Source organism: Arvicola amphibius, chromosome 2 (genome assembly GCF_903992535.2).
Source record: "Arvicola amphibius chromosome 2, mArvAmp1.2, whole genome shotgun sequence".
NCBI lineage: Eukaryota > Metazoa > Chordata > Mammalia > Rodentia > Cricetidae > Arvicola > Arvicola amphibius.
In genome coordinates this window covers 63,779,013-63,920,012 of record NC_052048.2, presented here as the reverse complement: position 1 = coordinate 63,920,012, position 141,000 = coordinate 63,779,013, and the positions used below count along the sequence as shown (strand labels likewise).

The 141,000-nt window shown below is 48.0% G+C and overlaps 6 protein-coding genes across 9 annotated transcripts; 3 read left to right on the top strand and 3 right to left on the bottom strand.

Moving 5' to 3' along the window:
- The first annotated feature begins 42,139 nt into the window (after window positions 1–42,139).
- Window positions 42,140–43,906, top strand: Egr4 (early growth response 4). The gene is made up of 2 exons (XM_038317886.1): window positions 42,140–42,272; window positions 42,600–43,906. The coding sequence occupies exons 1-2, from the start codon at window positions 42,140–42,142 to the stop codon at window positions 43,904–43,906; spliced, it is 1,440 nt and encodes a 479-aa protein (XP_038173814.1).
- A 27,666-nt stretch (window positions 43,907–71,572) lies between these two features.
- Window positions 71,573–82,463, top strand: Fbxo41 (F-box protein 41). The gene is made up of 12 exons (XM_038320813.1): window positions 71,573–72,471; window positions 74,972–75,197; window positions 75,659–75,732; window positions 75,974–76,332; window positions 77,105–77,346; window positions 77,520–77,635; window positions 77,747–77,899; window positions 78,029–78,124; window positions 79,923–80,041; window positions 80,217–80,375; window positions 82,173–82,288; window positions 82,401–82,463. The coding sequence occupies exons 1-12, from the start codon at window positions 71,573–71,575 to the stop codon at window positions 82,461–82,463; spliced, it is 2,622 nt and encodes an 873-aa protein (XP_038176741.1).
- Window positions 82,464–87,202: 4,739 nt separating this feature from the next.
- On the bottom strand, window positions 87,203–103,368 carry Cct7 (chaperonin containing TCP1 subunit 7). Its single transcript, XM_038319176.1, has 12 exons — window positions 103,216–103,368; window positions 97,677–97,830; window positions 96,730–96,836; window positions 94,405–94,530; window positions 93,197–93,249; window positions 92,613–92,784; window positions 91,740–91,904; window positions 89,922–90,110; window positions 89,289–89,386; window positions 88,793–88,925; window positions 87,932–88,138; window positions 87,203–87,626 (listed from the first exon to the last, which is right to left on the bottom strand). The coding sequence occupies exons 1-12, from the start codon at window positions 103,219–103,221 to the stop codon at window positions 87,405–87,407; spliced, it is 1,632 nt and encodes a 543-aa protein (XP_038175104.1). The 5' UTR covers window positions 103,222–103,368; the 3' UTR covers window positions 87,203–87,404.
- On the top strand, window positions 103,348–108,060 carry Pradc1 (protease associated domain containing 1). 4 transcript variants are annotated; one of them, XM_038319177.2, is made up of 5 exons: window positions 103,348–103,578; window positions 106,319–106,419; window positions 106,841–106,950; window positions 107,194–107,361; window positions 107,450–108,060. In XM_038319177.2, the coding sequence occupies exons 1-5, from the start codon at window positions 103,470–103,472 to the stop codon at window positions 107,577–107,579; spliced, it is 618 nt and encodes a 205-aa protein (XP_038175105.1). In that variant the 5' UTR covers window positions 103,348–103,469; the 3' UTR covers window positions 107,580–108,060. The 4 variants fall into 4 exon arrangements, with proteins under 4 accessions (XP_038175105.1, XP_038175107.1, XP_038175108.1 ...); XM_038319179.2 differs by having other exon boundaries at window positions 103,360–103,578; window positions 107,572–108,060; XM_038319180.2 differs by lacking the exon at window positions 103,348–103,578 and adding an exon at window positions 103,980–104,177.
- Window positions 108,061–108,417: 357 nt separating this feature from the next.
- Smyd5 (SMYD family member 5) lies at window positions 108,418–122,948 on the bottom strand. Its single transcript, XM_038318904.2, has 13 exons — window positions 122,834–122,948; window positions 116,700–116,808; window positions 116,009–116,148; window positions 115,512–115,633; window positions 115,133–115,202; window positions 114,558–114,662; window positions 113,538–113,600; window positions 113,326–113,396; window positions 112,945–113,051; window positions 112,490–112,546; window positions 110,599–110,693; window positions 109,768–109,838; window positions 108,418–109,688 (listed from the first exon to the last, which is right to left on the bottom strand). The coding sequence occupies exons 1-13, from the start codon at window positions 122,927–122,929 to the stop codon at window positions 109,544–109,546; spliced, it is 1,251 nt and encodes a 416-aa protein (XP_038174832.1). The 5' UTR covers window positions 122,930–122,948; the 3' UTR covers window positions 108,418–109,543.
- A 4,142-nt stretch (window positions 122,949–127,090) lies between these two features.
- Noto (notochord homeobox) lies at window positions 127,091–140,159 on the bottom strand. The gene is made up of 3 exons (XM_038317822.1): window positions 139,778–140,159; window positions 137,982–138,196; window positions 127,091–127,237 (listed from the first exon to the last, which is right to left on the bottom strand). The coding sequence occupies exons 1-3, from the start codon at window positions 140,157–140,159 to the stop codon at window positions 127,091–127,093; spliced, it is 744 nt and encodes a 247-aa protein (XP_038173750.1).
- Between the last annotated feature and the right edge of the window lie 841 nt (window positions 140,160–141,000).

Below are 141,000 nucleotides of genomic sequence, written 5' to 3'. Positions count from 1 at the left end.
GCAGGTATACACACAGACAAAATATTGTATACATAATAAATAATAAATAAATAAATAAGAAAAGAAAAAAAGAAGAGTTCATGGAAAAACACCCAGCTCTCTCTGGGAAGGGGACATAGAAGAGACTTCACGAGTGGACTGAGAACAGGTGGGGATGGGAACATGAGCGATCAGGTTAGGAGCACGAGAGGAGAGTGCTGAGGGGGACAGCTGGGGGTGACATTTTGGGATCGGATGGAAGTGTGGCACAGGAGATTCTCCCAGGAATCTATGGGGAGGATCCATCCCATCTTAGACTCCTAGCAACAGTGGATAAGGAGCCTGAACTGGCTGTCTCCTGTGACCAGATTGGTGCCTGGCCCAGTTGTCATCAGAGAGGTGTCATTTAGTAACTGATGGAGCAGATGCAGAGACCCACAGCCAAACATTAGGTGGAGTCCGGGAATACGGCAGAGGAGGAGGAGAAAGGAGTGCAGGGAGGGGGGCATCACGGACATCACAGAAAGGCTCACACAATCAACTAACTTGGGCTCCTAGAGACTGAACTGATAATCAGGAAGTGTTGTGAAATATCATTTTAAGATGTGTTACATTTGTTTATGCTGTGGAACATCTGTTTTAATGATGCAAAGATGTGTTGCATTCTTTTATGTTGCATTTGTTTAACTCTGTAAAAGCTGTGATTCTTTGCCTGTGTAAAACACCTAATCGATCTATCTAATAAAGAGCTGAACAGCCAATAGCAAGGCAGGAGAAAGAACAGGTGGTACTGGCAGGCAGAGAGAATGAACAGAAGGAGAAATCTGGGGGAAGAGGATTGAGAAGTGAGAGAGGGAGCAGGACTCCAGGGGCCAGCCACCCAGCCACCCACCTACACAACAAGCCACGGAGGAAGAAGTAAAGAGACGTGAAAGAGCCCAGAGGCAAAAGGTAGATGGGATAATTTAAGTCAAGAAAAGCTGACTTGAAACAAGCCAAGCTAGGGTCAGGATTCATAAGAAAGAATAAGCCTCTGTGTATGTATTTATTTGGCAGCTGGGTGTTGGAGCCCCCCAAAAGAACAAAGAGCCAGAAGAATAAAAAAACAACCAACTACAAGGGAACCTGAATGAGACTCACCTAGGTAGTCTGCATATACGTTACAATTATGTAGCTTGGTCCTCTTATGGGACTCCTAACAGCGGGGACAGGGTCTGTCTCTGACTCTTTTACTGGCTTCTGGGACCCTACTTCTCATGCTGGGTCGCTTTGCCTAGCCTAATAATGGGGATGTCGTTAGTCTTACTGCAGCTTAACGTGTCATGTTTTATTGATAATCCTAGGAGACCTGCCCTTTCCTGGATGGAGACGGAAGAGGAGGGTGCTAGGGTGGGAGGGAATTGGGGAGAGGAACTGAGAGGAGAGGATGAGAGGTGAAGGCTGTGGCCAAGATATAAGATAAATAGATGAAGAAAAAAGAAAAAGTGCCAGGCGGTGGTGGTGCATGCCTTTAATCCCAGCAGATTTAATGGGGAGGCAGAGGCAGGTGGATCTCAGTGAGTCTGAGGCCACTAGTCTACAGAGCGAGTTCCAGGACAGCCAGGACTGTAACACAGAGATATTCTGTCTCAAAAAACCAAAAAATAAAAAAGAAAGAGAGAAAAGAAAGAAAGAAAGAAAGAAAGAAAGAAAGAAAGAAAGAAAGAAAGAAGAAAAAAGTTACAGGGAACAAAAACTCAGATGGGGGGAACAGATCATGTAATATATAAATGTGAGCATGTATGAAACTTTCCTCATCTTCCATTTATTTATTTATTTATTGGTATTTATGAGACAGAATTTCATTTATCTCAGAGGATAACTATTAACTCTATACGTTGACAAGATTAGTCTTGGTTTCTTTATTTTCTTATTTATTTATTTTATTTATATGGGTGTTTTACCTGCATGTATATCTTTGCATCATGTGGGCGCCTGGTACACAGGAGGCCAGAAGCGGGCCTAAAATGTCCTGGAACTGAGTTACAGATGTTATAAACTGTCATGTGAGGGCTGGACATTGAACTTGGTTGCTCTGAAAGCTGCTGAACCATCTCTCCAGTCTTGAACTCTTGATTCCTTTGCCCCCACTTCCCACGTGCTGGGATTACAGATGTATGTGTCGTGTCCAGATCTTCATTTTTGGTAGTTTGAGCTATATAGCACATACCAAGCATGTTTAAGTTACCTGCAACAAAACACCATGACCAAACCAAGCTGGGGAGGAAAGGGCTCATTGGGCTTACACTTCCACGTTATAGTCGTTATAGTCCATCACTGAATGAAGCCAGGATGGGGCAGGAACTGATACAGAGGCTGGGTCCTCCCCCCATCAATCACTAATTAAGAAAATGCCTTACAGCCAAATATTGTGGAGGTATTTTCTCAATGAGGTTCCTTCCTTTCAGCTAACTCTAGTTTATGGGCCAAGTTGACATAACATTAGCCAGCACAAATCAAGAGACAGAAATATATTTAATAATACAAAGTTTAACTCTAAGAATGAGGCTATCAATTGAAATTACACAAGGGAAAAAAAAGGACAGAGGAAAAGAAGGAAGTAGTAGAAAGCCTTTCACCGTTGCTCTCACAGGGGAATTAACAGGCTGGCTAAAGAAAGAGAGGATCAGGATAGTTACCAGGAAGCTGGAGGCTGGAGAGATGGCTCAGTGGTTAAGAGCACTGGCTGCTCTTCCAGTTGACCTGGGTTTGGTTCCCAGCACCCACATGGCAGCTTACAACCATCTGTGATTCCAGTTCCAGGAGATCCAGTGCCCTCTCCTGACCTCCCTAGGCACCAGGCATGTATGTGGTACATAGACATACACTCAGGCAAACATACATTCACATAATAAATATTTTTTAAATAGATAGTTACCAGGTATGGTGGCACACATCTGTAATCCCAGCACTTCTGGGGCTCAGACAGGAAGATCGGGCATTTATGGCCATCCTTGACTACAAATTGAGTTAAAAGGGGCTGGACTACATGACACCCTGTCTTAACATGTCTATGGGTGTTGGAGAGATGGCTCAGTGTTAAGAACACATACTCCTCTTGTTTCCAACACTCACATAGCTGCTTACAAGCCCCTACAACTCCAGCTCCAGAGGATCTGAAACCCTCTTCTGGCCTCCAAGGGTTCCTGCACACATGCGATATACCTACAGACAAGCAGGCACACACACATACACAAAAGCAGTAATTCTTTTACTCCTATCTGCTGTGTTCTACAGACACACGTAAAGCAAGTGAGCATTCGCACTTCTTCCTGCACCCTGAGCTTTAATACCTGCTGTTTTCTTTTTCATTGTCAACGATTATAGCATGTACATTTCACTCTATAGCCTCGAATTCTATAACATTTCTTTTTGCAAGTAACGCTTCCAGCTATCATTTGTGGGCCTTGCTTTTGATCCTCTGCTCGAATCTATAATTAGCATATTTTTTTAAGCAAGTCTTTGACGTGAACAGCAACAACCACTACAATGATAAGAGAACAAACCGTCTTAACTTTGCTTCAGCTCCTAGGTGCTGGCTGTGCCCAGACACTCCAATTTATCTCATTTAGCCCTCAAAACAACCCTACATCTCCAAACACTTATTACCCTTATTTTATAGATGCTTATTCTTTAGACACAGTAATTTTGCTTTCTTCGAGCTTCTGCATCTAAAATTGTATATTCCCTCCACACCCAGCATGAAATTGTACCCTAAGAATGCATAAGACTGTTACACTAAAGATGACTATTTCATCTTAGCACAAACCAAAGACCCCCACCACCCTGAGAGGACAGGGGGCGTTAAAAATAATAGCAACATTTTGTTCCACCGTACTCTGGAGTCCCACGGAGTGCACCCTGAAAATCCAACTTTGAGAATTCTTAATTTACTTCACCATGAAAGGAGAGTTTGAGAAGGAAGCTTATTGCTGGGAGCAGAGTATTTCATTACACGTACAGAAAGAAAGTATAACCAAAAGAAAAGCCACACCATGACCTATAAGTACTCAAGGCCATATAAGAAACAAGTGGAGATGACTTTCTCTAAAATTATAATTCTGAAGAGAAAAAAAGCGAATGAGTACTACTTTCAAAATTATTGGCTCAGGCTAGGGATGTGGCTCAGTAGGAGGAAGGATTGCTTCATATTCACAAAATCCTGAGTTAGCTCTCAGTACCAAGGAAACCAAGGGGTAGTACATACCTATAATCCCAGTACTTGTGGGTCAGAGGCAGGAGGATAAAAACATTCAAGATCACAGTTGGTCACACAGGGAACTCAAGGCTAGCCTGGGATACAGGAGACCTTGTTTCAAAGAGGAAGGGGGCAGTAATATGGGTAAATGTTCTTGCAGCCAAGCCTGATAACCTAAATTCTAGCCCAAGTCACATGATAGAAGGAGAAAACTGGCCCTCCCTCTGACCTTAATAAAGGCTTTCCTCCTACAAAAATAAGTAAATATTCAAATTACTTTAGAGGTTGTTTGGGTCATCCACAAGTCTTGAAGTCACTGATACTCTCCCGGTTGAGACCTTGATGACAGAAGGAGCAAACTTACATGTGGATTAGTATAGCCATGATCGTGTGTGTATTTGTGTTGCTCCTAGAGCATCTGATGCTGGGTAATCACCTTCCACGTCTCCTTCCCTTCAGCTCCTGCTCTCACCAGTTCCCACTTCTCACTATTGCAAGTGGATGTGTAGGTGGTGGCTAAATTGGTCGCCCGTACCATAGCTTGAGGAGTACTGGAATTATGATAGACTGGAGGAAGAATGGGCATCATTTGGAAGTGGCGGTCTCCAACATCAGCTAATAACTCTGATGATGAGAAGGCAGCCGGGCAGGTGGTGAAGAACAGCTGATTCAGGAAATACAGGCCTTTAATTCAAACCCAGGCGCACCCATGCTACTTGAGTGTCCTCAAGGGTTGAAGTAGCACCAACAGACTCGAAATTTTCCCTGCTCTGCAGTATGTGCTGAAGGAAAACAACTGGGAAGTGGCCACTGGTTGGGTAGTCATGCTCCAGTGGGCGGCCCCACACTCATGCACATACAGCGACACTAAATTTAAATACAGTGGGATAGTAAAATAAAAGAGGACACAAGGTTGAGAAGGGGATATGGGTAGAATTGGAAGAGGGAATTTCAATATTATGGCCAGAATATATTGTATACCTATGACATTCTTTAAAAAAATGATTTTTTAAAGAAATGAAAGGAGGTGGAGAGATGGTGCCATGGTTAAGAGCATTTACTGTTATTGAAGAGGACCTGGGTTCAGTTCCAGTGCCCACAGGGCAGCTCCCAACCACCTGTAATTCCAGGGTTCTAGTTCCCTCTTCTGGGGCTGCATGGGCAGGAGGCATATATGTCACAAAGACATCTTTGCAAGAAACACCCATACACATTAAAAACAGGTGAAAATACTTAAAAGGCTGCAGGTGTGGCTCAGTTGGTAGCACTCTCTCCTAGCATGCAGGAAGCCCTGTGTTCTACGCTCCTCAACAGTGCCCAAACCAGGTGTGGTGATGCACACCTGTAATCCCAACACCTGGGAGGAGGATAAGGAGTTTGGCTGTAGAGTGAGCTCAAGGCTAGCCTGAGGGGTGTGTGTGTGTGTGTGTGTGTGTGTGGTGTGGTGTGTGTGTGTGTGTGTGTGTGTGTGTGAGAGAGAGAGAGAGAGAGAGAGAGAGAGAGAGAGAAAACATTTAGTTGAAAATCTGTTTCCTTCTCTAGATACTGAGCCAGACTTATGATTGGCTCCCATGCGGAGAACACGGTTTTGAAGCACACACCCAATGGGCTATCATTCTGGCTCAGTACCCAAGGGTGTCCCTCAACTAGTAGCTTCCTTCATGAGGACATACAGATGCCCAGCATCCCCCAGGCTTTGCTCATGCCATCCACCCAGGAATTCTCAAGTGGGAGGGTCTCATCTTTACACAAAAGTGTATCCCTTTGATTTGACCTCACCCCACAAGCCTTAACTAGATACATAGTACGTTTACAGCTTTGGGTTCTCTAGACCCTTTGGTACATTGCCCATCATATTGGAGGCTGAGTCAGGGATACTGCAGATTTAAAGAGTCCCACTTGGGTGTGGGATCTCCCCGCCTCCAACCCCAGTTAGCAGTCTGCTGCCACTCTTCAGCCTCTGGTGTGGATTTTCTGCTCATGAAATACAGCAAAGTTAGCACTATAAAGAGGAAAAGCAAACGGGTGGGAGAACACCTAGGAGATATGGAGAGGTACAGTCCAGTGGGATCCCCATGGCAGCAGAGAATGACAGACGCCTTGGATGATGGCCGCTGCATAAACAGGGTCCGTGCTGTGTTTCAGAGCTGGCATTCTCAGCAGACTGGGTCTGTTTTCATTCTCTTTTAAAAAGTGGCAGTGGAGATGGGGGTGGTAAGGAACAACCAAACAGGCTAAAAAAGAAGCCATTTGATTCCCTCTCACAGCTGCTGGAACCCACTCAAGCGGTAAGACATCCTATTTCAAGGAAGAGAAATGCATTTCATTACTTGACAATAAACTGGATTTGCTGTTTATCAGCCTCTCTCCCACCACTCCAGGCACCTCCTAATGGGGAAGCATTTAAGAATTTTCATAAATTCGTGTTTCCTATGCAGAGCACTGGCAATCCGGAGACATAATGACGATAGTGAAATCTGGGTTTAGGAATTCCTTTGAAAGCGGGCCAGGCTTGTCAGTGCCTCTCAGGAGCATATGGCTACAGGCAGCAATGATAATAAGAACCCAGGGAGGCACAGCTCAATCACTCCGTTGTTGGGTCCTCTCATTGCTTCTCTGCTATCTCATCACATGCTCTCCAGGCCATTGACAGGAAGTCTGTAAATGCCAAGGTGAAGAGAACCTGGTGTGTTATGATAGCAGGCAACACTAATTTATCCCCTCTCTCCTTCTCCTTTGAAAACAAACATCTTGGCAAGATACCTGAGACTCTGGAATGGACCGCCAAAACTCAGCAAGATTCCAGATGGTTGAGATTCCGGCTCCCAATGCCCTGATGTCTCCCCTCCCTCCTCCCTGAGGTATTTTCATTTCTCTTCTCGTTGGAGATAAATATTTTTATGAGAACCAGCCTCAATAGAGGTCATTATCAAAGAACCCGAGGATGAAGTTGCTCAGCTGTAGATATTGGTGTGAACTTCTGCCCAATTCAAACCAGCCACCTACCCCCTCAGCGTCCTCCTCCCTCCTGCTCCCGCAGAGGTGTCCTGTGCAGACCTGACCTACTAATGCTCTCTCTCTCCCTCCACGTATTTGGCTGCTCCCGGAAAGGTGCTGAAGCATTATCAGGGTGGCCTGTGAGTATCCACACTCCACACTCTCCCCAGCCCCTTCTCTGGGCTTCTGTAGCACCCACTTTGTCCTCGATCACACAGACCCTGCATAGAACACTTGGTATAAGCTTTGGCTCTGCCTCTTACTAGCTCTGTGACCCTGGACAAATGACTTGGCCTTTCTAAGCCTCAGTCCCTCAGTTTCTACGTGGAAGCCGGGCTCCAACAATTACCTGTGGTAGCTTGGCCGCCCTTCTACTGCTGTGATAAAACACCCAGACCCAAGAAGTGAAAGGGGGGAGGACTCAGTGGCTCACAGTTACGGAGTACAGTCCAAGATGGCAGGAAAACTGTGACAGCCTGAGCTGCTTGAGGAAGCTGTTAATGGAGTGTCCACCATCAAGAAGCAAAAAAAAAGATGAACACCGATGTTAAGGTCACTTTTTTCTTTTCATACAGTCCAGGACTCCAGTGCAGAATACATAGGTGGAGTTTTTCTGTTCTTCCAGTCAGCTCCCAAATAACCATACAGAGACTTAATAGTAATTATAGATGTTTGACTGATAGACTAGGCTTGTTACTAACTAGCTCTTACAACTTAAATTCACCCATAGTTCTGATCTATGCTCTACCATATGGTAGAACCTTCTTTCACCATGGCACATCCATCTCCTGCTTCCTCAGCATCTAGCTGGTGACTCCCCATCTCTGCCCTTCTTCTTCCCAGTGTCCTCTCAGTTTGGCTCTCCCACCTAACCTCTTCCTACCTAGCTATTGGACAGTTAACTCTTTATTAACAATGAGAGCAACACATCGTAGTGTACCGAAGGATTGTTCCACAACAAGAGTATGGAGCCTAACCAAATTAACCCCTCACAGGTAAGTTCAGAGGCTCAAATCCCTGTGGTTCCAGATCTCGTCAAGTTGACACGTGAGATTAATCATCACAGTGGGCTTCTTATAAGGCCTAAACAGAAAAATGCCTGTTATGTATTCAGTGTGGTACCTACCTCATCAACACTGAGACAGGAGGTCTAGTCTCATTTCTGTTGAGTTGAACCTGAGTTCAATGCTAAAACCACATAGTAAAAATAAAAGTAGAGAATGAATTCCCACAGATTGTCCTCTGCCCTTCATACATGTGACACAGCATGCACCCACATAAATAAATAATAAATAAATGAATACAATTTTAGATATTAATTGTTGAAGAAAATGTGGCATGCCCTACTACCTCAGTCAGTAGAGCATGAGACATTTTTTCTTTTTTCAAGACAATGTTTCTCTGTAGCTTTGACGCCTATACTGGAACTACCTCTTGTAGACCAGGCTGACCTCAAACTCACAGAGATCTGTCTGCAACTACCTCCTGAGTACTGGGTTTAAAGGTGTGCACCACCACCCAGCTAAGCATGAGACTCTTAATCTCAGGGTCCTCGGTTCGAGCCCCACTTTGGGCACCAACTGTATGATTGATAAATAAATGATTAATAAAAACCCAGAGATAGATATTGAGGTTCAACCTGAAGATCAGAAAAGCAAAGCAGCCAAGTCACTAGAGAGCTCTCACCTCAACGAAATCTTCAGACTGAAAGAGAGTACGTTCCTGTCTCATCTCACCTTATATTCCTCTCTGGTGCTGGGATTAAAGGCATGCACCACCACTGCCTGGCCTCTGTCTACCTAATGTGGCTGCTGGGATTAAAGGTGTGTGCCACCTCTGCCTGGCCTGTATGGCTGACTAGTATGGCTGCTTTGCACTGACCTTCAGGCAAACTTTATTTATTAAAATACAAATGAAAAACCACTACAGAAAAATTCTTAAAAACAAAGAGATGGCAGGTTCTTGGGTTGCGGAGATAGCTCAGTTCCTAAGGACCTCGCAGGATGTCTTAGTCACTGTTTATTGCTGTGAAGACATTCGATGAGTGCAACAACTCTAATAAAAAACAAAGCATTAATTTGGGCTTGCTTACAGATTCAGAGCTTTAATCTATTATCATCACGTGGTATCATGGTGGCAGGGAGCTTGGGAAGAGGCAGGCAGGTGCTGGAGAAGCAGCTAAGAGCTACATTCTGATCCATAAGCAGAGAGAGAGAGAGACTGGACCACGCTTGGGTTTTGAAACTTCAAAGGCCACACCTCCTAATCCTTATAATCCTTTTAAATAGTGCCACTCCCTGGTGACAAAGCATTCAAATATCCAAACCTATGGGGACCATTCTTAGCCAGACTACCACATTTCACTCTCTGGTCCCCATAGGCCTTTAGCCATATTATAATACAAATGCATTCAGTCCCAACTTCAAAAGTCCCCATAGTCTATCATGGTCTCAACACTGCTTAAAAGTCCAAAGGCTAAAGTCTCTTCTGAGATTCATGGTAATCTCTTAACTATATTCCCCTGTAAAATCGAAATCAAGAAGCAAATCACATACTTCCAAAACACAATGGCACAGAATATACATTACCATTCCAATAAGAAGGCACACACATATGCGAGTGAGTGTGTACAGAGGGGGGAGGAAGGAGAGAAGGAGGGAGAAATGGTCAGGTTCTGACTAGAAAGTGTATGTAAATTGTGCTATTCAAACTACACAGCACTAATCTAGCATGTAGTTCACTTGATAGCCTACCAGCCTAGCATGCACAAAGCCCTGGGTTTAATCCCCAGCATCACATACACTGGATGTGGCAAAGTATACAATGCTATGAGCTGGGATTCTGTAGGTTTGGAAAACTTGCAAATACACAGCACCTCACAGCAAAAGTCTCAAGAGTCAAGAAGAGAAAAGTAGAGAGTCTAGGACAGTACCTACCATCAGCTCTCAGGCAGAAAGAGTTAAATCCCAGTCTCGGAACTGGGATAAGTAGATTTAGCAGCCAACCACTTTATGCTTCAAACCCTATGTCAGTGAGCAACCTAGAAAGCCAGGAGTGAGTGAGAAGCTTTGAGTTTTACATTCCTATCTTCTGAGATTCAGGCCCGGAAGGTCTGCTGACCTCCTCCAGCCTTTCCCCAGTGCCCTCTGTGCTGCCCACACCTCTCAGTGAAGTGAGTCTGCAATCCTCAGCTTCTGGGACTCAAGAAAACTAAGTGACTTTCCTGAAGACCAGAGATCTTAGTGCTTTAGAATCAGAAGAGATGTGTGACATACAGGGCTGGGGTCTGCTGGTAGAGGGCTTGTCTAGCTTCCTAGTTTACTCTCTGTCCTGAGATTAAATACACTGGCTAAAAAAAGTGATCAGGGGAGGAAGGAATTTATTTGGCTTACTCTTCTATGTCACAGTCTGTCATTGAGGGAAGTCAAGGCAGGAACCCAAAATATAAATCATGGAGTAATGATGCAGAGTGGATGATCCCAGGCTCATTCTCAAGCTCATCAGCTCAGCTTGTGTTCCTATACAGTCTAGAAGTACCTGCCTAGGGCATGGTGCCACCCACAGACCTGCCTAGGGCATGGTGCCACCCACTGTGGGCTGCCCCCCCACATCAATTAACAATCAAGACAATCCTCCCAGACATGCCCACAGAACAATCTGATCTAGGGAATTCCTCAACTGAGGTTTTCCTCTCAGATGACTCTACGCCTTGTCAAGGTGACAAAGTTTACTATGACACCTAGAATGCATGAATCATTCATAGCAGTGAATGAAACTGGACACAGTGGTGTGTGTGTGCCTCTAATCCTAGCACTCACGAGTTCAAGGTCATCTACAGTTTCACAGTGTCATGGCTAGCCTGGCTTGTCAACTTCACTACAACTGGAATCAGCCAGAACTCAAGCAGCTGGGCATGCTTGTGAGGAATTTTTCTTGATTGAATCATTTGAGGTTGGAAGACCCACCCTAAACCTGGACCATGGTAAATTCTGGTGGCAGCCTATATAAAAGAACATGGAAGAAGGAAGATTTCCCTATTGGCCTATTTGACCTATCCTGTTGCTGAGGCATTCCTTCAGTGGTGCTAGAACATACTTCTTCAGGATCCCAATGCAAATGGAAGACCAGCTGAGGCATCCAGACCAGACGACTGATCCTTGGCCTTTCGATCAGGAGACAGTCATTGTTGGACTAGCTGAACCACAGCCTATAAGGTACTCTAATAAATCCCCTTTAGAATATATACATGGATATTCTATTAGTTCTGTGCCTCTAGAAAACCCTGGTCAACACACATAGTGAATTTGAGGATAGCCTGGGATAAATGAGACCCTATTTTTAAAAAAGTTTGAACCAGACCTCTAGGACCTGCTTAGAGGTAGCACTCTGTCTCAACAGGACACAAACAGAAAAGCACACATTCCAGCTCCCACATCCCTGATGTGGGATTCCCCTCTATATGCTGTGAATATGTTTTATTACCATTGGTTAATAAAAAAAAGCCGCTTTGGCCTATGGCAGGGCAGAATAAATCCAGGTGGGAAATCCAAACAAAGATACAGAGAGAAGGAAGGCAGAGCCAGAGAGATGCCAAGTAGCTGCCGAAGGAGGAAGATGCCAGAACCTTACCAGTAAGCCACAGCCCCGTAGAGATACATAGATTAATAGAAATGGGTTAATTTAAGATGTAAGAGTTTAATAAGAAGCCTGAGCCAACAGACGAAACAGTGTTGTAATTAATATGTTATTTGTGACTGGAAAATGAAATGCAGTCTCTGACGACACATCCCCAGCTAAATCTATACCTGCAAGATAGTCAGGCACAACAGGAGTTCCCTGCTTTAAGCTATGACTTCTGAGGGAGCAGAGAGGCCCAGAAGTGCCAGGAGGCCTGAGAGCCATCTGGAGCTGTACAAACAGAGCAGGAAGGCTTTCTTTATGTATCTAGTTCTAGGCCCCACCTCACCACCCTGGTGAATTAGACAACAACAGAACCAGAAGACAATTGCAAAGCTCCAGAGACCATTTAGCAAGACTCGGGTATAGAAATCACAAAGATTTCCTTGCTCACTTTTGAGAAAGGGAAGATTCAATTCAGTGGCTGTTTATGAGAACTGATGTATCAACAGTCGGAGGGAAAAGGAGAAAGAGGAAGGTGTGGAAAGCAATAGCCTCCAGAGGGCACACCACGCAGCTCAAGAAGATCAGACTCAGACCATGAAGGGAGGAACTGAAATCTGAGACACGGAAGTCATGGGTCAACACAGTTTCCAAGGGGTAAGGAAGGCTGGAGCAGTCCGGGAAAACTGTGGAACAGGCAGTAGTTGTGGCCCGAAAGTCATGTCTCTGACGTAGAAAAATAAGCAGAAACATCTACTGGTCTCCTGTACTAGAGGAAGTGGCCTCAGATGGCCACCATTCAGTGACCTCTATGGTCTAGCCCAGGCCCATTTCACAATCAGCCATGTTAGAGGGAGGCACCTTTCCAGAGACTCACGGTAAGGAGAGAAGAGCACCCCAAGTTCTGTGAGCTCCTGTCATTTCCCTCTCTGTGTATGAGGCATGGCTCTCCAGCATGAAGCATCAGAGCTGGGTCCTCTGGCTGAGAAGTGCAGGGCAGGGCTTGACTTGCAGAGTCAACGACAACCAGAGTTTTCCCACTGCTTGCAGACATTAGTCAGACTGAGTGGAGTAAAGTCAAGGGGGCTGGAGAGACGGCTCAGTAGACAAAGCGCTTACTGTACAAGCATGGCAACCTCAACGCAGCCAGCCAGCACCCATGTGAAAGGTGAATGTGGCAGTGTGTATCTGTACTCTACCGTTACAGGGGCAGGGTGAAGACAGACAGATTCCTGAGGGCAGGCAGTCTGGCCAATTTATGAACTCTGGTTTTAGTGAGAAACTCTGTCTCAGAGACCCGAGGTGGAGGTGCTGCAGCTATGGCTCAGAGACTAAGAGTGCTTGCTGCTCTTGAAGAGGACCCTGTTCCATTCCCAGCACTCACACCAAGCATCTTACAACCACCCATAATTCCAGCTCCAAGGAAACTGACACCCTCTATTGGATTCCACAGGAACTTACATGCACATGTGCATTTGTTCATGTGTGTGCGTGCGCGCGCGCACACACACACACACACACACACACAAATAAAAGCTAATCTTTTTTCTCAAAGTTGAAAACTGGTATTCTGGTTCAATCACCAGGAAGGCAGTGGCAGATGGATCTCGATGAGTTCAAGGACAGTCGAGTCTACACAGCAAGTTACAGGGCAGCCAGGGCTACATGGAGAGATACTGTCTCAAAATAACAAAAGCAAATGAAGGGATAATAAAAAATTTAGAGAGACTGAGACCAGCGGCCCGGAGCGGCCTCCTGAGAAGCCACAGAAGCACGATAGTGGTGCTGCTGACTTGGAGTGGGTCACTGAGTATGTGGAGGAGAAGGAGATCCAGAGTTCGAATCTGGAGACGGCTATGTCCGTCATTAGAGACAGATGGTCCAGGGAGCAAAAGGCAAAACAGGAGCATGTGTAGCTGGGGGTGTTCTTTGTGGGAGTTTATGGCAGAAATAGAGAATGAAGACAGCTGTGTACATACACATCTGTATTCACAGGGAGAAGGAGCTGGCGAAGGTTGCGATCAAGAAGGAAGATCTGGAGTTAATAATGCCAGAGATGGAGATCTCTCGAGCAGCAGCAGAAAGGAGCTTGCGGGAACACATGGGCAACATTGTGGAGGCGCTTATTGCCCTAACCAACTGATAATGTGCATTTTCAGACATTCTGGACTGATTATTGAAATAAAGTGTTTTGTTATGCTGTTCTTTTTTTCAGTTTTATCTCTGATCAAATGTATTATATATTCTATTTTGTTGTCAGTTTCTACGTTGGACTTTCATGAAAGTATATGAGCAATCAGTATAAAGAAGAACCTAATGTTTAAATACAGGCTCTATTTTTGTTACACTTAAAAAATAAAAAAATAAAAAATTTAAGTTGGAGAATCTATTTGAGGAAGACACTCGACCTTGACCTCAGACTTCCACATACACCTCATACACATATCATATGCATGTGCGCATATGTACTACACACAACATGCACCCACAAACATGAAATAGAACAGCAGAATGAGTAAACAGAAACAAATCATTGCCGTATTACTGATAAAACTGATGCATAGCAACCAGTTTAGCTTGAAAGCATACTGGCTGTTATAAAACAGAAGTCTGTCCTCACAGAACACACGCGTGCGCATGCGCACGCACACACACACACACACACACACACATACACACATCACACCAGTCACAGTAGGATATTGCAGGACCATGGCCACCAGAAGTCCCTGAAATAAACTAGACAGTGTGTTAACTAAATAAACCCCAAACCTGACCGGCATCTCCAAGCTCCCTTTTATTTTCCAGCCAAAATAACTGCTGGATGTGCCTCACATAGTCTACCAGAGTTCCCGTGGTCTGAGCACATATGAATATTGGCATTTGGGGATGGATGAATGGTCCAGTGGTTAGGAGCACTGACTGCTCTTCCAGAGGACCTGGATTCTGTTCCCAGCACCACACCATAGTTCTTAAACATCTGTAACTGCAGTTCCAGTGCCCTCCTCTGGCCTCCAAGGGCACCAGGCATGCATATGGTGGGCACACAAGCATGCAAAACACACATACTCCTAAAAATTAAATAAAAGTCTAAAAATAATTTTTTAAAAAAAAATCTACCCTTTTAACAACTTTCAAGAACACTCAGAGGCATGCTTAGTGCTAGAGTGTTTCCCTAGAATTGAGAGAGGTAGGTGCTAGGTCCATTCTTACCACTGCAAAGGGCAAAATAAAACCGAAAGCAGAACCGTTTTTAACTGTAGTCACCATGTTATGCAATAGATATTCTGCATATACTCCTAATTTAATAAACGTCTGTGCCCTTTGACCCTCACCTGCCAAACCAACACCACCCCCCAGATCCTGGTAACGACCGTTCTACCCTCCACTTCAACGTACTGGACTTTTAAGAGTTCATGTATAATTAGACAATGTCATATATTTATCTTAATATATTTCACTTAGCTGGCTTTATCCAACCAATCACAAAATGACAGGATTTCTTTCTCTTTTAAGGCTAACTAATACTCTATATTGTGTATGTGTGCGCGCGCATGCGTACCTTGTTTTCCCTACTCATTCACCTTTTGATAGATCTTTAAGGTGACTTCCTAGCTTGGCTGTTATTAATGGTGCTGCGGTGACACGGGAGTGCACACATCCCTTCAGGACCCTGATTTCTTTTCTTTTGGATATATACATAGTAATGAGACTGCCAGATCATATGGCGGTTCTATTTTTAATTTTATGAGGAACATCCTAACTTGTTTCCATAATGGCTGAGCTAATTTACATTCCCATTAACAGCACAGTACACTTTTTCAAGAGTCCTGGGATGTAAAAGGATATCTAAGAAAGGATAGCCCTGGCCCCACAATCCCATTCCCAGAGAGAGCAGTTACTGTCATTCCCTAAACTCAGAACTACGTATTTCAAAGACCCCCAACAGACATAGGGATCTGGAGACCAACCTGGAGAGATGGGGAATGTCCCATTTGTCCTGGCATCACTAGGGTGATTGGTTATGCAGTTAGCTATGAATTACTGAAGTCCCAAGAGACTTGGGTTGTGGAATTAAGCAAGGGAAATTGCCTATTTAATATGAGGCTCTTCTATAGGGAATATGTACATATAACTCATTCATTTCTATTCTCTGTCCTTAGCCTAGGTTCCCTGACAGAGAAAATGGAGCAAAATGTATGTGCCAGTGCTGTCATGAGAGGAACGACCCTGAAGAGGCAAGAACAGGAGAAAGCAGAGAGGGAGGCCAAACAAAGGACAATCAAAGAATCAAAGTCAAGCCGGGCGGTGGTGGCGCACGTCTTTAATCCCAGCACTCGGGAGGCAGAGGCAGGCAGATCTCTGAGTTCAAGGCCAGCCTGGTCTACAAGAGCTAGCTCCAGGACAGGCTCACAGGGAAACCCTGTCTCGAAAAAACAAACAAAAAAAAAAGAATCAAAGTCAAGTAGTCCTGGTTGTGAGCAGCTCCCTCCCAGTTGAAGGATTCCTCCTCAAGACTCTGGGAGTTCTAAAGGGAAGTTTGTTAAGAAAAGGCTGTCCCCAGGGCTTTGGCTGGCTCTTGAAAACCTATTCCTCATGCTGGATTGCCTTGCCCAGCCTGAATACAGAGAGAGCTGCTTGGTCTTACGGCAGCTTGATATGTCATGTTTTGTGATGTCCATGGGAGGCCTTTCTGAGTAATTACAGAGGGGTGGACTGGGGTGGCGAGCAAAGGAGGGGGAGGGAATGGGAGGAGAGGAAGGATGGAGGGAGGCTGTGGTCTGGATGTAAAATAAATAAATTTTTACAATGCAAAAGACAGAAAGAGAGAGAGAAAGATTAGGAGGGAAAAAGGAGGGAAGGGAGAAAGAAAGAAAGAAGGAGGGAGGGAGGGCAAAAGGAAGGAAGAAAGGGGGAGGGAGGGAAGGAGGGAGGGAGGGAGGGAGGGAGGGAGGGAGGGAGGGAGGAAGAAAGGGAGGAAGGAAGGACTGTGGAGAGTGTATGCCTTCAATCCACTCGGGAGACAAAAGCAGGTGGATCTCTTTGAGTTCAAGGTCATCCTGGTCATCCTAGTCTACTTAGTGAGGTCCAAGCCAACCAGGTGAGATCCCTGTCTCAAAAAAAGCAAAAGAAAGAAAGAAAGAAAGAAAGAAAGAAAGAAAGAAAGAAAGAAAGAAAGAAAGTGAAAAACCACTACTAACAACAACGTGAGGGCTCAGGAGGTAGAAGGTGCTTACCTCTAACCTAAGTGCCGGAGTCTGAGCCCTACATGGAAAGATTCTATTGGAAGGAGAGAACCAACTCCTATAAGTTGTCTTTTGATCCTCCACACTTGTGCCATGGCACATGTGAATCTACATACACACTAAATAAAAATGATAAAAAAGCCAAAGTAAGGTCCCTGAAAACTGATGAGATGCACAAGCCTCCTCCCTCTCCAAGGTTATAGAAGCAGCTAGGACTGAGAAGGAGACAGAGATCAGTCAAGCTGCCTGGAAGACTTTCAGATCAGTTGAGCTACCTAGAGGAGGCTGATGAAGGGACCCCTCACCCATACTCCTCTAAGTAACCCCCAAAACACTCACTGGTTGACCAAGTGAACTTTTGTGATATTACTTAGGTCTGTCATTAGTTCCCTATTTGACAGGAGTAGATGTTTGTCTCTTTGGCATGTCTCCCTAGTGTCACACAGCAGGCCAGCCGGGTATCACCCACAATAACTCCTGGTTACCCCTCCATATGAAGTGTCTTCCAGATAAGCCACACAGAACTTCTCTGCCCCAGCATACTCCTTTAGAGGAGAGCCGGGGAGCTAGAAATCCACATTCTAACATTCTAGTACATTCCCTGGGAGGATTCTGCTGAGATCCAAGTTCAGACAGCACTCCAGAGAGCAGTAAGTACTCTTAAGCACTGAGTCATCTCTCATACCACCCTACCCCACAGTTTTTCTTTTTTTAAAATTTTATTTATTTATTATGTATACAGTATTCTGTCTGTGTGTCTGCCTGCAGGCCAGAAGAGGGCACCAGACTCCATTATAGATGGTTGTGAGCCACCATGTGGTTGCTGGGAATTGAACTCAGGACCTTTGGCATAGGAGGCAATGCTCTTAACTTCTGAGCCATCTCTCCAGCCCCCACAGTTTTTCTTTTGAGACACTCTGTATCTCACCAACCAGGCTAGACTTGGCTATTTTTATGTAGGTTCTATGGATCAAATACAGGTCCACATGTTTGCAAGACAAGCACTTCCCTAACAAAGCCATCTCCCCAGCCCTTGCTATAATGTCTGTGTTGCTCTCACAGGCCAGTGAAGCGCAGAAGAATCACAAATACCAGGAAGAGAGGGGAATGGTTGTTGTCTGATTTACTACAATCTCCTATGAGTTCTACACCACCAGATAAGATGCCATTTTCACACTCTTGGCTGTAATTTACCTTCCTGCACATGGAAACTGGACATTCTTGTTTGATTTCATCTGTTTTCCTTTCTCTCTACTGTCCTCACGAATGACTCAAAAGACCTTGCAGAAAGAAGAGGGACGGCCTTGACTTGTCCGCCCATGCAGATGTTCCTTAAAAAAAAAAAAAACTACCTTATGCTAGATCTTTTGCAAGGTTGATGGCCCTATGTGGGGAGCTTACACTAATACAAACCTACAACCAAATCATCTCAGGCCATCTCTGGCCCCTTTAATAAGCATTTATCACCCTCCTCTCTGTGTGACCCTACCGTCCTGGGACCATTTGGTAAATCCTTTGAAAAGTACAAACAGAACCTCAGTTTCAGTCATGAGATTCCACCAAATCTCCCTTTTACCTTAGCCTGCTTACCGGATGTCCCCACCAACACATCTAAAAAGTGCCCTGGTTTAGGATTCTATTTTGTTCCTATGAAAACATCACCAAATTGTTATTCTGTTGGATCATGGGATGTGGGCTCACCTGAATCCACGTTATGGGCCAACAGCACTAATATTTAACTCCAGACTAAACTGTCTTAGTCCCTTTCAGGTGAGAGTTGTGTTTTTGCATTGATATTAGCAGGATGAAACCTAAGAGGGACTACAATTAGGAGTATAGAATGACAGCAGGAGGGCAGAAATACCACGTTAGGGTGAGTAGTTAGTAGCTAGAATTATAAGTGAAGAAATCTCATGTAAATAAAAGCAATCCTGTTACAGTGAGAACTCACAATTCATTGTTGTCAGAGATAGGAAAATAGACGCAAGACCAATTTAGAGAAATTTAAAGAAAGTAGAGAAAACAACAAAGCAATAAAGTTTGGAATCTTTATGTATAAGACATAGTTTATTTTGGAGCCAAATATTAGTGCTATTGGCCCATGAACCTAGATTCAGGTGAGCCCAAATCCCATGACCCAACAGAGTAACAATTGGTGCAGTTTTCATAGTAACAAAACTGATTTTCCTAATGGGGCCAGGCAGTGGTGGCACACACCCTTAATCCCAGCAGAGACTGGCAGAGGCAGGCAGATCTCTGTGAGTTCGAGGCCAGCCTGGTATACAGAGCAAGTTCCAGGACAGCCAGGTGATGGAGGAGTGTCTATGTGTTACTTTCATTATTAATAAAGATACTGCCTTGGTCCTTTAAGAGACAGAAAATTAGGTAGGCGGAGTAGACAGAACAGAATTGTGGAAAAAAGGAAGCAGAGTTGGGGAGATGCTTCAGGCAGTCGCCATAGTGAGTCGCCATGATTCTCCTCTCCCAGATGGACGCAAGTTAAGATCTCTCCTGGTAAGCCACACCTCGTGGTGCTACACGGATTACTAAATATGGGTTAAAGCAAGATATGAGAATCAACCAATAAGAAGCTACAGATAAAGGGCCAGGCAGTATTTAAATGAATACAGTTTCCGTGTAATTATTTTGGGTAAAGCTAGCCGGGTGGCGGGACATAGCCCGCCGCTTCCTTCTACAGCCAGGGCAGTTTCAAAAGGAAGTTATTCTGTCTGAACATCCTCCCTCCCCCCCACACACAAAGAACTTTCCTGATGGGGCTGGAGAGACAACTCAGTGATTAAGCACACTTGCTGCTCTTGCAGAAGATCCAAGTTTGGAGTTTAGCACTCACCAATAGGCTACCTGTAACTCCAGCTCTGGGGCATCTGGTGCCCTCTTCTGGCCACCATGAGCACTTCACTCATATTGACAGAACACAAAAGCATACACCCATAAATGAAAAAAAGAAAGGCTTCTTTTTTCTTTCCTGATAGCAGAAAATATAGACATCTTCACTACTTCAACGAGAAATGGGAGGGACAGATTCCCCCAGAGCTGGGGTTGCAGGCCCTTTTGGGACATTTGATGTAGGTGCTGGGAATCCAACTCCTGTCATCTGGAAGAACAAAGAGGCACATGCTATTAGCCCCTGAGCCATATCTACAGATCCCCAGTCACCTCTTACAGAGTCTAGGACAGCTTAGAAACAAACTCAGTCCTGGGAGGGGGGACTACCAGCAGCCGGCGTCTCTCCAACCTACAGCCGCTAAAATTTAAGGAGACTAGAAGGAAAACTCAGGAGCCATTAGGGTCCCCAGCAGACCCTCAGCAGAAAACAGTACTGGAGAGGAGGTGGGCCAGCTCAGGCAGAGATTCTCTTAGTCAGCTTAAGAGTCCCATCCTGGTAGGGTTTCCAGAATGTGTAGAAGGAAGTTACATCCAGGCTGGTGGGTGATGGCTTCAAGATGAATAATATCTCAGCTATATTTGAACTCTTCTTAAACATAGAAAAAATTGTTTCAAGAAATAGCTTTTAATCCGAGCGTTCCTCTCTGCCAAGTGAGGCCATTTAAGGATCTGTTAAATGTTAAACCCGCTGAGCTGGTTTGCCCTATTGATACAGAACAGAGAAGACGAAGGAGACATCACAGAACAGGCCTGACTGAAACACACGAAAAGTAGTCTTAAGAGAGGATCTGTGTTGTCGGACTTGGACCAAATGACTACATGTGGGTTACTGCCAAAAGCCTTGTTTGTTGAGTGATTTGCTTGGGAGAGCTTATTACATTACTAAAGTTAATTAAATAAAAGTTAAACATGAAGATGAGAGGTGGGGTGGAAAACCAGGAACTCTTGAGTACCTTTAAATTCCTTTTGAATGGAATATTCATTTATTTTTTATTTACTATATGTCTGTGTGTCCATGCATGGGTCACAGCGTGTACACAGAGATCAGAAGACACCTTCTCTCTTTCCACCATGTGGGTTCTTGGAATTGAAGTGAGAACAGCAGGCTTGGCAACAAAGTGTGTGGTACTTTGAATGTAATTGGCCCCCATAAGATTATAGGGAGTGGCACTATTAGGAGGTGTGGCTTTGTTGGAGTGGGCGTGGCCTTAGAGGAAGTGTGTCATCACTGTGAGGGCAGGTTTTGAGGACTCATATATGCTCAAGACCATCCAGTGTCACAGTCCACTTCCTGTTGCCTAGATGTAGGACTCTCAGCTACATCTCTAGTACCATGCTCCCCACCATGCTGATAATGGACTGAACCTCTGAACTATAAGCAAGCCACCCCAATTAAATGTTTTCCTTTTAAGATTTGCCACAGACATGGTGTCACAGCAATAGAAACCCTAACTAAGACAAAATTAATTCACCCATTTAGCCATCTCACCAGTCCATATTTTTGTCGTTTTTAGATAGTTACCCCATAACCCAGGCTGGCCTTGAACTTGCTATGTAGCCAATAATAACCTTGAACTTCTGATCCTCCTGCCCCCACAGGCCAAGACTGAAATTATAGATATGAGCTGTTATGTCCAACTAAATGGGATATTTTTCAGTTTAGGAAAATATTAGTTGCACAGAAAAAAATCTCTAGGAATGTGGTGTGTTTCAGACGTGAAAGGCTCCCAAGCCCATTGCAGTGCTTTTATGGCACGGTGCCATGCAGTAAAGAGTGTGAGGTGAACAGGCCCTGGTTCTGGAGTTCCCACAGACTTAGAACTTACAAATCAGGAGAGACCACCCCAAAAGCACCAGATCGTGTCTGCTCTCAGAGGCTTAGCAAGGCCATTCCTGTTAATACTTGAATGGAAGAAATGATCAAGAAAAGCTGAGAAGTTGAGGGATTAGTTTCTTTTTGATGTTTGAGACAAAGTCTCACACTGTAACCCAGGATGGCCTGGAATGCACCGTGATTCTCCTGATGTAACACATAAATACTGGAATTATGGCTGGAGAGATGACTTGGCAGTTAAGAGCACTGGCTGCTCTTCCAGAGGACCTGGGTTCAATTCCCAGAACCCACATGGCAGCTCACAACTGTCTGTAACTCCAGTTCCAGGGGATCTCACACCTTCACACCAATGCACATAAAATAAAATTAAATAAAAAAATGCTGGGATTATAGATGCGCACCATGTCTGTGGTATGTGTGTGTGTATGTGTGTGTGTGTGTGTGTGTTCATATGAGGGGATACAGGCAAAGAGCCATTTTATTTGTAATTGTGTGTGTGTGTGTACACGTGCATATGTCTGAGTGAGTATATCCAAGTCTGGGGGGTGCCCTCAGAGGCCAGAAGAAGGTGCTAATACCCTGGATCTGGACGTACAGGCTGTTTTGATCCACTTCTTGTAGGTGCTGGGAACTAAACTCAGTTCCTCTGCAAGAGCAGTATTAACTTTTGAGCTGTCTCTCCAGCACCAGGGCGATACACGTTTTTGTATGCGTGCATACATGTGTGCCGGTGAACATCAGAGGACAAGTTCAAGTGTCATTCTTCTCTTTTTCCCATCTCTCTCACTGGCTTAGAGCTTGCCAGGCAGCTAACCTGACTGGCCAGCCAGCCCCAAGGATGCTCCTCTGTCCGTCTCACTGTTACTGAGACCACAGCCAACATTGTTGTGTGCATTATGAAGATTAAACTAGGCCCTCGTGTTTTAACACACCTTACTGGCTAACATATCTCTCCAGTTATGATTTTTAATACATAAAGGTAGAAAAAGGTCACTTTTACCCTACAGAACAAAAACAGTCTTGAATAATGTCTTAGGGTTTCTATTGCTACGACGAAACACCATGACCAAAGCAAGTTGCGAACAAAAGGGTTTGTGTGACTTGCACTTCCAGGTAACCGTCCATCACTGTGGGAAGTCAGGACAGGAACTCAAACAGGGCAGGAACCTAGAGGCAGGAGCTGATGCAGAGGCCATGGAGAAATGCTGCTTACTGGCTTGCTCCCTATGGCTTGCTCAGCCTGTTTTCTTATAGAACCCGGGATCACTGGCCCAGGGATGGCACTACCCACAACAGACTGGGTCCTCTCTCATCAACTACTAACTGAAAAAATGCCCTATAGGTCTACCTACAACCTGATCTTATGGAGACTTCTTAGCTGAGGCTCCTTCGCCTCAAATGACCCCAGCCCATGCCAAACTGACATAAAATTATCCGGCACAAGCAAGAAGGACAAAAACTGGAGATATCATACTTGCTGATTTTAAAAAGTTCCCAAAACAGAGTTAGAGCGATGTCTCACTCAGTAAAATGCCTGTCATACAAGCATGAAGACCTGAGTTCACATCCCCAACACCAACCTAAAATGCCAGGCACGGTCTGCACTTGGAGGACAGGGAAGATGGAGACAGAGGATCCCTGGAGCTCTCTGGCCAAACAGTCCAGCCAACCAGTGAGTACTGGATTCACTGAGAGACCCTGTGTAGAACGTTAATGTGGAGTATGATTGAGGAAGATAGTCCTGACCGGCACAAGTATACACTTTGTACATACTCGTACCTTTGCACACACATGCACATACATATACACATACACTCTGCTCACTTTCTCACACACAACAACAAAAAGCTACTAGCATTAAAACAGACAAATTCACTGACAGAACACAATCGCGAGCCCACAGACAAACCCACGTATCTCAGGCCAACTGGTCTTCAACAGCGACACCAAAAGAAACACAATGAAGAAAGGTAGTTTGCTCAGTAGCTCCCGCTGAGGAAACTGGTATCCACAAAGGTAAGAATGCAACTGGACCCTTCGTTCATAAGATATAAAAAAATACAACATCCAGCTCAAAACAAATGGAAGACTTACTTTAGGACCTGAAACCTTCCACCACTAGAAGGCAGTGAAGGGAAGAGCTTCTTGTCACAGGTCTGAATGACATTTTTGACATGACTTCAAAAGCACAGGCAACAGGAGCAGAGACAGACAGGAAAACCCATCGAAGTGAACAGCACCCAGGCTGGGGGTGTAGCTCAGGGGCAGTAGCACTAACCCAGCATTTGAGAAGTCCTGGGTTCAATCCCCAATGCTGAAAAGGAAGAAGAAAGGACAGAAATGGAAGTGGGAATCATATCTCTAACAAGGGGTTAAACCCCAAAATATAATAGAAACTATTAATTTCACTAACAATAACAATAAAACTAACCCAGAACTGGAGAGTATGGCCCTTAAACGGCACGTTTGTCGGATTCCTCCTCTGTAAACGTAGACTATGAAATCACCTGCCTCTTAGATACAGAGAACCCAAGGGGAGTTTGAAAAGCTGCTGAATCTTCTGCATCTGTGTTCTTCAAATTGAAACATTTTCTTAAAGGTTCAAGAAGTAAATAGAATTCACAGTCTCAGAGAGCTCCTGAAACTTACAAGATTTCGACATCCCCCCCCCCCAACCAAGACCATACAAATAGAAACAATTGCTGAGAGGCCCGGAGGCTGCCTCTTCAGGGAGCTCTTCAGGGAGCTTCAGGAATAAGCTCTTCTGAGTTCTCATCCATGCTGGGAGGATGTGTCTGTGAGCACCATCTCCCACCCCCTGCCACTCTTGTGGCCCCTCTTCCTTTCAGGAGCAATAGCTGGCAGTTTACATCCTGACCTACAATCACAGGCAAAGTGATATCTCTGGGAAAGGCGTGGGTTTTTGAATCCTCCAAACCCACCCCAGTGTAGACAGTGTGAAAGATGTACTTAAGGGTGTGTCAATCATCTTAACGATGAGCATGAACCAATACAATAAATAACAGAGTTACAGAGTCTCTTCCTTTATACCCCTTTTCTCTTCTTTCCCGGCAAAGCCAGAACCCATGCTGTGAGGAAGCCAGGCTCTCCTGGACTGACGGTCAACACCCTTGGAAACCTCTTGGAATCCCTTGTGCTCAGGCTTCTTCAGGATGCCTCCCGCCTTCAAAGGCTGGACCCCTACTTACTGGTCCTTGCCCAAATAGATTTTTTTTGTTTGTCCATTTGTTTTGAGAGAAAGCCATACTAGGTAGGTAGCCTTGACTGGCCTGGAACTCAAGTTTGGCCTATAAATCAAGTTTGTCTCAAGGTTTTTTTTTGTTTTGTTTTGTTTTTCGAGACATGTCTCAAGGTTTTGACAAGCCTCCTGCCTCAGTCTCCCAAGAGCTGGAGCTACAAATGAGCCACCACACCTACCTCTCACACTGATGCATTTGCAACAGAGCCTTCCAACCAAGAGCACATCTCCATGCTGAGTCTATTTTTAGCTGCCCTTCAGGAACAATTTATACTTAAAAGTGGTTGAAGTAAAAGATCTTTTGAGGCTGGCAAGATGACTCAGTGGTGCTTGTCACCTGTGGTGGTTGGAATGAGATGCCCTCCATAAGTCTCAGACAGTTCAACACTTGGTTCCCAGCTGGTAGTTCTTAGGGTAGGACTGGGAGGTGTGGTCTTGTTAGAGGAGTTGGGTTATTGAGGAAAGGCTTACGGTTTCAAAAATCTCCCTACATTAACCATCCCCAATGTACTCTCTCTGCTTCCTGCTTGTGGATGAGGATATAGCACTCAGTCGCTGCTCTAGTGCCATGCCAGCCTGCCAACTGCCATGCTCCTTGTGATGGTGACGATGACCTCCTATCCTTCTGGAACTGTAAGCCCGAAATTAGCCCCTCCCTCTGTAAGTTGCCCTGGTCATGGTGTTTTATCACAGCAATAGAAAAGTAATTAAAGGCACCAACCAACTTGATGACCTGAGTTCAATCACCAAAACCCACCCAGTAGAAAGAGAGACTCTAGTCCTGCACGTTGTCCTCTGACTTCCTTGTATATGTCATGGAATGTGTATGTACACACACACACACACACACACACACACACACACAAACACACAAAGTAATTTCAAAAAGGAATGGAGAGAGGAATGAAGATCAAAGGAAGGTAGGAAGGCACCAGGCATAAACTGAGTCCTTCTGTTTCTAGACAGTTCAAGAATATGCAAAACGAGGGGGACTGAAGAGATGGTTCCATGGTTAAGAACACTTGCTGGTCTTGCAGAAGAGCCAGGTTCCCTTCCCAGGCCTATAGCTCCAGCTCCAGGGGATCAGGTGCTCTCTTCTGGTCTTCTCAGACGCCATCGTGCATGTGCATATATCCACGCATAAGTACATAATTTAAAATAAGTACTTTTAACTTTTTTTTACTTACTCTTTGTGTCTTTCACATCATGCATCTCCATCCTGTTCATTTCCCCTTTCCTTCATATCCGCCCTCTGTCCTTGCAACCTCCCCCCCCAAAAAAAAAATTAAGAGGAAAAGAAAGGAACAAAACAAAAAGGAAAAATCATTCTCGTCATGGAAGCTGCAGTGTGACGCAGTGAGTCTCACAGTAAACCCTTCTATCCATGTATATTTACTTGCAAGTGTTCATTGCAGAGAGTCATTGGTCTAGCTCTAGGCCTCTGGTTTCTGTGACACTACCGGTGCTGGGCCCTAACTGGGACTTCCCCTGGATATCCTGCTGTTGCCCTGTGTTGTGGGGATCCTGCAGCTTTGGGTCTGCAGGACTGGTCGGTCCCTTCATGTGCTCCTGCAGATCACAGATGGAGAGGCTGTTGGGGTGTACCAACTCATAACCCTGGTTCTGGGCCTGGGTATTTGCAGGGTTGGTCAGCGCACCATCTCTCCCTTGACCTCACCTCCAGGGGGAGCTCTCCAGCACTGCCCTGGCTAGTTCATCCCTTGCAGTGATGAGCAAGGGGTGGGGCCAGTTCTCCGACTTTCACATCCCACACCTACACTGTCAGGGCCAGCTTTACAGTGTTGCCCAGGCAGGGTGTCTGGACCACTCTGCCGAGTGGGGCAGCAGACGAGGGGCAAGGACAGCTCTCCTGCTCACTCTTATAACCTCAAGGCCAACTCTCCCACCTGCCTCTAGGCATTGCTGGGTGGAGGTTAGGGTAGAGGAGGGAATCTCTTCCCCTGCCCATGCTGCCAAAAGATGGATAAGTAATGGAAACAGCTCTTCAAATAAGTACTTTTACGAAGACTGTACAAAACTAATTTTTATTGACAGAATTGAAGAAATGGTTACTTAAAGAGGTGTCTAATGAATAGAAAGGAGCACAAGAGAACTTTCTGGGGACAGAAATGCTTCATATCTTGATTTTGTGGAAAAGTCATCAAGCCATACACAAACAGTTTGCTTCTTGTCCATCAACAATCACAGTGTGTATGGGTGGGGAGATCCTGCTGCTGCTGCTGCTGCTGGTTCTCCACTTAAGTAAGTACAGACCCCAAGAACTCTGCTTTCTCTGCCCAAGTGTCTCCTTCAAAGGATGGCTTCTGAGCTGGCATGCTGCTAGCTCTGTGGTAGAGCAGCATTTGCCCTGCATCTGAGGACCTGGGTGGGGAGGAGCTACTGGATGGGTGGAGCTAAGAGCCTCCTCTTTCCTGTTGCCATCATACTAGGGTTCTCTGAAAAGAACTTTGCCCAGACTCCTTTCTGATTTCCCTTTGAGACATCCTCTTTACCACAGTCACAGTGATCTTTCTAAATGTAAAAGCTGTCACCAGCCAGATATGGTGACACACGATTTTAATCCCAGCACTCAGAAGGCAGAGACAGGCAAATCTCTGTGAATTCTGGTCTCAATTCAAATATCAGCCCCTTAGGGAATCATCCCTGAGTATCTGACTGGACAACTAGTACCTGCCTCCTAGGATCTCAGACCAGGTTGTTCTGCTGCTGTCATGGGCATCACACATTTTCCGGAATAAGTCAATGAACTGGCTGAAAAATTAAGTATTCAAGAAATATTTAGATGGATGGATCAATGAATAAAGAGAAAATTGGAAGATAGTGATGAAATCAAGATATGATTCTCAGTCCTACCAACCCCACTTAAGGTGCCAAGAAAGCTGGGTATGGTGGCACACATCTTTCATCGGGAAGCAGAGGCAGATGGATCTCTGTTGAATTTAAGGACAGCTTGGTCTACATTTTTAGTTTCAGGCTAGCTAGGAATACATAATGAGACCTTATCTCAGCAACAACAAACAGCCAGAAAGCAGAACACAGGGCTACCCACTGTTTCTTTCTTCTTTTAAAAGTGTGTGTTTGTGTGTGTGTGTGTGTGTGTGTGTGTGTGTGTGTGTGTGTGTTATCTGTGTGTACGTATATGCAGTGTCCACCACGCTAAAAGAGGTTAGCTGACATTCTGGAGCTGGAGCTAAAGATGGTTGTGAGCTGCCTACTGTCAGTGCTGGAAACTGAACTCCTCACCTCTGCAAGTGCTCTTGACAGCTAAGCCATCTTTCCAGCCCCAAACAACCTTTCCTTAGCCAGCTCTATTGTTTCTCACAGTGCCTCTTGTTTTTTCCCTTGCTGTATCAAGTCCTTGAGCTTCAACTAGTACTTTTGTTAATTCTAACTTATTTTTTTGTTTCCATTTTGTTTTGCTTTTGTGGTTGCTGTTTTGAGATAGTGTCTCGAGTAGCCAAGGCTAACCTGGAATTCCCAATGTAGCCAAGGCTAGCCTAGAACTAATCTTCCTACTTCAACCTCCTATGTGCTGAAATTATAGGTATGGGCCACTGTCTTAGGGTTTCTATTGCTGTGAAGAGACACTGTGACCATGGCAACTCTGGTAGAGGAAAAACATTGCAGTTTCAGAGGGTTAGTTCATGACCATTGTGGCTGGACATGGAGGCGTGCAGGCAGACATAGTGCTGGAGAAAAAACCAAGAGTTCTGCATCTTGATCTGTAGGGAGCAGCAGGAGATTGTATAGCTTGAGCATAGATGAGACCTCAAAGCCCACCCCCACAGTGACATACTTCCACCAACAAGACCATACTCCCTAAGAGTGCCACTCCCTATGGGCCAATCATTCAAATGCATGGGTCTATGAGGGCCATGCCTCTTCAAACCACCAGAGCCACCTCACCTGCTAAGTGTAGTGCCCGTGATCAAACCCACGACTGTGCGTGTCAGGTAAACACTCTACAAATGTTGCTATATTATATCCCCAGCTGGGTTTTGTTTTGTACATAGGGTCTCACTATGTAGTCCTGGATGGGCTGGCGGAGTCTTGAGTGCTGACTACATTCCAGACTTGCTACACCATGCCTAGCCTTTATTGTGAGTGCAGGTAAGCAGAACAAACTCTGAGCCCCATTTCATTGGTAAGGAAGCACAGGAGAGCTTAGCCACATGTTCAAGGTCAAAGGACAAGTGAGCAACAGAGTGGGGTTAACTCACTTCTCCTGACTTCCAGCTTGATGCCTTCCCTCCTCCACTGGTGTCTCTGTCTCCCTGCAGAACATGGATCCCTAACAAACACAGGGGTCACTGGCTTAGCTTTTGTGGGAACTGGTGCTTGAAGTCCTCTTGGGAGTTCTTTCTTCTCCTGAGCTACCCTGTTCCAGAAACCCACTGCATAGCATTGAGCAAGCAGCTCTGTTCTCAGCTCCTGCTCGCTGCTGCCTGGGAGGTGACCACAGGCCCTCTTCTTGTGCCTTGACTGAACAGAAGTTCCTGCTGGTGCGCGGCATGAATATGTGGAACCCACTGGTTGCCAAGCCAAATGTAGCTCCAGATTATTCTAGGAAACAAATAAGTTGTTTTGCTCTGGATTGCAGGAATTTCTAATTGGGGATTTTTATTTTGGGCAGTGTTCCTTGGAGCTGGCAGACAGATGGAGGAGGTGACTTGCTCCAGGGACATGTTAAGCAAAGGGAACTACTGATCTGCCCTGGGGTGTGAGAGGATGCCAAGAACTGTGGTGGCCCAACTCCTGCCTTCCGTGGCTGAGGCCGAAGCCTCCTGGAGGCCTTCCTGGTTCACAGTGGAATCCTCTTCTCCTAGAATGGCTCTGAAAACCAGTGCAAGACCGTGTGCTACCGTGCCCAGCAGCCAGAGTGCCGCCTTAGGAAGCAGGGTAGGTCTTTCCTGAGATTCCCTGCCTAGGACTCAGAAAGCCTTCATTCACCTCAGCAGTAGAGTGTAGCACACAAATCTGCTAATGGCCAAGTTTTCAGTCACCGGTGAGAGTAACAGGAAGATCTGAGAGCATTCTAGAAACTTTCAACCTCTGGTTCCTGACTCAGCCATGCCCAGACGCCCTCACAAGCTGATTGGTTTTTTGTTCAAGGTCATGGAATAAACAAATGGCAAACACGGCTGAACCTGCTGTCCCTGATTCCTAGATATAAGGTCTCTGCACCATCCTTGGGTCCCTATAGTCCCTAAATTTAAGTACTCCCTTGACTGATAAACTCATTTCTCCCTCTAACACATTCAGGTTGTATTTCTGCCCCCTTACAACTAGAAGCCCAGTTTGGTGGTGGACAGGATTCAGGGATGCAGACAGAACCCCCAGACTCCAGATTCATGAACTCGACTGTGGACTGGTTACTTGATATTTTAGAGTCAAGGTACAATGACCAATCTATTTCAAACAGGAAAACAAGCAAAAGCTGGGGATGGTGCTGGGGGTGGTCCTGCCAGCAAAGAGCTCGTCTTGCAAACATGAGGCTCGCGGAGCCCACATGGGAACGCTGGACTTGGTGGCATGCAGTTGTCTGTGCTGGGGAGGCAGGTGGAAGGACACCAAGTTCAAGGTCATCTACAACCACATACTAAGGTCATACATACAACTACAGTCCTCAAAAATTTAAAAAGAAAAAAAGATGAAGGAGGGGAAAAGGTGAAAAGATAAAAAGATGAGAGGAAGCAGGAGAACACCAGAAAAGAAGAAACTCTTGAGCGTAGGGTGCGTAGGCTGTAGCAGGCTTGACTGAAACATCTCAGCTCGGTTCTAGAACCCCAGACTTAGCCTGCTCCAGTGGCCTCCTCTTTGTTTGTTCAACCCATGAACTGAAAATCAGCATTCTTAACACTGTCAGCTAATAAATGCAAGGCTTGCAAGATGACTTAGTGGGTAAAAGTGCCCGCCACCAAAAAAGTGACAGTCAGTGCTCAATTCCAGAGAGCCCAGATTCCAGTCCCAGCATCCGCATGGCAGCTCACGCCATCTGCAAGTTCAGTTCCAGGGAACCTGACACCCCTCTTCTATGTGAGACCCTCGGGAGCCCACAGCCTCCCCCAAGTGTCCCAGTTTGATTTCTTTGCTGGAATAAAATATCCTGACAAAGACAACTTAGGGAGAAAAGGCTTACTTCTGCTCGGAGCACGAGGTTACAGTCCATCACCTCAGGAAAGTCACGGGCTGTGCACAGGCATCCATGCAGGCAACACACACACACACACACACACACACACACACACACGAAGTAAAAATCAATACATCTTTGAAAATAAAAATAAGCTGGTGTAGTGGCACACGTCTTTAATTCCAAACAATGAAGCTAGATCAGACAGAAAAGTCAGATGCTTCCCTGGGTTTGTTGCCACCGCATTCACAAAACTGAAGTCCAGAGAGGGAGGTAGTGGGGAAGGGTGGTGACCCAGGCCTTTAGTCCCAGCCCTCAGGAGGCAGAGGCAGGCAGTTCTCTGTAAATTTGAGGCCAGCCTGGTTTACAAAGCGAGTTCCAGAACAGTCATGGCTATGTAGAGAGACCCTGTCTCTAAATAAATAAATAAAAATAAAACATACAAGAAATCCATTGTTGGCCTCAAAGGAGGACCAAGTTTAGATACAATGGGATAGTCAGGGTTGGAGAGGAGACACATTAGGCCCACCCCCACCCCACCCCGCCTCAGCTTTATCTATGATTCATCTTAGCCACGCCTCTTCTGTGATTATCCACCCCTCAGCTCTGTCCAGTGTTTACTCTGGGGGAAAAAAAGATGCTGTGTGAGTTTTCTTAGAGACAAAGAAACCAGGTATAACCAGATAGAGGGCTGCACCAATGGACCAAATAATGGTTCTTTCCAAGTCCAGTTTGGGTTTAATTACAAAAATACGGGAAAGCCAAAGGCAGCTAAACCATTAAGAAGTCTCAACCCAGTCAACTGTTCATCTTTTATATAATCTTTGGGAAAGAAGAAGCCTCATAAGAACCTTAGTATTATAGTCAGCTTTGACTTTCACCTTGGTGCACTCCTGAATTCCGTGGGAAAAGTCTCAGTGAGTCTTCATTAGCTAAGCTGACCTTTGGATGACTGCCTTGATTGCATTAACTGAACAGGCGGGTCTTAGTCTGTGTAAACGTAGAGAGAACCGGCTAAGTGCTGGAGGAGGCAGGGGCACCTTAGTTCTCTCTGCTTTTGACTATAAGTGTGACTTGTGCTTCTGCTTCAGGTCCCTACTGCCTAGGACTTCTCTGCTACGACGGACTGTAACCTAGAAATCTGAGTTAATCCTTTCCCGACAAACTTGGTTTTGTCAGGGTATTCTACCACAGGAAAAAAAAATGGGAACAGGACATGTGGGGAGGCTCTGGTCTCTTGGGGGTCCCATGTGGGCGGCCACTGATGTTATACTTCAACAGGGCACAGCAGGACCCAACCTGGAGGAAACAGCTGCAGGAGAGGAGGGTGCAGAGTGGAAGAGAGGCTTACCTCCATCACAGTGGGAGACTAGATTCTAGGAAGCCATCTTGTTTTCCTTCTCTCCAAATCCCCCATCAGCCAAAATAGACCAAAAGTAAAGAGACTGTTCCCCCATATTCCAATCTAGAGCCTCACCTTCAGCAACCACTGTGCCTGCAAAAGGATGCTTCCACTCGTGCCTGGGTGATGGGAAAAGACACGCCAAGGCCCTGTGCAAGGATGCCCATCTTTACTGATGTTTATAATTGCAACTGGGATTCCTCGGTCAGCTGGCTCCCCCATGCCTCTGCCTGACCTAGAAATGGAAGTCTTTTTGTTGTTGCTGTTGCTGTTGTTGGTTTTTTGAGACAGGGTTTCTCTGTAGCTTTGGAGCCTGTCCTGGAACTCTTATAAACCAGGCTGGCCTCAAACTCACAGAGATTAACCTGCCTTTGTCTCCCGAGTGCTGGGATTAAAGGCATGCACCACTACTGCCTGGCTGGAAGTCATTTTTTGCAAGGAAGGCTTGGGCAGTATTTATGTGAAGTGTTTCTGTCTTTGACCTAGACATCTAGTTACCATTTACTAACCTTTATAAGTCTGGGGAAACTAACAGCTCTGTGCCTCAGTTCTCTCACCTGGAGAATAGAGGTAGTAATAGTACCCTGAGCTTGGAGAAGTTAATGATGTGTGTGTGAGCCTCTCAATGCCCAGTAGTATCCATAATGAATGGTATGTAAACACTAGCTAGCATACTAATGTGTCAATATTCCACTACTACACCAAATATAAACAAAAGGCTAGAGGTGGCTGGATTCCTTTTCATCAGTCTTGAGTCAGGGTCTCACTATGGAGTTCAGGATGGCCTTGGACTTATGATCCTCCCATCTTAGCCTCCTGTGTACTAGGACACGTAGACAGATTGTGCTTTTGTTTCCCGGCCACCCAGACCCGAATAATCACACAGAAACTTTATTAATTACAACACTGTTTGGCCAACAGCTTAGGCATATTCCAAGCTAGCTCTTACATCTTAAATTAACCCATTTCTACTAATCTATGTATCACCATGAGGCTATGGCCTACCAGTAAGGCTCAGACATTTTTCTCCTTTGGCAGCTACATGCCTACTCTCTCTCTCTCTTTCTCTCTCTCTCTCTCTCTATATATATATATATGTGTGTGTGTGTGTGTGTGTGTGTGCGCACACACACACACACACACACACACATGTTCAGATTTCCCACCTGGCTTTACTCTGCTAAGCCATTGGTCACAATAGCTTTATTCATCATCCAATAAAAGTAACACGCCTACAGAAGGACATCCCACATCATAGACATGTCCACTATACTTGGCTCCTGTTTTGTTTGAGGTTTTTTTTTTAGATTTTATTTTTCATTATGTGTGTGTCTCTGCATGTGAGTTTGTGCACATGTGAGTGCAGGTGTCTGAGGAGTCCTGAAAACGGCATCAGATTCCCTGGAGTTGGAGTTACAGGTGGTTGTGAGCCGTCCAGTGTGGATGCTGGAAACCAAATCTGGGTCCTCTACAAGAGCAAATTTGCTATTAACCATGGAGGCATGTCTAAAGCCTTTTGTTTTAGTGTCTTATGTTTGTTTGTTTTGTTTTGGAGATAGGTTTTTGTTGTATAGCCTTGGTTGTTCTGGAATTCAGCCTGTAGACCAGGCTGGCTTCAAACTCAGATAGATCCACCTGCCTCTGCCTCCCAGGTGCTGGGATGCATACACCACCTCTATTTGACCATGTTTTTGTGTTTCTTAAAAAATTGTTTTTAGATTTATTTTACTTTATGTATATGGATGTTTTGCCTTTGTGCATATATGTGCACCGTGTGAGCATCTGCTGGGTCCCCTGGAACTGGAGTTGGATGGTTGTGAGTTACCACGTGGGTACTAGGAATCGAACCCTGCTCCTCTGCAAAAGCAACAAATGCTCTTAAGCACTGAACCACTTCTTTTTTGGGAGGTGGTTCAAGATAGGGTTTCTCTGTTTAACAGCCCTGGCTGGCCTTGAACTCACAGAGATCTGCGTGCCTCTGCCTCTGAAGTGCTGGGATTAAAGGTGTGAGCCACCTGGCACTGAGCCACTTCTTTAGACCCGATTTTGTTTTGTTTGGCACAGAGTCTCACTATGTCATCCTTGAACTCTTTATGACACAGTGACTATGTAGTCCAGGCTGGCCATGAACTCTTGGTTCTACTCCTCCACCTCCCAAGTACTGGGACTAATTCAAAACATAAACCATTGTGCCCAATGATTCTTTTCTTTTTTTTGTCATTAGTTACCATACAAAATACCCAGATTATTTTAGTAATCAGTAAACTTGAGTTTAAAACATACAGATGGTGCTGGGAATGTCACTTGGTTGTTAAGAGTGCTTGCCAGCATGCACAAAGCCCTGGGTTTGATCTCCAGCACTGTATACACCAGGCAAGGTGGCGTACACCTGTAATTCCAACTCTTTGGAGACCCGGGCAGGAGAATCAGTACTTCAAGGTTATCTTCTGCTACACGGCAAATTCAAAGCTAGTCTGGGATGTGTAAGACAATCTCAAACAACAACACAAAACCAGTAGGTATGCATGATGAGAAAGCACGCGTCCAACATAGCATGGGGCTCTGGATTTCAGCCCCATCGTGAGATGGAGAAGAAAGAGGAGGAGGAAATGGATGAGAAGGAAGAAGAAGAAAATAAAAACGACTGCCTATTTTGCAGGGACGAGGGGACAGAGGTCCCTTGCTCCATGTACAGACTCCTGCCACAGTGGTCATGGAAACCTGGAGAGCTCTGCAGGAGATGATGAAGTTAGGTACGCTGTGGACAATTGCTTCGTCCCTGCCGCAGCCTCATTGGCCTTCTGCCTCGTCAATCTGGTAACCCCACCCTGCTTCAGTCTGTTTATAAGTAAATCCTTCAGGAAGAGGAAAAGGGAAGGAGTAGACGAGGAGGGAAGAAGAGAAGAAAGAATGGAAGAGGGGAGAAGCAGAATGAAAAGAGGAGCAAAAAGGGATGCAGCACCCCTGCATCCTCATGGCCCCAGGAAGTGGGGCAGGGAACTGTTCTTCAGCTGACAGGAGTCGCCATGGCGACGGAGCACTGGTCTCTTCATGATTAATACTCCCAGGCAGCTGTCTTCTTGGAGTCTTTTAAAATCCACACAGTATTATTTGAACACAATGATATTTAGAGCAGAAAGATCAAGGTGGGGTGTGGGGGAAGAGAGCAGTCCTGTTCCCAGAGCTGTGGCAGGGGCTGGGTTCCCTCCCTCCCCAGAGGAGGTAGAAAGTAGGCTACCTTCCCTGCCATCCCCTCCTGGCTCAGCTTGCTCTCTAGATGCAGAGCTTCTCCTGCCAGGTGCTGCAGCAGCATCACCATCTGAAGGGCCCTTGCAGCACCTGCCATCAGGCGGTGTTCAGTGAACACTTAGTGAATGAAATCGTTCATTCATCCATCCATCCACCCATTCATTCATTCATTCATTCTTCAGTGTCATCTTGTTCCTTGTTTATCTAAAACTAAATTCCACTTTATCTGTTCTCATGGGAATATGAAACCACCCTTTCCTCTCCTCAAGGACACACACGCAGGCACACACACACACACACACACACATACCCTACCACCACCACCACCAGCAGCAGCAGCTTCTACAACAGGCGTCTGTGTGACCCCTGAGGTCTTGTCCATGTTGATCCATGTTGTCTTGCAGGGGTCAGGGACAGCTAGAGGTCGTGTTCCCTAACTTGTAAAGCTAGAGGAAGACCTTCCACCCACAGATGCCTTTGTGTCAGTCAGTCTGTAAAGTAAATGATGTTTTCCTAAGTAATCTTGTGAAGTGGTCTAACCTGGGTTCATCACACAGAATTTGCCCTGGGCCAGCTCTTACAACTTCCAGTGTTTCCTCATTGAGAAGGGGAATGTGCAGCTCCTTACACCAAGAAGGTAAGAAAATGATACAGTGTTTAGGAAGCCTGGGTGGGTTTTATTTCCCTTCTGAACTTGCATGTTTTTCTGCCTGACCAGAACTCAGAGCCCAGCTCCCTGATCTTCTATGCCTCCCCAAGACCTTTATTCCCTCTGGACCCAGACTCTCTTTATAAACTGCTAAAAGTTGGGAGAGAAGGTTAAGGAGATGGTACAATTGGTAAAGTTCTTATCCCACAAGCGTGAGAACACAATTTGACTCCTAGAACACATTTTAAAAAAAGAAGCGGTAAGTCAGGTATGGTGACACATGCCTGTAATCCCAGTTCTGGGAGACAGGTCCTTGAAGTTTCAACCCATCAAGTCAGCTTGCCTTGCAGAATCTATGAGCTCCGGGATTAGAGATACTGCCTCAAAATAAGTGGGGAGCTAAGTTTCTATTGCTGTGATAAACAGCAGGACCAAAAGAAACTTGGCAGGAACGGGTTTAGTTCAGCTTACAGCCATAGTCCACTATGAAGGGAAGTCAGGCGGGACCTCACTGCAGGAACCTGGAGGCAGAAACTGAAGTAGAGCCCAAGGGGGACCACTGCTGACTGGATAGCTTCCCCATGGCTTGCACAGCTGGCTCTCTTTCACAACCCAGGACACCTGCCCAGCAGCGGCACAGCCCACAGTGGACTGGGCACACCCACATCAATCACTAACCAAGAAAATGCCCCAAAGGCACACCTACAGGCCAATGTGGTGGGGGCATTGAGTTGAGGTTCCCTTTCCACAGACGACCCTATCTTGTGTCAAGCTGACAGAGAATTAGCCAGCACGACAGTGGTTTAAGAAGACACTTGAGGGCTGGAGAAATGGCCCAGGGGTTAAGAGCACTGGCTGCTCTTCTAGAGGACCCAGGTTCAATTCCCAGTAGCCGTATAGCAGCTCACACATGTCTGTAACTCCAGTTCCAGGGGACCTGACACCCTCACACAGATATTCATGCAGGGCAAAAACATCGTTGCACATAAAATAAATAAATCTTTTTAAAAAGAAGATACTTGACACTGTGGCCACCAAATGCACTAGCATGTATGTGCATGCACATGTGAACATGTACCACACACATGCATGCACAAAGTTGGAGGAAAAAGGGGTCGAACTAGAAGGGGAATAGTCAGATATCTCCCATTTACTCCTCGCTTGTCCACAGGGAATGAAATACAGAGAGGTGCCTGTTACCTTCCAGGAGCAGCACTTTTGAGTGTGTGGATGAAGGTGTCTCCTGCGTAAGCACATGGAGATGAGGGTGTGCCAGCCCCAACTCAGACGTCTCCTGTCTCCTCTCCTAATCTTTCTCCTGCTCTCCAGCCCTGCCCCGGGTCTGGCCTCTAGCAAGAGCAAATTAAGGTGACTTGGATGCTTGTCCCAGCACAGACCTAGCCCAACAGCCCTTGGCAGAGAGTAGCAGTGGCCTGGCACCTCACCACAGGACTAAGGGAATTATCCATGACTAAGAGGGAGGAGGGATACATGGCAGAGGGAAGAACAGCAGAAGGAATAGGCAACCTGGGGCTGGCCAATCTGGCATGACGGGCCACCTGGGGAACCCTGGACACCCGCCCAGCCAAGCTTCTCTCTCCCCCTCCCCTTAGACCACAAGATGCCAGAGTGTATGCGAGACACGTGTGCCCTTCCTGTCTGGTGAGGGCTCACCTGGCCTAGGTGGTGCATTTGGATTAGAGTCAAGATCTGGGTTTGAAATAGAACAGAACGAAGTGTGTGTGTGTGTGTGTGTGTGTGTGTGTGTGTGTGCGCGCGCGTGTGCATCTTATAGATGTGTTTCTTTTTTAGACAAGGTTTTACGCAGTTCAAGTCTGGCCTTGAACATCTAACCTCCTATCTCTACCTCCAGGGTGCTGGGATTTTACAACTGTGAACTACCACACCTAGTTTACACAGGAATGTGTATGCTAAATCAACATTCTACAACTGAGCAGTATCATCACCCCCATTTCTGTGTTTTCTATATGCACATCATGTATACTGATGACATAGAATGAGAACTCTGACCATCATGGGAACACGTGTGCACGGCTATAAAGAATCCTCTTCACCTGGCGTGGATGCATGGACACACGGCAGTGCATTCTGCCGATGTGGAATGGAGTTTACTCTGTGGCCACTTGGGGTGGAGAAATGAGTAGCTAAGGATGAAAGCAGGCCTCTCCAGTAAAAGCTGAAATCTACCATCTGAACCCAAAGAGGAGCTCAGGGGATGAGTGCAGGGGACTTTGCAATCCTGAGTCTGAACAGTAGGTGAAGTAAGGGGCACAGTCTCCTGCAAAGGAGTAAGGGAAGGGAGACACGCTGCCTGCTTCTCTGTAGCTTACACCCTGCAAGGAATTTGTTTCCAATTTTAGGAGAGTGGAAATGAAATGGGGACTTCAGACCTGCTCCCCCTAACCCACCCCTCAGTGCCCAAAGTCGCAGAAATTGAAGGTCCTTATTTTTTAATCTTTATACTAAACTTAATCATTTAATCAATTTATTCCAGGCTGGAGAGGCAGCTCAGCAGTTAAGAGTACTTGCAGAGGACCCGAGTACTGTCCCCAGCACTCACTTCAGGTGACTCGCAACCAACAGGAGGATCCAGCAATTCTGGACCCCATGGGTGAAGGGACCCGCACACAGTGGGATGCTCCCTCCCAGACCCTGGATTAGGTACAAACCACACACAAACACCTGTTTTCTTTTACAAAAGGAAGTGGCTGATTTCTGACCCAGGCAGAAAACAGCAGCAAATGGTCTTGTAGGTGTGATTTTTAAGAGGTAAAAAGAGTCTGGGTGTTGGTAGCACAAGTCTTTAATCCCAGCACTTGGAAGACAGAGACAGGCAGATCTCAGTGAGTTCGAGGCCAACGTGGTCTACAAAGCAAGTTCTAGGACAGCCAGGGCTGTTACACAGAGAAACCCTGTCTTGAAAACCAAAAAAAAAAAAAAAAAAAAAAAAAAAAAAAAAAAAAAAAAAAAAAGTGAAAATAAGAGCTCTGTGGTAGATTCGGCGGTATGTTTTGATTGGGCATGTTAATTAGGGCAGCAAATACGGATGGACTTCAATACTTTGATACTTTGGTGATCAGCTTTAGGAATGAGTCTGGCATAAGAAAGTGTCTAAATAAGGATAGGGACCTTGGTGACCAGCTTTAGGGGTGCAATCTATGGGAGGAAGAAGGGCAAGGCCTGCCAGAGCCATGCTTGCCATGCCAGGGCTTTCTAGAGCCCTTCAGTGGGCACCAGCGCTCATATGCACATACCCATACACAGTGACATATATACTTAAAAATAATAAAAGATAAACGTAAAATACAATAAATGCTATTCTAAGATGGGCATAGTGGCGTGCACCTTTAACCCAGGCACTCAAGAGACAGAACAAGCAGAGTTCTGTGAATTTGAACCCAGTCTGGTCTACAGAGTGAGTTCCTGGACAGCAAGAAACACAGAGACCTGATCTCAAATAAATAAATAAATGTTATTCCACATATCTCTTTTTGTTTGGTTGGTTTTGATTTTTTGAGACAGAGTTTCTCTGTGCAACCCTTCTTGAACTTATTTTGTAAACCAGGCTGGCCTGGAAGTCACTGAGATCTAACTGCCTCTGCCTCCCGAGTGCTGGGATTAAAGGTGTGCCAGCACTGCCCAGCTCTGTAAAAAGTCTAATCCATTTATTTTATTGGTTTCAGAAAAGAGTTGAGTGAGCTAAGATAAAACAGAGAACGAGATAGTAAGGAGAAGCGGAAACTACAGTAGGAGTCAAGGAGGAGTCCTGGCTAGGGTGGATTCTTGGTGCGTCTTCAGTTGGAAGTGGAGCCTCCTTAAAGCTGAGGAACACAGACGCCTCCAGATGGAGATTCTCCATGTCGCTGGAGACAACTCTTCCCTTTTAATTAAAGGTTTTGATTCGAGGCGAGGTTTGATACAGTCCTGCCTGGTCTTGAACATTTGATCCTTCCATCTCTACCTCCTAGGTGCTAGGATTTCAGACATGCACTAAGGGCACCTAGAAAGGCAGAAAAGCTGCCTACAGAAGCACTGCCTTCCCTGCGGGTGATAAGCAGGAACTGCCACCTCTTTGGAGAACGATCTGTAGAAACGTGAATGTCCTGTAGCTTAGACACGCATTGATAAGAGTTTATCCGGGACATGTTCACATTTATATAGTTAAAAACAATGATGCCAACAACATTGGTGAAAAGTTGGAAGTCACCCAGGTGTGCATGAATAGGAACTAGCAGTGGTTAACTCGTGGTCTTCCTATACAATGGAGCTACTTGGCATTAGATAAACACCAAACCAGGTCTTTGTCCTGAGACATGATGCAAATCTGTTAGTTTAAGTGAAAAAAAATTGCAAAACAGTTTAAATATTTGCATAAGTGAAAACATTTTGCCAAAAACTACTCAAGAAACTTCAGCGTGGCTACCTCAAGAGATAGAAATAAAAGTGAGATAAGAGAAACCTTTAATTTTTAGGTAAGTATATACTCTTAGCCCGGCATGGCAATACACACTAATTTAGGACACAGAAGGCTCAGAGGCAGAGGCAGGTGGACCTCTGTAAGTTCAAGGCCACCCTGGTCTACACAGTGAGCTCTAGGTTATCTAGAGCTGCATAGTGAAGCCTTGTCTAAAAAAAATAGGAATACTCTTGTGTGCTAACTGATCCCACCCACTACCATTATCAAATTTTGCATATGGCAATTTTTATATAAATAAGCTATTTTCAAAACACAACATTAGATGTTTAAACAGGAGCAAACACACACACACACACACACACACACACACACACACACTCGTCAATAAAGGCAATCTTTCAGGGTCTGCCTGTCTCAGACCACCAATGCAATCCTGTCTGGCTTTTTCTGTGGTCGCTAGGGCTTCAAATTCAGATCCTCACGCTTGCAGCTCAAGTGCTCTTACCCATTTCAGGGTTACTGAGTGTGTCCGGGACATCATATTATCTGACTTGATTTCTCTCCTTAGCCAAGCTCACAGGTGAAGAAATTGGTGTTAGGCGGGAAGCAAACGCTGTTTAAGTAGGAAAGGGTGGATCCGAACCCATGATTCTATAGACGGGCGGGCAACGCGCATTCCGGGCTTTCACACAGCGCCGAGCCCCTGCGGGGCGCACCCGTGCCCAGCGCGCACGAGGCTCCACGCTCAGGGGACTCGCGCGCACGCAGCGGCGCGGCCCCGGCGGCGGCGGCAGCGACGTCACAAGCCGAGCTTTCCTTTTCGGGAGTCCCCGGCATACATCCTGTGTCCATGTTTGGTCATTTACGTCACGGCGCCAGGGCCGGGGCCTCCCGAAATGGCAGTGGCCCGGGGAGTCGGAAGCCCGGAGCCAGCACCGCCTCGCCTATATAAGTGGGGGGACTGTGGGCTGGGGGGACCCGGGTGCGCTTTGGAGAGACCAGGAGCCGCTGCCCGAGGCCAGTACGGGCGAGCCAGGGCGTCGCGGTCCCCCAACTCGCATCCCTGAACCAAGCAAGTCAGGAGCTCGGAGCTAGGGCGCCGGGCTTCCCCGCCAGCCGCGCGCGCCCCAGCCCAGCGAGGCCCCGGGCGCCTCGCCGCCACCGCGCCATGCTCCACCTGAGCGACTTCTCCGGCCCCGACGCGCACCTCGCCAAGGCCACCGAAGGCTGCGTCCACGCCAGCCCCGAGCTGCCCCGGCTGCCCGCCCGGGACGCTCCCTCGGCCGCCACCTATCCTGCAGGTAAGGAGAGGGACTAGGGACGCGCAGAGGGCGACCGCGGCGAGGGGTGGTGGAAGAGGCGCGGTGGGGGGGTTGGGAGGTGTCCCAAATCGCGCGGTACCGTTCCCACCCCCCAACAAGGCCGCAGGCTCCCGTGCGGGAGCCCGTGAATGTTCGCGTCCCGGGGCGTCCGTGGGGGTACCCCCCGCTGTGGCTCGGAAGTGCACGAGGCGCTCGGCTGATGGCTTGCGCCCCTGAGGGTCGGGTGGAATTGGTCGCGGCTGCAGGATCGGGGGGCACGCCCTTTGAGATGAGCGGGGGACTGATGCGTGGTCCCTCCCTCGGCAGGCGACTTCTTGAGCTGGGCTCTGAGCGGCTGCGGCGCCGGGGGGGACTTAGCCGACTCCTGCTTCCTGGAAGGCCCCGCACCCACGCCCCCTCCGGGCCTCAGCTACAGCGGCAGCTTCTTCATCCAGGCGGTCCCCGAGCACCCGCACGACCCGGAGGCCCTCTTCAACCTCATGTCGGGCATCTTGGGCCTGGCACCCTTTCCCAGCCCCGAGGCGGCCGCGTCTCGGTCCCCGCTGGATGCCCCGTTCCCCGCGGGCCCCGATGCCTTGTTGCCGGACCTTTACTCCCCGGATCTGAGTTCAGCCGCCTTCCCGGAGGCGTTTTGGGAGGCCGCGCCTTCGGCGGGAGCCCCCTCGCAGTGCCTGTTCGAGCCCCAGCTCTCCCCGCCCGACGTCAAGCCGGGGCTCCGGGCGCCTCCCGCCTCGCCGGCGCTGGACGCTGCCTCGGCCTTCAAAGGGCCGTACGCCCCCTGGGAGCTGCTGTCTGCGGGGGCCCCGGGGAATGGTGGGTCACAGGGAAGCTTCCAGGCCACTCCCGAGGCCCGTTTCCCCGCGGTAGGGACCAAAGTTGAGGACCTGCTGTCCATCAGCTGCCCCGCCGAGCTGCCGGGCCCGGCCACCAGACTCTACCCGGCAGGGGCTTACGACGCCTTCTCGCTGGCCCCGGGTGACTTAGGGGAGGGGACCGAGGGCCTCCCAGAGTTGCTGACCCCTCCTGGTGGGGAGGGAGGGAGCGGTGGAGAAGGCGGTGAGTTCCTGGCCACCTCGCAGGCGCAGCTGTCCCCGCTGGGCCTGCGCAGCGCCGCCACGGCGGACTTCCCCAAACCCCTAGTGGCCGACCTCCCGGGGGGCAGCAGCGGAGTGGCCCCATCGGTGTCGCCCGCCGCCGCCGCCTTTCCCGCGGGCAAGGGCCGGCGCAAGGGACGCCGGGGTGGCAAGTGCAGCGCGCGCTGCTTCTGCCCGCGGCCGCACGTCAAGGCCTTCGCCTGCCCGGTGGAGAGCTGCGTGCGGAGCTTCGCCCGCTCCGACGAGCTTAATCGCCACCTGCGCATCCACACGGGTCACAAACCCTTCCAGTGCCGCATCTGCCTGCGCAACTTCAGCCGCAGCGACCACCTCACCACGCACGTGCGCACCCACACCGGCGAGAAGCCCTTCGCCTGCGACGTGTGTGGTCGCCGCTTCGCGCGCAGCGACGAGAAGAAACGGCACAGCAAGGTGCATCTGAAGCAGAAGGCGCGCGCCGAGGAGAGGCTCAAGGGCCTGGGCTTCTACTCGCTGGGCCTCTCCTTCGCCGCTCTCTGAGCTAGAGCTGGCCCTGTAGGTTGGGGACGCCGCCACTCGGCGCACGCGGCAAGGTCTGCCGGGTCCCTCGCCCCCGCTACCCTCCCTGCCTCTTCCACGCACGTCCGGGGCCACCCGCAGTCCAGCTCCAGATTCCCCGAAGTGCCCTCCGCACACGCCCTTTCAGCACGGGCTCCGTGGACAGCGCCTGCTGTCCTGGAGCCGCCTTCCTCCTAACCAGCGGCTCTTGGGACGGCCCTCTTGGACCACCCACAGAGCAGGCACTCCCTTTGGGACTGAAGAAGTTTTTTTGTAACTCGTATATGCCCCACGCCCTCCTCTTTATCCTTCCCCAGAGACAAAGCTGGGGATGTGTCGAGCCGGTCTCTCGAGAACTTTGTATAGCAATGTCCAGCAAGCCTTTGGATGTGATGTTTTTGCTTTGGGGTTATTTCGTTTTTGTTGTCGTTCATTTTTGTAAAGCAGACGCTACTCTCAAGCACTTGACAAAACTGTTTATTTTTGCAATTAAAATTATTGTGCTAAAAGCTTACTGAATCTGCCTTGTAAACTCCTAGCCCTTCCTAACTTCCCTTCCAGGACAGTACATGCTAGGAGACAGGAAATACACCCATTGGTGAGATGCAGGCCCCTGACACATTACTCCTACAGGATACTGACATACGTCAGGCAGTTCATAAATATATATAGAATGAATTAATGTTTTTATATACAGCTAACTTAGGGGTTAGTTGTGTTTCTGGAACCAGACATAAAAGGCATAGGTAGCAAACATGATTGGTACGATGTCCTCTGATCCTCAGTTTCTAGTACCATTTCAAAACAGGAATCAGTCGATATAAGTTGGTTGCTGCAAGTATTCAAGTAGAAACAAGGGTCAGGTATATCTAACTCCAACCTCCGTGGCTTGCTTCCCAGCCCCGGAGAGAGAACCATTTGGAAAAAGCTTTCAAACAGATAACGAGAAAGCTTTGGCACTAGAGGGCGCCCTGGGCAGCAGAGGCTGCCGAATTAGTGTGGGGTTTATGAATGCTCAGTGTTTGCTATCACAGATACATCTGCTAAAGAGTCATACGCTGTGGTCAGGGTTCAACTAGGCCACGCCTGAGTTTGGTGAGGGCCGAGCCAGAGGCTCCTGGTCCCTTTAGTGGCTCTGCAACTGAAGGACCCTGTACAGGAAACAGTAGTCCACTTACTGAACAGCAGACTCCTGCCACAATCACAGGCCTTTTCAGAACTCTACGTCCAGATGGACCCTTCATGGTTTGGGGGTGCAGGCAGGAGGGTGGTGAGAAAAACATGATCCTGTAATAGGGAAGATGAGTCAACCCTTTATTCTTTGATCGTCTTCCTCAAAGCTTTCTCAATGTTGGGCAGTATAAAAAGCCTACTGTGTACCACACTGTACCTCTCTATGCTGAGGCAAGGAGAGGGCCTATATCTGATGACTTTGTTCTTTTCTGCTTCAAGCTAAGCTTCTGTGTGTGTGTGTGTGTGTGTGTGTGTGTGTGTGCGTGTGTGGTGTTTAGAGGTCAACTTTATCATTCCTCAGGATAATTCCTAAGCACCTACTTAGTGCTTTTTGGTTGTCTCTCTGTATGCGTGTGTATGTCTGTGCATGTGTGTTTGCACATGCACACCTATGCCAAGGCCAGGGGAGGATGTCGAGTGCCCTCTATCCCACCACACCATGTTTTTTAGCTTTATTTATTTTGGGTGCATAAATGTGTTGCCTGATGTGCACCACACTGTGGCATCTAATATCAGAAAACAGTATCAGATCCCCGGGAACTGGAGTTCCAGATGGTTATGAGCTGCTCTGTGGGTTGTAGGAACTAAACCTCTGTCCTTTCTAAGAGTGACACATATTCTTAACCACCATACCGTCTCCTCAGCCTCCTCCTGCTGTTTTTAGAGAGTTTTTTTTTTTTTTTTTTTTGGTTTTGGTTTTTGATTTTGTGCTTGGTTTGGTTTTGTTTTTGAGATGGTCTCACACCTAACCTAACTTGCCTATGGTTTCGGCAAGGCTTACCAGCCAGTAAATTTCTAAGATGCACCTGTCTCCACCCACGCGGGGTTATAGCACCTGCAAGTAGTCATGCTTGGCTTTTACAGAATACTGGTTACCAAATTACAGACCCTCAGCTAGGCAGTGGTGGCACGTGCCTTTAATCCCAACACTTGGGAGGCAGAGGCAGGTGGATCTCTGTGAGTTCAAGGCCAGCCTGGTCTACAGAGTGGGTTCCAGGACAGACAGGTCTACACAGAGAAACCCTGTCCCAAAAAACAAAACAAAAAAAAAATCAGACCCTTTTGCTAGCACAGCAAAAGAGCTTACTTACTGATCCATATCCCCAGCCATGTAGGTTTTTGTTTTGTTTTTTAAGACATGATTTCTTTGTGTATTTCTAGCTGTCCTGGAAACTCACATTGTAGACCAGGCTGGCCTTGAACTCCAGGATCTATCGGCCTTTGCCTCCTAAATGCTGGAATTAAAGGTGTGCACCACCACCCTGGGCCACAGCCATCTATCTTGCTTAGCTTTGTTTTGCTGAAGAAGCATAGACTTACTGAGGAAAAAATAAGAAAAAAAAAAAACTCCCCAGAGTGGGAAGTGGATTTGGAGATAAGGTCTCTGTCACTGGTCTAGGCTGATGGAACTGCCAGCAGAGCCTGGGGATCCTCCTATTTCTGACTCCCCAGAACAGGCATTATAATCTGCCCAAGATTTTTTTAACATGGATTCTGGGGCTGAAATGTAAGTCCTCATGCTCTCTCAGCCCCCAGCTGCTCTTGAACCAGGAAGGCCCACAGCCAGATGAGGGGATTGGGACTCCGGCTTTTTCTCCCGGATATGCTTGCCTTCTGTTGACACACACCTGTGACAGTCTCCTCTGAGATTAAGGGAGTTCCATAAGCAGAGAGGTACACAACAACAACAGAGCTTCAAGAACTTCCTAAAACTGACCGGACTCACTAGGCCCCTCCCTCAAAAGCTAAGCAGAGCCCAGCTGCCAAGAAAACTCATATGAGCTGAGCTGCCAAGAAGGTTGAGAGAGACTGCAAAGAGGACTCTGAGGCTAGACAAGGTGCCTGGAAATTTTAGAACCCAGGGGAGAGGCCTGGAAGAGGTTTAGAACAGCTGGGGCAGGGGACACTCACCCACCCGCTGCCTGTGGGTTGTGTGGTGTGTTCCACATTTCCCAGCTTGTAAGAACTGTGCCACCCATGCTAGGGTGGGCCTTGGTGTTGCGGCTGTCTTTGAGTCATTTCTGTTCCTGTAAGTAAAACTGTGCCCATAGAACTCAGTTGGGTCACCAAGTTGACTTTGGTGGTATCTGTATTTTGCACTGCCACGGGTTCTCTACCTGGGGTGAGTAGATGAGTGTGTTTTTTTCTCCCCAGGAAATGTTTGTTACCCAGTGCAATCCCGACAGCTGACAGAGACAAAATGATCTAGTTGGAGACGTCTAGCCTTTTCCCTCCCCAGGTATTAAGTGTCCTCTCAAGACTGATAGCTTCTGTGTAATAAACTAATTGTGACAAATAATTTGATGCTGCCTCTTCCAAGAGAACTGGCATTTTAGGGGAATGGACTGCAGAGGGCAATCTTTAACCCTTTAGCGCTCCAGGGATGGATTGCCAGGCACTGAGAGATGAGTGGTAGATTCAGGAGACCTGAGATAAAAAGTGAACCTCACTGTCTTACTAGTTAATTGTAATTCATCCACAGGCATGAACCCCAGAATTTTATTTAGATGCAGAGTAGGGCAAGAGAGAGCATAAAGGCCCATATTTTAAGCAGCACCAAACCACACCACCTGAACAAGAAAAGGACATACAGACAGGCCATCAGCAAGATGGTGGTGTTGGTCTCTGAACAAAAACATTTGCTCATTTCTACTGGGTTCCATCACTGTGTCAGCTCTGTCCCTTCCCAGAGTGTCCTCACACCTTAATGTTAAGCTTAGCATGATAAGAAAAGGGAACTCAGGCTGAAGAGATGGCTCAGCCGAGTTCAGTTCCCAGGACCCACATGGCAGCTCACACTGTCTGTGACTCCAGTTCCAGGGTATCCAACACCCTCATACAGACATACATGTAACCAAACACCAATGCACATAAAATTTAAATTTTAAAAGGGCGGTGGTGGCGCACACCTTTAATCCCAGCACTCGGGAGGCAGAGGCAGGCGGATCTCTGTGAGTTCAAGACCAGCCTGGTCTACAAGAGCTAGCTCCAGGACAGGCTCTAAAAAAAAGCTGCAGAGAAGCCCTGTCTTGAAAAACCAAAATAAATAAATAAATAAATAAAATAAAAGGGTGGGGGAACTCCAGAGCAGTGACTTTGTAGTAATCCTGGAGCTGGTCCTAGGATTTTGAGCCAGGAAGTCCTCTTAACCCCCTTTAGTGGAGATTCCACTAGGACTTTGAAGGAAGAGGATGTTAGGCCAGAGATGGAGAAAATTAAAATCAATTAGAAAACCCAAACCTAGAGCCCCAAACATATCAAGGGCTGTCAGTTCATTTTCATTTGGCTTATCTTTTATTGTTTTGTTTTTTTTACTACTTTAAATTTTATTTTATCATTATTTACTTAGTTTAGTTTTTTATAATTTTTTTTGCATTGGTGCTTTGCCTGCACGCATGTTGGTGTGAGGGTGTCAGATACCCTGGAACTGGAACAGACCTGTAAAGACAGTTGTAACCTGTCATGTGGGTGCTGGGAATTGAACCTGTGTCCTCTGCAAGAGCAACCAGTGCTCTTAACCACTGAACCATCTTTCCAGCCCCTTGCTTGTTTAAGACAAGAGCTCTCTAGAGTTCTGGTTGTCCTGGAGGTCAACATGTGTAGACCAGACTGGCTTTGAACTTACAGAGATCCTCCTGCTTCTGCCTCCAGAGTCCTGGGATTAAAGGCATGTGCCACCATACCCCCACATCTTTAATTGTTTTTATTGTTTGTATGGTTTGTTTTGCCTGCAAATATTCCTGTGTCCCACATGAATGCAGTTCCCAGAAAGGCCAGAACAGGGAGCCAGCTCCCCTGGAACTGGAGCTTAGGATGGTTTTAAGTTGCCTGATGTGGTCGCTAGGAGCCAAACTGTGGTCCTCTGCAAGAACAGTACACACTTAACCACTGAGCCCTCTAGAAGAGCAGTCAGTGCTCTTAACCTCTGAGCCACCTCTCCAGCCCACAACATTCTTTTTAAAAAAAAAATATTTACTTTGTTTTATGTGCATATGTGTGCGCCTGCGTGTATGTCTGCACACCATGTGTATACGGCAGCCTGAAGATGTCAAAAGAGCACCATTGCTCTGGAACTGGGGACTGGCCTGGACGACAGCACTGTGTGGCAGAGGTTGAAGGCGTGCTTCCCTAACTGGGAACTCTAAGGGTGTGAGCCCCAGTGGTGACCAGTCTTTGGTTTGCTGTTCTTTTCAGACAGGGTCTCCTTAAGCTCACTGTGTAGTCTCTCTGTCCACCATGCTGGCATTGCAAATGTCCCACACTGCACCCAGCTGAGTCTTTTGACATATTTTTACTTGGAGTTCCTGTTCCAATCAGATATAAGTAGTTATAATTTCTCAGAGGCAGCTTCTCCTTCTCCAAAGGATCTACAGGCAGCAGACTCCCTTCCCAGGCCTTCTAGGGGCTCAGCGCAACACCTCATGCTGTTGTGTTGACATTTTCCTCTCTCAGTTTCATTCCCTTTATAAAAGTTCGCATCTACCTGTCTACCGATCTGTGGAGCTCACCCAAGGCCTCTCGCATACTATGCAAGCACTCTCCCACTGAGCTACATCTTCAGGCCCAGAAATAAGAATTTTGATGAGACATGATCTGGAAGAATTGGATGAAGCAACTTAGAACATTTGTTCTGTCCTTTTCCTTTCATCCCAACCAACGTGTTCGCTGCTTGAAATAAGATCAGGATAACGAGTTTGAACAACATAACGGTTCCTGTTGTTTCCCTGATTGATGAGATCGCCTTCCATTCCCATTCCATAGCACCAGTGGTAGAAACTCCTTAAAAGGTCAGTCGTGAATAGTGTCAAACTGACAAAGACATCTAACCTTGTGCCAAAACACATATACCTGACCATAGGAGAATTGCCTGGAAGTTCACGGGCAGCTAGCACGGAGTATGCAGCTGAGCAGAAGTACAGCAAGAGAGACCCGCCTTAACAAAATGGGAGGAGTTACTCCAGAGCTGGAGAGAGGGCTCAGAGGCTAAGAGCACTATCTGCTCTTCCAGACGTCCTAAGTTCAATTCCAGCAACCACATGGTGGCTCACAGCCATCTTTAATGAGATCTGGTGCTCTCTTCTGACAGGCATACATGAAGGCAGAGTGTTGTATACATAATAAATAAATCTTAAAAAGAAAAAAAAAGAAAAATTACTCCAGAAAGTTGCCCTCTAACCTCCACATAAAGCCATGACACACATGAGCCCACACTCACATACATGTATACACACTGATTATTTTAAAATCACATACACTTGGGGCATGGTGACATGCTTTTAATCTTAGCATTCAGAAGGCAAAGGCAAAGTGGATCTCTGTGAGTCTGAGGCCAGCCTCTTCTTCCATGGTGAGTTCATACAGCCAGAGCTATGGCCGCACAGAGAGAGACCTTATCTCAAAAACAAAACCAACCCACATACATGAAGACTAGAGTGATGGCTCAGTAGTTAAAAGCACTTGTTACTATTGGAATAGAACCCACATGGCAGCTCACAATCACCTGTAACTCCAGCTCCAGAAGAGCTCATGCTCTCTTCTGGCCACTGAGGACACCTACACACATGTGCTCACACAAACATACATGTAACTAAAAAAAAAAAAGTCTTTGAAAAAACAACCACACACACTGTGAGGGTAAAACCTTCCGTATCTGAATTCATCTTCCTCCATTATCTCTTTAGCCTCTCCTTTTGCAATCTAATACCCAAATGGTCCCATCTCTGAGCTCCCTCTAGGGTGGAAACCTTGTTTGATACACACATGCAACCCCCGTCTCACCAAGTCAAGCTAGTTCACTTAAAGATTTATCCACTGTTCTGACCAGGCCACAGAAGAAGAGGAGGTGAGAAGATAGCCGGAGACCATGATGCTAGGAAAGGTGAAGGAGGCAGGGAAAGGCCCTGACACAAAGGTGGCATCCTGAGTATAGGACTGTACCCCTGAGTTGGGACTTCTGAATTCGCGGTTCCCTGCCTTAGCCTTGGGAGCCCTAGATGTGTTTGTCACTGATCCCTCCCTCTTTGCTTTCTCTGGCCCACATGGAGTGGGATTCACATTTTTAGAACAGCGGTTCCCATAACAACCAAGCAGGAACTGTTGTCTGTGAAAAATAGCATGGTCACACATGCGCACATGCATATATGTGTGCATGTGTGGGAATACATGTGTGTGCTTACGTGCATAAGGATAGCACACCACTTTCACATGTACATTCACATGCATATATAGCCATGCACTCACAAATACACACATGCATCTATATATATACGTGCATAGCCACAGGTGTACCCCTCCATTTGCATACAAATCCATGTATATACATACACAAAACACATACAAGCACACATCATGCTGTCAATTGGTTTTTTATATATAAAAAGCACAGAGTAAGGGCACTATCAACAACAAAGGTGGAAACAGGATGGTACGGGGGTACTTTTGGCTAGCCACAAAAACAGGTGAAAGAGTCAAGTTTGCATTTGGCCGGGAGCAGGTTCAGGAGCTGCACTGTAGCAAAGAGACAGCATGAGGGTGCTGTGGCTTGATCAGAGGATGGATTGGGTATTGTGCATTCAAATCTGGCCCTGCCAGTCACTGAACTCTTAACTTTAGCTCCTCCCTCTGCAGAAGTGGGTGCCTTTCATCATTTCTGAGGCAGAAATCCTGAGATGAGCAACTAAAGGAAAGGATTACTTTGACTCACCGTTTGATGGGACACAGTCCGGCATGTCCAGGAAAGCATGGCTGTGGGAGTATCTGACAGCTGGGCACATTGCAGCCCCAGTGGGGAAGCAGACAACAGTGGGTTACTCACATCCTCCTTTTTATTCAGTTTGGGACCTCAGGACATGAGACAGTGCTGCCCGCAAGGGAGGGTCTTCTCAGTTAAACCTCTCTCTAAACTCCCTTTCACACGGACCCACAGGTGATTAAAAACACAGTCAGGCTGACAGAGGATGAACCATCACAGTGGGGGTAAATAGTTTCTAGGGCTGGGGAGATGGCTCAGTGGTTAGGAGCACTGGCTGCTCTTCCAGAGGACTGGGGTTCAATTCCCAGCACCCACATGGCCGCTCACAACTGTCTGTAACTCCAGTTCCAGGGTACCTGACACCTTCATACAAACATGTCTGCAGGCAACACCAATGTGCATAAATAAAAAAAAAAATTTAAATGAATACTTTCTGCTAGGTTACTCTATTGGAAAGTGAATGATGTGTAGTAAAATGATTAGCATGATTGTGATGCCTGCTTCTTGATTGACAGGAATTTATTTGATTTCCCTTATTAATCTAAGAAGACTTCTTGGAGGTGGAATGACATCAGAGCTTCAGGAAGGAAAAAAGAGGGTGCTTCATCTGTTTGGCTGCTGTACAATTATCCTTCCCCCAAACCACCTGACAGGTCTACAGACCCCTTGCCAATACTCCATGTCTGGGGCCTCTGCCCTCAGAGGAGTGGGATGGGGGTCAGTGGGAGTCACTGAAGCCTCCAATGTACTAGAAAGTCCTGGAGCTATGCTGGCTTTTTGCTCTGCTGCAGGGCCTGGTGCAGCCTGTCTGAAGCACCGTGTGTGGTAGGAGTATCAATCTCCCTTTTCCTCACCCTAAACTCAGTTCATCCCTGGCTTGTTCTGGAACCCCAAGCGTTTTTGTTGTTGTTGTTGTTTTCCCTTTCCCAGCTCAACATCAGCCCTGAGGACTTCCTCTAGCATAGGACCATTTACAGCATGAAGTGTGGGAGTGTGCCAACCTACCTCAGCAGCTAGGTAGGCCTGAAGCCAAGGGTGAGAGGCCTTCTAGGTGCTTCAGGTTCGGAATCTTGGGGCGTATTGTATGCAAGTGGTGGGTTTGTCTGGAGCAATCCAGTGCATATTCCCTGCTTCTTTACATTTGTAGCTCCAGAAGAGGATGGGGGTGACACCTAAAAGTGCAACATTAGGTCTGGGAACACAACACACTGTGGCTCAGCTGCAGCTGGATCTTCCCAAAGACCACACGGCTGACCTGAAGTCACAGAGTGCATGGCCCGTACTTGGCACATGCCTGTACTTGGGCTCACAGCCCATGAGGCCACTAAAGAACCGTGGTGTATGTCGTGGCGCGTGCCAACCTTTTTTTAGTCCTCAGAACCACCCATCCAAGATGTGCTCCCACTGAGGGCAGGCCAAGCCCGTAGGGTGGGATAGGGTGGATAGGCCCTGATTAAAGGTGGGCAGCAGAGGCCACAGCTGGAAGCTCCGAGGCACAGGATGCCTGGGTGGTGGTCCCTGGAGTGGGGAAGGCTGCACTCCCCCCATCCCGGCGGCACCCATCCCCCACCCGAGCCACCAGCTTCTGCGGAAAACGTGGGGTCCAGGCGCAGCCGCTCCTGGCTGCATCTGCCGCTCCCCGCTTGCTGGAGAGCCCGCCCCGGAGGAGGGGCCGGCTCCGCCCCACCTCCCCGCCGCCTCCCTCCCTGTCTCCTGGCTGCGCCCGGGCCGAGCGACCCCTCCTCTCTTTCCCTCCTCCCTGCGTACCCCGCCCGTGATTGCAACGCGAACCCCTCCCTGCTGCGCGGGTCGGGGGACTCGGCCGCCCCCGCCCCAACTGGGAGGCGGCGGCGGCCACCGTAGGCTGCAGTGGGGACCGAGATCCGAGGCCCGGTGGCGGCCCTGCGTCTGGACCCGGCAAGCGGGGTCTGTACCTCTGCGCCCCCAACCCAGGGTCGTGGTGCCTTGCCTTGCCGAGGGCTGGAGGAGGTAAGGGCAAGTCTGGGACGCGCTGCGGGACTGCTCTTGGAGAGGCTAGGCAGGGAAAACCACATCCGCTGCACCCTCCTCCCCTGCCTTCTTTCCTGCTGCCCTCCTGAGGCCGCGAGGCCGCCAGAACAGGGAGGGATTCTGGGCAGGCCAGGCTCTGGGTAGCCAAGGGGTTAATTTAAGGAATTAAAATCAGAACGGGTTTGAGACCAGGTTTCCCCTCCCCCTCCTGCCTGTCGCTGCCCTAGCCTTGTTGGGGGGCGGGGGCGGGCTCCAGAAAAAAAAACCCACTGGGACTCTGGACTTTGGAGAGGGAGAAGGGGGAGTGCCCTGAAACCCCAATCCTTTCCACCTGCTGGTGATGGAATTGGGGAGGGTCTTGGTCGCGAGGCCTGGCTGGGCACCTGTACGGTTGTCGGTGCGTGCCGGTGTACACGTGTGATCGTCTGGAGGTGTTCATATGTGTGCACGCATGTTTCAGCCTCCCCACACCCCAGTGTCTGTGCGGGTGACTGTGCCCACAGTATCTCTGGAGGTGTGGGCTCCACTCCATCGCCTTGCATGTTGTGTGATCCTGTGCCTGTATGCACTGCCTACAGCCTGCCTGGAGAACTGTGAGGCCTGTCCCCTCCCTGTGGTTGAGCCTGCGGTGAGGGGCTCATATGGTTTTCCGGGTGTGGGATCCAGGTGCTGGAGCCTGTGTGTGTGACCTTGGGAGGCGTGTGCCTGTTTGCAGGACCATGAGAGGGGGTGCTCAGAACAGAAAGGCAGTGTGGGGGGGGTGGCCGGGAAGCAGAGGACCGACTGTGTTGACTGCTGTGGGTCCTTACCAGGCTGGGGGACTGTTCCGCAGGCACCCAGTTTGGGGTTATAGCTGCAGAGCCGAGGCCCAGGCTTCTTGGAGGGTTGGAGGGAGTTAGACAGGCAGGGCATTCCTTTATCCTCCACCTGCTGGGGCATAATGAGGGCTAGAATGTGGACAACTCCAGCTGCCTCTTCATCCTCAGAGCCTCCACCTGCTGGCAGAGGCTTCCTGAAAACACCTAGTTTGGAGCCCTTTAGACTCCTAAGCCCATCTAGCAGCACCCAAACCGTCCTCCCTCGTTTGACTTCCAGCTTCTCTGCCTCTTTTCTTGTGTGTGGGCTTTACCTGGAAAACAGGAGGGAAGTTCTCTTGTGCCAAGTGGGAGGGAGAGAATATGCCATGGGTAGGTCAGGCAGGATGTTGGGGGCCAGATGGGAAAACCACACTAAACTATGCTAGCTTTTCGATTTTGCCTGCTTTGAATGTAACTGGTGAGATAGGGGACAGAGAGCTGTGGCATGGACACACGCACTTCTGTGTGCCTAGCTGTTAGGGAGGGAGGATTGGTAAAGGGTAGTGAGGGACGTCAGACGTAGTAGTCCTCTTGCATCTGTGTCCCTAGATCTTCCTTCCTCTCTGATAATTCTGTGTATATTCAACAAATGTCAACAAATACTCACCGAGTGCCACTGTGGGCCCATCTTCCTGCAAACACCCCACTCTCAGCCAGAAGGAAGGCAGCACAGAATATGAGTCAGTCAGGAAGTGCTGTGTTTAAGTCCTTGTCTGTCGGTGTTTTAGTTACTCACTGCTGTGTAACAAACACCCCCAGAATTTAGAAACTTTGAATAGCAATTATTTACTTGTTTATTTCAGTGCTGAGAATTGAACTCGGGACCTTGCACAGACTAGGCAGATGATCTACCATTGGGCTTAAAGTTGCAATCTGCCTGTCTCCCAGTTAGCTAGGGTTCCAGGCATGTCAACACTAGCCATGACATTATTTCCCATGGTCTATGAATCACCTGTGGCTGTGGTTATGGGATCTGAGAATCTCATCTGGAATCACATACACAGTCCCTCAAGGTGGCTTCTCAGTTCCCAGGGCCTCCTTCCATAGTGGCCTCGGATAATTCTAGGCAGCTGGGATCTAGCAGCTGAATCCCAAGGTTAGAGAAGGGGGAATGTCCCAAGATGATGCATCCTAATGTACAGCGACATTATCTGACTTCTGCTTGCACGGAGCTTGCCGATGTCCATCTGGCCATGCCGTGCGTCAGTGTGGGAGAGAACCACATAAGGGTGACACTACAGGCCTTGATTCATCAGAGGTCCTCATGCAGCACCAACTTGTTAGATGCCTTTATGGCCACGGGCAAGTGACTTGACCAATCTGAACCTTAACTTCCTCATTCCAGCATTAAAGCATTCCACCTGCTTGGTAGCATTGTTGTGAGCATGATGATGTACCAGAAATAATTAGTGGATAGACATAGGTTCACTATTTTATTAAAACTACAGGGTCCTGTGGGCCTTGGGCTTGACTCTGACATTTTGTATTTGCCACATGACATAGAATAAAGCCGGTGATCATAGAACCTCAGAGCTCAACTAGAACAAACCATGGGGATGAGGAGACACAGTGAGTCCTGACCTCCTAGTAAGGGACTAGGGAGCTATCACGCTTTACAAGTTCATTCTTGAGTTTATTTAACCAGTTTACCTAGTTACATGATGCTAAGTGTTGGTAATTGCTTTGGTTGGGCACTGGAGAGATGGCTCAGCAGTTGAGAGCTCTTGTTACTCTTGCCGAAGACCTTGGTTCTGTTCCCAGCACCCATATGATGACTCACATCTGTTTGAAACTCCAGTCCCAAGAGATTCAGTGTCCTCTTCTAAGCAGAAATGCACATACATGCATGCAAAGCACACTTCAAACAAAAATCTCTTCTAAAAATTCACTTTAGAAAATCACTTTGAAAAAAAAAAAAAAAAAAGAAAATCACTTTGGCTGATTCCTCTAATAGTGAACTAGTGTACACTCTGTGGAGATGGCCATTTGTAGTGTTCCTGCTGTAGTGTGTAAGTAATGAGGGATCCAGTGTATGTGTGGGTCACTGATCCCCAGCTGTGGGAGCTACTGTCTTCTCCTGAGAGTCTGTAGTAAGGAAGGACTTGTGCTGTGATGGGAATTGAGGTGGAGGAGGGTGTCAGGAAAAGGCTTTATGGAAAAGGTGGCATTTGAGCTGGGTCTACAAAACTCACCACGAGCCTAGACTTGAGGATGTGACAGTCCCCGGTGCTTTCCAGTGGAGCAGAGCCCTCATGGGGCTCACTGAGAGTTTTTGTGGAACAGGAGCAGAGATAAAAGCTGGCAAAGCTGAGCTGGTCAGATGGTGCCACCCTTAAAGACAAGTGTGACAGGTGTACTTCGCCTGTGAGCAGCTGGGCTGGTGATCTATCTGTTGAATGCTTGCCTAGCATGCACCAAGCCCTGAGAATGATTGCTAGTACTATCCCAGCACGCAGGAGGTGGGATCAGGAGGATCAGAAGTTCAAGATCATCCTCAGCTACACAGCAAGTTTGAGACAAGTCTGGGCTACATAAGAACCTATCTCAAAGAAGGAGGAGGATGAGGTCATTCATTCTTCAGAGATTATTTTACTGATTTGGATGTTTCTTTGTGTGTGCATGTGTGTTTGTGAGATGTGTGTGTATTTGTTTATGTGTACATGTGTTAGATGTTTTCTTGTTCTTTTTCTGTTTTGTTTTTTATTTTTATTTTTTATTTTTGCAAACAAGGTCTCTTACTGAACCTAGAACTCACTAGTTTGCTCGTGCTGGAAGGCCATTGATTGACAGCGATCCTTTTGTCTTTGCCTTCCCTGGTCTGATATTGTAGTTGTACACTGCCACACTGAGCTTTTTGTACAAAGATCTGAATTCAAGTCTTTGAGCTTCTGCAGCAAGCACTTCTTTCTCCACAGCCCCCATTGTAAGTGACAGAAATGGTCGAGTTGATGCTTGCCAAAAGCTTCAGAAGTCATGAGGATTGTCAGGTGAATGAGTTAGAGCCCACACAGATGAGGTCAGAGGTCTGCAACAGTGCCCAGAGGAAAAGGAAGTAACCATTCAGTAGGTGCTGTGCTCCAGAAAACGAACAGAGCCTAGAGGCGAGTCGCTGTCCAGGGTGCTGAGTAGATGCGGAGGCTGTAGGTTGAGAATTGTTAAGAAGGGCGGGTTTTGGGGTGTGTACGTTGGTTTTGTGAGTTTAGTGTTAGCCACTTTAAGCTTTTGGCTGCCAACACTGAAATGGAACCCATTTCATTCTCTATTGATTTCTTCTAAATTTACTTTGAGTTTAAAAAAAAAAAAAGGAGGGGAGGAGGAAGGAAGGGTTCTTTAGCTTGGTTTCAGGCCCAGGGCCTTATTTGTACCTGACTTGAGGAAGTAGGTTATGTTTAAGATGTTCATTGTCTCCAATCTTAAAAGATGCTCCTGGATTCTCCCACACTGTCTCCTTCCCAGCACAGAGAGCTCATGTGCACTCAGTGTCCTGCATAGTCACACCTCAAGACACAGCAGCCAGGCTCATTAAAGCAGCCACCTTAGCAGCCCGCCATGGGCCCTTGTCAGCTCCAGTCCTGTGGAAGCTTGCCCCCGCTCCTTCCAGATTACAACTGCACCTTCCCAAGTTCCTGCCTGAGTTCCTGTTTTTGCTGTTTGTTCTCGAGAATTCCTTGACTCTTCTCTCTCCTCTGTCTCCTGGAGGTCCATCTTCCCCTCCATCTCCTTATTTTCTTTGTCTATACTGCCACCGTGGGCTTGCTTTTCTAGTATTATTTTTTTAAATGTGTAAGTTTGGAACTGGCTAAATGGTTAAGAGTGCTTGCTGCTGGCAGAGCACAGCCGTCTGTAGCTACAGTTCCAGGGGCTCTTATGCTTTCTTCTGGCCTCCAGGGACACTGCACACACGCAGGCAAAACACTCATACACATAAAATACAAATAAGTAAGCTAACTTTTTCTTCTTGTTTTTTTTTTCCAAGACAGGGTTTTTCTGTGTATCCCTGGCTATCCTGGAACTTGCTCTGTAGACCAGTTTGGCTTTGAACTTAAGAGATTCACCTATCTCTGCCTTCCAATTAAAGGTGTTAATTAAAGGAATTAAAGGTGTTCATCACCAATGCCTGGTTTAAGCCAGTTTTTAAAAAATACTTAATTTAAATAAAATGTTGAGGCATGTTTTAATGTAGCTTCAGCTGGCCTCAAACTCACTATGTAGCTGTCAATGACTTTAAACTCTTGATTCTCCTGCCTCTGCCTTGAAACTGCTATAGTTACAGGCACTGGCACTGTGTCTAGCCAGTAATGTATTTTTTCTAATTGCACTCATTTGTGTGTGGGTCCATGCAGTTGGATGTTCAAATAGACAACTTGTGGAAGGCTATTTTCTCTTTCCTGGTAATTCTAGTTACCAGGACTGGAGCAGGTGCCTTTACCCACTCACCCTTACTCTCTCTGATAACGTATTTTTGGCAGCATATACTGCAAAGTAGGTACAAATAGCTTTAAGTTTGTTTTGTATTACTATTATTATCATTAAGTATACACATGTTTTGCCTGCACATATGTCTGTATGTATGCACTACATGTGTCTGTGGAGGTCAAAAGCAAGCTTCAGATCCCTTGGACCTGAAGTTACAGATGGTTGTGAGCCCGCATGTGGGTGCTGGGAATCAAACTCAGGTTGTCTGGAAGAGCAGCAAATGCTCCTAACTGCAGAGTCATTTCTTCCTCCTTCACCTCCATTGTTGTTTGGTTGGCTTTTGTTTTATTTTGAGACAGGATCTCACTCTATAGCCCTGGCTAGCCTGGATCTTGCTATGTACATCAGACTGATTTTGAACTCAAAGAGATCCTCTCCCTCTCCCTCCCAACTTGAAGACCTGTGTCCCCATACCCCACCTATTTGAATTCTGTGGATGTGGGGTTTACATTCGCTCTCGGGTCAGAAAATCCTATCAGAGCCCTGGAGTCACCGTTCAATGTGGCTATGAGCTCCCGGAAGTGGGCACTGGGGACTGAACTCAAGTCCTCTGCAAGAGCAGTGTGTGCTCTTAATCACATCTCCCATACTGTTTTGATCCTGTCATCTTCTACCCAAGTTTGCCTCAGGAGATCACCAGCTACTTGGAGGAAAGGACCAAACCTTGTCATCTGTGTTACCTGCATATGCCTAGCACAACACCCATGTAGTGCTTGGCACTGAACTCAGTAAGTGCACACAGAATGAATTCACATTTAACTATAGCTTAAGTAAGAAGTGTAGACTTTGCTTAGGGGAAAAAGGGTTTTTTTATTTTTTATTTATTTATATTTTATGTATGAGTGCCCTGCATGTACACCTGCAGGCCAGAAGAGGGCATCAGATCCCATTACAGATGGTTGTGAGCCACTGTGTGGGTGCTGGGAATTGAACCCAGGTCCTGTGGAAGAACAGTCAGTGCTCCTAATCCCTGAGCCATCTTTCCAGCCCCAGGGGGTTTTATTTTAAGTGGCAAATCCAGTTTTATTAATTTTAAATTACATTAGTGTGTGTGTGTGTGTGTGCGCGCGCGCACACTTGTGTACATGTACTACGGCCCTAGAAGAGAGGTCAGAGAATGACTTATAAGAGTGAGTTCTCTCCTTCCATATGTAGAGTCAACTCAGGCTCTCAGGGTTGGTGGCAAGAACCTTCATCTGCTGTGCCATCTCACCAGCCTCCAGTTTTATTTTAAACAGTAAAACATCATAACACTTCCTGTAACTATGGAGAGGGGAGACGAATGGACTTTTGGCATAACTACATCCAGGTTCTCAGGCAAGTGGGGATGACACCCTAGCTCCTGGCTCTGGTTCATGAGGCGTTTGCTTGTTTTCCCTCAGTGCATGGACTTTCTCATTGTGGTCAGTCAATCTCAGTCACCAACATCCCTTTTCTCAGCCATAGTTCAGGGGAGATTGCAGCCTCTTAGAGTGCTTCATCCTAGCACATGATCCCTAAAGGAAAACGGGACACCCCTCCCCCAATCTCTCAGTGACGAACTCCAGTGGCTCAGTTTGAGGAATGCGCGTACTCATTCCTGGTCAGTCGTGGTAACAATGGATGTGGGAGTAGCTCTATGTCTCCACGTGCGAGGAACGCAGTAGTGGATGGAGCACATGGGGTATTGAAGGGCAGCTCACCCAAGAAAAGCTGAGATGCTGCCATAACCACAGTGAGCAGCGAGTCTGCTGTAGGAACCACCAGGGGCCACGTGGTAGTGGGGCCGTAGAGTAAGACCATCTATGGTTTCCGCAGGAGCAACAGGTGAGATTGTTCGGAGGCACAGCTCAGATGAGCCTGAAAGCCTAAACATAATAAATAAATAATAAATGAGTAAAATCCATCCAGTGAGTTCAGTCCGTAGAATCCTAGCCAAAGAAAACCTTAAGCTGGGCTTGGAAAGAGAGCCGCCCTGAGATCGGTGCTTGGATGAGAGCAACAGTCTAGCAAAGGCAAGGAGGCAGAGCCAGGCAGAAACGGGGGCGGGTCTCAGGGCTGCAGTAGTTATGTCCGAACTGGAACACAAAAGAGAATCTGACTGTTCTCCCCCAATGCTCAGAGTACAGCATACAGGCTGGAATCTGAGTAGATAATGAAACTTGTGTTTGTCATTTTTTTTCTTCTCATCCCATACTACCTTCCATCACTTCGTTTTCCTTTTCGTGTGTGTGTATGTGTGTGCATATGTATATTTTTGTATGTGTGGCACTCACACACGTCTGAGTATACCCACACGTTTTGGTCCAAGGTTAGGTGATAAGAGCCATCCCCTATCACACTCTTCCACCTTAGACCCTGAGGCAGAGTTTCTCAAACAAACCTGGAGCTCTCTGATGTCTTGTCTTGCAATCCAACTTTCTCTGGAGATCCCGTGTGTCTGCCTTCTGATGCTGGAATTACAGGCAGGCAGCCATGCCCACCAGGCATTTCCGTGCGTTTCTAGGGTTCTGAACTCTGGGCTTCATTCTGGCCCGGCTAGCACTTAACTGCTGAGCTTTCTTTCCAACTCTGTCACCTTCCTGCTTGCATTCAGGGAAAGCTTCACACTCATGCGTAGGTGTCCAAGACTAGACAAGAATATTCTCAATAACAATAGTCATTCTCGGGGCAGTAGGTGGAGGGCAGCTCCCGAGGTATGTGCTGGGGTAAGGAGCTATTGGACTATCGGTACCCTCTTCTCATCCACCTTTGTGCTCACCCACAGGCCTACCATCCCCAGGTTTCTCCCTTGCCTTGATTTGATTTTTTTGGCGGGGAGCCTGGCTAGTAGGGTGCTACGAAGGCTAAAAAAAATGTTCTTCAAGAGTGGGAAGGGACAGGGAGAGAGAAGCACGCCTAGGAGGCAGCTGCCCTCAGCTGGGGCAGACAGATAAACAAGTCAGAACAGGCTGCTCCCCACCAGCTGGGTATGTGAACTTGGAATCTCCAGGCCCACTGTTGTCTGATAAAACTTTTCTTCGGGAGAGGCTACACACCTCTGGTGGGGAGTCAACAACAGATCAAACTATGGATACCACCGAAGTCCAACTTGGTGAACTAGTGGGACTTATTGGGGTTACTTACAGAAATATGGATGAAGGATTACTTACAGGAGCACAAATGACTCCAAGACAGCTGTATCACCAAAGCCCACCCAGCATGGGTGACAGCTCACAAAGCTGGGGACCTGGAGCACACTGCAGTCTGCATCCCTCAACAGGTTGGAAGTGTCCTTTCCAAGTGACTCAATTGGTCTAAACCCCTTCCCGGCAGCTGGTGGGGTCTCCAGGTCTTTTAACTTGCTAGTCTGACTATGACTCAGCAGTTTCTGTTTATTCTTGGGAGGGCGGAGCCTAATGAATCTGGTCAGTTTCAGAACTTACTAGAGCTATTTTGAGCTGTTTACCTTCTAGTTTAAAGCCTCACCCCCACACCACAGGATAGAATGTTTCAATTTCAGAGGAACAGGCTCCACAATGGCCAATTTCATCTGTCTTGCCTAGTCCAGTCTTTCTCTCGGTCTCTCTTTCTCTCTGTCTCTCTCTGTGTGTCTCTGTCTCTGTCTCTCTCTGGCCTTGAACTCACAGACGTGCACCTGCCACTGCCTTACAAGTGCTGGGATTTACACGTGCTACTATGGCCTGTTTAAGGTCTTCTCCTTGAGTCAGTTTGAAGCTTTATATTTTCCTAGAAAAGCACTCAGCTCATTCACATTTTCAAGATTTTGAGCCAAGAGTTGTACCTAGTAGTATTTTCATAATTGGAAAAGAATTATCTGCATGCAAGTCACATCCCTCTTCTCATAGTATTCTTGTTATCTCTCTCTCTCTCTCTCTCTCTCTCTCTCTCTCTCTCTCTCTCTCTCTCTCTCTGTGTGTGTGTGTGTGTGTGTGTGTTTTCTAGAACGCCATTTTTTAAAATTACCTCTATTGACTAGTCTTTAGATTTTAGTGTACCTAAAGGAAGGACAGTGATAGTGGCACAATTAATTGTATGTAATGGCCTTAGATTTATTGTGTGATGCTGGGAATTGAATCCAGGCCTTATGTGAGACATGTACTTTACCCACTGAGCTATTCGCCAACATTAATTACCAAATACTTGTTTCAAATGAAAGAAGGCAGTTAGCCGGTTAAGTTGGGTGTGATGTAGAAGTCCTGTCATCTTAGCACTTTGGAGATGGGGGCAAGGATGTCAGGAATTAAAGGCCAGCCTTGGCTTCATGAAACCCTGTCTCAAAAGAAAAAAGGGGGTGCAGATATGACCCATCAATTAAGAATGTTCACTGACCTTCTAGAGGAGAAGAGTTTGGTTCCTTTAATTCCGGCTTCAGAGAATCTGGCTTCTCAGGCACCTGGACTCTCATGCTTATTCCTACACAGACACAAACATAAGTTAAGATAAAATAAATCTTTTTTTAAAAAGGAAACAGAAGAGAAAAATCCTCTTGATGGATCTAAGTGTGTGGGGGGGAATCTAAATGTGGATCTAAACGTGAAAGAGGGACACATTCAGCCTGGTGTATCTGCACAGTTCCCAGTTTTTGTCAGATGTGGTAGCAGGGTTAGCTGATTAAAACCCTTATTTAAGCTGGGTGGTGGTAGTCCACGCCTTTAACCCCAGCACTGGAAAGGCAGAGGCAGGCGGATCTCCGAGTTTGAGACTGTCCTGATCTACAGAGCGAGTTCCAGGACAGCCAGGTCTACACAGAGAAACTCCGTCTTGAAAAACCAAAAAATAAAATAAAATAAAACCCCTATTTAAAATATATTCTGGGGCCTAGCATGATGGTTTAGTGATTAAGAGCACTTACTGTTCTTCCAGAGGCCCTAGGTTTGATTGTCAGGACCACAGAGTGGGCCACATCTGTGTCCAGCTCTGGGAGAATCTAACACCCTCTTCTGGCCTCTGTAGGCACCAGGGACATAGATAGTGCAGAAACATAAATGCAGACAAAAAAACTCATACATATAAAATAATTTTTTATTTAAAATTTCCTCATTTTACATATCAACCACAGTCATGAAATAAAAATTTTAAAAATTTAAATATTCTACAAAAAATAAAGTCTGAAGTCTTAAAAGAACACATGCATAATTGGTTATAGCCTTTGGCGGGAACAGACTTCCTAAGCATAACAACAAAAGCAGAAATCATTCAAATTTTACTGAGGTGTACTTTCAACATATCAATAAAAAACAAAGTAAAAGCCAATCAGCATCCTTGAGAAAAATATTTGCAGTACAAGAGATCAATACTATAAAAAGCCTTTGCAAATCAATAAAGAAATATGAATGTTCAATGTATAAATGAGCAAAATTGGTCTGGGCATGACAGGTGGTACCTGTAATCTCAGTGCTTCTCACCCTGAAGCGAGAGGGCTATGGCTAGTGTGAGAGCAGCCTGGACTATATGGTGAGACCCTGGATCCAATGGGCAGTGGCGGTGCACGCCTTTAATCCCAGCACTTGGGCAGAGGCAGGCGGATCTCTGAGAGTTCAAGGCCAGCCTGGTCTACAGAGCAAGTCCCAGGACAGCCAGGGCTACACAGAGAAACCCTGTCTCAGAAACAAACAAACAAACCTAGATCGTCAAGACGGTCAGTAAGCAACAGCATGCACTGCTAGCCCTGCAGTCCGAATTTAGTCCTCATAACCCACATGGAAGGTAAGAACCATCTCCTACGAGTTGTTCCTCTGACCTCCATGTACATTATGACAGAGATGCACCCCTTCCAGCATATACACACACAATAGATAAGTAAATATAGTTTAATCCCCCCATAGCACAGTATATAGTCAAATCACTGAAGGCACGCAGATGGTTGAAAAATAGCAGGGAAGTGTCCAAACCCTGCAATCCAAGAAACTCAGGTGAAGAAACCAGGTCAGTTTTCACTTTCAAATTTGCAAGAGCACACAGGCCAGACAGGACCTGAATTTGGCTGTGGCGGGTAAGGCAGGCAGTGGGGGGCCATGAAAGGAATTGTGAAGAGAAATCATCTGCTGTAAGACAGGTCTGTAGCGGGCCAGCTCAGCCTGGGCTAGAGTGAGAGACCATCAAGGGAAAGGAAAGGGAGGGCCCATGTCCTTTCAGAGGATGAGAGAACGCTGTGAGACTAGGCTAGCCCGGCAGCACAGCTGTGAGCAGGCCTTGGCCTGGAAGAGCACGTAGCGTGGAAGAATGCTGGGGTAGAAAGCATCCTCCAAGATGTCCAGCGTTGTGGCTGGGAGGAGCGGGGCAACATTAAAGGAAACCAGGCTGCTGGGAGCGATAGTTCAGAGTCTGCTATTGACACTAGAGCAGTGGTTCTCAGCCTTCCTAATGCTGGACCCTTTAATAGATCGTTCCTCCTGTTGTCGTTAACCCCCACACACACCATAAAATTATTTCATTGCTACTTCATAACTGTAATTTTGCTACTGTTACAAATTGTAATGTAAATATTTGTGTTTTCTGATGGTTTTAGGCAACCCCCGTGAAAGGGTCATTTTCTCTCCAAGGGGTCTCGACCCACAGGCTGGGAACTACTGATTTTGTGTCATTGCTAGAGATTGGCAACAGGTTCAAATGAGTCAGTTGAAAAACAAGATGGAAAAACACAAGCTGGAGAGATGGTTGGGTGGGTGAAAGCCCTTTACAGGTAAGCCTGAGAATCTGAGTCAAAGCAGGATGCCATTGTACTCATTGGTGATCCCAGCCTTCTTACCACAAAGTGGGAGGTGGAGACGGACGGACTGTCCAGGAGACCAGCTAGCTTAACGTACAGAGCCACAAAAAAACAAGAAGTAAACCTGCCTTAAAATAAGGTAGAAGGTGGGGAGTTGGCTCATGGTTAAAGTGCTTCTGCACAAATGTCAGGACTGACGTTTGGATTCCCCACATAAACGCTGGGTAGCCATGATTTTCTGCCTGTAATTCCAGCCTGAGAAGGCAGGGGTAGGGGGTTTCCCAGAGCAGGCTGGCCAGCAAGACTAGGCATGTCCGTGAGTTCTGGGTTGGTCTGAGAGCCCCTGCCTCAATGAATATGGTAGGAGATGGATGAAGGATGATCTCATCATTAGCTTGGGACCTCCATGTGCATGCAAAATAGAAAAGAAACTGGAAAGGCAAGGACCAACTCCTGAAAGTTGTCCTCTACCCTCCGCACACATAGGCACCTACAGTTACACACATGGTCTGGCACCCAAGAGCCTACAGTAACAGACATCATGCTGTCAGCAAGATCTGTGTACTGAGCAAAAGCTTTGGGCACATGCGGATGTCACTGTTCAAGTGACATCACAAGTCCTTCTGCCCCATAGAAAAGACTCTAAGGCCACCATAAGCCCCAGGTTCCTGTCCTGCCAACGGCACACAGGTCCTGGGGTGCCTGTGTTAACCAGAAGTGAGAAACGTGCTATTTCTATCCAGATAGCCAGGCCTCTTAGAAGAGAGTAAAACCACATGTGCTTCCCTGGAGCCAGAGGCTGAGGTCAGCTCTACCAACCCAGAGTTGGAGGGAAACAGTTCTCTAAGAGAAAATTGGGAGTCTAACCAAGAACTAGAGCAGGGGAGCAGAACAGTATAGCGGTTTATTAAACACACACGGCTTTCTGCTTAACTACTGAATAATTTAGACGGTTTTCCCTGTTCGTCCCAACGCAGCCATCCATCATAGACTTATGTGGTAGCTGTTCTGTCTCCAGAAGAAGCAAGCCCACATTCTCATCCCGAAACACATCCAGCCGCACACAGTACTGTGCTGTGTCTGATGAAGCAGTAATCTAGTCTTCAGAGTCTTGCATCCAGAATAGGATGGGGAAGAAAACCGGATAGCTGAAAGAACAAAGTAACTACCCAGCTGGAGAGGGGAAGGGAGGGGAAACACCTATCCACAGCCCACACCCCTGATAGTAGCAAGGATTCTCTGACCTCCCCAGCCAGTCTGGATCCTTAGTGCTCTGAGGCGATTTGTGAGCAGAGAACTGAAGCCTGTTTGGGCACGGAGAGGGCACAGTCTTAGGGGTCCGTCATGTGTTTTCCAGGCTTCTCTAGCAATACGCTGGCCTTGATCCTCAGGAGGGCTCTCCATCAACTCGCCTTCTTTATCCCCAGTACCCAAGGCCAGAGACCTCACTGGAAGTTGTAATTCTAGAATGGATTCCCTGATGGTGGTGGGGAGGGGGAATCAGAGTTGTCTCTTAGCAACAGGCTCCACTGTTCCTCCCATCACAGGAGCCCAGGCTTGCAAGGAGAGGTCTAGCCAGGGCCTCTGCCAATGGGCAGTGCAGGCCCCTAGCTCCTTGGCCTCTTCTTACTCAAGCTGCGTCCCCTCAACACACTCCAAAGACGGCTTATAATGGATGTTTCCATGGAGAAGACACAGGAGGCCTGAGGAGTCAAGATCAGGCAGGCCCCAGACTGCCCTCCCTCTGAGTTTCCCACCTCCCTCTTTGCTTGAATTCACTGTAGTTTAAAGCAGAGAACTGGCTCTTCATTATCTCTCAGCCATATTAGATTACTGGCTTCAGGCAGAAGGCCCTCTCCAGACAAGCTATTTTCTCCTTCTGCTGTGAGCTCTGCAGAAGCACAGTGGGTCTTGTTTGACTTTACTGAAAAGGCCCCAGGAAAGACCACAGCACCTAACAATGTCCTAACAGTTGTCTGCTAACGTAGCAGTCTTTGTAGGATCATGGCCTTACCTCCAGGGGCTGTGGATAACCGTTTAATCAGTGGATTTGCTGTTTCTTTGTATTTTGAGGCAAGGTGTTACTATGAATGTAGTCTTGGCTGGCCTGGAGCTCACTAGGTAGACCAGTTGGCCTCCAAGTCAGCCGAGGTCTGTCTGCCTCTGCTCCTGAGTGCTGGGATTGAAGGTGTGTGTCCACCAACTATTGACTGGGGAGCAAGGGAAGTGGTACTGTTTTACACTCCCCTAGCTTAATTTCTTTGCTTGTTGCTATGACGAACTACTCCTAACAAAAACAACTGATGGCGGAGGGAGAACTGAAGTTCAAGGTGCTGTCCGTCGTGGTGGGGGAGCCAGGGAAGCAGGAGCCTGAAGCAGCTATGCACTGCAGGATCAGGAAACAGAGGGCATTGAGGGCCAGCTGATGCTCAGTTCCTTTTCCGGGTATTCACACGATCCCACAGAGGACGGTGCCAGCCACAGTGGGCAGTTCTTCTCACCTCAACAGCTGAAATCAAAACTTCCCAGAGGCCCATTTCCAAGATGATTCTAGATTCTGTGAAGGAGACAGTACCAACCACCACAGGGCCAGGGAGATGACTCAGTGGGGAAGGTGCTTAGCAGGTAAAGAACCTAAGCAGCCTGACAACCTAAGTTTGATTCTGGATCCCAGATGATGGACGGAAAGAACTGACTCCCACAGGTTAACTTCTGGCCTCCAGATGTGTGCCACGGCACAATCACCCACCATACACAAAATAGATGGATTAAACATAAAGGGGAAAAAGCCACTAACTACCACAGGGTCTATAGCCTGAAAAAGGAAATAATTTTTTTAATATTTATTTATTTATTATGTATGCAATTTTCTGTCTGTGTGTATGCCTGCAGGCCAGAAGAAGGCACCAGACCTTATTACAGATTGTTGTGAGCCACCATGTGGTTGCTGGGAATTGAACTCAGGAACTTTGGAAGAGCAGGCAATGCTCTTAATCACTGAGCCATCTCTCCAGCCCAAAGGAAATCATCTTTATCTCTTAATTTTCCAGAGTTTTCCCTCCCACCCCCGGGTGCAAAGAACACAGACCCAGTAAAAGTGTAAAAAAGGAGTTGATCATATGCCCCAGTCCACATAGAGAGACTGACAAAGTGGGAAAGGAAGGCAGATGCCCCAAGATCAAAGCAGCATGCTGATAGGAGGAGGTGCTGGGTGACCATGACAAGAGATGGTTCTGTATATCCATGAGGAAATGGCAGAAGGCAAGCAGAACTCTCTGGAGCTCATTAGGAAGGAGGGGTAGAGCTGAGAGCAGCCTCAAAGTGTGAGTCTATGGGAACAGAGGGAGGCCATAAAAAGGCTGGAATCAATTAAGAACAGAAAGGCACAGAACCCTGAGGAAAATCCACCCTGGACAGTATCGTGGCAGCCTATGAAGATGGAACAGTTAAGCATCAGATGGCTGAGAAAGTGGGTGAAGTTCTTGATGACAACTGCATTGTCCCCAGAAAGTGCACCATGCCTGAATTCAGAGTCAGTTAAAATAGGGAAGGCGGTGAGGTATGTGAAGTCCCAGCAGGGGAAGGGTGAGAAGCCACAGGTGGGAGGATAGGACAAGAATTGAGAAGGATCCTGAGTGTAAGAGGAAAGATATAGGGCCCTTGGAAGGAAGAGCAGAACACTCACTGGAGAAGGCAGTGCCTGGAATGGCGGGCATGGGAACAGTGCCATCTACAGCATCGTAGGTAGGTGAGCATCCTCGTCCCTACAACTGAGTTCTAGTGGATCTGCCTGCATGATGGATGTGGTCTTCAGAAGACGAAGATGAAACATCTGTTTGAGAATCTTCTAGGATGTCACATACATGAACTGGGGTACGTGGGATACCCCAGGGTTCATATACATGTCTTGATGATTGTATCCACACAGGCATATACAAACACAACCCCTACAGAACACTCTCTACAGCACACAAGGTTCCTTCCTGCCCCTTCCCAATTCACTAGAGACATAAGCCTTTATTCTGACTTGCATTGCTATCAGTTTTGACTGTTCTTGCCTTCCAACTCTGAAATCTTGCAGTATGTTCTTTTTGGCTTCCTTCCCATAATACTAAACATATTCATCTGTTGTTATGGATACTGCTTCCTTTCTTACTACAGAGCAGCAGTCCATTATGAATATACACTCAATCCATTCTACTTATTTTCTTGTTTGGGATCTTCTTAATTCTGCGGCAATCCTCATTTGGCAATTCACTTGCCTTGGCCTGCTGAGTGTGGGGATGACAGATATTATGCTACCAAACCTGACTCCTAGTCTGCTGTTGAAGAATGCTTGGGGCACTTTTTTGTAGGTTGGGAATCATTGTAATTAAAATTATTTCTTGAAAGCCAGGTGGTGGTGGCTCATGCCTCTAATCCCAGCACTTGGGAGGCAGAGACAGGCGGATCTCTGTGAGTTCAAGACCAGCCTGGTCTACAAGAGCTAGTTCCAGAACAGGCTCCAAAGCCCTAGAAAAACCCTGTGTGGGGAAATTTTCTTTAATTAATTAATTTATTTATTTTTGAGACACAGTTTCACTGTGTCTGACTGCCTCCCGAGTGCTGGGATTAAAGACCTGTGTCACCACTGCCTGGCTCTTTTAATAATTTTTTAAAAAGTAATTCCTTCAAGCCAGGCACAGTGGTTCATGCCTGTAATCCCAGCACTCGAGAGACTAAGAAAAGCGAATTCCTGAAAGTCTGAAGCCAGCCTGAATTAAGTTGTGAGTTCCAGGCTGGGAAGTCTAGGGACTGAAACTCTTTCTTAATCAATCAACAAACAACTTTGTAACAACAATAGCAATTCATTTTTGTTTCAATGAGGCAGAGTCTTAAGTAGATCAGGTTAGCCTGCACCTCTCTATGTAGATGAGGATAACCCTTAAGGTCTCCTTGACTTCACCTCCCAAGTGTTGGGATTAGAAGAAACTTCTCTATTGACAAGCATTTTTTAAATCAAACATTCTTTAAAATTTTTAAAAAATGGTTTATTTGTGTGTATGAGTGTTTTGCCTGCTTATGCATTATGTACTTGCCTGCTGCCAGGGAAACCAGAAGAAGGCAACAGATCCCCTGGAACTGGAATTACAATGGCTAGGAACAATTAATTATGTTCTGGGAACCAAACCCAGGTACTCTACAAAAGCAACAAGTGCTCTCAACTGCGAAGCCATCTCTCCAGCCTTCCAAAACAGTCTTAATTAAAAAAAAATAAAAAATATAGGCCTAGTAATCTCAGCACTTGGAAGGCAAGAGCTCAGCCATGGCTACACCTGGAGTACCATAGTCCTCCCACTTCGGGGAGGTCACACTCTCATGCCTAGGTCCCAGAGCCCTTCATCCTAGCTATATGCATGGAACCAGGGTACAGGATTGCTGAATCTGGGAGTGGCGGGTGGGAGCTCGGCTAGCATGCTGCTGAGCCTCACTTTTTCTCTTCTAGCTTCCCCAGGCCCTGGCTGTTGGTGACTAGAGCCGTCCTGATCCCGCAGGCCGGGCCGGGCCCATCCGCGGCCCCCCATGAGCGCGCCCGGCTGACCGGTGAGGCGGCCGCGGTGGAGCCGGCGCGCCCCGAGGGCGGCGGGGCCATGGCCTCGCTGGACCTACCGTACAGATGCCCGCGATGCGGGGAGCATAAGCGTTTCCGGAGCCTGTCGTCGCTGCGCGCGCACCTGGAATACAGCCACACCTACGAGACGCTCTACATTCTCTCCAAGACGAACAGTATCTGCGACGGTGCGGCCGCTGCAGCAGCAGCTGCTGCAGCAGCCTCCGGTTTCCCGCTGGCACCAGAGCCCGCTGCCCTACTGGCGGTGCCCGGAGCCCGGCGCGAGGTCTTCGAGAGCACGTCCTTCCAGGGTAAGGAGCAGGCGGCAGGATCGGCGCCCGCGGGGCCGCACCTGCTGCACCATCACCACCACCACGCGCCGCTGGCTCACTTCCCCAGCGACCTGGTGCCCGCCAGCCTTCCCTGCGAGGAGCTGGCCGAGCCGGGGCTAGTGCCTGCCGCGCGCTATGCACTACGCGAGATCGAAATCCCACTCGGTGAGCTGTTCGCGCGGAAGTCTGTGGCATCCTCAGCCTGTTCGACACCGCCACCCGGGCCCGGCCCTGGTCCTTGTTCCGGGCCCGCCTCCGCATCGCCTGCGTCGCCATCGCCTGCAGATGTAGCCTACGAGGAGGGCTTGGCACGCCTCAAGATCCGCGCGCTGGAGAAGCTGGAGGTGGACCGGAGACTGGAGCGGCTGAGCGAGGAGGTGGAGCAGAAGATCGCGGGCCAGGTAGGCCGGCTACAGGCCGAGCTGGAGCGCAAGGCCGCAGAGTTGGAGACAGCGCGACAGGAGAGTGCTCGGCTGGGACGCGAAAAGGAGGAGCTGGAGGAGCGCGCGTCTGAGCTCTCGCGTCAGGTGGACGTGAGCGTGGAGCTGCTTGCCTCGCTTAAGCAGGACCTGGTGCACAAGGAACAGGAGCTGAGCCGCAAGCAGCAGTGAGTAGACTCTGGGTGTCCCGTGGGAAGGTGGATGTTACTTATTCCCGCACGTGTCTGGGGTGTCTCCATGGAGTCAAGCTTTGGAACATAAGTTCTGAGTCTGTAATGGTGGGTTCTGTGCCAGTGGGTTCGAGTGTGTTGTGGTGATGATTTGGGATCCCAGAGTACGTGTGTTTCTTTACCTCCGATAGCCAGCCCAGGCAGCGCTTGCATTTTGGTACCGGAACTTCCCTTTAGCCTACTCAAAGAAATGGCCTAGCTCTCCATGTCATCTTGTACTTCGTAAAAGCATGCAGACACAGTTGCATTGCTCCCTGGTATCGTAAACGTGCTTCCTTCCATCTCCTTGCTCTTTGCTTTTTTTTGGGGGGGGGGGGTGTTCGAGACAAGGTTTCTCTGTAGCTTTGGAGTCTGTCCTAGAACTAGCTCTTGTAGACCAGGCTGGCCTCGAACTCACAGAAATCCGCCTGCCTCTGCCTCCCAAGTGCTGGGATTAAAGGTGAGCACCACTACTGCCCGGCTGCTCTTGGCTTCTTGAAGGCCTTTCTTGTATTTCTGGTTCTCCCATGAACCTTCCCTCTGGGGTCAGTTATCACCTCCAGGACTATGAAACTTCGTGTTCATTGCAGTCCTGGATCCAGCTACACCGTATGTGGTGTAGACTCTGGCTGTGTAGCCTTTGAACTCATGATCCTCCTGCCTCAGCCTCATGCATACTGGTATTATTGGCATCCGCCACATTTAGCTTTCCTCTACTCCGCCGTCTTTGCTGGCCAACTCTGTTTATATTACAAACTCCATAGAGTCAGATGTGGTGTTTGTCCTCGTTGCCATGTAAGTTCTATGCAGGCAGGGATTTCCTTTTTTTGTTCAGTAGTCTTTCCCCAGTATCTTGAACAGTGCCCGGCACCTTGATTAACTGTTGAACGAATGCATGAATGTGGGTAACTGTGTGGGTGCTGTGTGTTTATGAACCCCTCAGATGCTGGGGCAAACTATAGGAGTGTGTTATGTTTCTTTCTGTGTTGATGTGACTCCATGCATTTTAATACTTCTGAGAGTACGTGTGTGTGTTTGATTGGGTCGGTAGGCTTGAGTCTCCATACTTCTTAATGTATTTCAGAGTGTGAGTGTACCGTGAGAGGGGACATGATTGCATACATAGGAACATGTCCGAGTAAGGACATGTGTTCACAGCTATGAGTTTGTGCCTGGATTTGTAACTGTGTGAGGAGGTTGTGTATTGAGACCACAGGGAACTGAGGATGTCTGCTTTTGTCTATGGTACTCTTCACGTGCCTGGAGGTGACTGTGTACAGGATGAGCCTGCCTGTGACTATGTCTTCGGAGACCTGGTGTATTTAGTTACTTTCCTTGTTGCTGTGACAGAATACCTGATGTAGATTAAAGGGCTGCCAGTTTGTTCCCTGGATCCCATAAGGAAGGAGGGAACCGACTCCTCACATCGTCCTCAGCCCCTGCACGTCTGTTGGAGCACAGCTTTGGTTAAATTTTTGTTTTAGACTTACAGTATTTTTTATGTGTATGAGTATTGTGCTTGAATGTGTGGCCTCTAGTGCCTACAGAGGTCCGAATAGAGTGTCAGATCCCCTGAAAATGGAGTGGCTGTGAGCCAGTGTATGGGTGCTGGGAACCAAACTCAGGTCTTGTGCAAGACTTAACAAGTGGCTGAGTGATCTCTCTTTCCACATGTATAAAATTACATTTTAAAAAAAGGCAAGGGCTTGAGAGATGGCTCAGAGGTTAAGAGCATTACCTGCTCTTCCAAAGGTCCTTAGTTCAATTTCCAGCAACCATATGGTGGCTCACAACCATCTGTAATGAGGTCTGGTGCCCTCTTCTGGCCAGCAGGCATACACACAAACAGAATATTGTATACATAATAAATAAATAAATATTTTTTTAAAAAAAGGCAACTTGAAGGAAAGCAGGGCTTACTTCAGCTCACCATTTGGGGAGACAATCATGGCAGGAAGGGTGTGGTCTCACAAGTGTGGGGCAGTTGGACAAGGATTGTTTGTAGCCGGGAAATAGAGCCATGGAAGCTGCTGCCCAGCTTGCTTTCTACTTTGTATTCAGTCTGGGACCAGGCCCATGGAATGGTGCCACCCAAATATAGGGTGGATCTTCGCACCTCAGTTAACCCAGTCTAGAAATGTCAGTTAACTCAGTCTAGAAACGTCCTCACAGATGTGCCCAGAGGTTTGTCTCCTGGGTGATTCCAGATCCTGTCAAGTTGATGTCAGTATTAACAGGGGTATCCAGTTGTGTGTGTTCTGAGCGTGTGGAGACTTGTGTGTCTGGTTGTTTGTGTTGTGTGTGTGTGTGCCATTGTGTGGACCTGCGTGCTGGGCATTGTCCACGGGACCATGAGAGCAGACAGACACCCTAGGCCACTGCCTGACTTTCCTCTGATGAGAAGTTTGAGGGCAGTCAATACAGGGGCCTGCTGGGTAAGAGACTGCTCCCGGCCCAGGGAGGTGGTGCAGATTGACCAGTTCCTGAAGGAGACAGCAGCTCGGGAGGCCAGTGCCAAGCTGCGGCTGCAGCAGTTCATCGAGGAGCTCCTGGAGCGCGCAGACAGGGCCGAGCGCCAGCTGCAGGTCATCAGCAGCAGCTGTGGCAGCACACCCAGTGCCAGCCTGGGCCGAGGAGGCGGGGGCAGCGCCTCAGGGCCTGGGGCCAGAGGCCCAGGCAGAACGGTGAGTGTGCACATGCCCTGCCTCTCACCTGCTCGTGTGGTCCCCACAGTCTTCCCCCACACCACCCCAACTTGCCTCCTTTGCCTGTCCCCCCAGGAGCAACCCCAGGCCTGCAGTGGGAGGGCGGTCCACCCTGACAGGGCGGGAGTGCCGACTCTGAGGCCGCGACAAGGCTGCTTCCGTAGCCTCAGCCTTCAGAAGTCCCTCTCTGTACTTCTCTGTAAATGAGAACCTAGGAGCCACAAGCTGGGCCCTGGGAGGCTGGGTGGGTGCATTGGGAGGGATTTGGGAGCCTGCCTGTCTGGACTGTCCGTCTGTCCATTCGTCCATCTTTCCCAACTTTATTCTTCTCTCTCCTCTCCTTCTTTTCTTCTCTCCATCTTCTTCTCTCTCCTACTATCGCCTTCTTCTCTGGCCTCCTCTGCCCATCCTTCCTCTCCCTTCCACTCTGGGGGCTACAGCGAGAACACCATGCAGGCCCAGCTGTGCCAAGCACATACGCCGTATCTCGGCATGGCTCCTCTCCCAGCACAGGGTAAGCCTCGGGCTTGGCCCACCCCACACAGCCTCCCCTCGCCCTGGATGGTCTGCTGGCCCATCAGGTCACCTCCTTCTGTGTCCACCCCCCTGGTGTCACCAGTCTGACTTTCCATGCTCAGGGGACTTTTGGAAAGCAAATCAGTGGGCTCCCCCTGGCTGGCGGTGAGGAAAACGTTGGGAGTTGGAGCAGTCTTGTATCCCTCACCCTTCACTGTGCACTCCCCCACCCACCCCAGGGCCTCCAGCCGTGTGCCAGCTGCATCCCAGAGCTCAGGCTGCTATGACAGTGACAGTCTGGAGCTGCCCCGGCCAGAGGAAGGGCCCTCGGAGGACAGTGGCCCTGGGGGCTTGGGTTCACGGGCCCAGGCTACCAACGGTGGTTCAGAGCGGTCCCAGCCCCCTCGTAGTTCAGGCCTGCGACGACAGGCCATCCAGAACTGGCAGCGCCGACCGCGCCGTCACAGCACCGAGGGGGAGGAGGGTGACGTCTCAGACGTGGGCTCCCGAACCACTGAGTCAGAGGCTGAGGGCCCCTCTGATGTTCCACGCCCTGGACCGTCTCTGGCTGGGCCCTTGAACAGCTGCCGGCTCTCAGGTAAGACCTGGGAAAGTGGGTAGAGAATCCAGTCTTCCAGGGTGCTGGGTTGTCTCAGGGGACACAGGGTGGAAATGGTGACCCTTGGCTTTATACCTCCCTTACTCTTGTCTGCCTATCAAGGACTCTTCAAGCTTGGAGCAGGCCTGCAATGACCCAGGGATGCTCATTCAAGGGGGTCTGTGTACACAGTGGGTTCCATCACAGGTAGAGGAGAAGAGCTGCTTATTTTAGGCTCTGAAGTGCCTGCCACAGAGCAAGGGTTTGGGGGAGTAGCCCTGTATTTGTGTGGAAGGCTTAGAGGGTTAGAGTCTGGGTGACCCTCCTAAGGAAAGTTTAGGGCTGGGGAGGTAGTTCAGTGCTTATCTAGAATCCATGAAGCCCTGGCTTTGATACCTAGCATCTCATACTGGACGTGGTGGTCCACATCTCCCATCCTAGTACTCGGACAGCAGGTGCAGGATAATCAGGAGTGCCAGGTCATCCTGGGCTACCTCGTGAGTTCAAGGCTAGGCTGAAATACACGAGACTGTGTCTGAAAAGGTTTTTGGTGTGTGGCAAAGCAACAGATAACCCTTTTCCAATGAGTAAAATTTGGGGTACTGTAGCAAAGGGGAAAGCAGACGCCCTGTTGTCCTCCCTGGGAGCTGGTCCCCAATGTGGCTCTCGCATTCACTCCTCCTGCCAGCTCCTGCCCCGCCCCAGCTCCCCACCCCCAGCTCTGTACTGGCCCTTCTACTCTCCCATCTCCTTTGGCCCTGGTGTTCTGCAGCCCGCCCTGAGGGAGGCAGCGGACGAGTCCGGCGAGTGGAGAGAGGTAGCCCCTCACGCTCCAATGAGGTCATCAGCCCAGAAATCCTCAAGATGCGTGCTGCCCTATTCTGTATCTTCACCTACCTGGATACCCGTACCCTGCTGCATGCTGCAGAGGTCTGCCGGGACTGGCGCTTCGTGGCTCGCCATCCCGCCGTCTGGACGAGGGTGCTGCTTGAGAATGCCCGAGTCTGTTCCAAGGTGCCTGCCCCTGCCCTCCTGGGAGCCCGGCTTTTACCAGCAGTAAAAGTCTAGTCCTTGTAACCCTCACTGCCCTGGTTGCCCCAAACACTCTCATGGTGCCTCCTACTCAGGGCTAACCCATCACCTGGCAGTCAGGTCTGTGTCTGTTCATATCGCTTGATCTTCCCCAGTTCCTGGCGATGTTGGCTCAGTGGTGCACCCAGGCCCACTCATTAACCTTACAGAACCTGAAGCCCCGACAGCGGGGAAAGAAGGAAAGCAAGGAAGAATATGCCCGCAGCACCCGGTGAGGCCTGCAGTGGTGAGGGGAGTGAGTGCTCCTGAGTTTTAAGTGGAGATGCTTCCCAGATGAGGAAGTGACCCCCAGCAGTTCCTTGACCTCTTTGCTCATCCTCAGGGGCTGTCTTGAAGCAGGGCTTGAGTCCCTGCTGAAGGCGGCCGGTGGGAATCTGCTGATCCTGCGCATCTCCCACTGTCCCAACATCCTCACCGACCGGTCACTCTGGCTGGCCAGCTGCTACTGCCGTGCCCTGCAGGCTGTCACCTACAGGTGGGTCTTCCCTTCCCGCAGCGCAGCTCACACCTTTTGGGCCTTGGTCCCTAGCTACCACATGGTCCTGCCTCTTGGTGGGAACAGAGACCGCTAAGATGAGTCACCAGTGCTTTGGCTTTTTCCCAGGAGTGCCACAGACCCTGTGGGCCATGAGGTGATCTGGGCCCTGGGTGCAGGCTGCAGAGAGATTGTCTCCCTCCAGGTGGCGCCACTTCATCCCTGGTAAGCCCAGGCAAGGGGGTGGTTTGGAAGGGGACAGCAGGGGACCTGGTCTGGGACCCAGGACTGAGCAAGTCAGCTGTTGGGGACAGATTACACACAGTTGGTCAATGTGCTGATCATAAGGAGCAGGGCCGTAATATGGGAGCTGGAGCCTCTCTCTGGCTTACTGCCGGTGCCACTCCAGTCTTTTTGTTAGATATTTGGGGTGGGAATTTGGTATCTGCATGGAGGTCAGGGGACAACTTAAAGGAGTCTTTCCTTCCACATGTGAGTCTCTGAGATCAAATTTCTGTCATCAGGCTTGGTGGTAAACACCTTTAACCTCTGAGCCATCCTAGCAGCCCAGCATTGCCACTTAGACCTTAGTCTTGCAGCTTAGATTATGAGAGCCATTACTGGCTCAACGATGTTCTATCCATGGAGACTGGGTATGTGTGTAGTCAACACTAGCCTGACGTAGGATAAGCAGGTCAGGGAAGTCAGTAAATATGACATAGAGAGAGCTGGGTGTGGTGTCACACACCTGCCATCTGAGCTGCTCCAGAGCTCAGTCTGAGAATCTGAGACCTGTGTGAGCAATGTAGCAGGATCCCATCTCAAAGCAGGAACAAATCGGTTGGTGGTGGTGACCCCAGGGTATGGATGAATCATCCCTTGTTCTACTCGGGACGTCCTCAGATTCCCAGGCGTCTCTGCCCTGCCCCTTACCCTCCCAGTGATCTCCCTATATGCCAGCTCCTCCCAGGCTCTCTAGTGGGCTTCCTCTTATACCCTGGTGGAGTCTGTCATTGTGGTCCCCTACTAGGCCCCCACTGCCCCTCACTTTGACCGTAATATCCATTTCTACTTCAGGCTCCTCTACTAAACTTAGTTACCAGAGCAGAATCTACAAATGCCTATTTCTATGTCCTTGCTACCACGAGCATATCAGATGACATATACTATTGCCTGAATGGGTGTCGAAGGATGAAGTTTGGTGTGAGTAGGGCCGGCAAGCCAGCAATGATGGAAAGGCAGGCTGGGAAACATCATGAAGGCCTTACTAAAAGATGCAGATTGGTGCATCTTATCTAGAAAGTACTAGTAAGCTATTGGGGAGATTGTCAGTTTTAAGAAGGGTGTCTTGAGCCAGATATGGTGATACACACTTAGTCATCCCAGCTCTTGGGAGGTAGAAGCAAGAGGATCAGGAGTTCAAGGTCATCCTCAGCTGCATCAGGAGTTCAAGGTCATCCTCAGCTGCATCAGGAATTCAAGGTCATCCTCAATGAGTTTGAAGTCACTAAACAAATGAATAAAAAAAATAAGGGTACCAGAAGTTAGGTGTGGTCTGTCACCTCAGCCCTTGGGAGGCTGAGGCAGGATTGCTACAAGTTCAAGGCTAGGTGGCAGGGGCAGATTAAAGTCAGAATACTAAATGTTGTATGTCATGGACTGTCTGTGCTTTGAGGGTGCGAGCTGTCTTCATTGTCACCCTGAGCTCTAGGGCCTGGCTCAGTTCTCTCGGCTATGAGAGACACTTGATTGCTGCCTGATGAGTATCTGGCCACCAGGAGCAGGGTGCATGGAAACCGGGGTGAGGCTCTGGTCTAGGGCTCTTTCTGGGTGACTCCAGAATCAGAAGCTGGCAGATGTGGTAAGAGGGGAGGGGGCAGAGTCAGATGAGCTGTTTTCTGACCTGAACAGCTGGACTGTTGCCAAGGTGCTTGCCTGAGCATGGATAGGGACCTCCAAGGATGATCACCTTTGGGACTGCAAAGCCTCGCTGACCACTCTTCACTGTCTGTCTCTGCTTCAGCCAACAGCCCACTCGGTTCAGCAACCGTTGCCTGCAGATGATTGGACGTTGTTGGCCCCACCTCCGGGCCCTGGGTGTAGGTGGTGCCGGCTGTGGGGTACAGGGCCTGGCATCACTTGGTGAGTCTTTCCTTGGGGTTGGAGTGGGTAGGTAAGAAGCCAGCAAGGGTGAAGTGCTGCCTATGAAATCCCACCAGAGTTAGGGGCTGCAGTCTGGGGGATGGTGAGGGACTGAGTACTGGGCAGGAGATGGACCAGAGAGTTTGTCACCAGGCTTCTCTTCTTCCTCTCCTAGCAAGAAACTGCATGCGGCTCCAGGTCCTAGAACTGGACCACGTGTCAGAGATTACCCAGGAGGTGGCGGCGGAGGTGTGCCGCGAAGGCCTGAAGGGACTGGAGATGCTGGTGCTCACAGCCACCCCTGTCACTCCTAAGGCCCTGCTGCATTTCAACAGTGAGCACTGGGAGTTTGGGGGTACAGAGCAGGGTGTGGCTACAGCCTATCCTTGGACATTCCTTGAACATTTTGTAACATTGAGTCAACTTTTCCTGGAGACAGACAGACAGTTGCTTGTTCCTCCCGGAGAGGGCACCTATGATGTACCAGATGGTGCCACCAGAGTCCAACTTGGTGAATGTGGAGTTTATGACTTATTTACAGAGCACCGGTGAGGTTTACTTACAGAGTGTAGTCATTCCAAAGTAACAGTAGCACTCAAAAGTCTTAGCACAGAAGACTGCTCCCTCATAGCTGCATGGGTGGAGCTCGCTCAGAGTCTAATGCCTCCAAGTGCAGCTGCGGCAAAATTGCTCACATCTGGCAGAGACGGGGAGGAGGGCACGGCTGATAGCCCAGGTCAGGGTCTGTCTGGTGACTCTCCAACAAGACGTCTTGAGGGTCCTCCGATGAGATGGTAAGGGCTGCTCCAGTGTGTTTCCTGTTGCTCCAGCCAACACGTGCTGGTGCTGAGGCAGAGCAAGCAGCGTTCTCCCTGGCTCATTCAGCATCCGAGGCAAGGATGGAACTCCAGGCCCAGCAGCATTTAATGCCAGCTGTTTAGTGGCACAGGATAGCTGTTGTTTCATGCTGGCCCACAGTGACACCGTGAGTTGTGTGTGTGGTGCCAGTAATTCCTGTGTGAGCCTCCCACCAGGGCAGAGGCAGAGAGCAGACAGGCAAAGAGCACCAAGGGTTTCTCTAGCGTGTTACTTTACTTTCTGAATTCCGCAATCTCATTTTTTGACCTTCTAGATGGTAAAGGACATAGTATGTTTAAGTCCTCAGGGACATTTCTTGGGGTAAGGACTTCACTCTGACTCCTCTGCTGTCCACATCATCCCATCTACGCAGTCATTCCTCTGCCTTCACTGTGAACACCGCTCAGGACCACTGGCCTCTGGGAGGTCTCCATGCAGACTGATGGTTTCTTGTTTTTTTTTCCCACCAGTACTGGAATTAAACCCAGTGCTTTAAATGCTGTACTTCAAAGATGTGTGCCCCCCCCCCCCAACTTATGAGAAAAGGTCTGTCTACAATGTCTTGACTGGATTGGAACTCACTATGTAGATCAGGCTGGCCTTGAACTCATAGATATCTGCCTACCTTGTATCCCACTGCTAGGATTGAAGGCAAGCACCACTATGCCTGGACTTTTTTTCATTTTTATTTTGAGACAGTTTCACTAAGCTGTCCAGGCTGGCCTTGAACTTAATGGTCCCCCGTCTTAGCTTCTTGAGTAGCTGGGCCACCATACCTGTTTCTTTGACCACATCACCATCTGAGCCCTCCTATTTACCTTCCTTCAGCCTCATATCCACCTAATTGGTCCACCAGAACTCACTACTCAGCCCCCCAGATCATGCTTTCTAGGTCCCTCCTAGCCCCTGACCTTGTGCCACCTCTCCCTGATATCATGGCCAATAATTGTTGAAGCCCTTGCTTCAGGGAGGCCTGATTGCCCCCCCAACCCAGTCTCAGTTGAGCAGCTCGTCATTTGCAAGTGCCCAGGTCACAGTATGAGCTGTCCACTCTGCCAGAGTTGCTAGAGCACTGAAGAGTGCAAGCACTCACACGTGTCCCAAATGTCCTCCCACCTTAAGATGTCATCAGCTGCAGCCAGCACAGGTCTGAGGCTCCTGCTCTTTTGGCTGGCTGGTGTATGTTTCTCAGGGGGCTCTGATTTCATTCATGAGAAGAGACTTGCAGTCCACTGCCCTTGCCAAGCACTATCCCCTATTTGCCTTCGCCCAGGCATCTGCCGGAACCTCAAATCCATTGTGGTGCAGATTGGGATTGCTGATTACTTCAAAGAGCCCAGCAGCCCCGAGGCCCAGAAGCTGTTTGAGGATATGGTAACAAAACTCCAGGTGAGAGGTGGGCTCTGAGGCCACAAAAGACCCCTTGGCTGGGGCTGGTAAGGGTGGCAGTGCTTCACCTGCCCAACACCAAGGAAGAGCTAACCTAGGGCTCTATTTATAGGCTCTACGAAGGAGGCCTGGCTTCTCAAAGATTCTGCACGTCAAGGTGGAAGGTGGCTGCTAACCCGGGTGAGGGGCTGCAAGGCCCCTGCCAGCCCCACACCAAGGCACTCTTTGGACCTCTGGAGGGGCCCTGGCTTGGACTGGACCTTGGGAGGTCTAGTGTTACACCAGGTTCCAGACAGCGGTTGAGTACCCCATCCAGTTCAAACAGCAAAGTGACAGGTGACCCAGCACCGCCTCCCCAGGGCAAGGGCTTGGACAGAAGCTGCCCTGAAACCCCCCCCTCCCCCCATGACATCCCCAGCTGGAGCAGCCTTCTGGCACAGCCAGCAGGGAGCTGGCATACCAGCACCTGGTTGTCACCACCACTCAGAGGATCTGCAGTATCCACCCAGCAGCTCCTCAGCTGCTCAGGCAGGGCTCCTTCCTGAGGCCAGCTCCTGGTCAGGAGCCTCTTGTCTGGCCACAGGCCAAGGCAGCTCAGACGTGGCTAGGAAGACAGTTGGTCGCTCCCTTCAGACAGCAGGCCCAGGTCCACATTCTCCAGTGATAACCCTGGCAAGCCTAGGAACCCAGGTAGGTTAGAGGAAAGTTGGGGTGGGGCCATAGGGATGAGTTTGAAAGGGTAAAAAAAAAATGTCTACAACTCCCCAGGATGAGGCCTACATCTCCCTGGCAGGTAAAGGACTGGCCAGGTGGAGGAGACTGCTGTAAGACAGAGTTCTCATTAACACACCCAGAACTAAGTTTAAAGCAGTCCCTATACCTACCACTCCCTGCTGAGGGACCACGGAGGGAGGGACGGAGGAAGGGAGGGGGCTTGGGCCCCCTGCTGGGCTGGGCTTAGGGGGGGAAAGGGGCCTGATTTATTTAACAACTTACTTCAGGCCAGGAGTGAGGCACTGGTGTCAAGGAAGAGAAAAGAATTTCCACAGTCCATCTTTCTGAGTATTTACAGCCCTAGGCCGAGACTACAGACTACTTGGGGCAGGGTGTCCCAGCCCTTGGACCATACCCAGAAGTCTTGGAGCATCCCCAACAGAGTTCCTCCTCTCATAATGGCTGAGGCTTGAGTCTTGGCAACCCTCATTTGGGCAAATCTTTCAAGTAACAGATGCCTGACCTCTTATCCAAATCTTAGGGTTTTCTTTGCTCCTATACAAGGTGGGATCCTCTGGTCAGCTTTCTACAGCTGTGCCACAAGCTGGCCCAAGCATGAACCCTGCCGTGGGTTGCCGCCTACCAAGTCCCTTCCATTGCTGTACACCCTCCTGCTCAGTGCTCCCAGATCTTACAGCCCTGCCCGTTTGTCGTCATCACTGAGCTGTGGCTTGTTCTATCGCTGTTCTTTGAAGACTGGAATGCCAAGGCTGTCATGCTGGATACTCCATGCCTAGTCCTGCATGAAACCTTGGCTGTGTGGTATCTACACCCTACCTCTCACAGCTGCCTCCCCAGCCCTGTCCCCGGGAGTCACAGGCAACAGCACAACTTTCCTCGCCTTCAGTGGCTCAGAAGGGAGGGGAAGGGGAGGTGCACTTGGGGCCTAGCTGCCTTCGTAAGTCAGCTGCATCCATGTAGTCCCTGCTCCCTGTGACTCCAAGACCAGAGGTGCTGCCCTTCTGTCTCCTGGACAAAGCACAAAGTGATGTGGTAGTCGGCCAAGTCTGCCCCCAGGGGCTTCCATTCCTCAACCCCAGGATTAGGACATCTCCCTGGACAGGGGAGGCACAGGAATGCCTGGTGTTGAGAGAAATAGGTCAGGGTAGGAAGCAAGGTCATGAGGATAGTTCCACACCACATCCTGATCCACGGAGAGGGAATCATACGCCTTTTGTTGGCACAATTCTGCCCTCTGAAAAGCTGTTTCCAAGAAACCCCAAGAGGTCTCACCTGTGTTCTTGCTCTGAGTAAAGGTGGGTAGAGTGAAAATTGTAGATCTACCAACCTAAGTGACAGGTCGCTGTGTCCTGAGTCTTGGGCATCATAGTCTTCAGGCATGCCTTGAGAGCCGGCAGCTCTGCCCCCCCTTGTGGTTCCTTTGCTTTCTCCCCAGGGGACCAACCCTGCTTCTGGATGCTGTGCTTGTTTCCATCTTTAGCAACCCAGAGACAGAGTTGGGGATGGGCATCTGGCTTCCTGAGAAGCACCTTAGCCCATCTTCAGGCGCTTAAAGAGCCCTTTGTATCCTATACTTAATAAGGTACAAAAGCCATGTGAGGAAGCGCAGGTCCATGGCGAGGGCTCCTGAGTGGCAGTCACCTGGCTTTTCTTCCACTCCTACTCCTGCCACACAGCCTGGCCCTAGCACCTGAGTGTAGCATGTTTGGCCTGAATACTTCATGCTTATGCAGACTGCTTCTTTCCCACAGTATGGCAAAACTAGAAAAATGTACGCACTCCTGCCCAGAACTCCTGCTTTCCACCCATCAAGAGAAAGCACCCTGAAATCAGGTTTTTTTTGTTTTTAACCCTATGACAACAGAGGCCAAGCTGGTCTCTCAGGAGTTGCCTCAGCTCTAACAGGTCTCCCTCCCAAGGCCTGCTGCTCCAAGGTTTGGATCCATCCTTTGCCTTTCCTGTCCCCAAGCCCTTATTGTAGAATGCTTCAGAACACAGGCAGTGAGCTGTCAGCCCCAGTTTCTGTAAGGCGCTATGTTGAAAGAAAACTTCCCAGAATGACAATTGGTGCCAAAGACATAGTTTCTGGTGAACTTGGAAGAAGTGTGACTGAGTGGGATATGGCCCAGTGCCCTGAGGAGTTAACCACTGATGAGGTCTACCCCAGCCTGTCAGCCCGATGGACTGGCAGTCTTTCCGTCCTCGGTGGCCATACTTTCTCACCCAGCCTTGGCTCAGGCCAGCATCTCTGTATATATTACTGTGTAGTGTGTATATTTACTCCTGGACAAGGGAGCTCAGCTGTAGGCCTTGCCCAGACACCAGGCTGAAGGTTGGGTGAAGAGCAGAATATTAATTAGGCTTTCCTCAACTTTTTGGGACCTTAGTCTAAGACAGCCCGACAATCAAGCAGGCACCCCACCATGAGGCCAGCTCTGGGCCTCTGCCCTTACCACAGTCCTGGGGTGAGGGGGGAGACTTGGTCTGGAGGCCCCCCCAGTCTCTACTCATCCTGACGGGGGTCTCAGAGGGCACTGCTCATGGGACAACTGACCCCAAGGCCCTGCCTTCCCTGCAGAGCCAGGCTGCACCCTGCCCCAGCACAGTAGGCAGAGGGGAGAACAGCAGCTTTTGGATTTACTTGTTTCTAAAGTGGTGCCTATACCTCCAGCCCTCGGGGCCATCCCTAGCCCCACCTTTCTGCCCCACCCAGGCATTGCCATCCCAGCACTTTGCTCCATGTCACCCAGATGCCCTCTGCCGAATGTATTGAGCATATGTATTTAAAAGGACTCATGGGCATCAGAGAATTTATGGTTCTGTATCCAATAAAAGATGAAACTGAAAAAAATTGGTCCGCGGAAATACGTGGCATGCAGCTGTATTTTTTGTCAGACACCAAACCCCTACCCTTTGCTTCCAAGAGTTTCATGTAGCCAGCCCAGCCTGGTCTCAAACTCCATACTGAAGACAGCCTTAAGCCTCTGTTCTTCCTATCTCCAGTTTTCTGGTACTAGGGAATACGTGTGCACATCGTGTCCAGTTTGTGTGGTCCTGGTGACTGAACCCATGTTTCTAATACTAGGCAAGGACCCAATCAACCAACATCCTCAGGCCTCATTCCAGCTTTTTCTGCAGTTTAGGTCACTAAGGCAGGAAGAAGTCTGATAGCCCAGTCAATGGGGCAAATGAAGAATTTAAGCACTACCCTTAGGGCTGCAGACAATGCTGGAGGAAGGTCTGTGACTGCTCAAGCCTGCTTTGGTGTCCAAATATATCAAGCCTCCAAGGTAAACCCAAATAGGCAGAACATAAGCAGTAGGGACTGTCCACTCACACCAGCTTAATCTCAGGAGGCTCTGGCAATGACTTACATGTATGAGAGACCAAATTACTACCATGGCCTGGCCTTAATTTTCCCATTTTAGAAATGGGAAATGATTTAATTAATAGCACCTAACCTGTTTAAATTTAAACACACACTGTGCAAGTAATCCTTGAGAGCTAGCTGTTCCCACCTAATCACAGGACGGATGTCACTCCAGAGTGCACATCTGCCCAAAAATCCTATCCTGCTTTAACCATGAGTTCAAAGCTCAAATTCACTTCCCAGTTATAGAAGCAAGAACTTCAATTACTCAACACAACCCAGCTTTAATAGCCACTAGTTAGAGTTCTAGCTTGAGGCAGCTAGCAGAACAGAGGCACTGGTAGACCCTGCCAGGCTTCTATGCCAAACAATTAACTACCCCTCATTACAAGAAAGGGATGGTGGTACAAGCCAGTCATTCCAGCTTACTCAGGAGACAAAGCAGATCAAGGCCAGTTTAGGCAACTTAATGAAACCTTAACAGTTCAAAGACTGATCAACGCAAAGTAAAAATAGGATTGGAAAACAGCTCAGTAGTAAGTAATAGTCGGAACATAGCTTAGAGGCAAGTGCTTGTTTAGCAAACCTCATGAGGCCCTGGGTTCAATCCACCCTGACATTCTTCCCAGAGCCCTCACTTAAAATATTGTAAGAGGAAGCATGCCTAAACAGAGAACATAGTCCACCTACTGAGATGGGAGCAATGCTGCATGTGTGCAGTGCATGAGCTAGGACTAAAGATGGTAACAGGAGAAAAGGAAGCCACCATACATCTTAGCTACTACTCAGAAGCACAACTACACTGAGACTTCAGCAGGCCAGCAGAATTATTTACTTCTACTTCAGCAAGTATACACGCAGCTCATTTTGAGAGGCAATAGGATATTTATGAGAAAAACTGACCAAATAATCTTAAGTTTTACTTAAATAACCTCCAGTGAGAACACAGCAGACTAATCAACCATTTCCTCACCACAAATTCACCTCCCAGGGAGGTGTGCAAACTGCCCCTCAATGGAGGCGTCCTTGGCCTCGACCCCGGCCAGCAGGTGGGGGAGCATCCACAGTGGAGCGGGGGTTCTTGATAGTCTCATCCACGGATACAATAAGGCATGCAGCCTCAGAAGCTGCTGTCAGGGCGTTGATGCGCACCATGGCCGGCTCCCACACAAAGGCCTGGAAGTTGTCGGCGATGTCCTCATTGTTGACGTCTACCCCATACCACATGCCCCCCTGAAAGAGAGGGGAAGCACTTTGGAATTACTTTCCCTTCTTCCTGCACACCTTCCAAAGGACTCCGCTGTCAGGAATTTTGAATTGATGGCACTTTCCTGAGGAAAATGGCACCGTTCCCCACCTGCTTCCAACTCTGGGCATGCTGGCCACAAGTACCCAAGCCCTCCCAGGAAGCTGTACCCTGCCAGGAGGGAGCTGTCCACTGTACCTGGCAGTGATTGCATTCCCAGAGAGCACATATCTAAGAGGCTGCCCTCAACCATCCAATCCCTGGGCTCCAAAGAGAGCAGAGAATCAATCACCTGTGCATGCCGAGCCCGCAGCTTGTTAAGGATGTTCGTGGCATCAAAGCCAGCGTTGTCACATAGCTGTCGTGGAATAATTTCCAGGGCCTTGGCATATGCCCCAATCAACAGCTGCTGTTTCCCTGGAATGGTCCTTGAGTAATCCCGCAGGTATTTGGAGAGCTCCATCTCGATGGCTCCACCACCAGCCACCACAGAGTCATTCTGCAGAAACCAAAGAGCTTACAATGTAGTGGCCCAGCTCCAGGCTTCAAGTTGGGACACACAGCAAATCCCCCAGCCCAGGAAGTGGCCAAAAAATGAATACTGGCTTATATCCCCATTCCCAAACCCCAGGTGCCTAGACGCAGTCAGCATCCAGCACATCCCAGCTTCAACTTTAGGAACTGAAAGGTCACTGCCAAGGTCAACCATAGTTTGGGCATGGCAACTTCAAGAGGACAACTGAATAGATCAGCCCCACTTAACTAAATCATGGCTGATGCTGATCAGTGGTGGCACATGCCTTAATCCCAGCACTCAGGAGGCAGAGGCGGTCGGGTCTCTGAGTTTGGTGTCAACCTGGTCTATAGTACAAGTTCCTGGACATCCAGGACCACAAAGAATTCTGTCTTGAAAAACAAAAACCAAAACAACCCCTCCCCCACCAACCCAAACAAAAACAACCAAAAGCCAGCATGGCCTATATGTGAGGCTGAAGTTATTTCTCCATGATTTGTGGGACAAATGAGAACTTAGTCTCTCTTGTGGTTTGCAGGAGGAAATCAAAGCCCAACATACCACCTAAGAAGGACAGGTTACATGAAACCCAAGATCTTATCAGCCCCAGAGTTAGGGGCAAGAGGCGTCATCCAGTACCTTAATGGCCCTCCTCACGATCATGATAGCATCATGCAGGGACCGTTCTGTCTCTTCCATAAACTGCTCAGCGCCACCACGGAGGATGATGGTACATGTCTTGGCCTTAGGGCAGCCAGTGAAGAAATTGTACCTATGTCCAGGATGTAATGGTGCACACATGAGCTGCTGTCACCTTGCTATCTGATCTCCATGCCAAGTCCTTCCAGAAGAGAGCAGTTGACTCAGGCTGTCAATCCTAACCTTGAAGGTGTTTTTTGAGGCAGGACTGGAGTAGAAGCAGCAACGCTTGTGGAATCAGATCTAGAATCTGCCTCTACTTCCCTTCTCTAACGCTACACCTGAGTTCTTTACCCACCCCTCCACCCAACAGCACCTTGAGAAAGGAACAGTACAAGCCACACACCACACCCAGAAAGAACTTGACAAAAAAAAAAAAAAAAAAAAGGGTTGGGCAGATACAAGCAGTTCTTGGGAGCTGAACCCATAGGCTCACCTCTCGCCTCCAATTTGGGTCTCTTCAAACACCTGGCAGTGGCCCAGCACATCTGGTATCAAAGCATTCACACTGGTCTGGATTGAGCCTCCACAGGCCTGAGGAGCAAGAAAAATCCATGATGGTAATTGGCCTCCTGTCACCATTCAACAAGTCTCTTCCCATGCTGAATCTGCCACAGAACCTTAGAGTCCACCATTAATTACCCTGACCTCTAGATGATCCCTACTCCATCTCAAAAAGATAAAATCAAAACAGAGCCAGACACACAAAGGCAAACGGTCTACCTAGTTCAAAGGAGACAGAGACCCGATGTCTACTGTTCTGGGTCCAGCAACTCTACCCAGGAGCAGTTCTTTGGACGACAGCCTGCACCAAGAGGGAAGTCCTGGCTGGAAGCGGTACCCACTGAGCCTGACCTGTGAGCACAGTGGCACTGCTATGTGGCACCTACTTCCCAACTGTCTTGGTCAGTGAATTCAAAGCTGTTTCTATTACTGGGTATACAGACATTAGGACGGATCATTTCTTGACAGCTAACACAGGGACAACCTGACAGTCTAGTACATCAGGGACAGCGGAAACAGCTCAAGGCCATGAAGGATAAGCAGTAGCCTATGAAGTTTTGCTTACCATCATTGTCCTCTTCAGATCCTCCTCAGGCACGCGGCCAGCACAGAACATGTCCCTATCAGCAAAGTACTGGGTGGCCACATCCCCAATGGGGAGTTTGGACAAGATGACTTTGGCTCCAGATTGATGGATCTTCTCTAACTTGTCATAGAGAATGTTCCACTCAGCATCAACAATTGCCTGGTAATCCTAGAGATCACAAAAAAAGATGAGGGTGTTTGGGGATGAAAGTGCATATGACAGTCTAAGGCTAACCTAACTCTCTCCCCCACAGAAAACATGCTGACCTGTCTGGGAATTAAGAGTGGACAACAGTTTAAACACATTAGGACCATAAAAGAACCACTTAACACTTTCAAACAAAAACTTAGGAGGGGGCTTTGCCTAGAGATTTCCCAGTAAGACCTCTCCTACCAAAGAGGCCATTTTGTGCTGGAAAACACTGCTACCTAAAGGCAGCCGTGGGAACCACAATGGTAGGAACACACAGTTATGAGACTCAGTTTAGAAGGAAAGGAGACCTGTCTAATCAAGGAGAATCACAGGCAAGCTTGTCATTCCAGCTACTCAGGATTGAGGTAGGAAGATTACAAATTCAAGGCCAGCCTGAGAGACTTAACAAGACTTGTCCAAAAACAAATTTAAAAAACCTCAGGCAAGGGGCTGGAGAGATGGCTCAGAGGTTAGAAGCACTGGCTGCTCTTCCAGAGGTTTTGAGTTCAATTCCTAGCAACCACATGGTGGCTCACAACCATCTGGTGCCCTCTTCTGCTTGCAGGCATACATGGAAGAAAGGCTGTGTACATAATAAATAAATAAATCTTTAAAAAAAAAAAAAAAAAAAAACAAAGCCGGGCGGTGGTGGCACACGCCTTTAATCCCAGCACTCGGGAGGCAGAGGCAGGTGGATCTCTGAGTTCAAGGCCAGCCTGGTCTACAAGAGCTAGTTCCAGGATAGGCTCTAGAAACTACAGGGAAACCCTGTCTCGAAAAACCAAACAAACAAAAAACAAAAACAAAAACGTCAGGCAAGTCTGGTATAGTGGTACATAACTTTAATCCCAGTACTAGTGAGGGAGAGGCAGGCAGTTATCGGTGAGGCCAGCCAGGTTCACATAGTGAACTACAAAGTGAGACCCTGTCCTCTTCAAAAAAAAAAAAAAAAGGGGGGGGGGTGTGGTGGTGGTAGTGTATACTGTTAATCCCAGGACTTGAGGCAGAGGAAGGAGACCATCCTGGTCTACGAGACAGCCAGGACCACACAGAGGAACGTTCTCTTAGAACAAAAGTTAAAGCCGGGCAGCGATAGTAGTGCGCGCCTTTAATCCCAGCACTCAGGGAGGCAGAGGCAGGATCTTTGAGTTTGAGGCCAGCCTGGTCTACAGAGTGAGTTCCAGGACAGCCAGGGAAACACAGAAGAACCCTGCCTTGAAAAACCACCACTACCCCCCCAACACACAAAAGAAACTAAAGTTAAAAAGGGGCCAGGAGTGAGGATGAGGCTCAACAGCAGTGCCCTACTTAGTGCATGTGAGCCTTACTCTGAAGATGAGTATAAACCAAAAAGTTTAGACAAGCTGGAGGGCCCGTCTCTATGAGGCAGAGAACAGCTGCTCAATAGGTTTTCAAATTATCTGAGGTGGAAGTCAAGGAAAACAAAGTGAGAAAATTAGTGGGCCATGTATGCAGACATGGACACAGAGGGTAGATAAAGTGCCCACAGTCACCCGAGAAACAAAGCTGACCCTTAGCAACATAGAGAAAGGAGGCCCTCATCCAGGAAGTTGCTTGCCTCCTCACCCCTGCTGGGGAGCCTACCTCCACTGTGTGGACTCTGATTTCAGCATTATCTTTCTCTGCTTTCAACTCGAGCTCAACATTTAAGAGGGCAATCTTGGGGTTCTTATACTTTTTGGGCTGCATTTCAAACCCAGCATAAGAGAATGTCTTCTTGAATGCAACACCAGCCACCAGCTGAGACTCCTGGTTAAAGACAGACAGTTCAATGGTTTTGTCAGTCAGAATTCCAATCAACCCATGAACCCAGAAGAGTGAACCCCACTTTCTACTGGTGGTCATCATCATAAAATCTGGGACAAACCCATCTTTCTTTAAGTGACACAGCATATTTTAGTTGCCCCTTTAAGGTGAGGTATCATTCAATTGCTACAACAGTTCTAAATGTACAAAACCACGCTACAGAACATCAGTATGCATCAGAAGCAACCAATGGCATTAGTATAGTGTGCATGTACACACAGTGTTCATACAGAATTCTAGGTTACACTGTGAGAACCGACAACAAAGGGGCAAAGGTAGTTATGGGACAATTAGCTTTAAGTTCCTTTATGGTTTGAACTGTGTATCACCTACTCAAGAGAATACTAGGGAAGTCCCCTTTGAAGAGTGGACTGCCGAATACCTCAGGATTTATCTTTGGAGAATTTACAAGTAATTTATCTGAACCAATCCTTCTATACACCTGAAACTAACAAAGAAACAGGATTCTGAATTGGCACAGGTCCACTTTCCCATCCTGATGGCAAGCAAACAGATCCAAAGACCAGAGACAGCATGAAAGAGTGGTCACATCGGCCTTCCTGCCTTGTCTGCATTCTCTCTTCACCTATACTGTGAACTCTGCTTCCACATGAAGCTGTCTGCTGTCTAGGGAGGCCACAACAAGCTCACCTCTAGGGCTCCACCCTGTACTTTCTTGATGCCAATCATTTTAAGCTGGAGCAATTCATCAAGCATTATCACAGCATCAACCACCATCTTGGCGAAGAAGAACTTCTGCTGAGCGATCAGTTTGGAGCTCAGGGCTGTCATTGCACACTTCTCCAGCATCTTCCTCTGCTCTCTGCAGCATAGGGCAGAATGGGCATTGAGCTTCTTACTGACTCGACTACAGCGTGGGAATGGTACATTCCACATAACACTCTATACACATTAACCATTAGACAGCACAACAGAAAACACTTATTTGGCAAAAAACAGTATCAACCTATCACCCCATTACTTTCCCTTTAACCCAAAATTCACCGCCCACCCCCTCCACCTTTCACCTTCTCTATCATTAAGGGTAGATTATCAGCAAAAGACAGCAGATGCAATCACCCTCACCCCACCCACCCCAGTGTCAGCTCTTTTCTGTTGCATGGCCAAGGGTCTGACAAGAACCAAACAGCCTGCCCAGAGAGACTGCAACATGCTTACACTTCCAGTCTGGTCACAAGACATCAAGGCTCTGACAAAGCCCACTGGAAACTTACACTTTATCTTGCTTCTTCACAGTCACAGCAATCTCTTTGATTTTGTTAACAGCCTGCCAAAAACACAAGGTGAGTGAGTCTCATGCTAAACACAGAATACGGTGAAGTGGATTCAACAGTGCCAAGACCTTAAGCACATCTCCTGTGCCTGTATCTGCCTAGGAAAATTTAAAGCTCTGCCATCTTGAAAACTCTCAATAGAAAGATAGGGCAGGTACCTCCAGGACTTGGCTCTGGGACAGGTGCATGAGGACAATGCACCTGAAACAGCCTGCTAGGTTAGGCCAAACCTCTGGCTCACAAGTAGACAACTTCCAGCATAAGAGAAAGTCTTCCATAAATAATACATAAGCCAGTTTTTTAAACCAGTAAATCCCCTCCAAAGTATTCCTTACATATGACCTAATTTCAGGGTCAACACTGGCAACACAGCAAAGGAGAAAGTAAGACCTACAGGATTAAGTGATATCACAAGTCACTTCAAGCTATCATGAGTTCTCATAAAAAACAAAATTGTACCTTGTTTCAAAAAACAAAAACCAAAAAAAACCATGCATGAAAAATGTCATGAGCCAGGTGCAGTGGAATACGCTTACAATCTTTCATGCAGGTAGAGGTGAGAGAATCAAGCAAATTCAAGGACCGCTTAGGCTACATGAGAGGGAGAGAGGGAGAGGGAGAGGGAGAGGGAGAGGGAGAGAGAGAGAGAGAGAGAGAATGAAAGAGGAAAAAAATTGGTTGTCCAGTGCCAAATGATCAGCCCTGAAAACATACAAATGACATTTTATATTATATGCACCCAACAGGTTATATTTAGGAACATATTAACACACACACACATACATATATGCAATAACAAGAGGCCATGAATTTGAAGGAGTAGGGACTATATGAGAGGGCTTGAAAGGGGAAATGGGAAGGGGAAAATGCTAAGTAAAATATCTCAAAATTTTGAAAAAAGTAAAAGAAAAAATAAAAAGATTGTATTTAATAGACATTAAGATGTCCCTATTTTGCGTACTCTGAATAATTAAAAACAGTTCTTACTTATAAAGAGCCTACGCCTACAAAATAGTCTACTGGGCTGACATCAGTTACTGAAGGGTGGAAATGCCCACGCAGGTCTACTGTGTGGTTCCTTCACACCCAGGACAGGCACCGTCCTCACTGACGTAAGTGTAAACGTGCCCAGGTGATAGAGCTCATACCAACTGGGTGGCCGTGCGGAAAGCTCGGATGATGATCTGCGGGTGCAAACCTTCCTCCACGTAGGGTTTCACCTGCTTCAGGAACTCGGCGGCCAGCAGGGTCACTGAGGTGGTGCCATCACCAACCTAGAAGAGGATGGCAAGAATCATGTTTTCTGCTATTCAGGGAATGAAAATCGTTTTTTATGCAACCTACACTTTAAATGGTGTCAAACTTTTTCCAGAAACCCATATACTTTGCAATAAAAATAGAAAAGTGAGAGTGTCCAGGGAAGCAGTCTTTCTCAGATGGCTTTGAAATACAAAGTTAATTCCCCAGACAGCATCGTTCTCCAAAGGGTCCAGACAGTTCACTATCAGGATACAAACTTGAATACAACTCAGCAGATACTTCACTGTCTTAGAGCTGCCACTGCTGAGATGAAACACCAAGACCAAAGAAACTTGGGGAGGAAAGAGTCTATCTGGCTTACATTTCTACTTGACAGTTCATCATCAAAGGAAGTTTGGATGGGAATGCAAGCAGGGCAGACCTGGAGGCAGGAGCTAAAGCAGAAGCCAGAGTCATGGAGGAGTGATACTGGTTTGCTCCTCATGGCAAGCTCAGCCTGCTTTCTTATAGACCCCAGGACCACCTGCTCAGGGGAAGTATCACCCACATCAATCACTAATTAAGAAAATGCCTTACAGGCCTGCTTCCAGCCTGATCTTATTGAGGCCCCCTCCTCTCCAATGACTCCAGCTTGTGTCAAGTAACATAAAACTAGCAGTGCACTTTTTACTATGTACTAAGTTAGTAAGAGATGCAGCTTCACGCTCGTAGGATAAATAACTACAGTACCAAGAAGTGATAAACATTCCTTATTTTTTTTTTAATTTTAAATAGCTGAGTGGAGAAAAGTGCACACCTTTAATTCTAGCACCTAGGAGGCACAGGCAGGCAGATTTTTATGAATTTGAGGCCAGGCTGGTCTACAGAGCTAGTTCTAGGAAAGGAAGGGATACGGAGAAACTGTCTCAAAAAAAGAAAAGAAAAACCATCACCACCACCAATAACAATAATTTTAATTATGTGTATGGACATTTGAGCACGAGTACAGGTGCCCACAAAAACCAGGTGTCTTATTCTCTGGAGCTAGATCGGGTAGCTGTAAGGCAGAAGTAAACAAAAAGCCAACTAGACTCCTAGAAGCAGTCAAGTTCAATATGCTTCAAACACTATTTGAAATAGTGGTTTCCTAGTCTGATATTCTTTCTCAGTGCTTATACGCTGCAGTCTAATATATATTTTTTAATGTGTATGGGGGTTTTGCCTGTATGCCTGTCTACCAGTGTACCTAGTGTCCACAGAGGCCAGAAGAGGGTGTGAAAACCTCTGGGACTGAGTTAGATGCAGTTGTTAATCCATGAGGGCTGGTAACCGAATCTGGGTTTTCTGGAAGAACAAATTCTAAACTCTATTTTTAATGAGAGAAAAAGTAAGATCATTTACAGAAACTGGATAGCTTCTGACTGGGGATGAATTCCTTTCTTACTCACCTAAGTCCCCTATGTAAAATAAGGGACACTCAATAGGAAAGGAAACACCCTGGAGAAGGGATGAAGCTGCCAGACTTCTGACAAGAACGAGGTATTATTTCCTTGTTGAAGACACATCTCAGCACCCATATTCTGCAGCACTCCACAGTACAAAACTGACCCTACCATTTACTACCAGACTATTGCATCAAACTGATGCCCACAAAGACAGACTGGTTGTTGACAGTAACGTGGACACTTAAAACTGGTTGGAAAGATAAATTATGTGTACTTTTCACACACAACAAGATGGAAACCTTAGTGTTTCCAGTCTATTGTATAAACTGGTAAACAGTGACTTATGAAAATTAACAGCTCACAGGCCCAGTCTAAATTAGAGTGCTTAGACTCAATCTTCCAAACTTAGACCTGGAGACAGTTGCTATCTACAATGGATTAATGGATATGAAACAGGACATGCAGGAATATAGTTTTAAAGGTTATTAATCATAGATTTGGTATAGTGTCACATGCTAAATGGGAGGCAAAGACAGGAGGATCTCTGTTCTGGTCTACATAGCCAGCTCTATGCTAGCCAAAATTACAAAGGTACCACTGCCCTGTCTCAAAAAAACAAAATAGTTTTTAAATTTTTTTAAAATTTTAACTATTTTTAAGTATGAAGTACTTACACAATTACAATTTTAGACCTAAATAAAAAAATAAAATCTTCAGTGAAAAGAGTGAGGCACTGAAGGAGACATTATGTTCCAGCCTCCACTTAAGTTTCTATGACTGACTTCCTACCTCAGCATCTTGGGATTTGGCAATATCCACTAAAGTCTTTGCTGCAGGATGGACAACATCAAGGAGTTTCAGAATTGTGGCCCCATCATTTGAAATTGTTGCTTTACCTTAAGAGAGAAAACAGTTAACAGTTAAAACCCCCTTTCTTAATCCTGTTTACTAGACCTGAACTCCACACACACTTTTTCTTGGGATTGGGTCACAAGCTTTTAAATATTATTGGCTCTTAATTTTCTTTTGAGTCCAGGTTAACTGAACAGTCATGTTTTAAATAGCCAAGCACAATGGTGTACAAGTCATCCTAGGAGGATAAAGCAGAACATCCAGTTTGAGGCTAGCCTGGGCTACACTGCTCAAAAGAAGAGTAATCACTTAAAATATTTTGAACACAACTGACATTCTAGTATCTCACAATATAATACAACTTAAATGGCAATTTTTTTCCTTCTATGTTAGCAACACGTTATAATGGGAGGGACCCTAGAGAACACCATTTTCTTTTCTTTCTTAAAGAAAAGATCTCCAGTTTTAATTATGTATATACATGTGTATATGTATGTGTGCGTGCATGCAGGTGCCCTCAGAAGCCACAGATGGCATCAGAACTCCAAGGATTGGGATTCCAGAGGCAGACATAGGTGCTAGAAGCCGGTCACCTGAAAATACAGCAAGCTCTCCTAACAACTGAGGCATCTTTCTCTCTAGCCTCCAGTTTGTTCTTTTTATGGCTCTGAGCCATACTTTCCGAAGGCAATAGACTCCTGAGCCCAGGTTCTCCCACAGATCCCCACAGGGTTCTTCATTCAAGGTCGTGCACACAGATTCAGACAGATTAATCCCTCAGAAGATCCTACAAGCAATGGATTTCTGATGGCAACCATAAGTCCCAAATACCCCCCAGGCACCTCTTTTCCTGCATGAAGCCCCAAGGAACCATGAAGACTTACCTCGACCATCCACAATAAGCTTGTCCATGCCACGGGGACCCAGTGTGGTTCTTACAGCCTCAGCAATCACCTGGCAGGCACTGATGTTACTCACAAGCTGAGGGATGCCTTGGGAGCTATCAGTCCCCTCTTTCAATAGGATAACTGGTGTGGGCTGGAGAAGAGAGTGCAGAGTGCAAATGACTGCTTTTAATCATCATCTGCTACTTGGGCAAGGAAAGGTGCCCCCAATTCCACCATGGCAGAGTAATCTGTTCCCCTTTAAAGCACATTCCCCTGCTACCCAGACTGACTCCCCAACCACATCTACCTCTAGAACCACTGTTGATATTGAAAGTCTAAATAAATTATGCTTTCTGATGCCAACATGATCCAATATGGCCCTTTCAACTTTGACACTTTGCCCTGTGCTTCACAACTGGGTCACAGCACACAGCACAAAGAGCAAGCCCTGCTTTGCAACCCCCCCCCCCATAAAATACTCAATAGTTTTTGTTAAAGAAGGAGAGGGTAACTGGTATAGAAACCAAGACACTGTCCTGGAGATGACCAGAAAGGCAGCTTTACCATAGACCTCAGCTGAAGTGCAGCAAGACAAAAAGCATGTTTATCTTACCTTACAAAGTAACACACTGACTTCACCTCTCATACCCACTCCAAAATGTTCTCATGTGACTCAGTGATTTTTGCCTTTCTCTTTAGTATTGGCCTAGAAGGGTCAACATTCCTGCATGGGCTTTCTTTGCACAACCACCCTAGAAACTATGAGAAGGTAAGAATGCAGGTAAAGCCTGGTTGGTTGCTGCATTAGTTAGTTCTTTGTTAACTAACACAAGCCAGGATCATCTGGGAAGAGAAATAGCAACTGAGAAAATGCCACCATCAGACTGGCCTATAAATGTCTATGGGGCATTTTCTTAATTACAATTGATATAGAAGGGTCTAGGCCACTGGGAGTGGTGCTTAAGGATGCAGGCTGAGCAAGTCACAAGGAACAAGACAGTCTGCAAAGTTCCTCCACATCCTCTGCTTCAATTCATATTCTGCCTTCCCTTTATGGTGGACTATAAGCTGGAAGAGGAAATAAACCCTGTCCTCCCCAACGTGCTTTCATTATTGTGGTGGACTGAACGAGACGGACCCATGGGCTCATGTTTGAATGCTTTGTCTCAGTTAGTGGAACTCTTGGGGAGGACTAGATGTGTCACTGGCTTTGAGGTTTCAAAAGTTCAGACCAAGCCCAGTGTCTGTCTCCCTACCTGCTGCCCGTAGATCAGGATGTAGTTTTCAGCTACTTCTCCGATGCCTGCCTGCCGCCACACTCCTCACCATGATGATAACAGACTAACCCTCTGAAACTGTAAGCCAGCCCCCAATTCAATGCTTTCTTCTACAAGTTGCCTTGGCCATGGTGTTTTTCACAGCAATGGCACAGTGACTAAGACAGTCGTGGTGTTTAATCACAGCAACAGAAGCCTAACCAGGAGGTATCTCTCCTCCCATGTCCAGGAAGTAGCACAGACACTGGAGTAGCTGGCAAAACAGAGCTCCCTAGAGCTAAACCTGAGTCTTCAGGAATAAGCGGTGAGCCAGGTCATCTTCTCAGTACTGGAAACCTCATTCTATGCAGACACTGTAGTGGGGGCTGTACTGTCGTCTCTGTCTTTCAGCTCCAGTGGGTGTTAGATCTGGAAATGACTTTGGTGAAAGTCTCTGTTCCCAGTTTTCTTTTTTCTTTCTTAAAGGCTAGGCTTACAGAACTAGACCATATTTTTAAATGATTAATTTGAAGAAACACAGACTACTATTAAACTTCTTGTTAGGTTTTTTCATAACATTTTTTGAAGCACACTGCTTATTTGTCCTCTGTGGTCAGCAGAGGACAGTTACTGGTGGCAACACAGATACATATGCTATATGTCAATGGCGAGCATAACCACCACCTGAGAGTTGGTCAGAAATGTGTACGGCTACATCCAAGACCCACTGAAACAGGATCTGACCTTCAGAAAGGGCCCAAATGGATTTACATGAACACTAAAGCTTGAAAACACTATAGTGCACATGTACAAAACCAAAAAGCCTGCAAATGAGTAGGCTGGTAAATGCTGTACATTTATCAGATCTCAGACAAGTTTAAATAAAGTATGGTTTCAGCTCGATACGACTGACAGGAACATGGAATCCATCAAGCATAGCTGTCAGCTAAAAGAAACTGCTTGGAGCTGGGGAGACGGCTCAGCAATTAAAAGCACTGGGTGTTCTTCTAGAAGGCTGGGTTTGATTTCCACCACCCACATTATATGTGGTAATGACTCACGACTACCTGCAACCCCTCTAGACTTCATAGGCACCAGGCACACAAGGGATACACACTTGCATGTAGGCAAAACTTCTAGACAATTAAATTTAAAAAGAAGAAAATTGTTCAAGCAAGACATTAGCAGTCCAATGAGATAGAGATGCATACACTCAGTACCACATACTATACCCTGATTGGTTAGAGAGCCACTGTCTTTAGCGAATGAAGACTGGTACCAGGGTGCTGGTCTCAAAACTGTATTCACCAGTCACAGAAGCTACAAGACAGCCAATGAAGACCATCTTTTTTCTTCTCCCCACCTCACCCCCAAGTCAGGGTTTCACTGTGTAGCCCTGACTGTCCTGGATTTCACTCTGTAGACCAGACTGGCCTCAAACTCAGAGGTCAGCCTGCCTCTGCCTCCTGAGTGCTGGAATTAAAGTGCCTGGTTCAAAGTAAAACAACCAGTTGTAGGCAAATACTTTCAAATGGAAGAAATAGTAAACGAAGTAGTATTGGTCTAAGAAAAGATATCAAAAGCGAAATGGTGGCACATGCCTTTAATTACAGCACTCAGGAGACTGCAGCAGGAGTATCTCTGTGAATCCGAAGCCAGCCTGGGTCTACAGAATGAGTCCCAAGATAGGTTCCAAAGTTACAAGAAATCCTGTTTCTAAAAACCAAAACAAAAACAAAAAAAAAAAAAAAGAGTGGAATGTAAAAACAGATTTGAGACTGGAGAGATGGCTCAGCAGTTAAGAAGCCTCTCTATTCTCCTTGAAGACAGTATGATTACCAATACCACAACCATCTCTAACTCCAGCTCCAAGAACAAATCCAATGCCCTTTTCTGGCCTCTAGAGGTACCTACATGGATGTATACACATGTCCAAATGAATAGAACACCCCCCCCCAATAAATCTAAAAATCAAACACAACCCACCAAAAGATTTGAAATACTTTTAAGAATATGGATCAGCCGGGCGATGCGCACCTTTAATCCCTGCACTCAGGAGGCAGATGGATTTCTGTGAGTTTGAGGCCAGCCTGGTAAACAGAGTAAGTTCCAGGATAGGCTCCAAAGCAATAGAGAAACCCTGTCTTGAACACACACACAAACCAATACGCAGCAATCCAATAAGACTGGTTATATATAAGAGGAAGAGCTGAAGGACAGTCAGGGATACATCCAAAAAAATTGCTTCCAAAAAAAGGGGGGGATTATTTTAGCTTACAAATCCAGGCTATAGTCTGCTACTGGATGGGGGGTGAGAGCGTGGTGTCGTGGAACCTGAAGCAGCTCGTCAAGAACAGAGAAAAATGAATGTACAGCATGCTGCTCAATTGCTGGTGCTCAACTAGCTTTCTTCTTTTATAGAGTCCAGGACCCAAGCTTAGGGAATGGTGCCACTCATAGTGGGCTGGGTGTTTCCCTATCAATGAAAGCAACCCAGACAATAATTCCCCACAGACCAACCTGATCTAGACAATCCCTCAGAGACTTTCTTTCCAGGTGTTTCTAGGTTGTGTCAAGCTGACAAAACTAATCACCACAGTGGGCTACACAGTGACTTCCAGACCAGCCTTGAGCTACAAGAGCCTGCTGTTAAAAACAAGTTTAAATAAGTCTTGAGGGCTTAATAAATGGCTCAGTGGTTAAGAGCACTGGCTATTCTTCCAGAGGTCCTGAGTTCAATTCCCAGCAACCACATGGTGGCTCACAACCATCTACCATGGGATCAGATGCCCTCTTCTGACTTGCAGGTATACATGGACAGAGCACTCACACCTAAAAAAATAAATATGTAAAATTTGGGGGGAAAAGCCTTGGGCTATAGCTAAGTGGTAGAACAATCAAATGAGGCCTTGGGTTCAATCCCCAGTACCCCCCAAAAAAAATAAAAACAAAGCCATTACCATTAGACTTGATGTTCTATAAAACAAGACCAGTGCTATATGTATATGGAAACATACAATGTAATGCCAAAAAGACAACAGATATATCAAAGATCAGGATTTCAGGGGACCCTTTTAACTCTCCTTTGAACAGAAGTCTTCTAGACTGAGATCAGTCGGTTGACAGCATGGTGAACTCTCATTTTAAGGGAGATACCCAGCAAGCAAGCAAGCAAGTCTATTGGATAGGGCAAAAATAATCAATTCAGGTAAAACCCAATGTAGTGGTCTGAGGCCTTCAGACAAAAGGTTTATTTCTCTGGAGACTGGATGAGCATGGATCTCAGGGCCCTGGACACACTATGCAAATGATGGACGTTAGGTCACATTTGCAGCCGACGTGTGCGTTACTGAGGAACATTAGTTTTACTCCTCAGCTCAGGTCCTTGCCAACCAAATCAAGTTCAAGGAACAATAATGCTGAAAAGACTGAAAAGGACAGTGCTGGGGGCTGCGGGGGCGTCAGAGAACATGGGGTCCTTCTACTGAGCAGGAGCTGCAACCACAAAGCATTTGGTAGCAGGAGAAGGACTATCCAGGTTATCATTCTCTGGGGACTGGGAGAAGCTGCAAAAGGCAGAAGGATTGAAAACCAAAAATTAACGCGTGGAACTGATGCCAAGTACACAGGATTCTGACATTGACGTTGATCGTCAACAATTAGGTATCTCACACACAAGGAAGTTATCCGCCGCTCTGTAAGAGCTCGTGATGAAGGACAGCTACAGACCTTTAAGAGACTCTCCTGCCTAAGGCACTCACGTCTTCCCATCTCTGATGCTGTGCACCTCACTCAACTGCTGCCCCTTCCCAGCACGAAGCTGGGCTTGTACATTCAGGAGACATTAAAAGAGTGCACCTGCTGAAGGACTGCGCGAACGAACGTGTTCCAGCAGGAATGAAGGATTCTGTTTCGGGAACGCAAGTGACCACAGTGCCATGCTGGGCGTCACTCGGCCCAACCGAGAGATCCTCACGCCACCTCAGAGCGCTCTAGCTCACGCTTTACGTCTGCAACTCTCAGGGCGGCGAAGCAGTCTGAACCCTCACTCGGTTCCGAAAAGCCAAGTTTTCAGGGGTTCACGGCCCTGAACCACCGTGGAACCCGTAGACCCCGGGCCCAGTGGAGTCGCGAGCCCCATCGGCTCTAGCCAACCGCTCCAGCTCCGGGTCGCGGCCGTCCACGGGAAGGGGGGGCGGAACGGGCGCTGCCGACTCCCCGGAGGGCAGGCCTGGGCCCCACGGCCGCGGATGGCAGCGGATGAGCGGGAAGCCACTCACCATCATCTTGGAAGCGCTTCAGGGGCCCGCAACTCGCCTCTTCTCGGCCTCGGAACGGCCCGCCCAAACCCACAATGCTCCGCGCCGACGTCCCCAGAAGCTTCTGGCTAGACGTAGGCCCGGGAGAGGAAGGGGACGGACCACTTCCGCCACTCTATGGTTGGTGACAGCCGAGGTGGCTGGCTAGAGGAGTCGGAGGCGCACGCGGCCGCTCTAGGAGCTGGCGTTGGTTATGGCGGGGTCACCGAGTTTCGATGTGCTTTGGTTCTGGGAGGACGCAGCCGGGTCCCGCTTCGGCCCGCGTCCCCGGATACCATGGAAGACAGGCGGTGGGACTGAACGGCGGTTGGGGGAGCACCTTAGGTGAGTGTTCTCACTGCACCCCCAGAGCTCCGTGGCGTCGGAGCTCTGTGCATTTCACGGGGAGCCGGGGAAGTTGAGGCGCCCTGGTTCAGAGGTGCGCAGCCCACGAGAGCACTCGCCAGGGCGGCTTCTGGCTCTGCAGCGCCTCCCGCCGGCCGAGGCACCGGCGCGCAGCCAGCCTCAGGCAGGGAGGGCAGCCGGGATCCAGCACCTCTCCGCGAGCCGCCCACCCTTGGCTTGGGAGTCGCGTCTATACTGAGGAGCGGGGGCGGGGCTGCGAACTGCAGTTGCTATTAAGAGTTTTGGCCAATCCGCTGCCGGCTCCACTTCTCCTGGCCAATAGGAAGTAGCCTAGGGCGCAGAGGCGGAAAGTGCGGCCACACTAACAGGCTTGGCAACCAATCGGCCGCCGGCCTCGGTTCGGCGCTCCAACCCGCGCGGAGAGCGGGCCTGGGGGAGGCCGGGGCGGCTGTCAAGCTAAAGTCCGGCTGGCGGGCGCGGCGGGACGGCGGCGGCGGGACGGGCCCTGGAGATGAGCCGTGGTGCCGCGGGCTGGTGCTGTCTTGTGCTCTGGCTGCCCGCGTGCGTCGCGGCCCACGGTGAGCGGACGCGGCGGACGGACGGACGGGCGGGCGGGGCGGGCATCCAGCGTGTACGCTGCTCGGGCCGGGGGTCACGGGTCACCTTGGGGACCCCGGGAGTTTGAGGTGGCTAGGTTCTGGGGCCAGACGACTACAGTGGGTGGGTGCTGGTCCCCGGAGTCCGGAGTAGACGCGGCCCGAGGCTTCCCATGTTCAAGCAAGATCCTCCAACCCTCCTCCTCCCGAGGGCGACCCCGGTGACAGCTAGAGACCAAGAATGGAGCAACGTGAGCGTTCATACAGGCAGGAACATGCACGTGGGCTCACACGCAAGGCACCCACTTACACAACTCGCACATAAATGTACACACCTACGCGCTAAGTGAACACATGCATATACCCGAAGAGATAAGCGCATCAAACGCCAGACAGGGGTGTGCTTGGGAAAAGGGTGCCACATGTTAATCCAGAAGGCTTCCTTAGGGATGTATCCATGATGGAATGTACCTACACTCAGGACAACAAGCTGCAAGCCCCCTGAGCTCTGCTTGGATGGTTGTGATCTGGGCCATAGACAGGAACAGCTATAACCACAGCATACACAGTGATAGCTTGGTTGTTGAATTGACTAATAGACCTGAGGCAAATCCCTCAGTATTCACTCATCTCTCTGGGCTTAAGGAATCCAGGGACTCAAATCCCAGGAAAATATTAAACTTCAATGCTGAGAAAAGTTTCTGTATCCTAGCAAAACCCTGGTTGTTCTGGCAGCTCTCTTGTTCAGGACAGCATAGCTGGGCAGCTGTCCATTCTTTCAGTAACCTTTGCTGAGCAGCCAGTATGTCCTAGGCACTAGGGATTCATCACTTTGTAAAGTCACAAACTCAGAATCATTGCTCTAAGAAACATACAGAGACTATTATAAATACACCGTAATTACTGAGGAAGTACTAGCTGGAAGAAAATATGTTTTGAATGACTATAGGAACAGGGTACCATCTTTCTGAGAGATGACAGGGAAACCTTTAGGAAGACACAGAAGATGAAAACACAGAGAAGCCAGTACAGCTTGAACTTGGGAAAATGGCAGATCTGGAGCAGGAGTCGATCAAGCAGTGCCTTCTACACCACTGTGAGCAGCAGCACACATTTTAGTCAGTGAAGGGGACACTGAGGCTCTGCAGTGAGCGGGTGACAGGAGGACCTTGAGGAGGACAATGGAGAGAGGGAACCGAGAGATGGCTCAGCATTTGGAGTTCTAGTTGTTCTTCCAGAGGGCCCACTCACAGCTGCTTGTCCTTCCAGTTCTAGGGAGCTGACACCCTCTTTCTGGACTCTGTGGGCACCGGGCACACACATAGCACATGGACGTACATGCAGCCAAAGCACACATATACATAAAATAAAATGTAAATTACAGAATGAAGGCAGATGGGAACCTGAGTCAGGATTGCTTGAGCCCAGATGTTGAAAACCAATCTGGGCAACATAGCAAGACCCCTTCTGAAAAAAGAGACATGGGAGCAAGACCAGTTAAGCTCGAACAGTCAGAAGAGATGACAGTGACTGGGCTAGGAGATGCCAATGAGACCAGAGCTAACTTAAAGATCTGGTTAGAAACTGGGGGCTTCTCTATCCACTCAGAAACTCTTAGGTCTTCAGAGCAGGGACGGCTGTTAACCCTAGAGCTCTAGGTCTTTGTGGCTCACCTGCTGTGGTAGGAGTGCAGCAAATACAAATCTCTTATATCCAGTCTGTCTGTCCAGTGTAGAAATCAGTTCTCAAGCTGGGCGTGGCAGTGCATGCCTGTAATCATGTTTGGGAGGCAATCAGGAGGAAGGATTCAAGGCCCACCAAGGAAACAACTAATTCAAACAACACACTAATGGGCTGTGTGTGGCCATTTTTAAAAAGATTTTCAGGTGGTTTAATTCAGCACTAGTAGGGGTGGGAAGCAGAAGTGGATCTCTGAGTTTGAGCGAGCCAGGGCTACATAGTGAGACCCTGTTTAATAAATAAATAAGATCTCATGCTCCCAGAGGATCCAGTCAGTTGACGCCAGGGTCTCTGGATCCAGACCCCAGCCCACCCAGTGGAAGACATAGGAAACCCAACCAGCTGGTTCCTAAAAGGCTTTGCATTTGCACTTTTCCCTTTAGGCTTACGCATCCATGACTACTTATATTTCCAAGTGCTGAGTCCTGGGGACATTCGCTACATCTTCACAGCCACGCCTGCCAAGGACTTTGGTGGTATATTTGTAAGTTGAAAGAAGCTCAGGTTTCTGACCCTCAGCAGCCTTGCTGGCATCAGTGAGGCATGGTGACCCTCATCCCACCTTTATGCCGGGACAGAGCAGGAAACATAATCCAGCCATGCCCTCCAGGAGCTGCTGAACCCTAAACCAGGGGGACTCCATTGGTGGAAACCAAGGGCACTGGCTTTCTCTGTCAATTTCACCTGCTTCCCCCGCCCCGGGTTATAACCAGCGCCCTCTCACAGAAGGGGGTAGGGTTGCCTAGTCAGCTGGATCTTGGTGAGAATGTAAGTGCCCAGCCACAGGGAGAGCACTCCATTTCCTTCCTCCACTTGGTGCGAGGCACCAGGGCCATGGATTGTTAGCTCGTTCCAAAGCCATGTTTTCTCACTCTTCCCTGTCCTGATGTCTGAACATTTTTCAGCACACACGGTATGAACAGATTCACCTTGTCCCTGCTGAACCTCCCGAGGCCTGTGGGGAACTCAGCAACGGCTTCTTCATCCAGGACCAGATTGCTCTGGTGGAAAGGGGGTAAGGAGTAGGCAGGTATGACACATGGGGAGGGCAGATTCTGATCACAGCTCATGGTACTTTGAAATGTCGATTTTTAAATAATTCATCCTTTACAGGTCTTTAAGAAATATCTTGTCTACTTTCTGCTGTGTACTGATGACCCTCAATACAAGTTCTCTGTGGTCCTTCATCCTCCCAAAGAGAGGATGTGAAGGAGGGGCAGCTAGCCTTCCCTTTGGTCTCATCACCAACCTCTTCCAGGGGCTGCTCCTTCCTCTCCAAGACCAGGGTGGTTCAGGAGCATGGTGGGCGGGCTGTGATCATCTCGGACAATGCAGTTGACAATGACAGTTTCTACGTGGAGATGATCCAGGATAGTACTCAACGCACAGCTGACATTCCTGCCCTCTTCCTGCTCGGCCGAGATGGGTGAGGGCTCTTTGCTTCGGGCTGTCCACACTAAATTGGGTGGTGTGACTTGGTGGGGTCAAAGGCAATCACCAGTCCCCTTTCACAGGCCCTGTCTTGAATATCCCAGTCAAAGGGCAAAAAAGTTCTCAGATTCTGGAAATTCCCGAGTAACAGGCAGAGGGCAGTTTTGGGGTGCTGAGAAAGTGACTGTTCTTCATGCCCTCCCAGCTACATGATCCGCCGCTCTCTGGAACAGCATGGGCTGCCATGGGCCATCATCTCTATCCCAGTCAATGTCACGAGTATCCCCACTTTTGAGCTGCTGCAACCTCCCTGGACTTTCTGGTAGAAAAGCTTACCCCAGGTTCCAGCCACAGGTGACTCACTGGGAAGAAAAAACCTAAGATTCCAACGTTTGGAGGACAAGTAGAGCCAGGGATGGGACAGGGAAGCCACACTAGTGGCTTTCCTTTCCTTAGGGCCTGCAAGGACATTTCGTGCTCCAGTAAGAGCCAAGAACCAGGCCCAAGGCGTCTGGGCAGAATTTGGAACAAAAGGTGCTGAAGGCAGGCGGCCTTGTCCTCGGCCACCTGTCACACACCACAGCCCGGACTTCCTCACAGTGACTCTTGTAGCTCTTGCTGAAGTGCTTTAAGAAATAGTTATTCTGGGCTGAAGGATTCTCTACTCTTTAGCAATAAAGGTAAATAAAGCTCATCAGGTTTGTACCTGTGTCCTAAACTAAGAATGTGTGGGTGTGGGGAGACTCATTTATTTGGTCCCACATCATACTGCTGCTTTTAGCGGAGCCTCACAGAAGGCCACGGCTTCTCAAGCCCATTAGGATTAATAGACTGCTAATTGTGGTTCAGCCTTCTGGGAAGAAGACTCCTTTACCTAGAGTCAGCAATTGAAATCCAGCCTCAGAGACCTTGTTGGCTTTAGAGATGTTAACACACCCGTGTGGCTGGCAGTATGAGCACCACTGAGAAACCTGGAGCATTCTGCTGCCACCCCGCTGGTGTAACTTGTGCCCTGTGCACACAGCCCACTCTCCACAAAGCACCGCCAGAGGCCTATCACCACTCACATTTTATTGAGACCAGAGGGAGAGGGGTGCTGGCTGTTGTGAAGGAGTGTGCCCAACAGGTAGGGGGCCAGTCAGGCACATTTCACCTGGCTCCACCTTAGAAAAAGCCTGTAGCATAGGCACTGGTCCTCCCTGGGGGCCCCTAGCAGGGCTATGTGCAGACCTTTTGGGGAAAGAATGGGGGGTGGTAGCTGTCGTTCATGATGCCCACCCCAAGAATGAGATGGTCATCTGTGGCAAGGAGGGAACAAAGTCATGGCTCATCTCCAAGCGTCTGCCCAGCTCCTTCAAGTTTCTGGAAGACTTCAGTGCTCCTCTATGGATATCTTAAAAGTAGATGAAACCATTTGCTGGACCATTTCAGCTGGTTGCAGGGAAGAGTGGAGCATCCTAAATTAAGGAGCACAATCTGTCACCTGGCATTCTGCTAGAGTCCTGATGAAGACGAGCTTCTTCTATACCTTTTACGGCTAGCCACCTTGCCTGAGCATAAGAGCCAAGGCACAGGCGCAACAATCTGGAGTCTGGAGAATAGGGTAATCTCTACCTCCCCAGTGTCCAATGGGAACAGCCCAGCATCCCAGGCACAGAGTCTTGAAGTGTTCTGAAGGCCTAGACCTTTGTTCCTGCCTCTTGCTGCCAAGTGGCAGGCCATTACTTCAGCTGCAGCTGTGTAAGTGAGCAGTAAGGAAGAGGTAAGGCATCACACCACCTCTCAAGGAAACCAGTCTGCTTTCAGACTGGCCATTTTGTTGCTCCCCTCAGGTTAACAACCAGTCAAGAGGGGCCAAGCCTCAGGTGGATGGGTGAGTATGGGCCAAGGAGCCCAGAGGAAGAAAACTATGAGGCCTGGAGCCTGTTCCAGTCTCACAGCTACGGTGGACCATGGCAGGGGAAGACCAGTTCTGGAAGGCTTGGTGATGGCACAGGGCCAATGCAGCTCAGCAGCAGTGCTCAGGGCATGAGGTCTGGTGAGGGGTGGGGCTCAGGTCCAGCCTCTCTCCTTTCCTGACAGAATGCCAGAAGGGAGCAAGCGGGCAATAGGTGCAAGGGGGAAGGGCTGTTCCTTCCGACCACATTTGTGGAGGGTGGTCCCCTTCTGAGATGACATCACACGTCAGTCATCTCATCCCCTAGCTCCGCATCTTCAGGCTCTCCTTCCTCATCTTCTTCCTCTTCTTCTTCTGAGGTCACATTAGGGTCATCAGCCTCTGCCAGGCATTTGGGACAGGAACAGATGAACAAGTAGTTCTCCCTTCAAAGGAAAGGGGTGATAAGTAAGTCAGTTGCTGGGATGGAAAAGCCCAGAGCCCAACCAAGTCCCCAGCTGGCACCTGAGGATCTTGTGGCGGCTGTGGCGGCTGCGCTCCCGCTGACAGCAATCTAAGTAGCTGATACAGATTTCCTGTGGGGTAGAGAAAGGTATGAATGCCTATGCTTTCCATCAGATTAAAAAAGAGCTTCCCCAGCTAGGTAGTGGTGGCACACACCTTTAACCCCAGCACTCGGGAGGCAGATGCAGGTGGATCTCTGAGCTAAAGGTCAGCCTGGTGTACAGAACGAGTTCCAGGGCAGTCAAGGCTACACAGAAACCCTGTCTCAAAACAACAAAATAAGAACTTCCCCAACAGCTGCCATATCTATTGTCAACCACTGTTCCTTGCCTAGAAGCTAGGCCTTCAATACTCTTCAACACTGATCCATTCTCATGCCTCCAGCAGGCAAGACTTCCACCTGGGTCTGAGATAGACAAGGATGGAGGTTGGCCTCAGACCCTGAGGAAGACCATTCAGTAGGCAAGCTCTGCAGATGGGATCAGAGGTTAATCTTGGTGTGATAACTTGTATAGGAGAAAATTTTGTCAGGCTGTGACCACCAACCAGGACTCTCAATTCACACCAACCCCTGTGGCTCAAGCCACAAAGAAATGAAAAGGGTAGCTGGGGTCAGGGACCTGGGCACATAGCTCTACTTCAATCTGAGACTTTCTGAGGATGTCTGAAGAACTTGGAGGGATCAAAGCATACTCATGGCAAAAAGACTCCAGCCCTCGGGCCTGTGGTGACTCACCACCAGCCCTACAAAGGGACTCCAGCCAGTTCCTGCTTCTCCCTGGAGAGAAGCTGCAAGGTCCTATGCCCACCCGTGCTGCCCAGCCCTCTCACCTCGCCTGGCTTAATGTCCTCCAAAGCGGTAACATGCAAAAGGAAGTTGTTTTCGGGGAAGGAAGTCTCTGCATTGGGGACACAACTGTGGTTGCCTGGGTCAAAAAAGAAAGATAACGAGTGAAGTATGTCTGTGAAGAACCCAACACCTTGAACATACTAGGCAAGCATTCCACGACTGGTCTACACTCCCAGCCCTTAGTTTTGAATCAGGGTCAGGCTACCCTTGAACTTGTGATGCTCTTGCCTCTAATTCACAAGTACATCACTATGCCCAGCAATGAAAATTAGTTTTTTAAAAATGGTAATTCTAGCTGGGCAGTGTGGCACACACCTTTAATTAATCCCAGCACTTGGGGCAGGGGAAGGAGGGCAAAGGCAAGCGGATCTCTGAGTTCAAGATCAGCCTAATCTATAGTTCCAAGACAACCAGGGCTACACAGAGAAACCCTAGGGGGAGGAGGGATGGCAAGGGACGGATGACAAGGACACAAAAACAAAAGCCAACAAAACAAAAATGTAATTCTAGGGGCAGGTAGATGACTCCGCAGGTAAAGGTGCTTGTTCCAAGTCTGACAACTTCAGTATGATCCCTAGAACACACTTAGAAAGACTTGACTCTGACCTCCATATATGCACCATTGCCTGTGTGTGCATGTAAATAAACGAAAAAACAGCGGAGCAATGTGTGGTGGCACTTGCCTGGAATCATAGTACTTGGGAGGCAGTGCAAGCAGATCTATATAAAATGTTCCAGGCCAGCCAGGGCCATATAGTAAGACCGTAACTAAAAAAATACAACAACCAAATATTAAAAAAAAAAAAATAAAACTGAATTAATATTCTCAAATCTAGTGGCTCACACCTGTGATCTCGGCCCCCATGAGCCAGACAGGAGGATTTGCTGTGAGTTTGAGGCCCGACTGATGGCACAAGTGAGTTCCAGTCTAGTCAGGACTCAAGAGACTGTCTCAAAAAACAAAGCAACTAAACAAAAATAGGGCATGGCATGCCTGTAGCTCAACACTTAGAAGGTTGAGCCAGGGCGATCAGGAGCTCAAAATCAGCCTTGGCTACATAGTAAGTTCAAGGTCAACCTGGGCTACTGGAAACCCTGTCTCTAAACTTCAAAAAGGGCATTAATACTACTGAACCCTTGATCACTTTTGTGGTTAAATACTGCAGGGAAGGGCAGGTGTGAGGTCCCATATCCTGTCCCAGTACCCACTGCTCTTTCCTGAAGACCACAATGCTGATACAATGTGCCTTGCTGTATCACTGCCAGCTCTACCCTTACCCCACAAGATTGGCCATGTTCTCAGGTGTGTTCCATTGTCTCACCAAAGGAGGTGAGAGGCTCTGAGGGCATCTACAACAGACATTTATTTGTGTCTGCTGACTTAGAAGCCTTGACCACCAGCCTGGGAGGAGAGGTTATTTAGTAGTGAGGAAAGCAGGAGGTAGGAAACTGGGATCTGGAAAAGGTAGAAGGTGCAAAGGAGACTCTTCCAGCCTGAGGCCCTGTTCCAGGATCCTACAGGCCTCAGGCTCTCCCAGTGCTTCCTGACCACACCCCGCAGGGCATGCCTCCCTTTCCAAGAAGCAGGGCTCTGTGCCTCCCCCTTAGGGGACATGGCCTACTATAACTGTCTACTAAAACACAAGCTGAAGGCTGGGGATGAATCCTTGGGTTTGGCATCCAGTAACACGGCAAACAAGCAAAATGAATGAGTGAATGAATGAAAATGATAGAGCAATAATTTCCAAAGAAACACAGACCTAACCTCATTTCTAGACTTGCCCTAGTCAGCCCAAACAGGGCAAACTGGGAAAGACGAGCTGGTAAGGGCAGAACCATGTGGGCTCATCCCTCCCCAGTGCCAAGACTCACAGCAGCTCTGAAGCACGAAGAGGCCAGATCCTTCACAGTTCAGGAACTCGCCGGTTGCTGTAAGAAAGTAATGTGAAGACATCAGTGGGAAAAGGAAACTAAACTCCTTCAAGAACAAGACACCAGCTCAGCTGTCCTGCCACCCCTCCAAATTAGACACCCAGGTTCTAGTATTGTACCCAAACTTGCTTCTCTGATTCTGAACAAACCTTGCTTTTCTGTCTGTACCACTGCCTGTTTATCTGGTACTCTCCCTCTTCTCAGCATGCAGCCTCTATCTCTGGATAGATCTCAGGACCATTTCTCATCTGCACGTCTTGTGGCTTGAGCTAAAGCGTTCCATGGGCGCACAGGGGTTCCCTTTCCCTACCATGAGCTTAGCCCTCCCTGGCAAGAACTGTACCCACTCTCTGACTAGGGGAGTTCTAAGAATGGGGGAAGCCCATCTTACCAACCTGCCTCAATGTCCTTGTACAGCTGGTCAATGAAGGTGTCCAGCTGTTCCCGGTCCTGCGGCTTCAGCTCCAGAGCATCACAGGCATGCACCCACTGGCTGAGGGAGCTGCAAGCCCCAGCAGCCCACGGTTGGAAACAGCCCAGCTCACAAGGCTCTCTCCATGTCTAAGCATGTTAAGCCCAGGCAGAAGAGTCTCCCACCCTACCTTGTTCTTTTTCTAAAGGACCCTATCTTCCCAAAAGAACAGCAAATTCCCCTGTCTTATTCCTCCCATCCCAATCCCACCCATCTTGAAAGAATCTGTGACTATCTTCCTACATTAATCCCCCATCTGAACCCCAAGGGACTACTTAATAGGTCTAGAACATTCTCTCCTGACCTGGTTCCAATCCCTTGACCATTGGTCCCAACAAGGGCAAAGAGAGACCGGAATCCATCTGGCGTGAACCACTGTAGGGAGAGAGAGGTGAGCCTTGGGCTGCTCTTCCTAATCCAGCTCTACAGTGGAGGCTTCTGAGAGCTGGCCTCACTTCAGCTCCACACCTGGAGCACCGGGAAGAGAGACTTCAGGTCCCACCCTGCCACACTCACCTGGCTGAGGGTCTCCTCGTAAAGGGCCTCTGTGAAAAGGCTACGCAGAAGTTCCAGCTGGCCCTGGTTTAGGGGAAACAGAGGGACACTTGCAGCCCAGGAAACTTCCCCTTAGTACCAGGTAGTAAGTTGAGAAAAAAAAGTGAAAGAGGGAAAAGGAGTCAGATGTGTGGCCTGAGCTTCCCCTGGGGACAGAGGCAGTACTCCTCTCCAGCTGTCTGAGCGATCCGAGTGAGGGTGTGAGCCCCAAGCTTCTTCCTGTTTCTAGTACTTGCTCCAGCAAGGCTGAGGAAGCACCATCCTCACCCTCCCTTGGAGCTTCCCTGAGACTTGCTTGGCCTCTGACAAGCTTGCCTTTCTCCTTCTTTATTCCTGTTGTTGTTTGTTTGAGACAGGGTTTCTCTGTGTAACAACCCTGGCTGTCCTGGAACTCATTCTGTAGAGCAAGGCTGGCTTTGAACTCACATTCACCTGCCTCTGCCTCCCGAGTGCGTCACTGCCATCAGTTCTTCTTTTCTCTAGATCCAGTAAGCAACACCCTGAGCTACATCTTTGGCACAGCTGCATTCCCACCCTCTGTCTGCCTCCCTTGGACAGTCTCTACCCTCTGGCGGCTTCCCCACTTTGGCAGCTCCAAAGGAAGGCTGAGGTCTTAGTGTCCTATTCTCACCCCGCGAATTTCACACCTCTCCTGACCTGTGGACCCCAGCCCCCACTCTCCAGGAAACTGCTGTACCACTGCTGCCTTCCTCACGAGTCTTGCCTTCCACATGCTGGGACAAGCACTCTCGGGTAGGACATGCAACCCCTCTTCCCTACTTCCAATGTTAGGTCTATATTTAGGTCACAAAGGTAAATGGGGCCAGGAATGCAAATTCTTTGGGGAGAGTTTTAGAACCAGGCTTTAACTCCTACTGTAGCTGAAAAGAGACCAAATGTGAAGTTAGTCCCCTAAAGGTAGCCACAGACACCACAGGCTACTTGAAGGGCAGGGGAAAGAGGCCATGGGAGAAAACCAACCTTGAATTTGTCCCCCAGGAGTTTGTGGACAATTTCCTCCTCCTCGTTGGCTGTTTTGCTGCAGAACTGGGAAAAAAGCCTGACCCAGTGGTCCTTGTCCTTGGCCTGTAGGACAAAGACACATGAGGGCCATGTGCCCATGTGGAACAGAGGGCTTATGTTTCTCAAGTCCCTTCCATTAGGGAATCACCATCCAAGAGCCCAGGTCTCCCTCCCCACTCTGCCCACACAGCCATTTCCTAGCTGGAGCGGGGCTTGCCAATTCCAAACACTATGAAAATAGAAGGCCACTGAGGAAGAACAATACAGACATGGCATCTCTCACTTCATGTGAGAGATTCTGTCCTGGAACACTGGTGCCTGTCAGTCAAATTCAGGAACTGCTGCTACATAAGACAGACATCTCATAGAAAATTTAAAACAGGCAAAACCAGAGCCTGTTTTCTGGCTAGCATGCACTAGAGGTTCTACATAGCAAGTAGCTATCTTTCAAGAAAATCCAGGAGCAAGGGCATCCAAACAAGGTCAGATAACTGAGCCCCAGGGTTGACCGGGGGTCAGTTTCTCTGGCTCACCTGTTTCACTGTGGCCACCATCCGAGCCATCAGCATTATACTTGCTGTCTCCGGAGGATAGTGAACACTCCTGAGGAAAGAGAAAGTATAGCCTAGAAATTCCCTCCCTAGGGGCAGCCCATTCTGATAGCCACAGAGACACTTCCTGCCCATCTATCGGTTATGAAAGGCAGTACTCAGGCAAATTTGTATCCTTAGGGTATCTCTCTGTGGGTCTGAAAAGGGAAGAAGACTAGGGCTGGCTGCTCAGATTAAAGGCAGGATGCCAAAAACTGTGACTTCTGTTTAAGCCTAACAGTGGAGAACACATTTTGGGGATGGAGCTCCCAACATCTCCCAACAGCTGTGGAGGCAAGGGTAAAGAGAAGAAGAGACCTACCTCCATGCCTCCTGCAGCCTATTGAGGGGGTGCCGGGGGTCGTCCTGGGATGGGCCTGGGCACAGGATGCGGTGGTATTGCTCCGCAGCTGCCAGCCGACACTCTGCACTGCAGTACATCACCTGTGAGGTGGGGTGAACGTTAGCCCCCAGGACCTGGGTACTCACCTCGTTCAACTTCATTCTTTCTCAGAGAAGATAATACAGATGTTATAGGGGCATGCACCTAACCTAACCTTGTTATACTACATGAAGGGAGGAGCTTCTCAGCTTCTGGCAGACTTCTAAGAAAAAGGCATGTCCTGCCATACCTGCTTTCTGGCTGATGGACAATGACCGCAAGGAAGCTCAGCAATTACTGGGCCCTTTCACTGTCACACAAGGACTGTGATCCTTGAGGAACGGACCAAGTAGGTTCAAACTTTGTCTTGCCAGTGAAGGCTTAACTAAAGTCTCCTTGGCCTTTTCCCTTCCCTGTGCATTCCCAGGGGTGCTCACCTGGCAGTGGGGGCAGTTCTGGTGGAGGTCCTTGCGCACACTGCACAGTTCTGGGTGTGGGAGAACCTGGCCTGCTTTCCCAGTCAGCCTCTGGGCATTCTCCTCTGCCTTCTCCAGTGCCCGAAGACAGTGGTCACAGGCTGCAAGGAAGCCAGACACAGTGAGTGCCCTCTTTCAAGAACCCGCTAGCTCTCCTGATCTCCTCCACTGTCTTTCCATCAGACTCAGTCATGGGGATCCCTGCCTCAGACTGGTGCTCCTTCTAGTTTGTCTCTAGCTTAAGAAATATATGGAAAGGCCTGTGGCTGGCAAAGCTACGGATCCCACTTGCTCTGGCCCTTAACTCAGTCTTCACTGAGCATGGGTTATGCACCATCTTTTAGTAGGGACGTCTAATTTGGTACAGAGCCCTTCAGCATGATATCCAGACACTTATATTATGGTTGCAGACTCTAAGTTTTGTCTAAGAGAGCATCCTCCCGAAGAAGCATTTTGGAGGGACCTCCCATGACAGGTACACAGTCCCAAACACAGAGGTGAGCAGAGATGTGGTTCTCAGGCCCTGTTCTCTAGGGAAAGACAGCATTTCCTCCCATCACCCAGAGAGTTGGCCTGAAGATGTGTGAGGCTCTCTTCCATGCACAAAATGGCTGGGCCCAGCCGCCACCTGAAGCAGGCAAGATGTACTCACCTCGATACCGATAAAGTGCATTCCAGAGAAACTGTGAAGCCACCAGGGGCCTTTCAATGAAGATGGTCTCTCCCTTCCGGATCAGCTGTGTGGCAAACAGCCCCTTTCCCTAAAAGGGCAGAGAACAGACAGGGTAAGAAATGGCTCCAAACCTGCCATAGAGCCACATGCCTATTATAATCCTAGCACATGGAAACAGGGGGATCAGTAATTCAAGGCTAGCCTGGGCTACGTAAGACCTTTTAAAAAAAACAAAAAACAAAAAACCAGGCTTGAAAGATCGGTCAGTAGTTAAGTGTACTTGTATAATCATGAGGACCAGCGTGTGGATCCCAGTACCCACACAAGTAATCCAGGTGTCTCTACAAATGCCTTAACCCCAGCTCCAAAGAAGGCAGAGACAGGAAGATCACTGGGGCCTGCAGGGTATGAGCCAAGCGAAGATATGAGCCCGAGATTCAGGAAGAGACCCTACCTCAGAATAGGTGGAAGGTAATGCAAGAAGACACACAATGCTCTCTTCTAGCCTCTGTGCACACACACAGGCGTGGGCACATGCACACAGATGCATACACACACAAAAGTAAAAACAGGCTGAAGAGTTGGCTCAACAGTTTACAACAGCTTAGAACACTGGCTGTTCTTCCACATGACCCAAGTTTGGCTCCCAGCACTCTCATCAAGCAGCTTACACTGAAGGCCTCCGCTGACACTAAGCACTTGTAGGATACACTTAGGCAAATACACATATAAAAATAACTTTTAACAAAGACACAGTTCCAAGAGCTCTCAGGAGGTGAGAGAGGTCATGAGCCTCCTTAAATGCTGACTGACCTACTGTCAGCTGCACCTCTCTCCGTCCACAGGACTGAAGTACCTGGTCAAGGAGGGAGCCACCTCAGCAGCCACCTGGATACCTGGAGATAGACATTTCAGAATAGCTGGGGGCAAGGCCAAGATTCCTAGTAGGCTGGGGCTTCTTATACCAGCAGTGGCTATCAGGACGGCACTGTCCTCAATTCCCCTAGAAACACTGCTGCTCAGGGTTACAGAGAAATCCTAGAACCCAGCAGAAAGCAGCCCAGTCCCGGGGAGAACTGATCTCTTCTTTGGTCAGGGCTCAGGGCATGCACAAAGCACTAAATCTGTCCTAGAGCCAGCTCCCAACACCCCCTGGGACCCTCCCAGTGCACTGCTTCCGATTGGAGAAGTGGGTAATCCAGTAATTCAGCCAGGCAGTTTCCGAGGTGTGGCGATATAGTGCACGTGAGCCCTCATGAACTCGACCTTGTCACTAGCCAGTGTTTAAATGGCAAATCTCAGGCCCTGCCCAGACCCGTAAATCAGAATCTGCATCTTTATGTTGGTGTGTGTGTCTATGTGTCTGTGTGTGATGCACATGTGTGAGTGCAGATGCTGTGTGGCAGACAGATGACAACCTTCAAGCAGTCGTGGGGTTCGGTTCTCTCCTGTCACTATGGGAACAGGGGAATGAACTCAGGTTGTTAGGCTTGCATGACAAGCACTTTTCCCATCTGAGCAATCTCATAGGCAAAAAAATCTGCATCTTAATAGGATTCTGGAAATTTCTATGTATACTAAAGGTTAAGAAGAATATTCTGAGTCAGATAATGGTGGTGTATGCCTTTAATCCTAGTACTAGGGAGGCAGAGGCAGGCAGATTTCTTTCTGAGTTCAAAACCTAGAGTCTACATAGTGCATTCCAGGACAGCCAGGACTATACAGAGAAACCCTGTCTTGAAAATAAAAAGCCTAACCTGGCACACCTTACACATCAGGACAAAAAGAGAGGAGACAGCCCTTAAACTATTCTCTAACACACACACACACACACATACTCTGAAGGACAAATGGACAGACAGACAGACACTGGCTTCAAACTTGTCCTCTGGAATACTAAAGTTACAGGTATCAGCTACCACCTCTGGTTCTACTGCTATCTTCTGAGAAAGCTTAAGAACTCACGAGAACTTGGAGCCTAGGCAGTTAATGGTTCTGCTGACACTGCTTCAGCAAGTGATGGTGCCCCTGCCAACAGGAGCTGCCATCACAAACTGGCAGAGAAAATGCCCTGTCACTGTGCTCGCCACAGCAGCTTCCTGTTTCCCTTCAGCACTGGCACTGGATACAGATGGGCCTTTGGCACACTCAGAGCAAATCTCAACCTATGCATAACCCAGATAGCTTCTCTTTCTTTTAAACTAACCCTGAACGTGTGCTAGTTCTTCCAAAGGTAGGGATAACAGGTTTGTGCCACTACCCAGCTCCAAAAGCTGATTATAAGACAGAGAAGGTGAAATAAGGTGAGAGCGAAGCCCAGAACTCCCCTTGACTCCTTTCTGGAAGCCTTATTTCTACACTTTGTTGCCCCTGGGATCAACCAAGCAAAATGAAAACTCAGCCTTCACGGATGGGACAAAGCAGCAACAACAGAGAGACTCATGTGACCTCTGACAATTTCAAATCTTGAAACTGGGTAACTAACCAGACATGGTGGTGCATGACTTTAATCCCAGTACCAAAGGTTAAGAAGCCTAGCTGGCACACTTCAAACATCAGGATGAAAAGTGAGGGAAACAACCCTTGAACTATTCTTTCTCTCTCCCCCGCTTACACAAACACACACACCACACAGGCTGACTTAAAACTCATTTTATCCTCTGGAGTGCAGAAGCAGGCAGATCTCTGATGCAGAGGGAGAGGCCACACTGATCTATAGAATGACTTCCATGACAGCCAAGCCTACACAGAGAAATCCTGTCGAGGAAAAATAAAAAAAAAAAAAAGGATACCTATACATCTCCCTCTCCCTCAAGTCCTGGATGACCAAACACAGAAAATATTTAGTCACCAAAGCAAAGGAAAGCCAGAGGAATGGTGGTTGGTGTCTGTAACCCCAACATTTAGGAGTTCAAGGTCACTCAAAAAAACAACAGGACTAGAGAGATGGTTCTGCTGTTAAGAACAGACTGCTCTTCTAGAGGAAGTGGGTTCTTTCCCAGTACCCACATGGAAGCTCACAACTGTCTGTAACTCCAGTCCCAGGGGATCTTACACCTTCACACCAATGCACCTAAAATAAATTTAAAATTAAAAAACAAGCCGGGCAGCGGTGGTGCATGCCTTTAATCCCAGCACTTGGGAGGCAGAGGCAGGCGGATCTCTGTGAGTTCGAGACCAGCCTGGTCTACAAGAGCTAGTTCCAGGACAGGCTCCAAAGCTACAGAGAAACCCTGTCTCGAAAAACACCAAAAAAAAAAAAAAAAATTAAAAAACAAAACAAATAAAAACAAGCAAAGAGAAAGAGAAAGAATCAAGAGTTTTTCCTTTCTAATGTCACTCAGTCCTCAAACATACAAAAGTATTTCAAAGCCGGGCGGTGGTGGCGCACGCCTTTAATCCCAGCACTCGGGAGGCAGAGGCAGGCGGATCTCTGTGAGTTTGAGGCCAGCCTGGTCTACAAGAGCTAGTTCCAGGACAGGCTCTAAAAAAGCTTCAGAGAAACCCTGTCTCGAAAAACCAAAAAAAAAAAAAAAAAAAAAAAAAAAAAAAAAAAAAAAAGTATTTCAAGAAAAACAGCTCCAATGCAGATCAGGAAGCATGCAAGATTGGGCACTGGAGCTCACATCTGTTGTCTCTGAATCTGGGAGGCTGATGCAAGAGGACGACCTTAAATTAAAGGCTAACCCGAACTACATAATGTGGCTCTCTGCCTTCCTCATGTGTGGCGGCCCCAACCATAACCTTACTTTCGTTGCTACTTCATAACTGTACTTTGGTACTGTTATGAATTGTAATTGAGCATCTGTCTTCTGACGGTCTTAGGCAACCCTGTGAAAGGGTCATTCGACCCCAAAGGGACTGTGACTCACAGGCTGAGAGAACCACTGACTTATAATACATGGTAAGACCACATCAGATGGAAGAAGAGGACAAGAGAAGGGAGGAAAAGAGGGCGGGAAGACAAACTTTAAGAGATGATTATACAGGGGGGCTGGAGAGATGGCTCAGCGGTTAAGAGCATTGCCTGCTCTTCCAAAGGTCCTGAGTTCAATTCCCAGCAACCACATGATGGCTCACAACCATCTGTAATGAGGTCTGGTGCCCTCTTCTGGCCTTCAGGCATACACACAGAAAGAATATTGTATACATAATAAATAAATAAATATTAAAAAAAACCAGCATGTCCTGTTGGGAGTGGTGGCTCACAGATATATATGTCCAGCGTCATTCTTCAGGGGACAGTTCTCAAAAACTTTCTAACCTAAGGCAGGCATAAGTGTGGTAGCCTGAGGAAGAAATAAAATATTATAATATTTTATTTCTATTATAATATTATAATATAATATTATAATATTGAGCACAAAGGGAGAATAAATCAGTCACAACAGATGGCACAGCTGCCAGACGCCCACGATAAGCTTTAAGTCCACACAGGAAGGCAAGTCTCCCCAGCAGGAGGTTAGGGCTAAGCAGAGGAACGTGACTAGTTGGAGTTCCTGTTTGTTTTTGAGGCAAGATTTTCCTCTCTACCCCAGGTTGACCTAGAACTCACAACAGTCCTCCTGCCTCAGTTTCCTGAGTGCTGGAGTACAGGCCAGGGCTAATCACCAGCTGGGGTCCCGAGAGAAGGCTAGGACAGAACTAGCATGGAGATTGGCGGAAGTGAAAAATGAGCAGGAAGTGAAGAACGGAGAAGGCCAGAATAGGGGAGGGGTAGTAGAGATGAAAGATGATTATTAGGGGATCTGAGACACCTCCAACTGTGGGACCTGAACAGCTAAGGACACAAAGGATATAGGAGCTGACTTTGCACCCAAGGAGAGGAGTGCTCCCAATGCCTGCAGAACAGAAAGACTAAAGGAGTTTGGGATGGGAACCTGTACCATATGGAGATGCTGACAGCAGACGACACCCTGAGCCAAGGACCAAGGATATGCACATTATTATTACTATATTATTACTAATTCAACTCGACGTTTACCCTTAGGAATGCAAACGATAAACCATTTGCATATGTCGACTGGCAGAGTCATAGAGGAAGAAAGAGTGCTGGGTAATAACCAAGTCTCTCTGCACTGAAACCCAGCAGTGAGACCTTTGCTCCCAGGGGTGATGAATAAGCTTGACATAAAGGAGCCATAGTAAAGATCTGGCTGAGTGAAGTGTGGCTCTCCCCTGAAACACATCAGTCAACTCTAACCAAACAGAAATGGACTCAAGGATATGGAAAATGTACTGAAGAAAACAGGGGAGAGGGTGTTTCAGCCACTACCAAGCAGTAACCCAGCCCGTGGGAGGTGAGGCAGGAAGATCAGTTCAAGGCCAGCCTGGACTACGTGAAGCCCTCATTTCAAACTAAAAAGGTAGCTTTTAAAGATGTAACTTTAATATACATACATGTGCACAAGTACAATACCAAGTGATTTTTATCTTTATTTATGTGCATGTTCTATTCTACAAAGAACTAATAAAACACGATAATAGAGTCGGGCACAGTGGTACACGCCTTTAATCCCAGTCCTGGAGAGGCAAAGGTCAGCCTGGTCTACAAACACAGTGAGTTCGAGGCCAGCCAGAGCTATACAGTGAGACCCTGTCACTAAATCATAACCATTTTCTTATTTAAAACCCTTCAGATAAGCATTCGGTGTGTGGGTTCTGGTCCAAGCTCCCTAACTCTCCAAGCCTCCACCCATACCTCATTGAGAAGAGACGCTGGGGTGCCAGGGTGATTTATACCTCAGTTCCCTTGGCTAAGCACTCCCCACCCACCGCCTTCTGATCAGCAAGCTAAGCCCCACACCTAGCCAAGAGCTTCCCAACCTAGTCCAGGAGATTGTCCCAACCCCAGGACCTCCCAGAGCCTCAACTCCACCCAGGACATCGCAGCATCGCCACGAGCCAGTGGGCCGTGTTCCGCCGGGAGGGGTGCGCACGCAGGCTCCAGGGTGAGCTTCCCCCGCGCGAAATCGCCACGAGCCTGGGAGCGAGGGCAGACCCTGCGCCCCGGGCCCGAGCAGGGGCTAGGCCGGCGCCGAGCGGGCCGAACTCCAGCCTGTGGGCACGGGTCCCCGGGGCGTCTCCCCCGGCGGGATCCCGTCCGGCCTCACCTTGGCGCTGCTCACAAAACGGACTTCCACGGCGCCCCGGGCGCCGCCCGCCACGCCCACGCAGAAGGAGAACACGTCGCACATGGAGGCAGCCATCTTGGGCACGCCTCCGCCTTCTGACCCTTGACCCCGTCCCGGGAGGCCCCGCCCATCGAGCCGCCGAGCGCCCACCCTCCATCCGCACCCCGCCCCAGGATGTGCTGAGCCACACCGCTGGCTTTGCTCTGCAGCGAGTCAAGGTTTTGGATGTCTTGGTCGCTTGACCGGGAGGACCGGGCCTGCCTGTGTGCTTGCCCTTCTGGTAGACTGTGTTTCAGACTCGGTGGCCAGTGTCGGAGTCTACTAATGACGGCTGACGAAGTAGCCCAGAGGGAGCCCCCTAGCGCCACAAAAACAAAAACCCAGTCTGTGTTCATAAGTGTCCCATTGTTGCTTCTTTTCGCGTTGTCTGGTTTTTGAGACAGGGTCTCACTATGTACCCCAGGCTGGCCACGAGCTTGCAGACATCCTCCTGCTTCAGAAACCCTTCACTGTCCTCCCAACAATGAACAAAGCCTTTTTTATTTATTTTTAACAAATTTATTTATTTATTTATAATGCATACAGCATTCTGCCTGCTTGTGTCCCTGCAAACCAGAAGAAGGCACCAGATCTCATTACAGATGGTTGTGAGCTACCATGTGGTTGCTGGGAATTGAACTCATGACCTCTGGAAGAGCAGCCAGCGCTCTTAACCTTTGAGCCATCTCTCCAGCCCCAACAAAACCTTTTTTAGACTGGGAGAAGATGTGTTACAGCAGAAGACTGACTTACTCATTTTCTCTTTGATCCTCATCCTGAAAGGTAGAAGCAGTTTAGTTGCTGGGGCTCACTCACAGTTTAAAAACTCCCCTGCCTCGGTTGGCAACATTTCTGCTCTACAGTTGCTAGGGTGCTTGCCTTGCATGCAGGTAGAGAGTTTGAGCCCCAACACTGCCTAAACCCAACACGATGGCTACACCTAATACCTCTGCACTGAGAGGACCGGAATTTCAAGGTTGTCCTCAACTACATAGTGAACACAAGGCCAGCCTGGAGTACGTGAAACCCTGTCTGAAAAAGAAAACTTAGGGACTGCAGAGATGATGGGCAGTTAGCACTTGTTGCTCTAGCAGAGAACCCAGGTTTGGTTCCCAATACTGGTTCACAACTATCTGTGTGTAACTGCAGTTCCAGAGGGCTCTGGTGCCATTTTTCAGCTCCCTTAGGCACCAGGCACACACATAGTGCACATATACACAAGCAGGCAAAACAATCATACACATAAATTTAAACAAAAATTAAAAAGAAAAAAAAATTACTTCCTTTTTCTATAAGTCCTCCGGCCATTGTCAGACTTTTATTTTAACCAGGTTGGACCAGTACCTGAGTTGACAGGGACTTTCTTGGCTGCACAGTGGGGTTATGGAGCAGTAGTCAGGTGGGAGGAACCCTTAACTAGCTGCAGAAATGAATGCACATGGGAATTGTCCTGAGACTGGAAGAGGGATGCTCCTGCTAGACCTGACCATATCTTATTTTGCTGTTTTGTCCCTCAGTTAACTATGTAGTCCCTGAAAACAGAACTCTGTCTGCTCGGCTATAGTTTCATGGTGACACTTGAGGATTAGATAACAGCCTAGTAATTATTTCATAAGTGATGTTTTTATTTTTTGTTTATTTTGAGACAAAGTCTCTATGTAGACCATGCTGGCCTGAAACCCACAGAGATCCACTTGCCTCTGCCTCTCGAGTGCTGGGGTTAAAGGCGTGTGCCACCACCACCTGGCTAATTTTGGTTTCCTTACAGTTACGGTGTAAGTGTGTCTGTCTCTGTGTGGGTGTGTGCACTGGGGGAAACTGTTCTCTCCTTCCGTTACGTAGGTTCCAGGGATCTTCAGGTGTGGGAGCAAGAGTCTTTACTGTTGAGCCTTCTACCAGCCCTTGTTTTTGACATGCTAGTAAATCTCACTACTCTAGGCTGGCCTCGTAGCTCTAGTTGACTTCAAGTTCACCATCCTTCTGCCTATGCCTCCTTAGTGCTAACACCTAGGTTTGCACCACCCTGCTCAGCTGCAAAGGATGGTTTCTTGAGTCACAAGACTCTCATTCCCTCTAGCCTGCCATTTAATGCCTGCAAGTCCACTGTTCTCTTTTGGTTTTGGGTTTTTTTGTTTGTTTTTTGTTTTTTTTTAAATGGTTTTTCGAGACAAGGTTTCTGCGTGTAACAGTCCTGGTTGTCCTGGAACTCACTCTGTAGCCCAGGTTAGCCTCGAGATCCACCTGCCTCTGCCTCCCGAATGCTGGGATTAAAAGCATACACCACCACTTCTGGCTAAAGCCCACTGTCTTGTGTGCTGGTTACTTTCGAAGCTCAGTTTCCACCACCCTCCTTCCTTCCTTCCTCTTTCCCCAGAAACTTGGGCCCTGAGAACAACCTAGTAAAGGAAGTTCAGGCCTTCTTTCTCCCCATCACCTCACCTCAGCCCAGGAGCTGTGGCTGGACAGTCTGCACTACAGAAATGAGTTATTAATATTGGAAGCTGACTTCATGGGAAAAGGCTCTCAGCAGGTTTCCTGGCAAGAAATCAAACAGAGTGAGAGGGTCATTCGGGGAGGAATGGCATTATCCGTGCTGGATGAAAAGAAGCCATGACAAAATGAGGTTAACATAAATTTAGGAGGAAAAGGTAGGCGCTTCAGAGAAAAATATGGTGGACAAAGTAGTGTGTTTCTCCAAAGGAAACAATTACAATACATGTGCGCTTATACTGAAACTGGTAACAGACAAAACAAGAAAATGTTGGGCAAAACATGGAGACTTTCATCTGTTATCTTAGCACTAAAGAGGCAGAGGCAGGAGAAATTCCACAAGTGTGAGGTCAGTCTGTGCAACATAATAAAAATCTATCTATATATAAAAGTGGTCGCCGGGCAGTGGTGGTGCATGCCGTTAATCCCAGCACTCGGGAGGAAGAGGCAGATGAATCTCTATGAGTTTGAGGCCAGCCTGGTCTACAAGAGCTAGTTCCAGGACAGGTTTCAAAGCTACAGAGAAACCCTGTCTTGAAAAACCTTTAAAAATTTTTAAAAAATTAAAAAAGGTGTCATCCCACATTCCAGCATGTGAGAAGTAGAGGCAGGAGGGCCAGGAATGCACAGTCATCCTCAGATACAGAGTGCAGTGGGACTATGGTCTTGTATCCTGTAAAGATTTGTCAGTTGTATTGGTTTAATAAAATGCTGATTGGTCAGTAGCCAGGCAGGAAGTATAGGTTGGGCAACCAGAACAGGAGAATTCTGGAAAGAGGAAAGGCTCAGTCTGTAGTCGTCACCCAGACACAGAGGTTAGAAAGATGAGAATGCCTCATTGATAAAAGGTACCAAGCCATGTGGCTAAACAGACAAGTATTATGAGCTAATTTAAGATGTAAGAGTTAATAAGAAGCCTGAGCTAATAGGCCAACCAGTTTATAATTAATGTAGACCTCTGTGTGTTTCTTTGGGGCTGAATGGGATCGGGCAGGACAGAAACCTCTGTCAACAACTGACAGGGGTGGAAAAGATGAAGAGGAGAAGGGTTGAAATGTGGAAACTTTGTGCCAAGTGTACTAAGCAATATGCTTCCCTCCAGACTCCAGGAAGTCTTTCACACCCAGATGCTCATTCAAAGGGTCCCTTCTCGGGGGTTGGAGAGATGGCTCAGAGGTTCAGAGCATTGCCTGCTCTTCCAAAGGTTCTGAGTTCAATTCCCAGCAACCACATGGTGGCTCACAACCATCTGTAATGAGGTCTGGTACCCTCTTCTGGCCTGCAGGCATACATGGAAGGAATGCTGGGAAAAAAAAAGGGTCCCTTCTCCACAGCAAGGCCAGGAAAGAGTTGATGAGTCCGTCCTCAGGGCAGAGCTGGGCAGGTGCTTCCGTTCCCTAGGTGAGAGGTCCTGTAAACCTCACCACTTCCACCCTGACCTCTGGGCTTGCACTCTGTGACTGCATTACAGATCTCATCTCACCCCGGAGAGATGTGTAAGTCCTCAATAAACCTGCTATCCTCGCCAAGGACATAGATCATTCCAGTAGTCTGTTCCCAGGGAGCTCCTGCTTGATTGTCCATTGTTTGATTGACATTTGGTGTCCTTGAACCTTAAGGAAACTCTTTGTTGAGATGTGGGATTGGGAGGTCCAATAGGTGTCCCCCGAAGAAACTAGCACATGTAGCATGCCTCTGGCTCAATCCTTAACTGCCAGCTCCTGACTCGGCATCTTCACTCTGGATGCTGCCATCTGAGCTGCTGGAAGGCTCTTCCATGGCAGAGGAGGAAGGTGATTTCAGTTTCTGCTGCTTCTGATACTTCACCCTGCGATTTTGGAACCAGATCCTCACCTGCAATTGGGGGCAGTGGAAAGGCATGAGAATTTGGTCAGCAGGTCCCTTTTACCCTCCACTCACTTCCAAAAATGCCTAATTCTTGCCGTCTGGATAAAATTTGTTTTTTCGGCAGGAGGATCCATCGTTCTTTGGGGTGAGTGAGGAGTGAGTGCCCGAACCGCGGCAGCTGCCCGGAGAGGGACCACCGACTCTCCACAACCCCCCCTGCCACCAGCACACTTCCTGCTCTTCCTGCAGGGGTTATTCTCCCCGGATACTGCCTCTCTCTCCCTGTCCCTTCCCAGCTTGCACCCAGAATCCTCCCCCCCCCCCCCCTTCCTCATCCTCCCGTCTTTGGGGCCACAAAATCCCACAGCTCAGCCTGTTTGGGCTCTGGGGACCTGGAATTGAGTGCACCCAGGCCGGTGGGAGGTCCCCTCCTTCATTTGACTGCCCGGAGCAAGGTAGGCCTTTGTCTGAGAGCTGCTTGGCCTGCAAGGGGACCTGAAAGTCTGCAGGAGGATCCATCGTTCTTTGGGGTGAGTGAGGAGTGAGTGCCCGAACCGCGGCAGCTGCCCGGTGAGAGACCACCGACTCTCCACAACTCCCCCTGCCACCAGCACACTTCCTGCTCTTCCTGCAGGGGTTATTCTCCCCGGATACTGCCTCTCTCTTCCTGTCCCTTCCCAGCTCGCACCCAGAATCCTCCCCCCCTCCCCCTGCCTCATCCTCCCGTCTTTGGGGCCACAAAATCCCACAGCTCAGCCTGTTTGGGCTCTGGGGACCTGGAATTGAGTGCACCCAGGCCGGTGGGAGGTCCCCTCCTTCATTTGACTGCCCGGAGCAAGGTAGGCCTTTGTCTGAGAGCTGCTTGGCCTACAAGGGGACCTGAAAATCTGCAGGAGGATCCATCGTTCTTTGGGGTGAGTGAGGAGTGAGTGCCCGAACCGCGGCAGCTGCCCGGAGAGGGACCACCGACTCTCCACAACCCCCCCTGCCACCAGCACACTTCCTGCTCTTCCTGCAGGGGTTATTCTCCCCGGATACTGCCTCTCTCTCCCTGTCCCTTCCCAGCTTGCACCCAGAATCCTCCCCCCCTCCCCCTTCCTCATCCTCCCGTCTTTGGGGCCACAAAATCCCACAGCTCAGCCTGTTTGGGCTCTGGGGACCTGGAATTGAGTGCACCCAGGCCGGTGGGAGGTCCCCTCCTTCATTTGACTGCCCGGAGCAAGGTAGGCCTTTGTCTGAGAGCTGCTTGACCTGCAAGGGGACCTGAAAGTCTGCAGGAGGATCCATCGTTCTTTGGGGTGAGTGAGGAGTGAGTGCCCGAACCTCGGCAGCTGCCCGGTGAGGGACCACCGACTCTCCACAACTCCCCCTGCCACCAGCACACTTCCTGCTCTTCCTGCAGGGGTTATTCTCCCCGGATACCGCCTCTCTCTCCCTGTCCCTTCCCAGCTTGCACCCAGAATCCTCCCCCCCTCCCCCTTCCTCATCCTCCCGTCTTTGGGGCCACAAAATCCCACAGCTCAGCCTGTTTGGGCTCTGGGGACCTGGAATTGAGTGCTCCCAGGCCGGTGGGAGGTCCCCTCCTTCATTTGACTGCCCAGAGCAAGGTAGGCCTTTGTCTGAGAGCTGCTTGGCCTGCAAGGGGACCTCACAGTCTGCAGAAGGATCCATCATTCTTTGGGGAAGAGATGGGCAGGCGCCAATGCAGGAGCTCCTCCAACAACATGAAAGGCAACATGACATCACCACAAGCCAGACATCCCGAAACAACAAGAATTGAACACCCTACCCCAGAAGATATAGAAGAAACCGACATTAAACAGTACTTTATAAAAATAATAGAGGACCTTAAACAGGAGGTAAAAAACTGCCATAAAGAAATGGAGATGACAAACAAAAAGGTAGACGAAATAAATAAATCTCTCAAAGATACCCAAGAAAAACAAGAAAAACAAGAAAAAGCAATCAAACAGGTAAGGGAAACAGTACAAGACCTGATAAATGAAATGGAGGTATTGAAGAAAACACAATCTGAGGGACGACTGGAAATGGAAACTCTGAGTAAACGAACAGAAACTTCAGAGACAAGTATTTCCAACCGAATACAAGAGATGGAAGAAAGAATCTCGGACTCTGAAGATACTATAGAAGAAATAAACTCACAGATTAAAGAACTAAACAAATCTAACAATTCTTAACACAAAACATTCAGGAAATCTGGGACACCATGAAAAGACCAAACCTAAGAATAATTGGGGTAGAAGAAGGAGAAGAATTACAACTCAAAGGCCCAGAAAACATATTCAACAAAATTATAGAAGAAAACTTCCCCAACCTAAAGAAGGATGTTCCTATGAAGGTACAAGAAGCCTACAGAACACCAAATAGACTGGATCAAAAGAAAGCATCCCCACGCCATATAATAATCAAAACACAAAACATACAGAATAAAGAACAGATATTAAGAGCTGCAAAGGAAAAAGGTCAAGTAACATATAAAGGGAAACCTATCAGAATTACACCTGATTTCTCAATGGAAACCATGAAAGCCAGAAGAGCTTGGATAGATGTGCTACAGACACTTAGGGAACATGGATGCAAGCCTAGACTATTATACCCAGCAAAGCTTGCATTCACCATTGATGGAGAAAACAAGATATTCCAGGACAAAAACAGATTTAAACAATACGCAGCCACAAATCCAGCCTTGCAGAAAGTAATAGAAGGAAAATCACAAACCAAGGAGTCCAACAACGCCGACAATAACTCAGGCATCTAGCGACCCTTCACCAGCACAACTAGAAGAAGGGAAACACACAAACTCTACTACTAAAAATGACTGAAGTTAACAACCACTGGTCATTAATATCACTTAATATCAATGGACTCAATTCACCTATAAAAAGGCACAGGCTAAGAGACTGGATACGAAAACAGAATCCAACATTTTGCTGTTTACAAGAAACACACCTCAACCACAAAGACAGGCACCTACTCAGAGTAAAGGGTTGGGAAAAGGTGTATCAAGCAAATGGCCCTAAGAAACAAGCGGGTGTGGCCATACTAATTTCCAACAAAGTTGACTTCAAACTAAAATCAATCAGAAGAGATGGAAAGGGACACTTTATACTCATAACAGGAAAAATCCTTCAGAATGAAGTCTCAATCCTGAATATCTATGCCCCTAATATAAAAGCTCCCACTTATGTAAAAGAAACACTTCTAGAACTCAAGGCAGCCATCAAACCACACACACTAATAGTTGGAGACTTCAACACTCCTCTCTCACCAATGGACAGGTCAATCAGACAGAAACCTAACAGAGAATTGAAAGACTTAATGGAGGTAATGAACCAAATGGACTTAACAGACATCTATAGAACATTCCACCCAAATAGGAAAGAATATACCTTCTTCTCTGCGGCTCATGGAACCTTTTCGAAAATTGACCATATACTTGGTAACAAAGCAAACTTCCACAGTTACAAAAAAATATTAGTAACCACCTGTGTCTTATCGGATCACCATGGATTAAAATTAGAATTCAACAACAATGCTACCCCCAGAAGGCCCACAAACTCATGGAAACTGAACAGTCAACTACTGACCCACACCTGGGTCAAGGAAGAAATAAAGAAAGAAATTAAAGTCTTTCTTGAATTTAATGAAAACAAAGACACAACATACTCAAACCTATGGGACACAATGAAAGCAGTGCTAAGAGGAAAGTTCATAGCACTAAGTGCCCACTTAAAGAAAACGGAGAAAGCACTCATTGGTGACTTAACAGCACACCTGAAAGCTCTGGAAAAAAAAGAAGCAGACTCACCTAGGAGAAGTAGAAGACTGGAAATAATCAAACTGAGGGCAGAAATCAACAAAATAGAAACACAGAAAACAATCCAAAGAATCAATGAAACAAGAAGCTGGTTCTTGGAGAAAATCAACAAGATTGACAAACCCTTAGCCAATCTAATCAAACGGCAGAGGGAGAACACGCAAATTAACAAGATCAGAAATGAAAAGGGGGACATAACCACAGACACAGAGGAAATTCAGAAAATCATTAGATCTTACTACAAAAGCCTGTATGCCACAAAATTGGAAAATGTAAAAGAAATGGACAGTTTTTTAGATAAATACCATATACCAAAGTTAAACCAGGACCAGGTAAATGCTCTAAATCGTCCTGTTAGTCGCGAAGAATTAGAAACTGTTATCAGAAACCTCCCTACCAAAAAGAGCCCAGGACCAGATGGTTTCAATGCGGAATTCTACCAGAACTTCCAAGAAGACCTAATACCTATACTCCTTAAGGTATTTCATAATATAGAAACACAAGAGTCACTGCCAAATTCCTTCTATGAAGCTACAGTTACCCTGATACCTAAACCACACAAAGACTCAACCAAGAAAGAGAATTACAGGCCAATCTCACTCATGAACATGGACGCAAAAATTCTCAATAAAATACTGGCAAACCGAATCCAAGAACACATTAGAAAAATTATCCATTACGATCAAGTAGGCTTCATCCCAGAGATGCAGGGCTGGTTCAACATACGAAAATCTATTAATGTAATCCATCATATAAACAAACTGAAGGAAAAAAACCATATGGTCATCTCATTAGATGCTGAAAAAGCATTTGACAAAATTCAGCACCCTTTTATGATAAAGGTCTTGGAGAGATTAGGGATACAAGGGTCATTCCTAAATATAATAAAAGCTATTTACAGCAAACCGACAGCTAACATCAAATTAAACGGAGAGAAACTCAAGGCTATCCCACTAAATTCAGGAACACGACAAGGCTGTCCACTCTCTCCTTATCTCTTCAATATAGTGCTTGAAGTTCTAGCAATAGCAATAAGACAACATAAGGGAATCAAGGGGATCCAATTTGGAAAGGAAGAAGTTAAACTTTCATTATTTGCAGATGATATGATAGTATACATAAGCGACCCCAAAAACTCCACCAAAGAACTCCTACAGCTGATAAACTCCTTCAGTAACGTGGCAGGATACAAGATCAACTCCAAAAAATCAGTCGCCCTCCTATACACAAAGGATAAGGAAGCAGAGAGGGAAATCAGAGAAGTATCACCTTTCACAATAGCCACAAATAGCATAAGATATCTGGGAGTATCGCTAACCAAGGAAGTGAAGGATTTATATGACAAGAACTTTAAGTCTTTGAAGAAAGAAATTGAAGAGGATACCAGAAAATGGAAGGATCTCCCCTGCTCGTGGATTGGGAGGATCAACATAGTAAAAATGGCAATTCTACCAAAAGCAATCTATAGATTCAATGCAATCCCAATCAAGGTCCCATTAAAATTCTTCACAGAGATTGAGAAGACAATAATCAACTTTATATGGAAAAACAAGAAACCCAGGATAGCCAAAAAAATCTTATACAATAAAGGTACTTCTGGAGGCATTACCATCCCTGACTTCAAACTCTATTACAGAGCTACAGTATTGAAAACGGCTTGGTATTGGCATAAGAACAGAGAAGTTGACCAATGGAATCGTATAGAAGACCCGGATCTTAAACCACAAACCTATGAACACCTGATTTTTGATAAAGGAGCCAAAAGTACACAATGGAAAAAAGAGGGCATCTTCAACAAATGGTGCTGGCATAACTGGATGTCAACCTGTAGAAGAAGGAAAGTAGATCCATATCTATCACCATGCACAAAACTCAAGTCCAAATGGATTAAAGACCTCAATATTAATTTGAACACATTGAGATTGATAGAGGAGAAAGTGGGAAGTACTCTACAACAAATGGGCACAGGGAACCGTTTCCTATGCATAACCCCAGCTGCACAGACTTTAAGGGCAACATTGAATAAATGGGACCTCCTGAAGTTGAGCAGCTTCTGTAAAGCAAAGGACATTGTCACTAAGACACAAAGGCAGCCTACGGACTGGGAAAAGATCTTCACCAACCCTGCAACTGACAAAGGTCTGATCTCTAAAATATATAAGGAACTCAAGAGACTAGACGGTAAAATGCCAATTAACCCAATTAAAAAATGGGGCGATGAACTGAACAGAGAATTCTCAACAGAAGAAGTTCGAATGGCCAAAAGACACTTAAGGTCATGCTCAACCTCCCTAGCTATCAGGGAAATGCAAATCAAAACAACTTTGAGATATCATCTCACACCTGTCAGATTGGCTAAAATCCAAAACACCAATAATAACCTTTGCTGGAGAGGTTGTGGGGTAAGGGGCACACTCATCCATTGCTGGTGGGAATGCAAACTTGTGCAACCACTTTGGAAAGCAGTGTGGCGGTTTCTCAGGAAATTCGGGATCAACCTACCCCAGGACCCAGCAATTCCACTATTGGGAATCTACCCAAGAGATGCCCAATCATACAACAAAAGCATATGCTCATCTATGTTCATAGCAGCATTATTTGTAATAGCCAGATCCTGGAGACAGCCTAGATGCCCTTCAGTGGAAGAATGGATGAAGAAACTGTGGAATATATACATGCTAGAATACTACTCAGCGGTAAAAAACAATGACATCTTGAATTTTGCAGGCAAATGGATGGAAATAGAAAACACTATTCTGAGTGAGGTAACCCAGACCCATAAAGATGAACATGGGATGTACTCACTCATATTCGGTTTCTAGCCATGATTATAGGACATCGAGCCTATAAGTTTGGGATCCTTGAGAAGATAATAAGAAGGTGAACTCCCAAAAAAGATATAGTAATCCTCCTGGATATTGGAAGTAGACACGATCGCCAGGCAAAATTGGGAACTTGAGGGTTGGGCAAGACTGGGCCAAGGGAAGATGGGGAGAGAAAAGTGTGAAGGGGAGAGCGGGGGGAGCTCGGAGGAATGGGGTGCTTGGGATATAGGAAGGGTGGATATGAGAGCAGTGAAGCATATATCTGAATTTAAGGAGCTACCTGAGGGTTGTCAAGAGACTTGACCCTAGAGGGGTTCCCAGGTTTCCAGGGAGACGCCCCCAGTTAGTTCCTTGGGCAGCTGAGGAGAGGGAGCCTGAAAAGGCCAGTTCCTATAGCCATACTGATGAATTTCTTGCATATCACCATAGAACCTCCACCTGACGATAGATGAAGAAAATGACAGAGCCCCACCTTGGAGCACCGGACTGAGCTCCCAAGGTCCTGATGAGGAGCAGAAGGAGAGAGAACATGAGAAAGAAAGTCAGGACCGTGAGGGAACCTCCAGCTGGCGACAGATGGGGAAGGTGACTGAGCCCCACATTGGAGCACTGGACTGAGCTCCCAAGGTCCCGATGAGGAGCAGAAGGAGCGAGAACATGAGGGAGAAAGTCAGGAACGAGAGGGGTGCGTTCACTCATGGAGACGGTGGGACAGAACTAATGGGAGAGCACCAACTCCAGTTGGAATGGGACTGATGGATCATGCGACCAAACCCGTCTCTCTGAGTGTGGCCAACAGCGGGGGCTGACTGAGAAGCAAAGGACAATGGCTCTGGGCTCTGATTCTTCTTCATGGACGGGCTCTGTGGGAGCCTTCTCAGCTTGGTCGATCACCTTCCTGGACCTGGGGGGAGTTGGGAGGACCTTGGTCTTAGCATAGAGTGGGGAACCCTGATGGCTCCTTGGCCTTGAGAGGGAGGGAGGGGAGGTATGGGTGGAGGGGAGGGGAGGGAAGGGGGAGAAGGAGGGGAGAGAAAGGGGAGAATGAGGGGAGGGAGGGGGGAGGAGGAGGGAAGGAGATGGAAATTTTTAAATATAAAAAAAAATAAACCATGAGAAAAAAAAAAAAAAAATTTGTTTTTTCTGATGAACTAAGCATCTCCTCCAAAATGCCATTTCTGTCACCACCCATTCATCCCAGCATGTACCTTTGTTCTTTTGAGATGATAGCTCATATTGCCCAGGCTAGCATCAGACTCACTATGTAGCTCAGAATGATCTTGAACTCCTGGCCCCCCCTCCACCCCCCAAGTGCTAGGATTATGGGTATATGCCACCATGCCCGTTTTATGTGGTGCCGGAAATTGAACCCAGTGCTTTATGCATTTGAGATGAGCACTCTACCAGCTGAGCTATGCTCTAGCTCCTTGTGAGTACTTGTGACTACTCACAAGTGTGTACTGTGCTGTGCTAGGTGACAGTGTCAGTGGCAAGTAAGAGAGGCCAGTCCCTGTGTTCTGGAGTTCACCATCTAGTAGAAGAAGCCCCAACAGAAATAAGTAATATTTAGAAGGTACAAGTGGAGGCACAAACAGAGGCTTGGGTTGGGTGATCTCTTTGAGGATAAGGGCCATCCCGGTTGGGACAGAGAGAAGTAGACTAGGTAGAACAGGAAGACAGCTGATGGAATGGCTCTCAGTTGACCTCAAACTCAAGGTGAGGGCTAGAAAGGCGAGCACAGCTGCAAGGAAGAAAAGGCAGGGAAGTGAGAGAGAGTCAGAAGAGCCAGGACAACCAGGATCTTGAAGGCACAAGGAGGGAAAGTCCCTTTTGAGGCTTGCAAATGGGATGTGACATTGTCCTGAAGTGAACTGCACATCTGACTGATCTGTGGGGGCTTAATGGAGGCAAAGGCAAGAAGACAGCCAGGAGGTCATAGCAATACCCAGGGGGAGCTGGGATATGTTGGGATATAAAGCGGGGACAATGGGAAAGTGAAGCAATTCCATTAGCAGGTCAGAGGTCGAGGGGACAGGACTTGCTGAGGGTTAGAAGTCGGAGGAGGAAGAGCAATCGAGGATGACTTCATTTTCAAGTAACCGGCTGGGTGGTCTGACCAGGGATGAGGAAAGAGATTTAGGGAAGAAAAACAATTAAGAATTGAGGTTTTGTAGACAGGTGGTGGTACACACCTTTAATCCCAGCATTTGGGAGGCGGAGCTAGGCGGATTCCTGTGAGTTCAAAGTCAGCCTGGTCTACAGAGCTAGTTCCAGGACACATAGAGAAACCCTGTCTTGGGGGGAAAAAAAAAGAATTGAAGTTTTGTAAAGTTTGCCTCCCCAGAGACATCTAAGTGGAGATTTTAAGAAAGTGGTTAGGGACTGAGGATATAGTTTTGTGGTAGACTGTAGCATGACTAATCAAAACCTAGAATCAGATTTTGGGGTTCAACCTGAAGGTCAGAAAAGCAAACGGCTTGCCATTGGCTCTTACCTCTACCTCAGTCTGTAATGGTAATCTTGCCTCCAGGAGTCTCAGAATGAGACTGTGTCTGAGAGCTGTCTCCTCCCGTTTTATATTCCTCTCTACTGTTCGGATTAAAGGTGTGCACTATTACTGCCTGGTTTCTATGGCAAACTAGTGTGGCTACTGGGATTAAAAGTGTGTATCACCACTGCCTGGTCTGTAAGGCTGACCAGTAGGGCTGTTTTACTCTCTGATCTTCAGGCAAGCTTTATTTATTAAAATATAAACAAAATATCACTACTATAGAGAACTTGCGTAGGATGAGGTTCAATTCCTAACAGAGAAGGTTGGACCAGGAATATAAACTTGGGCCATCAGCCTAGAGATGGTATTTTAAACCATGCTATAGATGAGACTAGATGGCGTGAAGTCTCAAAGGAAGAGTAGCCTAGAGGGGAGACAAGGATGACTGGGGAAGTTGGAGGCAGGTCAAGAGGGGAATGTGTCTAAGCTGGGGAGGTGTAGTTAACCATACAGAGAGCTGTGCAGCTCAGGAGTCAGCTGAGGGGAGAAGCGTGCTGGCTGGCTTTGACAATTTGGATGTTTTGATGAAACATGCTGGGATGAATTCAAGAGAAAACAGAGAGCCGGAATTTGATCAGTTGGCAGAACACAGGTCTAACACACATAAATCTCTGGATTTGACACTCAGCACCATGGTAAACGTGTGTCACCTTAGTGCTTGGGAGGTGAGGCAGGAGGTTAGAAGTTCAAGATTATCTTTGGCTAGCTAGTTCAAGACAAGCCTGAGATACATAAGAACTTGTTTCAACACACACACACACACACACACACACACGGAAAAACAAGAGTGAATGGAAGTGAAGACAGGATGAGAGTTAGCTTAGCAAACTCCTGAAGAGTCTGCCTACAAATGGCATGGTGCAGTGATACAGTAACCACAGAGTTTGGGGCAAGGGAACAGTCACTACTTAAATATTGAGCCTCTTGAATACCTACTTGGTTTTACTGGCAGCCCTTTCTTTAGCATGGAAACAATCAGAAGGTACCAGAGGAGTCTGGGGAAATGGCCCAGATGGCTCAAGTCTCAGGCTTGCTAAGAAAGCCTGAAAAGCAGAGTTCAGATCTCCAGAAACTCACCTGTAACTCCAGCCTCAGCAAGGAGAGGCAGGATCCACAGAGCAAGCAGGTCCAAAGAGACCAGCCATAAAATCCCAGCTCTGGGTTCGACTGAGAGATTCTGACCCAGCGAACAAAGTGGAAGAGCAACTGAGAATGAGTCCTGACATCAACCTTGGGCCTCCTCCTCCACATGCACACACACTGGCACGTGTGTGCCTGCACACACAACAACATGCACACACATATGCAGAACACATGCAAAAAATAAAAAGGAGCTAGTACTAGAGTAATATGTTTATAATGTGACTCCATATTTGGAATATTACATGACATACGAAATGTGCAAACAATTAGGCCTCTCTCCCCAGCATCCTAGTCCAGACAAAGAAGTCATGGCTTCTTCCCAACCCTTACTAAGAGCCTATAAGAAGATGGTGATGGTCCCCACACAGCCTGAGCCTCAATTCCTGTTCTCACCTGGTTCTCTGTCAAGTGCAGCCTGGCAGCCAGCTGGGCTCTTTTCTTCCCCACCAAGTTGTGCTGCTTCTCAAACACTTTCTCCAACTCCTCCAGCTGCTGAAGGTTAAACATCGTGCGAACCCTCTTTTGGTGTCTCTGTGTGTCCTGAAGGTCCACGGAAGGTGCCCAGTCCAGAGGGCTCCAGAGGCCTGGACAGTAAGGGAGCTCTGAGCCTAGAGAACAACCAACAGCAGAGGAAGTCAGCCAGCAGCCACATGCCTACTCCCCTGACCCCACCAACGCACGCACGCACACACACACACACACACACACACACACACACACACACACACACACACACATCATGGAGGAGAGAAAAAACTTACAGGCTCCAAATCTCTCCCCTCGGCCAGGTAACATAGGGAAGTGGAAGATGCTATATAGAAATAACCCCCAAAGAGCTGGGCAGATGCCTCAGTCAGTAAATCAGAATGGCACAAGACTGAGGACCTGTGTTCCGTTCCCCAGCACAAGGGAAAAAAATTGCAGGGTTGAGCTTATGGAGACCAGGAGAGTGCTTGGGTAGCTTTTTACCCAGCCAGTCCAGCCAATTGGAGAACCTCAGATTAAGTGAGAGGTCCTGTCTCAAAATTAAGATGGAATAGGAATAGAGAGACAGATGGCTTGGCAATTACAAGCAATTGCTGCTCTTCCAGAGGCCTCAGGTGTGGTTCCCAGCACCCATGCCCAATGGCTTACAACCACTTGTACTTCTTACTGGCTCCAGGGAATCTGATGTTTCCTTCTGGTCACCTCAAGTGCACATTCACATATACACATAAGTAAAAGTAAAAACATCATTAAACAATAATGTGGATAAGTGCCCCTTGACCGAAGAATGGATAAGGAAAATGTGGTACATTTACAAAAAGAAGTACTACACAACAGAAAAAAAAACAATGACATCTTGAAATTTGCGGGCAAATGGATGGATCTAGAAAACATCATATTGAGTGAGGTAACCCAGACCCAGAAAGACAAATATCAAATGTACTTACTCATAAGTGGCTTTTAGACATAAAGCAACAAAAAGTCAGCCTACATTTTTTTTTTTTTTTTTTTTTTTTTTTTTGGTTTTTTCGAGACAGGGTTTCTCTGTAGCTTTGGAGCCTGTCCTGGAACTAGCTCTTGTAGACCAGGCTGGTCTCGAACTCACAGAGATCCGCCTGCCTCTGCCTCCCGAGTGCTGGGATTAAAGGCGTGCGCCACCACCGCCCGGCCCAGCCTACATTTTACAATCCCAGAGACCCTAGACAACAATGAGGGCCCTAAAAGAGGCATACATGGATCTAAACTATATGAGACATAGAAAAAGACAAGATCTCCTGAATAAATTGGGAGCATGGGGACCATGGAAGAGGGTAGAAGGGGAGGGGAGAAGAAGGGAGGAGGGCGGAGAAAAATATATAGCTCAATTAAAACAATAAAAAGCTAAAAAAAAAAGCTAAGGCGTAAAAAAAATAAAAAAATAAATAAAAAAAGCTAAGGCGTAAAGGTATTGAGGACACCTGAGTGACCTCCGACATCCACACCCATGTGCACTCACCTGCGTACATATGAATATATATAAACAATAACCCAGAGGTGTTAAAGAGCCAGCAGAATAGGAAAAATATGTGTGAAAAGCTGTCTTCTGGACGTGACATGACATGGTTGTTACAGCTGTGAAATCACAGCAGCTGTGATTACAGGCATACACCATCGCCCCTGGCTAACTCTAGGATTCCCCTTTAATGCCATCTGCATCCCGGTACCTGTGAGGCTGAGGCCCTGCTGGCAGAAGAGGTGAGCCACATTGAGTCCGGGTACGCAGGGCATGGAGCAAAGCGCGTGGACGCCCAAGCTCAGGTAGGCAGGCAGCCAAGTCGCTGCAGAGCACACCCAAGGCAGGACCGGGTACTGTGACACCGAGCAGAGGTCCAGACTGGTGCAGGTAGAGAGCCGCGGTGCGGTGACCATTCTCTTATGGGTCTCGGGTCTGGCCAGGATGGCTTCAACAGAAAAGGAGGACTCCAGGCGTTCCTGAGCTAGGCGGCGCCGGACCACTGGGGACACAGCCAAGGGACAGGGGCCCAAGTGCCCTGACTGGACCTGAGCGCCTGAGAGAGCAAGCTGCTGAGGCTCTGGGCCGGACATGGCGAGACCCCTGAGAGGACCTACACTGGAGAAGAGCGAGAGGATCTCCCGGGCTGTGCAAAGAGCTCAATAAGAAAGAGAGACCACCCTACTAAAGGGACAGGAGACTGGTGAATCACGATCCCAGGGATCGGTTGTTTGCAAAGGGCTCTTAAACTTAGCGGGTGGGAGGAGGCGGGGCGAAGGCCAGATTTAATCTTCCTAGAGTGAGGCCAAGCCTCTAAAGTGCCGCAGTAGCTGCAGGTTGCATCCCACCAGGGCGGAGAGTAGGGGCTGGGAGGCGGAAAGGGCACTTCCTCCATCCTGGTGCTTTCGGGAAAGGACCGTAAGAGAGTTGCCACCTCTCTGCCACTCTCTAGTGCCCCCTCCTTCTCCCCGCTTCTCCTTTTATTTCAGGTCTTATTGTGTAACTCTAGCTATCCTAGAACAGGCTATGTAGATCAGGCTGGCCTTGAACTCACAGAGATCCCTTCATCTGCTTCTGCCTTGTGAGGGCTGGGCTTGAAGGTGTGCTCCACCATACCACCACCGCCCCCAATCTGTAGTCCAGGCTGACCTCCAAAGCGTGAATCGTAGCAGAATCATGGCAGTCCTGCTTCAGCCTCCCAAGGACTAGGATTACAGGCATGTGCCCCTGTGCCTGGTTTCACCTGGTTTCACAGGTGGCTCTCTGGTGACCCTGGATAAAGGCTCTCTGCCCCTGCTTCTGCTGTCTAAGATGCCAGTCTCCCCTGCTGATATGGGAAGAGAGATCTCTGGAGGATGGGGCAGTGCCTGCTGTCCTGTTTTCCTAACGTTCACCTTTTCCCCAAATAATTTTGGTCACTGCCTCACTGCAACT

What these genes read in the sequence shown, in the direction of transcription:
- Noto (XM_038317822.1), bottom strand. Translation starts at nt 140,159, where the DNA reads ATGTCCGGCCCAGAGCCTCAGCAGCTTGCTCTCTCAGGCGCTCAGGTC. An exon ending in GCAGGGCCTCAGCCTCACAG is followed by an intron (nt 138,197 to 139,777) that starts GTACCGGGATGC and finishes GTTGTTCTCTAG; the next exon opens with GCTCAGAGCTCCCTTACTGT. An exon ending in TGCACTTGACAGAGAACCAG is followed by an intron (nt 127,238 to 137,981) that starts GTGAGAACAGGA and finishes CCCCAATTGCAG; the next exon opens with GTGAGGATCTGGTTCCAAAA.
- Egr4 (XM_038317886.1), top strand. Translation starts at nt 42,140, where the DNA reads ATGCTCCACCTGAGCGACTTCTCCGGCCCCGACGCGCACCTCGCCAAG. An exon ending in GGCCGCCACCTATCCTGCAG is followed by an intron (nt 42,273 to 42,599) that starts GTAAGGAGAGGG and finishes CTCCCTCGGCAG; the next exon opens with GCGACTTCTTGAGCTGGGCT.
- Smyd5 (XM_038318904.2), bottom strand. Translation starts at nt 122,929, where the DNA reads ATGGCTGCCTCCATGTGCGACGTGTTCTCCTTCTGCGTGGGCGTGGCG. An exon ending in AGAACTGCCCCCACTGCCAG is followed by an intron (nt 115,634 to 116,008) that starts GTGAGCACCCCT and finishes CCCACCTCACAG; the next exon opens with GTGATGTACTGCAGTGCAGA. An exon ending in CTTCGTGCTTCAGAGCTGCT is followed by an intron (nt 110,694 to 112,489) that starts GTGAGTCTTGGC and finishes TTTTTGACCCAG; the next exon opens with GCAACCACAGTTGTGTCCCC.
- Pradc1 (XM_038319177.2), top strand. Translation starts at nt 103,470, where the DNA reads ATGTGCTTTGGTTCTGGGAGGACGCAGCCGGGTCCCGCTTCGGCCCGC. An exon ending in CGGTTGGGGGAGCACCTTAG is followed by an intron (nt 103,579 to 106,318) that starts GTGAGTGTTCTC and finishes TTTTCCCTTTAG; the next exon opens with GCTTACGCATCCATGACTAC. An exon ending in TTCCTGCTCGGCCGAGATGG is followed by an intron (nt 107,362 to 107,449) that starts GTGAGGGCTCTT and finishes CCCCTTTCACAG; the next exon opens with GCCCTGTCTTGAATATCCCA.
- Fbxo41 (XM_038320813.1), top strand. Translation starts at nt 71,573, where the DNA reads ATGGCCTCGCTGGACCTACCGTACAGATGCCCGCGATGCGGGGAGCAT. An exon ending in GAACAGCTGCCGGCTCTCAG is followed by an intron (nt 76,333 to 77,104) that starts GTAAGACCTGGG and finishes GGTGTTCTGCAG; the next exon opens with CCCGCCCTGAGGGAGGCAGC. An exon ending in GAATATGCCCGCAGCACCCG is followed by an intron (nt 77,636 to 77,746) that starts GTGAGGCCTGCA and finishes GCTCATCCTCAG; the next exon opens with GGGCTGTCTTGAAGCAGGGC.
- Cct7 (XM_038319176.1), bottom strand. An exon ending in ACCCAAATTGGAGGCGAGAG is followed by an intron (nt 88,926 to 89,288) that starts GTGAGCCTATGG and finishes TCCTGGACATAG; the next exon opens with GTACAATTTCTTCACTGGCT. An exon ending in TGCGGGCTCGGCATGCACAG is followed by an intron (nt 87,627 to 87,931) that starts GTGATTGATTCT and finishes CCTCTCTTTCAG; the next exon opens with GGGGGCATGTGGTATGGGGT.